This window comes from Dendrobates tinctorius, unplaced genomic scaffold, assembly GCF_039654945.1.
Source record: "Dendrobates tinctorius isolate UK_male_01 unplaced genomic scaffold, ASM3965494v1 ptg000127l, whole genome shotgun sequence".
NCBI classification, from domain to species: domain Eukaryota; kingdom Metazoa; phylum Chordata; class Amphibia; order Anura; family Dendrobatidae; genus Dendrobates; species Dendrobates tinctorius.
In genome coordinates, this window is record NW_027361795.1 from 10,886,767 (window position 1) to 10,993,319 (window position 106,553).

A 106,553-nucleotide genomic window follows, 5' to 3' on the forward strand; every position below is an offset into this window, starting at 1 on the left:
TAAGGTCCACCATGGGGGTAGCAGACACAAAGCTGGAACTCTCAGCACAGGACATGATGCTCGGGGGTCTAGATCCCAGGAAGCGCAGGGCTTTTCCATTAAATGATAAAGTCCAAAGCCTGATAGAGAATGGAAGAGGCCTGAAAAGAGGGGCACCTTGCCACCAGCCTTCAAGCGGAGGTACCCTTTTGATGACCCAGTGGTAAGCAGATGGGATAAGGCCCCTAAGCTTGACGCAGCAGTAGCCAAAGCCTCCAAAAAATCCTCCATACCCTTTGACGACATGGCCTCCTTAAAAGATCCGTTGGATAAAAAAGCGGATTCTTTTCTAAAGGGAACATGGGAGATGTCAACGGGTGCTCTAAGACCAGCGGTAGCTGCCACATGTACAGACAGATCCATGATGGTCTGGCTAGATCAACTGGATTCTCAGCTGAAAGACGGAGCCTCGAGAGTATCCATCCGGAAAACCCTGCCGATCATCCAAAATGCTGCTGCTTTTTTAGCTGATGCTTCGGCGGACTCTGCAAGGATGGCGGCCAGGTCCACAGGATTATCTAATGCAGCCCGAAGGGCGCTCTGGTGGAAGTGTTGGCCGGGAGATATCCAGGCCAGGTCCCGACTCTGTTCCATTCCATGTGAGGGGGAATATCTATTTGGTCCCGTCCTGGACGAACTGTTAGAAAAAGCCGGGGATGATAAAAAAAAAATTCCCCAGTCTGCCGAACCCTTCTTATAGACGTCCCTTTATCAGGAAGGGATATTTCTGTAGAAGGTCGTCCAGAGATCAAGGCAGATGGGAAGGAAAGGTACAGGATTTATGTTTGGAGGAGGGGGGCGCCAAGAAGGTCCAGCACGTGACCCTAAAAAGCCGCCTCAATGACTAGTTGCTCCGGTAGGAGGGAGACTAGCTGCCTTCTACCCGGCCTAGTCACTGATCTCTAGTAGCAACTGGATACTGGGGTTGATAGCTGCAGGACTACGACTAGAATTCTCCTGGGATCCCCAAGATCGATTTAAGGTCACCCCACTCAGGTCTTCCCCATCAGAACAAGCTGCCCTGGAGGCCGAGGTTCATGATCTATCCGCAAGAAGGTCCTGACAGAGGTTCCAGAGGGAAAAAGGGGAAAAGGTTTCTACTCCCCTCTGTTTCTAGTCCGTAAGCCAGACAGCTCCTTCAGGACTATAATAAATCTTAAGGCCCTAAACAAGTTTCTGGTCATACGTCCGTTCAAAATGGAAACAATCAATTCCAAAATAAAATTGCTGTTTCAAAATTGCTTTATGGTGGTTGTAGATTTAAAAAATGCCTACTACCATATACCCATTCATGCAGCTCATCAGCGTTTCCTCAGGGTGGCGGTTCAGTTAGATGGGTCAGTTAAACATTTCCAAATATGTGGCCCTCCCCTTTGGGGTGGCAGTCGCTCCCCGGGTGTTTACTAAAGTTATAGCAGAGGTTATGGCCCATCTACGTGAATCAGACATTCTAGTAGTCCCCTACCTGGATGACTTCCTTATTGTAGGCAAAACGGCGGAACATTGCCCTTTGTAGCTGTTCCAAACAATGTCTGCCCTAGAGCGGTTAGGATTGTTGCTTAACATCAAAAAATCTCGGTTACAGCCGATGAGAGTCCAGCAATTCTTAGGCCTAATCCTAGATTCTGAGAAACAGGAATGCCGTCTGCCTCCGGAGAAGCTTGTTCGCCTACACTATCAGGTCCTGAACGCTTCCAATAACCCCACCATGTCCCTCAGGAAAGCCATGTCCCTTCTGGGTTCTCTCTTGTCCTGTATCCCCGCGGTCCGGTGGGACCAGTTTCATGCAAGGAAACTACAGGGCGAGGTTTTATTACATCAAAGAGTTCTTGGGGGTTACTTGGAGGGCCAGCTAACTTTGTCCTGAAACACAAGGGAGTCCCTAGAGTGGTGGCTAGAGAAGCATAATTTATCCAGAGGGGTGCCCTGGGAGTATAACATAACACGCATAATCTCCACAGATGCAAGCCCCTCCGGTTCGGGGGCCCATATGGGTGAGATTCTGGTCCAGGGCCTATGGGAGCATCATCAGATAGAAATGTCGTCTAACCTGAAAGAATTGACAGCAGTGGAGCAGGCAGCTAAAAAGCTCTTTGTGTATCTACAGGGCCATCACGTGCGAGTGTTCTCCGACAATCATGTCACTGTGGCTTATATCAATCACCAAGGCGGGACTCGTTCCAAACCCCTGATGAATGTAGCAGAGCGTTTGTTCCAACTAGCAGAGCAGCATTTTCTATCTTTAACAGCTCTACATATAAAAGGTAAAGAAAACATCACGGCAGATTTCTTAAGCCGCAATCTGCTAAAGCAAGGAGAATGGTCCCTAAAAACCTCCATCTTCAACCTGATTGTACAAAGGTGGGGACAACCAGAGGTAGATCTCTTCACCACCAAGGAAAACAGGAAAATAAGACAATTCTGCTCCCTAAATCCCAGAGAGAATCCTCTGGCGGTAGATGCCTTTTTGATAAAATGGGACTTCAGGCTAGCCTACGCCTTCCCTCCCCTATCTCTACTACCCCTGGTGATGAGGAAAATCAGAAGAGACAGGGCAAGGGTTATAGTTATCGCTCCATTTTGGCCCAAGAGGGCATGGTTCTCATGCCTCAGGACCATGTCGGTGTCCGATCCTTGGGTTCTTCCGGACATCCCGGATCTCCTATCCCAGGGCCCAGTCTTCCATCCTCAGGTGGCTGGCCTACATCTGACGGCGTGGAGTTTGAATGGTCACTGCTAAAAGATAAAGGAAAGAGAATGCCCTGTTTGTCTCCCATCAAGGCCCTAGGAAAGGTCTTAGAGTGTCAAAAAATACGCTAGTCAGGTGGATTAGAGAGGCTATTTCAATAGCATACACCACAAAAGGCAAGTCGGCACCTGGGAAGCTGAGGGCGCATTCCACCAGAGCCATGGCGACCTCGTGGGCTGAAAGATCGGAAGTCTCCATTGACCAGATATGTAAGGCGGCTACGTGGTCCTCTCCGAGCACCTTTTATAATCATTATAGGCTAGACCTGGGTGCTTCCGCAGACCTCTCCCTTTGGTGTAAGGGTGCTGCAGGCTGTAGTCCATCTCTAAAGTAGTTATTACTCTCTGTAATTCTCTCAGGTGGTGCTGTCATGGACGACCGAATAAAGTCTTAGTTACTCACCGGTTAACGGTATTTTTCGGAGTCCATGACAGCACCCGTCTATTCCCTTCCCTTAGTTAATTTGGGTGTGCACGTCTTCCTCTTGTATATGTCCACTGGTGATAAGTAGTAATAATATTGTATATAAATCATGCCATTAACCTTGGAGGTCCTCTTGTGCTCTGTAATCCAACTGATGCGTGGGAGAGGTGCCGCCCTTTTTGTATCTGTAGGTTTCCTGTTCCTGAAGGGCGGATCCCCTCTCTCAGGTGGTGCTGTCATGGACTCCGAAAAATACCGTTAACCGGTGAGTAACTAAGACTTTCAATTGCTCACCAAAATTATGGCCAATAGATTACAATCTATACTTCCTAATATCCTCACCAAGTCCCAAACGGGCTTTGTCCATGGCCGATCCATCACCTACAATATTAGAGCGGCATTAGCCGCTGTTATTCATATGTACTCATCAAACCAAAGATAAACAAAACATCTTAGGCTGGTTTCACATTAGCGCATTTTCAGCGCGCGCACGGCCGGGGGTAGCTCCGCCCCCGAGCCGGCTCTCTGCCCGGCGTGCCCGCCCCTTGCTTGTAGCGCCGCCTACTAGCGGACAGCGGCGCCTGCGATCGGCGCACCCTATCTTTAGCATAGGGTGCGCAGATCGTGCGCAGGCCGTGCGCTAGTTGCGCTTTGACCTGCGCTGCGCACTTTTGACGGTGCGCCGTGCGCGCCAAAATCCGAAAAGTTTGATTTTGATCGCAGGCGCCGCTGTCCGCTAGTAGGCGGCGCTACAAGCAAGGGGCGGGCACGCCGGGCAGAGAGCCGGCTCGGGGGCGGAGCTACCCCCGGCCGTGCGCGCGCTGAAAATGCGCTAATGTGAAACCAGCCTTAGTTAGCCTTGACGCAGATAAGGCTTTTGACTGGGTATCTTGGTCCCACCTCATCCGAATTCTTAAATACAGAATGTTTGGATTTTCCTTTTTTAATTTTATCCGAACAATTTACACCACTCCTCTGTCCTCAATTTGGCTCTATGTCATCCCCTTTCTCAATTTTCAGAGGTTACGAGGCAGGGATATTCTTTATCCCCCTTATTGTTTAATATTGCCCTAGACGCTCTACTTAGATATCTGGAGATAATTCCTTCCTTTGAGGGAATTGGGATAGGCCACCATACACTCACGTCCTTGGCATTCACCGATGACATACTACTCATGATGGCCAATCCTAAGAAGTCCATTCCTTTCATAATGGAAGCTTTCCATGAGTTTGGAGAAATCTCGGGATTCCGCATAAATTTTAACAAATCCAAGGCTTTAGCGATCTTCAGGGATGCTCAACAAAGGTGGCCCTTTCCTTTTCCATTTCAGTGGGGGCATGGTTCTTTACGATATCTTGGTATTCTTCTACCCTCCAACCCACATACTATTTACCAACTTAATATCCGACCCGTAATATCTGCCATTACTCAGGAAATACAATCTTTGGCGTCTTTTAAATTATCTTTCGCGGGTAATGCTCACCTTATTAAAATGGTTTCCTTCCATAAAATACTCTTCCTTTTGCAAACGCTACCTATTCTATTATCTAAAGCTGATGATCAAATCCTAACTAAGATTTTTCAACAATTTATATGGGGCTTGAGGGGGAGATCTAGGATCAGTATTTTTAAATTGCAACAGGCAAAATCTTTGGGGGGGCCTCAATTTTCCAAATTTAAGATTGCATAGCGTTGCAGCTATTTTCAGACATTCTCTTGATTAGATTTGGGCCCATACTAAATTTACCAACATCCCATTAGATGAAGCAATGTCTGGACCAATCAGTCTTCCTGCCTTACTCCATTTACAACAAAATAGAGTTCCTGCTGCAAACAGGGATAATCCTCTGCTATGGTCCATGGTATTGCCATGGCATCATGCTAGAAGGATCAGCGGACTAGACCCTTATACCTGTTTTCCTTCCCTTTCAAGGTAACCCTTTCTTTTTACAAGGAAGACCACCCCTAATTTACAGAGTGCCGGGGGAGAGAGGGTGCAGACTGGTCTGCGATCTTCTGACAACTGCTCAATGTCCTCTTTCTCAGAAGGGTATTTTCTCCAAGTATTCAGTCTTAGTGGGTAATATTTTTATTACTACTCAGATTAAACGTTATGTTGACTAGGTCTTCCGAGGCATACCAGACAGTGTCAGAACCTGTCCTCTCCATCTGATCTCCCTTGGCACTCGTGCAGGAGTTTATTCGCTAAGTCTTATCTATAAATCAATCAAATCTTCTATTTCATGGTCAGATTCTTCATCAGGCCCGGGCAGATGGGTATCACAACTATGTAATTATAGACTGAATAATCTTTTGAAAGCCACTCTACGTTGAAACTCTTTACTGCCATATGACAGCTACTCAACTATGGCCCTCATGATTTTCCATAGGGCTTACATCTCCCCGGAGGTCAAATCTAGGATGTCTCTATCGGCTAATCCCTCTTGTCCCAAATGTTTACACTCTTCAGCTGACAGCTTTCATTGTCTCTGGGATTGTCCAAAGATACAGGAGGTTTGGGATATGTTTCTTCACCATCTTACCAACACCTTCAACATTCACTTTACATTATCTCCGGAATGGGCGTTATTTAATATTCTCCCACGGGATCAACTATTCGGACTCTCTGCTCAGCAACGACGTGTTTAACTATTTGGGCGGCAGCTACCCGCAAGAGTATTCTGCATTTGTGTGCACAGGACGCAACCCCTTCACTAAATCTAATTTCTTCAAAGGTAACATTTGTTTAAAATGGATTGGTTTGAGTCTATCTAATATACTGTATAAAACTCAAAGTGTGTATGTATGTGTGCATGTATGTATGTATGTGTGTATGTCCAGGATAGGCATCCGCACCGTCGCAGCTACAGACACAAAATTTGGCACAGTCACACGTCTGGACCCCGAGAGCGTCCTAAGCTACTGTATGTTGTGAGGCGAAATTTAAACCCCGTGCGTTCCAATTCACCAATTTTGCCCCTATCTACATACTGGGGGAAAAAGTATGTGCGCGTCGTGCCCCGCCCCTCATTATGATGTCATAATGCCCCTATTTGCATACTGGGGAAACAGTGTGTGCATATCAAGCCCCGCCCCTCATTATGATGTCACAATGGTTGCCATGGCGACGCCGAAGTCATCATAGGTTGCAAGCCCTGCCACAGCTCATTATGATGTCATAATGGTTGACTATGGGGCACTGGACTATGGGATGGAGGATATGTATATGGGCACGGGACTATGGGATGGAGGATGTGTGATGGGTATATGGGCACTGGACTATGGGATAGAGGATATGTTTGACGGGTATATGGGCACGGGACTATGGGATGGAGGATATGTATATGGGCACGGGACTATGGGATGGAGGATGTGTTATGGGTATATGGTCACTGGACTATAGGATGGAGGATATCTATGACTGGTATATGGGCACGGGACTATGAGATGGCAGATGTGTATGATTGGTATATGGGCACGGGACTATGGGATGGAGGATATGTATGATGGGTATATGGGCATGGGACTATGAGGTGAAGGATGTGTGATGGGTATATGGGCACTCGACTATGGGATGGCGAATATGTATGATGGGTATATGGGCATGGAACTATGGGATGGAGAATATGTATGATGGGTATATGGGCATGGGACTATGGGATGGAGAATATGTATGATGGGTATATGGGCACGGGACTATGGGATAGAGGATATGTATGATGGGTATATGGGCATGGGACTATGAGATGGCGGATATGTATGATGGGTATATGGGCACGGGACTATGGGATGGAGGATATGTATGATGGGTATATGGGCAGGGCATGGGACTATGAGGTGAAGGATGTGTGATGGGTATATGGGCACTTGACTATGGGATGGCGAATATGTATGATGGGTATATGGGCATGGAACTATGGGATGGAGAATATGTATGATGGGTATATGGGCATGGGACTATGGGATGGAGAATATGTATGATGGGTATATGGGCACGGGACTATGGGATAGAGGATATGTATGATGGGTATATGGGCATGGGACTATGAGATGGCGGATATGTATGATGGGTATATGGGCACGGGACTATGGGATGGAGGATATGTATGATGGGTATATGGGCAGGGCATGGGACTATGAGGTGAAGGATGTGTGATGGGTATATGGGCACTTGACTATGCGATGGCGAATATGTATGATGGGTATATGGGCATGGAACTATGGGATGGAGAATATGTATGATGGGTATATGGGCATGGGACTATGGGATGGAGAATATGTATGATGGGTATATGGGCATAGGACTATGGGATAGAGGATGTGTGATGGGTATATGGGCACGGGACTATGGGATGGAGGATAATTATAATTTTCTATAACTAACCACAGTTAGTTACTATGCCCGGGCAGCGCCGGGCTCTTCAGCTAGTACTTCATAAAGAAAGTCATACGGAACGTTTTTTCCTCACACGGTCCTCCTTTATTGATCTGCAACCACTATCGGTGCTTCAAGCATTACATGGTTGCTTTCAATTCACCGATTGGTATATGAGAGAGCTTATATCTGGTAACACACCTATTAGGCTTACCTGATTAAACCTGCAGGGTTTCAGACGTGCCTGGGGGGGTTGTTGGGGTCCGGACTAACTGTTATACTGAATAACCCTGTCTTCTTTTGAATCTTTCAAGCTACACTTTGTGGATATTATGTCCTTCTTTGTTTTTTTTATGCTATGTATGTTACTGACTCTTATCTTGTTTGCAGACGGTTATACATAAATATTAGAAAAAAAAAAAGAAAATACCCAATAATGGCACCATTCTAAAAACTACACACCTCAAGGTACTCAAAACCACATTCAAGACGTTTATTAACCCTTCAATTGCTTCACAGGAATTTTTGGAATGTGGAAGGAAAAAATAAACATTCACCCTTCTTTCACAAAAATTTTCCTTTAGACCTACTTTTTTTTTTTTGTTTTTACTTTTGAAAGGGTAACAGGAGAAAATGGACCATACATTTTGTTGTGCAATGTCAACTGAGCATGCCGATACCCCATATGTGTGGGAAATCTACTGTTTGGGCACATGGCAGCGCTCGGAAGGTAAGGAGCACCATTTGACTTTTTGAATGTAAAATATGCTGGAATAATTAGCAGTTGCCATGTTGCGTTTGGAGAGCCCACGATGTGCCTAAACAGTGGAAAACCCCAACAAGTGACACCATTTTGGAAACTAGACCCATTAGGAAAGTTATCTAGATGTGTATTGAGCAGCTTGAACCCACAAGTGCTTCACAGAAGCCTATAAGCCTATAACGTAAAGCTCTGGAAATTAAAAAAAAAAAATCAAATTTCTCCCAAATAAATCTTTTTTAGCTCCAAATTGTGCATTTACATAAGGGTAAAAAAAGAAATTGCACCCTGCAATTTGTTGTGCAAATTCTCCCGAGTACGCCGATACCCAATATGTGGAGGAAAACAACTGTTTGGGAGCACGGCAGGGATTGGAAGGGAAGGAGCGTCATTTGACTTTTGGAATGCAAAATTTGATGGAATAATTAGCGGACGTCATGTCGCAATTGAAGAGCCCCTGATGTGCCTAAACAGTGGAAATACCTCACAAAGTGACACCATTTTGGAAACTAGTCTCCTTTGGAACCTTATCTAGATGTATATTGAGCACCTTGAACCCCCAGGTGCTTCACAGAAGTTTATAACGTTAAGCTGTGAAAATAAAAAAGTCACATTTTTCTCACAACATTTTTTTTTTAGCTACACATTTTGTATTTTCATAAGGATAAAAGGAGAAAATGGACCCCAAAATTTGTTGTGCAATTTCTCCTGAGTTCAATTGATCCCTCATATGTGGTCAAAAACTACTTCTGAGGCACATTGCAAAGCTCAGAAGGGAAGTAGCACCATATTAGAGTGCAGATTTTGCTGCACTTGTTTGAGGATGCCATGTTACACTGACAGAGCCCCTGAGGTGCCAGAACAGCAGAACCCCTCCATAAATGACCCCATTTTACCAAATAAACCTCTTAATGAATTTATCTAGGGGTACAGTGATTATATTGACACCACAAGTGTGTCACAAACTTTTACACCATTGGGCAGTGAAGAAAAATTAATTTACATTTTTACCACGAAGATTGTGTGTTAGCCCCAAGGTTTACATTTTCACACTGGGAAATGGGTAAAATTGGCACCAGAATTTGTCACACAGTTTTGGCTTTTTTTACAGTGTTCACTGAAGGGTTAATTAGTGGGACAGTTTTATAGAGCAGGTCGTTACGGATGCGGTGATACCAAATATGTGTACTTTTATTTATTTTTTTTTAATTTACATAAATAAATGCATTTATTGGTAAAAAAAAAAATTTTTTTTCTTTATTTGGGGATTTAAAAAAAAAAAAAAATTTACACATTTTTTTTTTAATTTTATCACATTGTCCCAGTATGGGACTTTACTATTTTACAGCAGATAGCTGATCTGACACACTGCATTGCAGAATATCAGATCAGGATCTGACAGGCAGGGAAGGAGGTATGCCGGCGCCTGCTCTCAGCAGGCGCTCACAAGCCACTTTCCCTGGAGGACTCGGAAGGACTTCGCAGCCATGTTGGTGCTGGGATCGCATTGCGTTGTTCTGGTGGGAGCACGCAGGGAGCCCCCTCCCTGCACAGTGCTTCTCTGGCACTTCTGACAGCGGCATCAGAGGGGTTAAATGCCCACGATTGGTGCTAGCACCAATCGTGGGCATTGCTGCGGGGTGTCAGCTGTCACATACAGCTGACCCCTGCATGCAATCGCCGCAGTGTTCTTCGTGAGGCCGCACAATCGCGGCTCCATATTAGTACTGCTCTTTGCGTGAATGCACCTCCCACAGAGCAGTACTAGTACGGCGCATGTCATGAAGGGGTTAAAATATGTCTTTTTGATCACTTTTTATTCATTTTTTTTTATGAGTTCTCATGATGCAAATGCTACATTTTTGCCCTGTTTCGTACTACTATTTTTTTTTCTGTTTTTGCTGAATGGAATAAATAATATGACCGTTTAATATATTCGGTGGTTCCGAACGTGGCAAAACCAATGTATTTTTGTGTATCTTTTTGTTTTATCACAAAGGCTGCGTTTTTAGTGGCGAATAGGCTTTTCATTATTTTTCTGCACAATTTTTTTTCCATATTTTATGTAACTATTTTTTACTTTTTGACTTAGTCCCACTGTGGGACACATATATTTTTTACTTTGATCTATGGTATTCTGCATTGCAGTACTCGTTTACTGCAGGAATGGAGACCTGTCAGTACCTCACTGACTAAGCATGTTAGACTCTACTTATAGCAGGATCTTACGAACAACCGTACTCTAGGGTCATCAGATGACCTCAGGGTACCATGGAACCCCCCAATTACGATTGTGGGTGGTCGATCCTGTAAAATGGGGTCCTTCAACCCTCTTTTAACCACTTAATTTAAGGGGTTAATTGGCCCCGATCGGTTCCAAAACTGTCCAGGGCCGATACCGCAGGGTAACAGATGTCATGTACAGCAATCGTCTGCGGGGTGGAGCTATTTACTTATTTCTGATTGCTGTCTTAAATAATAACGGGGTTAAACATTTTGCATACAGAGAACAGCACCAACATCACTAGTAGAGCTCTCATCATTCATCTCTACACCAGCGCCTTTGCTTCCTTCCTGACTTATACTGTAAAGAAAGTGACGTAACCAATTCTTACACAACATAACATTCATTTTTGTCATTTTACATTTGATTATCGTCATAAGGAACAAAGAGCAAGAGATCTAGCCCCGGTGTAATGTCCTTTGCACTGGCTCGTTAATGGTCTCCGGATTCACAGTAACACCATCTGTATCTGCAATGTCTTCTTGCTTGTCCTTCTCATGGGGGTCCGAGCTGTATTGTGACCAGTAAGTGATACACCCCCTTCATCTGCTGATGTGTCCATTGTTCTACAACTTTACTGTTCTGGATCACAGCGATTTTATCTGCATTCTGAATGATGGACCGGCAGCAAGCGATGACGATGCATGGGCGACCTTCCCCAGCATTGTCCAAAGCTTCCTCTACAACCTGAGGGGGAGAGAAACATTACATTGTTACAGATACAAAGAATATAACACAGAGATCAGAATGAAAAAGCATAAAAAATAGCACAACTATTTAAATTATAACTATTGACCCAATTTTGGTGCTTTTACAGCTTTAATAACTCAGGGCCGCACTCTGGTTTGGCTGACAGCTATTATTGCTGCTGCTGGTCCATTGATTGACAAGTAGCAAAGAGTTTGGTTTTATGTAGGCAAACTATCCAATATTGGTGTGCAATCTGGAAATGCCAAGCTCACTTCCTAGACATTGGGACCAATGTATGCTCTGACCAAAATTGATCACTCTGCCCATATAACAGCATGGAACTTGCAAGCACCAAACTTTATGTCAATCAATACTAAAAGCAGATCTGCCAACAGATTTCAGAATAAAAAGTCTTTACGTTACAATATATAGATGAACTCGAACATGAAGCGCCATGGCAAGACAAGCCGCTGCATGGGATGTACCATCGACAGATAATAGAGGAGGCTGACATGGAGAAATCCTACTAATGGCTGGAGAAAGCTGGACTCCGAGACAGCACAGAGGCACTAATAATAGCCTCACAAGATCAAGCTCTAAGTACCAGATCCATAGAAGCAGGAATATACCACACAAGACAAGACCCAAGGTGCAGACTATGCAAACAAAAAAACCTCACAAACAGTCCAACACATAGTAACAGGACGCAAAATGCAAGCAGGAAAAGCGTATACCGAACGCCACAACCAAGTAGCGGGAATTATAGGCAGCAGTGTTTCTCAACTCCAGTCCTCAAGACCCACCAACAGGTCAAGGTTTCAGGATATCCTTAGCATTGCACAGGTGATTTCAACACCTGCTCAAGCATTAATTCCATCACCTGTGCAATAATAAGGAAATCCTGAAAACATGACCTGTTGGTGGGTCTTGAGGACTGGAGTTGAGAAACACTGATATACAGGAACATCTGCACAGCATACACACGTGGTCAAAATTGTTGGTACCCCTCGTTTAATGACAGAAAAACCCACAATGTTCACAGAAATAACTTGAATCTGACAGAAAAATAATACATAAAAAATCTATGAAAATGAACAAATGAAAGTCAGACATTGCTTTTCAACCATACTTCCACAGAATTTTAGAAAAAAAATAAAACTCATGAAATAGGCCTGGACCGAAATGATGGTACCACTGAAAATAATGTGACAAAAGGGACATGTTAAATTAAGGTGTGTCCACTAATCAGCATCACAGGTGTCTACAATCTTGGAATCAGTGAGTGGGTCTGTATAGAGGGCAACAGATACTCACTGTGCTGTTTGGTGACATGGTGTGTATCACACTCAACATTGACCAGAGGAAGGGAAGGAAAGAATTGTCTCAGGAGATTAGAAAGAAAATTTTAGACAAACATGTTAGGCTGGAGTCACATTGCGTTATGGCAGTCCGTTAGACGGACTACGTTACACCGCGGCATAACACGGTGTAACGCAGTCCGTTAACACTGCCATTGACCCCCATTGTCAGTTCGCAATGTGCCGTCATTCAGTGACGGAGCCTCGGACACGGGTAGCAGCGTCTGATTACAAGCCACAGAGCTTCTGGGAGAATGTCCTATGGACAGATGAGACAAAAATGGAACTTTTTGGCAAGGCACATCAGCTCTATGTTCACAGACGGAAAAATGAAGCATATCAAGAAAAGAACACTGTCCCTACTATGAAATATGGAGGAGGCTCTGTTATGTTCTGGGGCTGCTTTGCTGCATCTGGAACAGGGTGTCTAGAATCTGTGCAGGGCACAAATAAATCTCAAAACTATCAAGGGATTCTAGAGAGAAATGTGCTGTCCAGTGTCAGAAAGTTTAGTCTCAGTCACAGGTCATGGGTCTTGCAATAGGATAATGACCCGAAACACACAGCTAAAACACACAAGAATGGCTAAGATAAAAACATTGGACTATTCTGAAGTGACCTCCTATGAACCCTGACCTATATCCTATTGGGCATCTTTGGAAAGAGCTGAAGCATGTGTAATACCACGGTCGCCGGGGGGTAGCCTCATCAGCCGCTCCAGTACTCACTGTGCTGGAGGCTGCTCCATCCCAGGTACAATGCTCACTCCTATGGCTCAAAAGATTGGAGGCAGAGGCCGGGATAAACTTTAACAGTTCAACTTTATTTTCTTCAGGGCACAGCACATCCGAAACGCCATCAGGACTCTTAACGTGATACCAACAATACATCTTCATCTATAGCAGCACAGCAATTCTTCAGACACACTTGGGTGGACCACACAATAAACACGGAACAAGGAGCATGGTGAATGCGGCACTTCGTCTTCTCTTCTTGCAACCGACTACAGACCACGAAGGTAATCGTCTACTAAGTCGTAGTTCACCCCTTTACGGCAATGGTGATTCTGTCCGTACACTTGGCTAGTGGCCCACTCTACTACTTGATCAGCTCCACACACTGGCTGTCCTCTCGACAGGGACTCTTCTATTGGCCTCCCTAGCCCAACAGCTCCCAGACACAGGCTGACTTGTTCCACAGACTGGCTTCACTTCCACACCAGCTTCCAGCCCCTAGCTGACGGCGCCAGTGGCTCTCCCACTGGCTGCTGCTGTAGGCACAACTCTCCACTTCTCTGCTCTGGAATTCTGCCTCCACTTCAGTACCCGAGGCTACCCCTGGCTGCACTGACCCCAAGCAGGAAATCTATCTGCTCTAGTACCAGCTAACCACTCCTCTCATCTTAACCCCCTAGTGTTCTCCTAAATGGCCCCAACCTAAGTGTGCCCAGTGCCCACATCTAGTGTCCCTTTACCCTAACTACACTTATCTCTACATAGCTATCTAAATAATGTTATGTGGCCTCAAACACATATGTACATGTCAAGCATAACACGATAAAAACAATGACATCAATATTTACAGGGCTAGTCCCTGTCACCTTCTTACACATGCTGCCTGAAAATGGCAACCTTCAAACACGAGACAAATGGAGCAGTTTGCTCTTGTGGAGTGGGCCAAAATACCTGTCGAGAGATGCAGAAGTCTCATTGACAGTTACAGGAATCGTTTGCAGTGATTGCCTCAAAAGTTTGTGCAACAAAATATTAAGTTAAGGGTACCATCATTTCTGTCCAGGCCTATTTCATTAGTTTTATTTTTTCTTTTAATTCTGTGGAAGCATTGTTAAAAAGCAATGTCTGACTTTCATTTGTTTATTTTCATAGATTTTTGATTTATTATTACTTTTGTCAGATTCAAGTTATTTCTGTGACCATTGTTGGTTTTCTCAGTCATTAAACGAGGGGGACCAACAATTTATCTGATGAATAATAACTAATACTTACTTGTCATAAATATGGATAGTCGCTGGAACAGCACTTATAAAGCCAACTAATTTCCTGTTGGAAGAAACCACAGTGCCACTGGGACAACCAACCTGGAGGAGGCAGCGCCCTATAATAGATACACAGATATTACCATCAGAGATATTTTTGGATCATCTTTAGGTCTTAACAGATAATGCAGAGATTAAAAGAGGCATTCAAATGGTTAGTCAGCAGGGATCAGCACAAGCTCTGATTGCTGCTGTTAGAGGCAGGTGCTGGCTGTATAAGTAGGCCGACACCCACAGTGTATGGAGCAGGGTCAGCTCCTACTGTACACCTGAAATACTCTGCACATGTAAGGCGGATTCACAGAGGAGGCTGACGTAGTCTGTGGCATTTAAAATAGACATAAACAACCCCTTTAAGCACTATCCTCATGTGGAAACATCACACATCATGATTTCACCTAACTGATCCAGATATCAGTCATTAGGCTCCATTGGGGGCTGTCGGTATCTATTGTATGGCAAATCGGATTCTGCACTTGAATACTGGACCTGACCAAAATCAGGAGAGGATAGGCCACCATCAGGGGCACTCAGTAGTGCAACCTCAAGCTTTAGGCCTGTAACTTCCAGCAATCATTAGCATAAAAACAAAACGTCACTGGCCCCGATTTATAAAAGAATTTATGCCAGAAATCTGGAGTAAACACTTTGAAAAGTTGCTCATTTATTGTGCTTAGTTTGTGTTAAGGGTCAGTGCGCTTAACGAGATAACATATTTGTATTAAGAATTGTTTTGTGTTTCCGTTATCTGAGAGCCATAACTTTTTATTTTTCAGTTTATAGATGTCTCGTCTTTCGTGGCCCAAAGCCTGGATTTTTTTTATTAGTATCGAAAGTCAAAAGCTATAGACATAGTGATTCCAAATACAGCTGTGTTTTCTCTTTTTAAATCATAATGACAACCATCCATCTGAGTAAAGTTGTTTTGTTGGAACTGGATATGGACTCTGACTGTCATTGCGTGGTACTGAAAGGAAGAAGGCCCCAGCAGACCAGAGTGGACTCTGATGTGCAAGTTAAGTGAAAGACCAAGTGCATAACAGAAGGAACAATGTGTTTATGTGATGGTGGGCCAGGGTGCAACAGAGCAGCCACTGTTAGCCACGACTACTACAGCCCTGCCCCCCCGTTACACTAGCATGAACTATATATTATAATTTTCAGGAAAATGGTGGGTAATCTGAACCTTTAATATATGCATTTTTTCCTCATTGTTTTAGTCCCCCTAGTGAACTTGAACCTCTGACTGCTTCTATTGCAGTCTACTAGACGCTACTTCAAATCTGCACCAAAAACTAATCAAATAAGGGGGAAAATGCATTAAAAAAAACTCCCAGAAAAAGCAATAATTAGAGCAGATTGTTATTGTGTATTACGGTATTATGGTATTGACCCCTGCAGAAAACATGCTGATAAAAAGCAGGTGAAAAAAATGCCGTTTAGAATGCAGATTAAAAATGTAATTTATACTACTTGTGAATACGGATTTAGAGATTGCCTAGATTTTGACTGTATAACACATTTCTGGAGACAGATCCAAGCATGTGGTCCACACATCCACGTAGATGTATGATGGATGTCATCAAGGGGTTAATGTCCTTTCATTTACATTTAAAAGGTCATTACTCACTTTCTTTTTGTCCCTTTAATTTTGGAAATAGAGGGACATTGGATACACCTTGCTTTCCAATGCCAAAGAAGTATGACAGATAAGTCACATAATGGACACCGGTGGTGACAAAACAGACCCCAATGACTGACATTAGGGGCTCGCTGAGGTCTGCCAGGGTATCCATCATATTGATTAAATATTCAGGTCAAAAACAAATTAGTCTAAACTGGAGACTATGACACCAATGCGAACCTAACAATCTAATTACACGGAAACCTCGGCTGCTCACCATTGTAAAACCTCTGGGGAAAAGTCAAAGCGGAACATGTTGTCATGTTCTTTCACGTAATTCTCATTCAGTAAAGTTCTTTCCGCTGGATGGTGGATCCACGACAAGAGAAAGACCTACGTTCTTGAGAATCGGATGCAGAATCGGACTTGGTGCCCCCAGAATTTGGCTTTTCCTATTTTATGCTTTTTTTTCTTCTTCTTTTTAGCCTCAGGATCCCCAGTTTGACTTCAGTGTGATGACTATTCCAATAGAAATGTGATTTTCAAATGAAGTATTTTTACAATGAAATCCAAACAGCAAAAAAATTTATATATTTATATATATATATATATATATATATATATATATATATATATATACATACATACACACACACACTATGTATGTATATATATACTGCTCAAAAAAACAAAGGGAACACATCCTAGATATCAATGAATGGCAAATCTTTATTCATTACACATGTAATGCATTAAGAGCAATAAAACATAACAATGAGTATTACAAATTAAAATTAATATCCCATGAAGTGTGATTAACTTGGAGTTACATGGTGTTGTTTAAGTGTTCCCTTTATTTTTTGAGCAATATATATACAGTGGGGAAAAAAAGTATTTAGTCAGTCAGCAATAGTGCAAGTTCCACCACTTAAAAAGATGAGAGGCGTCTGTAATTTACATCATAGGTAGACCTCAACTATGGGAGACAAACTGAGAAAAAAAAAATCCAGAAAATCACATTGTCTGTGTTTTTTTCATTTTATTTGCATATTATGGTGGAAAATAAGTATTTGGTCAGAAACAAGCAATCAAGATTTCTGGCTCTCACAGACCTGTAACTTCTTCTTTAAGAGTCTCCTCTTTCCTCCACTCATTACCTGTAGTAATGGCACCTGTTTAAACTTGTTATCAGTATAAAAAGACACCTGTGCACACCCTCAAACAGTCTGACTCCAAACTCCACTATGGTGAAGACCAAAGAGCTGTCAAAGGACACCAGAAACAAAATTGTAGCCCTGCACCAGGCTGGGAAGACTGAATCTGCAATAGCCAACCAGCTTGGAGTGAAGAAATCAACTGTGGGAGCAATAATTAGAAAATGGAAGACATACAAGACCACTGATAATCTCCCTCGAGCTGGTGCTCCACGCAAAATCTCACCCCGTGGGGTCAGAATGATCACAAGAACGGTGAGCAAAAATCCCAGAACCACGCGGGGGGACCTAGTGAATGAACTGCAGAGAGCTGGGACCAATGTAACAAGGCCTACCATAAGTAACACACTACGCCACCATGGACTCAGATCCTGCAGTGCCAGACGTGTCCCACTGCTTAAGCCTGTACATGTCCGGGCCCGTCTGAAGTTTGCTAGAGAGCATTTGGATGATCCAGAGGAGTTTTGGGAGAATGTCCTATTGTCTGATGAAACCAAACTGGAACTGTTTGGTAGAAACACAACTTGTCGTGTTTGGAGGAAAAAGAATACTGAGTTGCATCCATCAAACACCATACCTACTGTAAAGCATGGTGGTGGAAACATCATGCTTTGGGGCTGTTTCTCTGCAAAGGGGCCAGGACGACTGATCCGGGTACATGAAAGAATGAATGGGGCTATGTATCGTGAGATTTTGAGTGCAAACCTCCTTCCATCAGCAAGGGCATTGAAGATGAAACGTGGCTGGGTCTTTCAACATGACAATGATCCAAAGCACACTACAAGGGCAAAGAAGGAGTGGCTTCGTAAGAAGCATTTCAAGGTCCTGGAGTGGCCTAGCCAGTCTCCAGATCTCAACCCTATAGAAAACCTTTGGAGGGAGTTGAAAGTCCGTGTTGCCAAGCGAAAAGCCAAAAACATCACTGCTCTAGAGGAGATCTGCATGGAGGAATGGGCCAACATACCAACAACAGTGTGTGGCAACCTTGTGAAGACTTACAGAAAACGTTTGACCTCTGTCATTGCCAACAAAGGATATATCACAAAGTATTGAGATGAAATTTTGTTTCTGACCAAATACTTATTTTCCACCATAATATGCAAATAAAATGAAAAAAAAAACAGACAAAGTGATTTTCTGGATTTTTTTTTCTCAGTTTGTCTCCCATAGTTGAGGTCTACCTATGATGTAAATTACAGACGCCTCTCATCTTTTTAAGTGGTGGAACTTGCACTATTGCTGACTGACTAAATACTTTTTTTCCCCACTGTATATATACACACACACACACACATATACAGTGCCTTGCGAAAGTATTCGGCCCCCTGGAACTTTTCAACCTTTTCCCACATATCATGCTTCAAACATAAAGATATCAAATGTAAAGTTTTGGTGAAGAATCAACAACAAGTGGAACACAATTGTGAAGTTGAGCTAAATTTATTGGTTATTTTAAATTTTCGTGGAAATCAAAAACTGAAAAGTGGGGCATGCAATATTATTCGGCCCCTTTACTTTCAGTGCAGCAAACTCACTCCAGAAGTTCATTGTGGATCTCTGAATGATCCAATATTGTCCTAAATGACTAGTAATGATAAATATAATCCACCTGTGTGTAATCAAGTCTCTGTATAAATGCACCTGCTCTGTGATAGTCTCAGGGTTCTGTTTGAAGCACAGAGAGCATCGTGAAGACCAAGGAACACAACAGGCAGGTCCATGATACTGTTGTGGAGAAGTTTAAAGCCGGATTTGAATACAAAATGATTTCCAAAACTTTAAACATCCCAAGGAGCACTGTGCAAGCGATCATATTGAAATGGAAGGAGAATACTACCACTGCAAATCTACCAAGACCCGTCTGTCCCTCTAAACTTTCATCTCAAACAAGGAGAAGACTGATCAGAGATGCAGCCAAGAGGTCCATGATCACTCTGGATGAACTGCAGAGATCTACAGCTGAGGTGGGACAGACATCAGTGACACAGAGCTGTCTCATTCACACAGCAGAGGCTTTGTCACAGAACAGATTACATCAGTGACTGCCATCCCCTGTGCAGATTAGAAGCTGCAGACCCCCATCACTGGCCATCACACAGTCTGTTCTCACTGCTGCCAGCAGCCGAGCCCCATCACTGCCAGCCCGAGCCCCATCACTGAGGCTGCTAGAGGGGGAGGATTTGTCACTGTGTGAGGAGGGCTTGTTCATGTGGACGGGGAGGGCCTATTGCTATTGAGGGTGGGGTTGTTGCTATAGAGGGCAGGTTTTTAGTAGAGTAGGAGGAAACGACCAGTTCTCATTTCAATGCCAGAACACACTCCTCCTTGGACCTTCTGATCAGAAGCAAGATAGTGATATCTAGAAAACCCTGCAAACTGGTGACAGAAGGTAAATTACTTATTGTCACCATTCTGCAGCCCAGATATGCACAGAGATTATGTGAAAAGCCCGAACAACCCCTTTAAGTTTTCCTTTTTAGACTTCACCCTTTGCAATGCGGTGGTGAGACCCTTGGCAAGAAAACATGCAGCTCATATGGATTTTGATAAGGATCTATAGGAAAAATAAATTGCCAAAATTAGATTTTTCTTTTACTACAAAAACAAAGCTTAAAAAAATTATTTTGTGCCGTCATATCTTATTTAAATTTTTACATTGATTGAGCTTTCTCATTATGAACTTTAATTTTTTTGGCACTAACTCTAGGGTAAAAAAGACTTTCTGATCTTTTTTAAATTTTTTTTTGGGAGGTGAAGTGTCCCAAAAAAAATTAAATGTTGACATTTTTTTCACCGCATAGTATAAATAAGTTTTATATAGTCAGACTGTTATAGATAATTGATAACAAATGGCTTTTATTTTTTACATTTTTTTAACAATATTGTAGAAACTGTAAAATTGCAATGAAACCCGGCCACAGGCTCACAAACATAGATAGACATGAAGGCCTTCATCAGGATTGGTTGCAGAGGGGCATGCCTATTGGTGATGGAATGGACACTCCGCCTCTCCAGTATTGAACCGCCTATATGCTGCTGTCACAATTGACTGCAGTATCTAAGGGTGGTTTCACATTAGCGTTTAAGGCCGCAGCGTCGGCCTGCGCACGGCCGCCGCTAAGCCCCGCCCCCTGCTGCACCTTTGCCGGTAGCTCCGCCTACAGGCGCATGACGCTGCATGCGTCCCCTATCTTTAGCACTGGGGACGCAGGCCGTGCGCAGGTATGCGTTTGGCGGCACACGCGTCCTTTTGACGGTGCGCCGAGCGCACCAAATTGCAACAGGTTGCGTTTGGTGCTGGTCGGCGCACCCGTCAAAAGGACGCATGCGCCGCCAAATGCATACCTGCGCACGGCCTGCGTCCCCAGTGCTAAAGATAAGGGACGCAGGATGCATGCAGCGTCATGCGCCCGTAGGCGGAGCTACCGGCGGAGGCGCGGCAGGGGGCGGGGCTTAGTGGCGGCCGTGCGCAGGCCAACGCTGCGGCCTTAAATGCTAATGTGAAACCACCCTAAGAGGCTAAACTGCGATGTTCACAGCTAACTCCAATCCCAGCAGTTACAATTGGGCGTCCGCTGAATAAGGATGCTTTCACATTGCGTTCTGTGCCGCATCAGGGTATACGCCCCAAATCACTGCAAAACCAGGGTCCAGGTGCATGCGCCACAGACTTTAATTGTCATGGGTCAGTAGGGGGAAAACAGGAGACGTGGAACCTGAGCCCCTGAACTGCCCCTCAGGCTAAGGAGGCCCTTACTCTCCTTAACTTGGGGTTACACTTGATGGTAGTGAGGCCCAAGTCCCCAACCTGTCCCTATCTCCTGTTTAGCCCTGAGCTAAACCCCAAACCCCCTCCCCAGGAGGTGAAACAGGGAAAACATTTACTGCACCAAATAACCAACAAGGAAAGATACAACAGACACCTAAGGGTAAAATAAACTAAAAAACAAGACTTAGCTTCTCTCTGCTGCTAATGCTCCGAGCAGCAGAGTAAGGCACCAGAACAAGGGGATAGCTGGAGCTCCACTGCAACACAGCCTGCTCCTGAGTCCAGCTTGGTTGGTCTCCAAATGAATATCACCAACAGTGAGTGCAGCACCTGATGACCCTTTATAGGAAGGAGGGAGTGGTCACACCTGCTGACTGACTAACATGTAGTAACACCAGCGGCCACCGGGGGTGGGAAACCCAGCAGCAGACTCACTAAACTTGTAGTAACACTAGCGGCCACCTGGGGCAAAAACCAATATTAACCCCCGAGGACCAGAAAAGAAAAAGGTTTATATACGAGAGTCCAGACTTTGACACAGATCCAAAAATGGATCGTGACAGTAATGTTGACTGCAGAACGAACGTACGACCTGCCGTCCATAATTTTTGGGAATGTACGCCTACAGGAGGCAGACACTCAGACATAGACTGTGACATGTGACACCAGAACAATCCCAGTAAAGCCACAGAAGACCTTGTGCCAATAATATTAACCCCTGTCATACATTTGGCGGTGTGATAAGTCACGACAGATAACTCGCCATGAGAACCAGCCTTAGATTTTCAGCTGATGTTTACCTTCTAGCAATGTTGATTCCACCTACATCTAACAGGGTCGTTCCATCACACAGACAATAATCTGAGCGATCACATTAAAGCCTCAGATCTGCTTCTGAAAATCTCCAGCAATCAACTGATTTTTTGGCAAAAGTTACCCTTAGTTACTTGCGTTCCAAACAGCGGCCACTACAGGGGAAATGTGGTGTTACATCTGGCCATTCCTATAAAAGGCACAATAAACATACTCACATTGTATAGTGATTACCTTCTTAGATAAAACCATTGTGATTAAGTACAGTTATTTAGGAATTCATTGATAATGACTTTTTTTGTGATTTTTGGTATCGGTATTGATGGTTTGACAGACAGTCTAATGTGTATGGGGGACCTCGATAGATGATTCAGCCTGCAGATCATTTTACTCTGTAAACATATTCCTCCAGAAACGTTGGAGCATTTCAGAGAGAAGAATGCCAGATTGTAATTGTGCAGTAAGGCCGGTGTCACACTAGAGAGAAATACGGACGAGTGAGAGGCGTAAAAACCACGCATTGCACGCGGACCAATGATTTTCTATGGGGCAGCTTCCATCAGCCGTATATTTCTTGCGCATATTTTACGGTCCGTGCCAATCGCAGCATGCTGCGATTGTCAGCGTATTCCGCCTGCATCTCATCTGATCATTATACAATAAGCTTGTATATTAATATTATATAATTATCAGTATTCTATGAAGCCAAGGCAGAGACTGCAGTAGACTTCAATCCCGAGAACCATAACAACTAATCGGAACCTGCAAACATTTTGTGGCTGATGGGCAACGGAAACTATCCTCTTTTCCTAACCACCTAAATGCTGCTGTCACAATTGACAGTGGCATCTAAGAGGTAAAACTGTTGCAAACAGAGCTAGTTCAGATCACAACAATTACACACTGGTGCCAGTTGTAAAACAGAGACGGCATCTGCACTGTATGGAGCAGGATCAGCTCCCAAGCCTGCTCCATACACATCCGCTGTACAGGACGGTCAATGTCGCCAAAAGACTAAATGGATTGTCCAGGACTTAGGTGGTAGTCCGACACATGTCCGCTCCATACAATGTGTAGTAGGCTGCCTTGGGTAAAGACATAATAGCTTCCTGGTCCCTTCACGCTTGTTTCTTCTCAAATCTTTGACTGCTAATGTGCATCTTTGTTTCCCAACACATCCTTTTTGCTATCCTTTTAACTAATTTCAACAAAATTTTGTTTCTGTGATGGCACCCCAATATCTTAGCAATTTCAGGAGAGCTGCATGCTCTGTAAAAATTGTCACAATTTTTGACTTATCTCATTATTAAACACAACTTAAGATGATCATCCTGCTTGTATCCTGTACCTGACGCCTTGTTACTGTGACACACCCAGCGGCATTCAGTGCCTCTGGATACCGGGCCCCCCTGGACCCCCGTGGGAAAATGCAGGACAGCTCTGGTGAGCTGGTAGCTGGAAAAGCCGGGACGGGCGGCGGGGCCTGCACGAGGCGGCGGCCATCTTAGACGCGCGCTCTGTCAGTGAGAGCTGCCGCGGCATCCAGCTTCCATTGCTGCAGCATTACCGGGTGGTGATCTACATCCTGAGAAACTGATGGGATACGCGGTGAGTGCCCTGGAAAAATTGGGCCCTGCGTTTCCCCCCTCCTATTGATAGACTCACTTCTGTTGGCGCTATTACTGTGGGGACTTCTGCTCCCCCCACCGCTGCTGTCTCTGCGGATCTCTCCCCCTCCCAGTCACAAGAAGCCTTATTGATATAATACCAGGCATCGCCCTCACTGATTTATGTGACCCCCTCTGCATGGAAGCTGCTCCCTGGCCATAAGCATTAAATTTTGCCCTGCTGTGCTTAAAATTGGAGGGGAAGAAACCCCGAAGTATGCACCTCTAGCTATCCTGGTGCGCTGCACCGCCATTGATTAGATCTAAAGGATCAGCAGCAGAAAAACTAAAAGAGTTTGCCAGACCCAACCCCTCTGAAAATGCATGGTCTTCCAGAAACAATCCTCTACAAGTTCAGCGTAAAAATCATCTCTCTGGAGGTGAGGAGGAGAATGAGCAGGAAGAACTGACCATTAAACAAGCATCTGAACAGTTGATGCAGGCCATCTCCCTAACCAGGACATCCCTGACAGGGAAAATAGAGGACGTTTATATTGAAGTGGGGAGACTTCGTCAAGATATGCAGGCCATGAGGAGACGCATTACGGAAGTGGAGACAAGAGTGTCCCAGGTAGAGGACACCATTACACCTATGGAGGCCAAGTTAACAAAGGTGGCGGGCTCTATGAACGCTTGGAGGCAGAAGGCGGACGATCTGGAGAATAGAATGAGTATTTAATGATTTATCCGGCCCGGCTCCGGGTTGTCCACGGGGGTACCTCTGTGCTTTTCATGGATCCAGCAGAGGTGACTGAATGGCTGCGGTCCCATAAGGGATCCCCTGCAAAGGAATCCTAATGTGCCTACTGTTAACCTGAATCCCTCAACTAAAGGCCTAATTGGGACTTCCTCAGCGGGTTTCCAGTCACCAACAATACCGGACACTGTGTTCAGTGATGGTATCCCCTTGTCTGTTTTTTGATAGGGGCATGGGACTCTGCTCCTATATTGTTAGGTTCTTATTCTGCCTTCCTTTTTTCAAAAGTTTTAGTTTTAATTATTATTTAGGTAAAAGTCGCAGCCAACGGCAGTCCTGTTATCTATGTGATGTCTCTAAATTTTGCTCGGGCACCAATATGCATCATATCCATATAAGAAAAAATGGGTTCTGAATTAATATGCATGACCTGGAATGTGAGAGGTATCAAAACTCCCTGGAAGAAAATTAAGGTGTTCTCGCAGATTAGGCAATATCGCCCTCACATTCTGGCTTTGGTTGAGACACACCTGACCAGAGACACAGCTCGGTGTGTGCAAAAACCGCGGGTACAATGGTTTATTCATGCATTTCATACCAGCTATTCAAGAGGGGTTTCACTACTAATATATAAGGACGTTAGGTGGGAGGCCAGGCTCGGAGGGATCCTGAGGGGCGTTTCGTGTTTGTGAATGCACTCAATATTCTATGTATTAAATCCCCCTCCGGCTAATGTGTCAATTCTCAAGAAGGCGTTGAGTTTTGCCCTGACCTATCCGGATGCAGATGTCATCTGCATGGGGGACTTTAATCTGGTCATGAATAATCGTCTTGATAAATTGAGGTTGGGTGATGGAATACAGGGAGGGCCGGGAGGGCTCCCCCCGTCGGCTATATTCCTACTGTCACAGTTCATGGAGGGTAGCGGATGGTTGGATCTATGGAGAACACGCCACCCCGAGACAAGGGAGTATACTTGTCATTCATCCACTAAACGCTCCTTATCACGCATAGATTATATCTTTGGATCCAGCGGTCTGGCAATATGGGTAGATAGTATTGAACATGGCAGTAGGGGGATTTCAGATCATAGTCCGGTCATTCTTAAGCTTAAATATGGATCACTAAATAATAGGATAATATGGAAATTGAACCCTTTTTGGCTGAAGTTGGTGGAATCGCCCGATAGAACGATTGATCAGTCGCGCTGTTTCATCTTGTCCCACCCTGAACCCCGGAATATTAACGTATTTTGGGATGCTCTTAAGGCATATCTGAGGGGTTGCTTATCCTCTACGATCTCTTACATCAAGCGGGTGACATCGAGGGAGGATGATGAGATGGAGCGGCGTTTGAAAAATGCGGAGGCCACTTACATGGGGCAGCACGGCGGCAACCATGGGGCAACGTGGGCAGCACGGTGGCTCAGTGGTTAGCACTGCAGCCTTGCAGCACTGGGGTCCTGGGTTCGAATCCCACCAAGGACAACATCTGCAAGGAGTTTGTATGTTCTCCCCGTGTTTGCGTGGGTTTCCTCCGGGTACTCCGGTTTCCTCCCACATTCCAAAGACATACTGATAGGTAATTTAGATTGTGAGCCCCATCGGGGACAGTGATGAAAATGTGTGTAAAGCGCTGCGGAATATGTTAGCGCTATATAAAAATAAAGATTATTATTATATTATTATTACATATCTGACCAAACTAGTGGCAACAGAGTGGGGTGGTTGACTGCTCAAAGGTTATATGCCCAACACATAGATACTAAATCCAAGCGTAAACTATTTTTTGCCCGTCAATCCTATTTTGAGCTGGGAAACCAGGCAAGTAAATTTTTGGCTTACTTGGTGCGTCAACATAATACAACTAATACAATATTACAGATTCACAACTCAGACAGCACTTTGGTATCCTCATTTGAAGAAATAATTAACTGTTTCCATGATTATTATAGATCATTGTACAACTCTAAAAATGACGTTGATAGCCAGGGATGTTTAGACTACCTGTCGGATATAGCATTTCCCACATTAAGTCCTTCCCAATGGGCCTTTATGGACACTGAATTTACCTTGGAGGAGATAGAGAATGCCATGAAGGACATGGCCTCTGGGAAGGTCCCGGGGCCGGATGGGTTTCCCATCGAATTGTACAGGAAATACCTGGAGATATTAGCTCCACTTTTATTGATGGTGTTTCGGGGGATTTGGGAGGGGGGACCTATGCCAGAATCCTTTTATGGGGCTAATGTAATAGTGCTTAAAAAGGAGGGGAAGAACCCTTTAGATTGTGGATCTGATCACCCCATATCACTAGTGAATGTGGACTATACGATTTTTATGAAAATTTTGGCCACCAGGCTGAACTCAATCATACTGGAACTTATACACCCTGACCAAACCGGCTTTGCCTGGTAAGAGCACTTCCATCAATATTAGACGAGTCCAGTCAGTGGTCCAATATAGCTCTGTGGTGCCAGACAATAAGTGGGCATTGGCATCGTTGGATGCGGTCAAGGCTTTTGATTCTCTCGAGTGGCCCTTCCTCCATGCATGTTTACAGAAATATGGATTTGGTGACAGGTTTCTAAAATGGATTAATATATTATATATGAAGCCTAAAGTCCGTGTCATTGTAAACAGCTCCATATCTGAGTCCTTTTCACTACACAGGGGTACCCGTCAGGGGTGTCCCCTTTCCCCAGCCCTTTTTGCTCTTGCAATCGAGGCATTGGCAATTCACATAAGATCCTCCCCTAATATTGTGGGCATAGAAATAGCGGATCAAATAGACACCATAGGCTTATATGCTGAGGACATGGTGATATTCATGGATAGAGCAGAGGAAACACTGACAAGAGTGATATCCACTATAAATAAATTCAGTAAATTTTCCGGCTTGTATATAAATTGGGGGAAATCTGCCCTGATGCCTCTCTCCCATGCCATGACTCGAGACTCTCTCCTCATTGCCCATTGTACCCAGTTTTAAATATCTGGGTGTTCATATCTCTCAGAGCAGCACGCTTGATTTGCAGCTTAACATACACCCATTACTAGAGATGGTTAAAGCTAAATCAACAATTTGGAGTAAACTTCCGTTGTCTGTAGCCGGACGCATTAATTTAATTAAAATGATATTACTCCCTAAACTCAGCTATTCTCTTCAACACAGTGCTGTGGTGGTGCCTAGGTCCTTTTTTGTGAATTTGAACTCCCAAGTTACGTCTTTTATATGGGGGAAAACCAGACCCAAACTCAAGCTATCTACTCTGCAAAGACCAAAAAAGGGGGGGGCAGTGTTACCGGACTTTTTTCTGTATTACCTGGTTGGACAGGCCAGAGCTATAAGTAAGTGGATGCCCGGTGATTGTCTCCCTATCTCTGAGAATCACCTGCTCCATGCTGCACGTGCCAATTGCCCACAGGACTTTCTGGAATTGGGAAAAAATAAATGTCCCCCATTTGTTACCCCTGCTTGTCTGGCGCGATCGGTGTGGAGACAGATTAAAAGGGTGATTGGATTTGGAGACATTATAGCAGAAATGCCCTTATCGAATAATGGTTATTTTCTGGAATTGCTTGAACATCCATCCGCCGAATTCTGGACTCGCCACAATGTTTCCACGATAGGTGATTTGCATAACCATGGAACCCTGTTGTCTTTTGAACAATTACAGGCTAAAAGCGGTGTCCCGAGATCCCAATTTTTCCGTTATTTGCAATTAAGGTCAGTCTTTCAGTCACACATGAGGTGTGTGGGTATAGACAACAGTATTTAATCTCTTCCGTTGATAGGAATCCTTAAATCGCAAGGTCCCCAGGGTCTCGTCTCCTCTCTGTATACATACATGCTGTCAGTAGGGGCAGAATCCACCATTAATAACAGAATGATACAACTATACATTATAAACCAATCATATCTGACTCTGACTCGACTCTAAGATGGGCCGATTCCAGTCATCGGAATGTTTAAGATTGCATTCATTAGATGCAGACTTTATTCACATGATCTGGCAGTATCCTATTATTGCATAATATTGGAAGGAGGTGACATCATTATTAACTTCCCTGGTACAAGTTCCTGTTCCCCTTGAGCCACTGGTTTGTTTGTTCGGGGTATGGGATGACAAGACATGGGGTCACTATGTTGGGATCTTTTTACGTGAGACACTATTTATGGCACGAAAGGTACTGGCACTGCGGTGCATGGGAGGCTCAGGTCCCTCCCTTAGGATCTGGATTGATTTGGTGAACTCGATTATTCCATATGAACGTATATTGTACCGAAACAGAGGATGCCCGGGTAAATTTGAGAAGATGTGGGAGAGGTGGAACTCCTCTTATCTTACCCTGTAGAGTGGAGGCGTTGCATGATAAATAGCTGATTGTATGGAACCAGGCTGCGAACTAGTTGTTTTGTAGTTATAGTTATGGTTTAGAAGTTAGATAGGTATGTATGTTGTATACCCTGTCTATGGTTTAATAAACGAAGTTAAAAAAAAAAATGAAATATATTGGTGACATGTTCAATACTTATTTCACCTTCTGTATATTACATTTATATTTATCCATGGACTATCCAACCTCTGATGTGACGCAAACCCAGCTGCAAAGCCAGTCGTTCTTTAATAACACTCTGGCTAATAAAGCAGGAAAATTGCCTGCGTAGATAAAAAGCCAGACTTTATTGGCGCCTGCTATGGTTAGAATTTGAACGGTGGCATCTCTCTGAACAAGTCATGCAGTGTGTGACATCAGAACATGTGAACAGAGTCTCCCATCCACATGATGTGTTTCACGGAAAGGAGTCTGATCACATGACCACAACAGATGCTGCTCTAGATACAGCTGGGAATGCAGCCTGTCCTCCTGCCCCGCACATGCGCACCACCGGTAGTGTGGAGCTGTATCGTCCAGAAGGGAAAGCTAGGGTCAAAGATGGGAGGATGAAACAGGAGAAATATTATAGCAGCTGTCTGGACTCCTAGATGAGGAGCTCAAGCAATGAAGTTAGATCATACCAGATACTGAATATCTCTGATGTCATCCTCCTACCTTCCCTCTCGTACACCCCCTACCCGCCCTTCATCAGCGTATTATAGCGTGTATTTGACTAAACCTCATTTGTCACCACCAGAATGTTTATATGATAATTATTTGAAACTTAAGATGATACTGAATGGATTTTGTAAATCTTAAAATCGTTCAATAAAAAATTATTTAAAAAAAATCCTTACTTTTTTCTTTACTTTGCCGTTTTGATGTTGAAGCAGCAAAAAAATGTTCTGAGGGGCCTAAGAGGAAGCCAAAAAATGGGTAATCAGTGTTTATACTAGAGAAGAAAGTACGGGAGGGTTAGGGAGTTTAGAAGTCAGGAACTGAAGAGGGAAATGCTTTTCTCTCACTATGGGACATATAGATAGACATCTACATATTGTTTTCTTCCATAAAAAATATACAACATAGTATAGAGCTATAAAGGGAAGACACAACGTATCTCTACTCCTGATACTATTAGCCTCAGTGTCACAACACGTCACATACAATAATGGGGGAAGCTTTTCCTTACTTTGATGGACGGCGCACTTTCTCCTCACCATCGCTTCTGCAGCTGGAGAAATAGAAGAAATAATAAATACCAATAGTAAATACCAATAGTAATCAGGAACAAATCCTGGTCCCATACGGACAATAACCATAATGTGTGACACGTCTGATATATGTCACTACATGATCTAGGTAGGTGTCACTTTCACATGCACTTGTGCGGGGACAGATCTTCTGTCTGTGTAACTAGCAGGATGGACCATTATATATATCTAGTAGACAGCAATTAAGACATGAGGGCGCGTCCATTTGTGGGAAGAGATTAAAGTACCTACATGGATGTGACTTTGCTCCTGCTCGTTTTTCGGAAGCATTTAGGGATCCACCATTTATGATTGTGTCTTAAAAAAATCCAAACAAACAAATTGAGATACAGACAGTTCACAATATAATTCTGAGGAGATATACAGCGATATTGTCCTGTGTACTGTCCGGTGCTTATGTCACTGTATAATGTCAGCGTTCAGAAGTCCGAGGTTCCATTAGAGTAAATGCCGCCATGTTTGCTCTTATTTACTACCGCATTGGCGCTGTGTTGGCCCATGCTGAGATACGTAGGAAATATCAGAAAATATCATCTATATAGATTGTCTCCTAAGTGACTTAAATTGAACTTGTCAGTAGGATCAACCCTCCTAGGCCATCTATAAGGGCATGTAGGTCATAGGAAGATGAATAAAATTATACCTCGATATCTGCAATTTGATGTCTTATTCCAGAGGAATCCACATTTTTTTAATATTTAAATTAGTTATTAAAATCTATGGGATGGACAGAGATCTCCTGGAGAATCTGCCTCCAGTACTTATTTTAAATAAAAAGGGGCGTTACCAGTGTGAGACATGTAGATCAGGACAGCAGGCGGTCAGTCGTTACATGGCTCACACTGGCAATGGTCCCCTGTTCTCAGTGCCCCATGGTCACATTGGAGCAGCAACACTGGCGAGACAAAACCAGGGGCTATAACCCTGGTGTAGGGGACCCCCAAGTCCATAAGCCCCCCATAAGTCTCTGCTAGCCAGGTATATGCATATGTCCTTTCCTCCTCAGTCTCTACCCAGTGATAGCAAGATATTCATTAGTTACTAATATATATCTACAATCATATGCAGCCTATAATATGTCACTGACTCTCTACTTACAGTCTGACGTTCTCTGCGCTGTACTCTTCCTCTCTTATTCCTTCCATTTTCTCATCACCGATCACCTCTCCTTCCTCTTCATCACTACTGGACACATAACAGACTATAAGCAGTAACTCTCATAAATGACTATTCTTCTAATCGCTCTTTTATAGGGCATTTCAGAGTTGGTTCATACAATACAATCATGGTGGGTTTTCTATAGTGGTTTTTTTTTTTCAAAACTAGCAGATGTAAGATGTTTCTGACAAATTCAGAATGTTACAGGACAGCGCACAGTACTGCACAGCTCCAGCAGATGGCGCTTTTAAGCCTAAGAACATTGTGTGTTGTGCAGTAAATAGCGACACAGGTCTGCGCAATAATGACATCACGCTGGTCTGTGTCCGCAGGCAGTAGGAGTTAGGGCAGAAAACAAAGCACTACAGCAGCCTCTCTTTCTCTGACTAAAGAGGGCTGCACACGTACAAGCCTATGTCAGTCATCGTGGGCTTCAGGTGATTAAATGGGGACATTCAGGCATGGAATAGAAATAAATGGCATAACTAAAGGGGCTATAAATGCCAAACTGGCAGACAAATCATCGCCTCCGTAGGGCCCACTTCCCATTTATTATTGCCTTTTTATTGCTCTTCTGTGCCTTTTGGATAAAGGTTTTTTTTTTATTGTGTAGCCCATATACCCAGCCAGGTTTTGGATCCCTGCTGAGGGGCATACTTGGAGATGTGCAGTATTTAAAGGGTCAATTGGTAACTCCTGGCCTATAGTGAAGAACAGGCAGATAAAGCATGCGAAAGATGAAAAAAGAAGCCCTGAGAACCGGATGGCAGGCAGTGGGGCGGCCGGATAAGTGAGCGGTGAGGCGACTATTACTATTAGGGTTATTTGTTACCATTTGCCAGCCCTTTACAGTTCACTATAACAGTGGCCAGGCATTTTATTTTTGTGATCCTTGCTAATCAAATCACAAAAGTGTTCCAAAGTAGAACTGTGTATTTTGGGAAATTTGACTAACTCCATCCTCTGTGGATCAAACCGCTCATCTCTAGGGACACAATGTAGAGTTGGAAGAAAAGATGCTCCGGAATGAATAATTTATGAGATACAAAAGTATTTACTAAAACTTGTCAGGAATGGCGACCGATGCTTTTTATTGGAAACCTGTGTAAATGTAAGGGGGTGAAGCACCGAAGGAGCCGAGGGGGAGTTGCCTTCCTAGCTCCGTGCCCGGAACCATCGAGTAGGACATTAGGTTCCCTGGGGGATGCTTTAGTGGACTGCGTGAGCAACAGGAAGAGGGCAGGACGGAGAGCAGGAGAATTGGGCGCGCTTTCAGCAGAGCAGCGCAGGGATAGGAGCACAGAGGATGCTGACAGAGGAGAGGACAGGAGACAGGCGCAGCGACTGAACACTGAGGGACCGCAGACACAGGCGGTGAGCGCTAAGTACGAGAAGCCTGTCACTGCACCGCCTGGAGGGCTGGTCGCTCCCCTCCTGTTAGAGACTTTGTCACACCGACAGACTGCGCGCCTTAAGACGGTCCCCTGCAGTGAGACCCTGCTTTATCCTGAGACGCTTCCCTGTGACCGAGGAACATACTGTAACGTGACACTGACCTGCCAAGAGAGACTGTCCCAGGCAGAGCCGCTGCCGCAGTAGAGGGAAGAACCTTGCATACAGGGGGATACTGCCATCCGCTTACCCCTTGAGCTCTCACGTTAACCCCCCATACGCCAGTTGGACTATACCTGGGACCCCAGAGACAGACAACATCAAGCACCCCTGGTGCCTGGGTGCCTACGTGGGAGAAGAGTGATCTCTACAAGCAAGATCTCCAGGAACTGATAAGTTTCATCCTCCTAAGAGAATAACTTTCTGTTGTTTTGCACTTCTGTTATTTCATCAGTCTCTGATATCTCCTGTTACAGCATTTTCTCTGTTATATTATATGTTCACCAGGTATTCTCCCTGTAAATAAACCTCTCATTTTACTGTTGGTCTGCCTGCTCCGTGGTGACATATATTCCTCCTGCATGTTATTACATTTGGCGTAGTTGGCAGGATGTCACACGAAGACACGGACAGAGCGGACCAAGCAGTCAGGGAAGGGCCCAAGACTAGCATCTCCTTGGGGGCCATGTTGAATAACCTGCTGAGGTTTACGGGGCATAATGTGATGTTATGTTACTGGACAGTGAGAATTCAGGGGTTACTGCGGATGCACCCCTTGGCACCAGCCCTAGAGGCAGAAATAGCCTTGATGGCCCTAGAAGGGGAGGCACGGGACTCTGTCATGCATAGACCCGCCCTAGAAAGAAATATACTGCAGAAAGCGTTACGTATCTTAGAGGAGACACATGGGGACCCCACTGATGTAGGGGAACTACGGATGCGACTGTTCCATCGGGTGCAGAGAGGGGGAGACCGTGACCCAGTTTATGAACGCCCTACAAGAGCTTCACACTGCTATCAAAAGAAAGGACGAGGTAGGTGTAGGGGCAGTAGATGTGGTGCTCAGAGACCAGATGGTGACAGGGTTACGTGATGGAATGGTGAAGCAGGCTATGCGAGAGCGCCTGCGGGTGAAGCCAGGCATGACCTTTTCTGAAGTAGGTAGCGAGGCGCGTATGCAGGACGTGACAGGCTCGGTGGGAAAGGTGCGGAGCGGGGAGGCAGCTAGCATTGAAGACAAAGTCCCCCGATGGGTGGAAGACCTGAGGATGGAGAGCAGTCAGTTCCGAGAGGAAATGGCGACTTTCAGGAGGGCCCAGGCAGAGGGGCCCGAATCACGGATGCGGGGAAGAAGAGCTGTTCCCCGAAGAGAAGCTACAGCTACCCCGAGAAGACGCCCTCTCACATGCTATACTTGTGGAGAGCCCGGTCATATTGCCCGGTGGTGTCCCCAGCGGAGCCAACCATCCCCGCAGCACCCGTTAGGGGGCTCCGAGTGCGAGGGACACCGCCCGAAGCGGGAAGAACAGAGGAGGAGTGAAAACAGTCCCACTAACCTTGTTTCCATGTGCCCCTTCATCTGGGCCGAAATCAATGGGAGAGCTGTGCGATGCCTGGTAGATACTGGGTCACAAGTGACAACCATGACCGAAAAATTTTTTCGTAGGCACTTCACAGAGGCGCTGCGACCTGAGTGGGGCCCAGTCATTAGACTTACGGCGGCCAATCACCTACCCATCCCGGTCGCAGGGGTGGTGTGGCTGAACATAGAAGTCTGTGGAAAATATGTGGGAAGAAAAGGAGTAGTATTGGTAGATGGAGAAGCCGCTCGGGACCATACTGTGACCCTGGGCATGAACATGCTTAAAGACCTCGGAAGCTTACTACTCAACGAGACCCCAGATCAATTCTTACGACAGTGGAGTGATCAGACCCCACAGAAGGTCTTTCAACAACTGATCCGGGCAGCACGGGTCCGGGAAATCTGCAGCAGTGGAAAGGAACTAGGCAAAGTCTTCATCCCTGCTTCTGTGAATTGAGTGCTACTCCCTGGACAGACCGTGCTTCCCCTGCCAGTGCGAGCAGGAGTCCCACTAGAAGGAGCGGAGGTGCAGGTGGAGCCTAGCCCAGCCGACCAATTGCCGTCAGGGGTACTAGTCGCACGGACCCTCGCCACTGTGCGAAACGGCACCGTCCTCGTGCGGTGTGCGAACTTGGGGGAGACTGATGTGACCCTGGCTCCCAGAGCAGAATTAATTGGCCCACATTCTAGGCGTACCAGACGAGCTGGTGACCTCCGAAACAGTGCAGTTGACCGCCAAAGCGGAGGACCCATGGTTGGTGACGGTGAAAGCGGAGGTTGCCCCAGATCCCTGGGTGTTACAAGAAGGCCGCCGGATACTAGAACAGATGCTGGCAGAACTCTCAGAAATGCCCTCTCACCAAATTCCCCAGGTGGAGGCCTTGCTGGGGAAGTACCAGGAGGTGTTCGCAAAGGGTGGCAATGATTTTGGATGCACGACGGCCATTACCCATGAGATACCCACTGGGGAGGCGGCACCGATACGGGAGAGATATCGCCAGATACCCCCACAAATGTATCAGGAGGTTAAGGGAATGCTGTCACAGATGCTGAAGAAGGGATTAATCCATGAGAGCCAGAGCCCATGGGCTGTCCCCATCGTCTTGGAGCGGAAAAAAGATGGAACGCTACGTTTCTGTGTGGATTACCGCTGGCTCAACGCTTGCTCAGTGCGAGATTCATATCCACTGCCACAGATAGAGGAGTCCCTGTCAGCACTGGGAAAGGCCCGATATTTTTCCAAACTAGACCTGGCCTGCGGGTACTGGCAAGTACCCATGTCTGAACAAGACCGAGCCAAGACGGCCTTCATTCTCCCGATGGTACTATTTGAGTTCGACCGCATGCCCTTTGAGCTGGCCAACGCCCCAGGAACATTTCAGCGTCTCATGGAACGGTGTCTGGGGGACCTGAACTTCGAAGCCACCCTGATTTACCTGGATGATATAATCATCTTTGCTCCCACCGTTGAAGAACATCTCCGGAGACTGGAGCAAGTTCTGAGTCGGCTACAAAAATTTGGTTTGAAGGTGAAACCCCAGAAATGCCACCTCTTCCGCACACAAATTGACTATCTGGGGCATGTGGTCTCCGCCAAGGGAGTGAAGCCCTCGCAGGAGAAGATCGCTGTGGTGCAAGAGTGGCCGACCCCAAAAACCGTGAAGGATGTACGAGCGTTCCTAGGACTCACATGATACTTCTGGCCCTTTGTAAAGGATTTCACCCGTATCGCAAACCCCCTCCGCGAATTGCTGAAAGGAGTACTCTCATGTGCGAAGAACAGGAATGTACATTGGGTAGAACAACAGGAGAAGGCATTCCAAGCCCTGAAGAAGGCCCTGACTGAGGCCCCAGTGTTGGCCTATGCTGATTTCACCCAGCCGTTCGCCTTGCACACTGATGGACGTCTACTAGGACTCGGGGCAGTACTCTCACAGATGCAGGACGGGAAGGAGTGTGTCATCGCGTACGCCAGTCGCTCCTTACATGATTCCGAAAGAAATCCGGAAAATTACAGCTCGTTCAAGCTGGAGCTGTTGGCGCTGGTGTGGGCGATGACTGAAAAGTTTGCAGAGTATCTGGCCGGTTCGGAAGTACACGTGCGTACGGATAACAATCCGTTGGCCCACCTCGAAACAACCAAGCTTGGGGCCTTAGAACAACGTTGGGTGGCACGAATGGCAAAATTCTGGTACAGGATCTCCTACAGAAGAGGAGTGGAAAATACTCATGCGGATGCCCTTTCGCGAGTAAACTACCGCCCGCCAGCACCCAGCCGGGATGAAGAGTTGGAGGCTATAGAGGTTCCAGAATTTGGAGGGGCTGCCAGGACGGTGGCAGCGACGCGGGAGACAGCTCAGGGGAGTACAACCGAGAATTTGTTGGAACAACCCCGTGATGAGTGGGTCCGGATGCAGCAAGAAGATCGAGAGATAGCCCAGCTGAGGCGGTGGCTCGTAGCTGAACAGATGCCCGGCCAGAGTGAGCGAGCAGCCATGCCCCCTGAGATGTTGAAAATGGTGCGCCAGTGGGAACGGCTACAGTTACGGGATGGAATCTTGTACAGGAAAGTGTACCTACAATCTGAACTGGGCTTCGTTTGGCAAAGGATCATCCCCTCGTCCCTGGTTGAACGGGTGGCTAAGGAAGCACACGAGAAGGGGGCACACTTCGGGGCGGAAAAAACATTTCAGTGGCTGCAACGGTTGTTCTATTACCCCCACATGAGGACCGTCGTGGTGAAAGTATTCAGCAGTGCCGAAATTGTGAACTAGTTAAGCCACCGGAACAGCAAGCCCCTACAGAAACGGTGAGGTTCTCTGCACCCATGGAGCTACTGGCCATAGACTACTTGACAATTGGCCCAGCACACCAGGGCTATGAACATTGCCTGGTGATGATCGATCACTATTCCAAATTTGCTGTTGTCACACCCACTCGGGACCAGACTGCCGAATCTGCGGCCCATGCTATCTGTAAACACTTCATTCAAGTATACGGGTGTCCCAAGCGAATCCATTCGGATCAAGGGGCCTGCTTTCTGGGGAAGGTTATGGAAGAGTTGCATCACTTGTACAAAATCGATAAGTCTCGGACCACCCCTTACCATCCACAGGGGAATGGAGCTTGTGAGATTCAACCGCACCCTGATCCAAATGCTGAGGACACTTGAAGAAGATCAGAAAGCACGCTGGACTGAGTCCGTCCCCAAATTGGTGTGGGCATACAATAACCGTCTACACAGTACCACAGGGTTCACACCCTATTCACTGTTCTTCGGCTAACCCGGGAAGGGACTGACTGAATTGGCGTTAGAGCCCGAGGAGGACTACCCACGGATGGTGGTGTACTCCTGGGTTCGAGAACATCGTCGCCGGCTACGGACCATTCAACGGTTGGTGCAGAACCGGCTCCGAGGGTTGGAACACCAGCAGGTCCCTTCCCAGAAGGGGACAGCCCTACGACCAGGGGATCGAGTCTTAGGGAGAAGCGCCTTAACAGCAAATTGGAGTTTAGGTGGGAGAAGAGCCCGTATAGGGTGAAGCGACGGCTCGGTAGGCGAGAACCCGTCTGCGAAGTTCAGCCTGAAGCAGGTGAAGAACTCCCCACTCGTACATTACATCGGAATATGCTGCATTCCTGTTTGTCTCAAGATCTTCCAGTGGTGCCATCTGTCCCGACGCCCCCGGTGGCTGAACCCGTGTTTGTTCCTGAGGACGAAGAAGACGGAGACTCTCTACTCCTTCAGGGAGACTCGGAAACTGGGCTGGTGCCTGAAACGACGGAAGTAACTGAGGAAGCTCCAACTTCCACTTTTTCAGTGGCTGATTCCACAACCTCCACTGATCTGAGACGTTCTGAGCGATCAACAGCAGGTGTGCCTCCAAAACACTACAATCAGGACGAATTCATCTGGCAGCAAATTGTACGAGGTCTGGACGATTGTCAGCAAAAACTCCAAAAACTCTCGCCCGTGGAATGGCGAGCTCACGGAATGTAAGAGGGTGAAGCACCGAAGGAGCCGAGGGGGAGTTGCCTTCCTAGCTTCGTGCCCGGAACCATAGAGCAGGGCATTAGGTTCCCCGGGGGATGCTTTAGTGGACTACGCGAGCACCAGGAACAGGAGCAGGGCAGGACGGAGAGCGGGAGAATTGGCCGCGCTTTCAGCACAGCAGCGCAGGGACGGGAGCAGAGAGGATGCTGACAGAGGAGAGGACAGGAGACAGACGCAGCAACTGAACACTGAGGGACCGCAGACACAGGCGGTGAGCACTGTGTACGAGAAGCCTTTCACTGCACCGCCTGGAGAGCTGGTCTCTCCCCTCCTGTTAGAGACTTTGTCACACCGACAGACTGCGCACCTTAAGACGTTCCCCTGCAGGGAGACGCTGCTTTATCCTGAGATGCTTCCCGGTGACCGAGGAACATACTGTAACGTGACATTGACCTGCCAAGAGAGACTGTCCCAGGCAGAGCCCCTGACCCTGGTGAGGGAACGCCGCCCCTGCACCAGATATTCTCCCTGTAAATAAACCTCCCAGTTTACTGTTGGTCTGCCTGCTCCGTGGTGACATATATTCCTCCCGCACGTTATTACATAGACGCTTGTCTGCCGATACAAATGTATTTATTTTGCTTATATAGCGCCATTATATTGCCCAGCACTTTACAGACATCATCATCGCTGTCCCCATTGGGGCTCATAATCTAAATTCCCTATCAGTATGTGTTTGGAATGTGGGAGGAAACCAGAGAACAGAGAGGAAACCCATCCATCCCCAAAAACAATGCATCTTGAATAGTAAATTATTATTGCTCCCTATATGACCATCTGTTCATTATCCACTTTCTCACTTATTGACATTCATTGACCCTTTTACAAGGGCTGAGCTACAGCTGTGTCAGCCATAGGGACTGCACAGGATCGGGGACACCAAGTTATCCTGAGAGGTGGGGGAGAGAGACATGTTCAGGAGAGAGCTACACTAGTCTCTCTCCCCTGCTCCACACTGATCAGTGCAGGACGCTGAAGGGGACCTGCAAAGGCCCCAATTACCTCTAGGACCCTCCATGATGTCACATGCCTGTTAGGAGTCTCATAGAGTGGAGGGATAGAAATGGGTAACAGCTCTATAGACAGTACTGAACTACACATATATAAAGGATCTGACCTCTCTTGTCTTTTGTTTTTGGCTCCTCCGTCAATTATCATTATGTATATGCAGCCATGTTTTATACCAAGTGACTCAAAGCGCCATAACTATCTATAATATAATGCTAGGAGCGTCACTCTGTCCGAAGCCTTTATAGACTGCGCAAGCGTAGATCGCGATATGCATAAGCACTGAACGCATACCGCGATCTCCGGCACAACAACTTAACGATCCAGTATTACCACGGGGTCTCGCCGTGATGTCAGGAGAGGGCGGGTTGTGGCGCCGGAATCGGCGCCTGCACGGTCCGCGGTTTCCTGCAGTGTGTCTTCAAGAAAATGGCGCCGGAAAGAGCGGACTGCGCATGCGCCAATTCCGGCGCCCCAGTCCTGCCCTCTCCTGATATCACGGCGAGAACCCGCGGCAATACGAGTGTCTTCAAGAAAATGGTGCCGGATAGCGCGGTCTGCGCAGGCGCTGATTCCGGTGCCACAGTGTCCCCGTGTCCCCATGCTTCCTCTGCTGACATCACTGATTTATTTAAATATGTATCTGACGCCCACAATTCGCCCCCATTTTAAAAACACAAGATTTCTGTACCACACAGTGGTGTCTGCTAATAAAGCAAATAACTGACTGGTCTCTATGAGGTCAGTGATTGTTTCGTGATGTTGGTCTACTAGGCATTGCTCCCACCTAGCCAGAATCCTACTCCACACTGATGAGGGGCAACACCCCGAAACAGCTGTCTGTGGATGGATACCTGGCCTTGGTATTTCCCTTGTCATATCTGTAAACTTGTAAAGAGCTGGATATTGACTTAAAGGGCCACTTAATATGGTGGTAATGGTGGTTTCCGAAAGGAGCCACTCCTTGGCTGGGTCCTTCCCTGGAGGAAAATCTGGCTAGTCTCGTGTTTGAGACTCTTAAATGAGGCTCCATGTACTTTATTTGCATATTCGCATTTCCCAGGGAGCATTGCACCTAGGATTTCACTGAGTGCCTTCGCCGGATGCCGCAGTGTTTTCTTTGACTGGTCTCCATGAGGTCAGTGATTGTTTCGAGACACAGTGGTGTCTGTCTTAAAAAAAAAAAATTTTGTACTATATACGCATATATAGTACACACTTCGCCGTCATTTGAAAAACACAAGATTTTTGCGCCACACAGAGCCTCAGGTCTTTGTCCTAAAACAAAAAATTTGGACTATATATAGACATATATAGTACACATATATCAATAAGTATATAGCTATACAGGATATATATATATATATATATATATATATAGATAAGTCAGCATCGCAGTCCAGCACAGTTTTAACCTATATACAATGCCAGCAGATCACTCAGCGGAGCAATTCAGTGACTTTCTACAGAATATATATAACATACGTCAGCAGAGCAAGACAGCCACTTTCTACTGAATATATACACTCACTGGCCACTTTATTAGGTACACCATGCTAGTAAGGGGTTGGACCCCCTTTTGCCTTCAGAACTGCCTCAATTCTTCGTGGCAGAGATTCAACAAGGTGCTGGAAGCATTCCTCAGAGATTTTGGACCATATTGACATGATGGCATCACACAGTTGGCGCAGATTTGTCGGCTGCACATCCCTGATGCGAATCTCCCGTTCCACCACATCCCAAAGATGCTCTATTGGATTGAGATCTGGTGACTGAGGAGGCCATTTGAGTACAGTAAACTCATTGTCATGTTCAAGAAACCAATCTGAGATGATTTGAGCTTTATGACATGGCGCATTATCCTGCTGAAAGTAGCCATCAGATGTTGGGTACATTGTGGTCATAAAGGGATGGACATGGTCAGCAACAATACTCAGGTAGGCTGTGGCGTTGCAACGATGCTCAATTGGTACCAAGGGGCCCAAAGAGTGCCCAGAAAAAATTCCCCACACCATGACACCACCACCACCAGCCTGAACCGTTGATACAAGGCAGGATGGATCCATGCTTTCATGTTGTTTACGCCAAATTCTGACCCTACCATCCGAATGTCGCAGCAGAAATCGAGACTCATCAGACCAGGCAACGTTTTTCCAATCTTCTACTGTCCAATTTCGATGAGCTTGTGCAAATTGTAGCCTCAGTTTCCTGTTCTTAGCTGAGAGGAGTGGTACCCAGTGTGGTCTTCTGCTGCTGTAGCCCATCTGCCTAAAAAGTTCGACGCACTGTGTGTTCAGAGATGCTCTTCTGCCTACCTTGGTTGTAACGGGTGGCAATTTGAGTCACTGTTGCCTTTCTATCAGCTCGAACCAGTCTGCCCATTCTCCTCTGACCTCTGGCATCAACATGGCATTTCCGGCCACAGAACTGCCGCTCACTGGATTTTTTTTCTTTTTCGGACCATTCTCTGTAAACCCTAGAGATGGTTGTGCGTGAAAATCCCAGTAGATCAGCAGTTTATGAAATTCTCAGACCAGCCCTTCTGGCACCAACAATCATGCCACGTTCAAAGGCACTCAAATCACCTTTCTTCCCCATACTGATGCTCGGTTTGAACTGCAGGAGATTGTCTTGACCATGCCTACATGCCTAAATGCACTGAGTTGCCGCCATGTGATTGGCTGATTAGAAATTAAGTCTTAACACACAGTTGGACAGGTGTACCTAATAAAGTGGCCAGTGAGTGTATTTAAAATACGTCAGCGCAGTGAATGTGTCTTTATGTTCAAAGCAAAAATGGGTGACGCCTGTGCAGTGTGGTGCCTGAGTCAGAACGCATGCATACTGCACCACGATGCCATTTTAGCGAAGACACTGTGTGTGCAAATTCCAAGATACAGTGTCTTCAAGAAAATGGCGCCATATATTGTGAGATACGCACAGGTTGACTCAGCTTCTATTTTATGGGAGCAGCACATTACAAGATGGCAGCAGCACATACCAGGATTGGGGCACAGGATAGGAGCAGCACATTACAGAATAGAGGCGCAGGATGGGAGCAGCACATACCAGGATGGAGACCATATACCAATATAAATGCTTGCCACCTGGGTTCAATAGCTAGTAAGTATATAATGTTGTACCATCTATATTGTATGTAAATAATCACCTATACCTGTGGTCTTGCCACTCTCCACTTACCTACTCACACTACAGTTATCACACTCCACTGCTTTTTCTTCTTCTCGATCCTCACTCCACTCTTCCACACTATTGGACACATAAAATAAGTCATATAAATCTTATATACTGTAATCTACTATGACAACTCAGGACACAGGTTTATATGAAGACTGGGGTAGGATATGCTTAATGAAGGGTACCCTTCTCTGTATGGAGCGGGTTCAAAAGCTGAGTATACTCCACACAGTACTGGTGATGGCTCTGTTACATAGCTAGCCCCCAATAGTAACTGATTCAACTGGGGATAGCCCCGATCGCATTAGTTTAACCCTTCAAATGCTGCTGTGAAGCATGACAGCAGCATAGAAAGAGGATTTAACACGCAATTGTCACTTTATATGGCCATCGGCCCCCCACGCAGCACGATTGTGGATTGCTGATTGGTTTCCATTGTAATTAGGGGTCCACTGGAGGCCTCCCTGTCTGCCATGTGTGATACAAAGCCCAGCCTAAATCTTCTTCAGACTGTACCCATAACAAGTCATTCACTCCTTACCACTACCGGAGATATCGCCTCAACCAACACCGGAACTGCTGCAACCCCCCCAACCTACTGTCTCCTTCCCCACCATCCTGTAGCATGTAAGCCCGAAAGGGCAGGGTCATCTCCCCTCTGTATCAGCCTGCCATTGTTAGTTTGTTTACTGTAAGTGATATCTGTAATTTGTATGCAACCCCTTCTCATGTACAGCACCATGGAATCAATGGCGCTATATAAATAAATAATAATAATAATTCATCATTTCCTATTAAACTTCTACAATTCTATACAGCCAATAATATCTGTATATCTCACTAATACTACTGACAGCCTGATATTCACAAACCAGAAGTATTCAGCTCACCCCTCTTCACTCCTGATCACACCTCCGACGCACGTAAACACCCTGACCCGGGTGTATAGTGCATGCACAACATAAAGAATGATTTTTCCAGCGTCTCCAGGAGATAAAATAATAATTGCTTTATTGAGAATATAAAATCTTCATACCATCAGGTAAAAACGACATAAAGAGGCGTATGCAGGGGAGCAATTTCCTACGCATTTCACCCTGAAAGGGCTTAATCATGGAATGCCATGATTAAGCCCTTTCAGGGTGAAACGCGTAGGAAATTGCTCCCCTGCATAAGCCTCTTTATGTCGTTTTTACCTGATGGTATGAAGATTTTATATTCTCAATAAAGCAATTATTATTTTATCTCCTGGAGACGCTGGAAAAATCCTTCTTTATGTTGTGACAGCCTGATATTCTCCTCATTGCCATCTTCCTCTCATCACTATCGCTTTATTATCAGTGTTCACTTCTACTTTCTCTTCCTCAATACTCAGTAGTGTATCTACCGGTGAGGCAGAGGTCTCACAATCAGAGGGTCCAACGCGTAGCTACCGCTACTCTTAACAGTATCGGCATGCACAGCACTCCCATACAGATAAGCTCTATGGTAGAATAGGGAAACATCATCTTTCATGTCTCTTTAGGCCTGCGGTCTACAGAACAGCAGGATGATGCAATGGCCCAGGGGACTCTAACATCCTGTGTGTGCACCGGCGAGTTGAGATTCAAAGCATTCATCTGCTGAGTTGACTCATTAGGATTTGATGAATATATGATTTTTTTTATTTTGTCTAAAACTTTTAGTGTGACTGTGGGGGCATCATACAGTGTGGAGGGGACCTGAATACAGTGGTAAGGTGGCCTCTCATACTCGTAGGGATTACCATGGGGGGCCCACAAAGCGTGGGGATCATTATACAGCATAGGAGCTAATGTGGAGACCATCATACAATATCGGAGCTAATTTGGGAGCCATGATAAAGTATGGGATCTAATGTGGGGGCATCATTCATTAAGGGGGCTAATGTAGAGGCCATCATACAGTATGGTGGCTAATGTGGGGAGTATCATATAGTATAGGGTCTATGTGCGAGCCATCATACGTTATGGGGGCTAATGTGGGGGGCATTATAATAATAATCTTTATTTATATAGCGCCAACATATTCCGCAGCGCTTTACAGTTGGACAGTTTCAAACACAACAGTCATAAGTAACAACGTTAACAATACAATAATTAAAGCGAAATAAGACGACCCTGCTCGTGGAGCTTACAATCTACAATGAGGTGGGGAAGATACAAAGCACAGGTTTGTATTTACAATGATGTATTTACAATGACGGTCCAGCCATCTTCAGGGGGTGGGGGTTAGATGGAGATAGTGAATGGGCTACACACACACAAACATGACTTTGATTACTGAATGTGATAGGCCGCTCTGAACAAATGTGTTTTGAGCGAGCGCCTAAAACTATGCAAATTGTGGATGGTCCTAATATCTTGGGGTAGAGCATTCCAGAGGATTGGCGCAGCACGGGAGAAGTCTTGGAGTCGGGAGTGGGAGGTACGGATTAGGGCAGAGGTTAGTCGAAAGTCATTTGCAGAGCGCAGCGGTCGGTTAGGCCGATAGACAGAAATGAGGGAGGAGATGTAAGGGGGTGCCGCACTGTGGAGAGCTTTGTGGGTGAGAACAAGTACTTTGAATTGTACCCTGTAATGAATTGGCAGCCAGTGTAACGACTGGCGAAGAGCGGACGCGTCTGAGTAACGATTAGCCAGATGGACAACCCTGGCTGCTGCATTAAGGATAGACTGGAGAGGGGAGAGTCGAGTGAGAGGGAGGCCAATTAATAGAGCATTACAGTAGTCCAGGCGGGAGTGGGTCAGGGCGACAGTGAGAGTTTTTGTTGTTTCCATGGTGAGAAAAGGGCGGATTCTAGAGATGTTCTTTAGGTGTAAGCGGCATGAGCGGGCAAGAGATTGTATATGAGAGGTGAAGGAGAGATCGGAGTCGAACATAACACCCAGACAGCGCGCCTGCTGTCGGGGTGTTATTATGGTGCCACCCACAGAGAGGGAAATGTCAGATTTAGGGAGGTTAGTAGATGGTGGGAGCAGAAGTTCAGTTTTGGAGAGGTTGAGTTTCAGATAGAGAGCAGACATGATGTTGGAGACTGCAGACAGACAGTCAGTGGCGTTCTGTAGTACAGCGGAGGTAAGGTCAGGGGATGATGTGTACAGTTGTGTGTCATCAGCATAAAGATGGTACTGAAAGCCAAATCTGCTGATGGTCTGTCCAATTGGGGCCGTATAGAGAGAGAAGAGAAGGGGGCCAAGGACTGAGCCCTGAGGTACCCCAACAGTGAGAGGAAGAGGAGATGAAGTGGAGCCAGAAAACAGAACACTGAAGGAGCGGTCGGAAAGATAGGAGGAGAACCAGGAAAGAGCAGTGTCCTTAATGCCTAGTGACTGGAGCCTAGAGAGTAGGAGAGGATGGTCAACAGTGTCGAAAGCTGCAGAAAGGTCAAGAAGAATGAGCAGAGAGTGGTCACCATTACGTTTTGCTGTCAGAAGGTCATTGGTCACTTTGATGAGTGCAGTTTCTGTCGAATGTAGGGGGCGGAAACCGGACTGTGAAGGGTCTAGGAGGGAGTGAGTGGAGAGGTAACGGGTAAGGCGTGAGTATATCAGGCGCTCCAAGAGTTTAGAGATGAAGGGGAGATTGGAGACTGGCCTGTAGTTGTTTGTGCAGGATGGGTCGAGGGTGGGTTTCTTTAGTAATGGAGTAATGATAGAGTGTTTGAAGGAGGAGGGGAAAATGCCAGAGGAGAGGGAGAGATTAAAGATTGTAGTTAGGTGAGTTGTGACGACTGGGGAGAGAGACTGGAGGAGATGTGAGGGAATGGGGTCGGTTGTGCATGTAGTCGGACGAGAAGAGGAGAGGAGCCTGGAGACTTCTTCTTCTGTGATGGGAGCAAATGTGGAGAGTGAGCCAGGGGAAATGCAGGGAGGGATGGGAGTCACTGAACTTGGTGATTGGGAGCGGATTTCCTGACGGATATTGTCTATTTTCTCTATAAAGTGGGAGGCCAGGTCATAAGCGCAAATGTCTGTGATAGGGGCTTGTGCTTTTGGCCTGAGGAGGGAGTGAAAGGTGTCAAAAAGTTTCTTGGGGTTGTTGGATAGTGAGGAGATCAGGGTGGTGAAGTAGGTCTGTTTGGCGAGGTGAAGGGCAGAGTTATATGTCCTTAACATAATACATTATACATTATACAGTTATACATTATATATTATATACAGTTATACATTATACAGTTTAGGGACTACTGTGGGGGCCTTTATAATGGCTGGGAGCTAATGTGGGAACCCTCATACAGTGTGCAGGCCATCAAAGTGTGGAAACTACTGAGGGGGCCAATATAAATTGTGGGAGCCATTATACACTGTGGGAGCTAATGAGAAGACCATTATAAGTTTGAAGACTACTGAGTGGTGACCTCATACAGTGTAGGATCTAATGTGAGGGCCATTACAAAGTTTGGGGACTACTGTAGGAGCCCTCATAAAGCGTAGGGACTACTGAGTGGTCCATCAAAGAGTGTAGAGCTACTGTAGGTGACATTATGCAGTGTGGAATCTAATGTGAGAGCCTTTATAAAGTTGGGGACTAGTGTGGGGACCCTCAAAGTGCAGGGACTACGGAGGGGGCTGCCATACAGTGTGGGGGCAATATAATTGTGGGAGCTAATGTGAGAGCCACTATAAAGTATGGAGGCTACAGTAGGGGTCATTATACTGTGTTTTTGGGTAGTAGTGAGTACATCATACATACGTATAGGGGAGCTGTGGGCTCATCATACTGTGTTTTGGGTAGCTTTGCATCATATTGTGCATACACCGTGTGCAGAATTATTAGGCAAGTTGTATTTGAGAGGATTCTTTTTATTATTGAACAACAACTATGTTCTCAATCAACCCAAAAGACTCAGCTATCAAAGCTTAATATTTTTGGAAGTTGGAGTGGGTTTTTTTTTTAGATTTGGCTATCTTAGGAGGATATCTGTTTGTGCAGGTAACTATTACAGTGCAGAATTATTAGGCAACTTAATAAAAACCAAATATATACCCATCTCACTTGTTTATTTTCACCAGGTAAACCAATAGAGCAACACAAAATTTAGAAATAAACATTTCTGACATTCAAGAACAAAACTAAAAAAAATTAGTGACCAATATAGCCACCTTTCTTTACGATGACACTCAAAAGCCTTCTATCCATAGATTCTGTCAGTTGCTTGATCTGTTTACGATCAACATTGCATGTGGCAGTCACCACAGCCTCCCAGACACTGTTCGGAGAGGTATAATGTTTTCACTCCCTGTAGATCTCACATTTTATGAGGGACCACAGGTTCTCTATGGGGTTCAGATCAGGTGACAAAGGGGGCCATGTCATTATTTTTTCTTCTTTTAGACCTTTACTTGCCAGCCACGCTGTGGAGTATTTGGATCCATGTGATGGAGCATTGTCCTGCATGAAAACCATGTTTTTCTTGAACGATACAGACTTCTTCCTGTACCACTGCTTGAAGAAGGTGTCTTCCAGAAACTGCCAGTAGGTCTGGGAGTTGAGCTTTACTCCATCCTCAACCCGAAAAGGTCCCACAAGTTCATCTTTGATGATACCAGCCCATACCAGTACCCCACCTCCACCTTGCTGGCGTCTGATTCAGAGTGGAGCTCTCTGCCCTTTACTGATCCAGCCTTGGGCCCATCCATCTGGCCCATCAAGAGTCACTCTCATTTCATCAGTCCATAAAACCTTAGAAAAATCAGTCTTAAGATATTTCTTGGCCCAGTTTTGACGTTTTATCTTATGTTTCTTGTTGAAAGGTGGTCATTTTTCAGCCTTCCTTAGCTTGGCCATGTCCCTGAGTATGGCACACCTTGAGCTTTTTGATACTGTAACGTTGCAGCTCTGAAATATGGCAAAACTGGTGGCAAATGGCATCTTGGCAGCTTCACGCTTGATTTTCCTCAATTCATGGGCAGTTATTTTGCGCCTTTTTTTTTTTTATCAACCCGCTTCTTGCGACCCTGTTGGATATTTGCCATTAAACGCTTGACAGCTTGGAGTAGGACAACATGTATAAAAAGGATCATGTGATCAAAATACTCATTTGCCTAATAATTCTGCACCCAGTGTAGTGAAGTTATGGGACCATTATACTGTGTAAAGGAGAGCTGTGGGGGCTTTATACTGTGTGTAGGACAGCTGCTGGCCCATTATATTGTGTATAGGGTAGCTGTGAGCTTATATACTGTGTATAGGGGAGCTGTACATGAGGGGATTCAGGGGATATTATTAACTGTTAAGTAGGGACAAAAGCATTATTGATGTAGGAGCACTCGGCATTCTGACAGTTAAAGGTGCACATGAAGGCATTATCACATTCTAGGGGCAAAATCTGGACACTTTTCCAGGGCATCTGCACAACACACTAATAATTTATCGGGATTTGCCTGGCTTTAATATTGTCAATGAAGACAACATACTGGTCTGTAGCCACAATCAGGAGTCAGGCCATAAGACAGAGCACTGTAATAGCCTTCTCTTTTCCTGGCAGAGAGGTTGCACAAATACAAAACCTAAGACAGTCATTGTGAGCCTGATGATTAAAGGGTTTATCCAGAATTTTCTATTTTTTTCTTTACTATATGCTTAAAAACTAACAGGACAATGAAGCGAGGTACAGTATCATTATGCGCTGCTGAGATGAAGACTTCTTAAAATCAAATCATTTATTGGAACAGGGTACAGTCGATGTGTTTCGTGGTCACACAGGGCCCCTTCATCAGGACAAAATTTGTGTGTTGAAAACTAACAGGGAGGTAGTTGCTAATTACCTGCCTGTTCTATCCAGTGCCAGCACATAGTGGTCACTGACCACTCCCACCAGGGATTCAGCAGCTTCATGTCATCATAGCAACTCTTTCTCCTCTGGGCTGCAGTGTTCACGGGCTGTGGCTGCTGGTGTCATGCTGATTAACAGACAACTTTCCGCACTTAGGGATTCAGCTGTCAATCAGCATGACAATTATCAGTTAAGCCCCATTGACAGAGTAGAATAGAAAAGAAGTTGCTACTCCGTCGACACTGACAGCTCTTTGCCGGTGGAGATTGGGGCTGGACACAACATGCAAGTAGGTAGAACGTACCTGCCAAGTTTTTTAGGCATACAATTTAAAAAAAGAAGGCCCAGTTATACCCTTTAAATAGGGACACTTGCTAGAAATAAATGGCATATTTAAAGATGCAATAAATGGAACAATAGTACCAAGTTCAGTGCCTCCGTAGTGCCCACTTGCCACTTATCGTTCATTCTTTAGTGTTCTTACATGCCATTTGGATATTGTAAAAGCAATACATTGGAAATTGGCATCCAGTGGGCACTGAACATGGTGATACTATAGGGCAGGGGTGGGGAACGTCCGGCCCGCGGGCCGTATACGGCCCGCCATATCATTTCATCAGGCACGCAGCCGCGCCAGAGCCGTTATCGGGTACCTTGTTGCAGGAGCCAAGGGAGCAGAGGAGCACTCTTGCTCTGCTTCCTAGCCCCACCCGCTGGATACCACGCACTGATACGTGCACGCACTGACGGGGACTGAGCACACCCTGCTGGACCCAGCGGCCCCCGCGCACTGATATTAATGAAGAGGACGAGTAACTGCACGCCAGAATGTGAGCTGCGCTGGACTGTTCTGTGGCCTGCCTCCCCGGCCTGCCTTCTTCATCACCCCAGCCTGCCATCTTCATCACCCCGGTCACCGGTGCGGTGGTGACCGTGTGCTGCTGTGTGTGCGGTGCGGGGTCTGGGGTCCATCTAGGAGTCACTGTGTTCAACACCAGGTCAGTATGTGCTTCCTAATGGGGACCTGTGCTGCCTATTGGGGACCTGTGCTGCCTATTGGGGAGATGTGCTGCCTAATGGGGACCTGTGCTGCCTAATGGGGACATTTGCCTGCCTAATGGGGACCTGTGCTGCCTATTGGGGACCTGTGCTGCCTAATGGGGACATTTGCCTGCCTATTGGGGACCTATGCTGCCAAATGGGGACATGTGCTGCCTATTAGGGACCTGTGCTGCCTAATGGGGACATTTGCCTGCCTATTGGGGACCTGTGCTGCCTAATGGGGACATTTTCCTGCCTATTGGTGACCTGTGCTGCCTAATGGTGACATTTGCCTGCCTATTGGGGACCTATGCTGCCTAATGGGGGCCTGTGCTGCCTAATGGGGCCATTTACCTGCCTATTGGGGACATTTTCCTGCCTATTGGGGCAGTTACCTGCCTATTGGGGGACCTGTGCTGCCTATTGGGGACCTATACTGCCTATTGGGCACCTGTGCTGTCTAATGGGGACCTGTGCTGCCTAATGTGGACATTTTCCTGCCTATTGGGGACCTGTGCTGCCTAATAGTGACATTTGCCTGCCTATCGGGAACATTTACCTGCCGATTGGGGACCTCAGAGATTTAGTTTTCGTCGCCTCAGCTGCATGATTTATGGCTGCTGGACAGCCTAAATACATGTGAGGAATGCCTGTTTGTTAAGGAATCCCCACGTTTTCAGGTTGACCAGCAGCTGCAAATCATGCAAATGCGTTGACAGAAACTAAATCTCCGAGCGCGCCAAAATACTCAGAGGACACCAGAGCATGCTCGGAAAAACCCAAGCAATGAGTATACTCGCTCATCATTATTAATAATTTTATGCGGCCCCCGAAAGCTATTATAAAATTCCAAATGGCCCTCGGCAGAAAAAAGGTTCCCCACCCCTGCTATAGGGAAACGGGCACAGAGACATTGAATTCAGTAGCCATTTTCCATTTATTGTCTCTTTTATGTCGTTACCTCCTTTCTGACCAAATGACATATAGGGACCCCCTTAGTACCTTTCCATGACAGACAAGTGCGGGGTGTGGTGCAATAATCGTGTATAGGACTCCAATGTGTTATGGCACAGAAGGGCATTAAATAAGGAATTCATTAACCCATGCCTCTTTTCTGAGCAAAATAAAGTGTTAGAAAGTTAACTTCTCACACAGATTAAAGAAATATTTACTCATTTTTCCAGGATTTCTCCAGTCCTGGTCTATCGGTTACATTATTGCAAATACAGCAATGAAGGTTCTAATAACTTACTTGACCGATTCTACGCTCGCCCAGGCTGTTTTTCTGAGTCTCATTGGCCTATAAAAAATTGTAGCTTTGGTTACAGTGATACTTAAGAGACCTACAAAAACCATCATCTATATGGTGTCTCGTTAATGAATGCAATGACAAATGGTAGTATTCAGGGCCTAACTGCACACATGATCAAAATTGTTGGTACCCCTTCTTTAATGACAGAAAACCCCACAATGGTGACAGAAATAACTTGAATCTGACAAAAGTAATAATAAATAAAAAATCTATGAAAACGAGCAAATGAAAGTCAGACATTGCTTTTCAACCATGCTTCCACAGAATTTTTTTAAAATAAAACTCACAAAATAGGCCTGGACAGAAATGATGGTACCCTTAACTTAATATTTTGTTGCACAAACTTTTGAGGCAATCATTGCAATAAAACAATTCCTGTAACTGTCGATGAGACTTCTGCACCTCTCGACACGTATTTTGGCCCACTCCTCAAGAGCAAACTGCTCCAGTTGTCTCGTGTTTGAAGATTGCCTTTTCCAGATGGCATGTTTCAGCTCTTTCCAAAGATGCTCAATAGGATTTAGGTCAGGGCTCATAGAAAGCCACTTCAGAATAGTCCAATGTTTTTCTCTTAGCCATGCTTGCGTGTTTTTAGATGTGTGTTTTGGGTCATTATCTTGTTGCAAGACCCATGACCTGCGACTGAGACCAAGCTTTCTGACACTGGACATTTCTCTCTAGAATCCCTTGAGAGTCTTGAGATTTCATTGTATTCTGCACAGATTCTAGACAGAAAAAATAGATGTATGGCTCCAGCTGCATTAAAACACAATTCTTGCTTTACTTCTTCCAGATTAAAAGCAAATACATGATAAGCAATATTTCTCTCCAATAGGTCTGCCAATACATGTAGGACGGTCTTCACATGAGAAAAGCTTTACGCGTTTCGATCTGTGCGATCTTTATCAAAAGCCATGTCCATTCCTCTAACACAAAGTTCTATATAGGAAAAACTGACCACTAGTGTTACAGTACTTAATCACATGACAAACACATCTGTGTAATCAGAGAGAATGAACATAAAAAATCCCAAAGGAATATTAAAATAAAGTATTTCTTACACCATTCATACCAACATACATATCCATTATAATTCAATTATAGTGAAGCGCTAAATCATTGCGTTTGTTTAGACCGTGTGGAAATCTCGTATTCAAACGGTATATCCAGTAAGCTTCTCTAGTGAGAAGTAATCTCCTAGCATCTCCTCCTTTGATTTAACATGTCCCTTTTGTCACATAATTTTCAGCGTTACCATCATTTCTGTCCAGGCCTATTTCATGAGTTTTAATTTTTTTTTTTTAATTCCGTGGACGCACGGTTGAAAAGCAATGTTTTCAGGGGAAGAGTCTTGAGGAGATCATTTGCATATTCCCAGTGCCTTCTGGGATAAGTGAAGAGTCTCCGCGAGCTCAACGATCACTGGGTTTTGGCTGTTGCAGCTGAAAAGAGGAAATCGGAAAACCAGGGAAAGAGTCTTGAGGAGATCATTTGCATATTCCCAGTGCCTTCTGGGATAAGTGAAGAGTCTCCGCGAGCTCAACGATCACTGGGTTTTGGCCGTTGCAGCTGAAAAGAGGAAATCGGAAAACCAGGGGAATTTTGGCTCGTCTTTCATCGTTTTTAAGAAATCTCAAGATGGAAGAGGCCAGGAGCCATTTGGTGAGCTGCATTTCTTGCTACATGTTCACAGATTTACCAGTGGAAAAGCCAAACTTCACATGCCACAAATGCAAGCTTGTGTCCCGGTTGGAGGAAAAGTTGCAAAATCTCGAAGAGAGGTTAGCTACGTTGAAGATCATTAAGGAAGGTGAAGAGTTCTTGGACAGAGCAGAATTATCTCTTCATGTTACAGAAAGAGAAGAAATTCAAAGTGCACTTGAAGAAACAGAGGAATGGAGACATGTGACCCAGAGAAGCAGGAGGATCAGGAGGCAGTGAGCACCCATACTGCTCAGAAACCAGTACCAGGCTCTCACGCAGGAAAACGATGAAGAAATACATCAGGATAAGACTTTGCCAACAAACAGCAACCTTGTACGCCTTCAGAGTCCTCCTGGATGGAGAAAGAAAAATGTGAAGAAGAAACGGAGAGTGGTGGTCATGGGGGATTCCCTGTTGAGAGGAACAGAGGCCGCTATCTGCAGACCGGATATAACTTCAAGAGAAATGTGCTGTCTTCCAGGTGCAAAAATTAAAGATGGGTCTGACAGGATATCAGTACTCTTCAGACCTACAGATGACTACCCATTCCTGCTACTACATGTGGGGACAAATGACACCGCAAGAAACGACCTGGAAACCATCTGCAGAGATTTTGAAGACTTAGGCAAGAAAGTGAAAGAACTGGGAGCGCAGGTGGTCTTCTCTTCCATCCTCCCAGTGGATGGCCATGGAACAAGGAGGTGGAATAAGATTCTGCAGGTGAACAACTGGCTACGTCGATGGTGCCGTCAGCAAAGATTTGGATTTCTGGATCACGGAGTGAACTACTTATACGATGGACTACTTGCTAGAGATGGGGTGCACCTTACGAAGACTGGAAAACATGTATTTGGAAGTCGCCTTGCTACACTTGTAAGGAGAGCTTTAAACTAGAACAACATGGGAAGGGAAGCAAAAGACCAGAAAAAGCCATACACCTGACAAATGCTATTGAGAACTCTGCTATTAGAAGTGGAAAGGAAGAACAAAGACGAAAGAATCTAATTAATAAAAATATTGGAGAAAGAGAAACCAATCACAAACTAAAGTGTTTCTATACTAATGCACAAAGCATGGGTAACAAACAAGGAGAACTGGAACTACTAACACAGGAAAAGAAATATGATGTCATTGGAATCACTGAAACTTGGTGGGACAATACACATGATTGGAATACAAGACTAGAAGGATACAACTTATTTGCAAGAAACAGACTTGATAAACGAGGATGGGGTGTCGCATTGTATGTTAGAAACGCGCATATCTGCACAGAGATTGAAGCTTCAGAGACTGGGAGTTCTGTGGAAACTGTTTGGGTAAGAATACAAGGACAGAACAATGGAAAGGACACCATTGTAGGCATTTACTACAGGCCGCCTGTGCAAGCTGAAGATATGGATGAACTGTTTATGCATCAAATGGCCAAGTTCTCCAAAAAATATGACATAGTTGTCATGGGAGATTTCAACTATCCAGACATTTGTTGGGAATCTCTCTCAGGCAAAACAAACAGGTCAAGGAAATTCTTATCCTCTCTTGCTGACAACTTTATCTTCCAAAAGGTAGGGGAGAAAACAAGGGGAACTGCTACCTTGGATCTAATCCTTATAAACAGGGAGGAAATGGTTGAGGAGGTAAAAGTGGCTGGGACCCTAGGAGGTAGCGACCATGCTATTTTAGAATTTTGGATAACTAGAGGCGGAAGACCTGTGAAGACTCAGACGTCAAAGATTTCAGAAAGGCAGATTTTAAGGGATTCAGAAAGAGAATTGGAGGGATCCAATGGCTGGATATCCTTAAAGACAAAAATGTCCAGGAAGGATGGGAAATCTTGAAAAATGAAATTCTCAAAGCACAGTTGTTAACAATTCCGAAAAGAGGGAAGAATAGGAAGCATTTAAGGATACCAGGATGGATGAACACAGAACTTAAGCACATGCTAAAAAGGAAGAAAAAAATGTTTATAAAATGGAAAGAGGGAGGCATATCTAAAGAAGAATATAATGCTGTCTGCAGAACCTGCAGGGCACAAATCAGATTATCTAAAGCTGAAAATGAATTGAGGCTTGCAAGAGATGTCAAAAGCAATAATAAAGGATTTTGGGGATATGTCAAAAGTAAAAGGAAAGTCAAAGATGCTATAGGATTTTTACAGGATGAAAATGATGAAATGGTAAGACAGGATGTTGAGAAGGCTGAACTTTTAAATTCCTATTTTGCATCTGTTTTCTCTCAGAAAGGAAATGTAACATCAACTGTTATTCACTGTCCTATTAAGGGAATAGAAGAATCCAGGATATCTATAAACAGAAAGATAGTGAGGAAACACTTAGCTAACCTAAATGAATTCAAGTCTCCAGGTCCAGATGAATTACACCCCAGAGTACTGAAGGAGATAGCAGAAGAAATTTTTGAACCCCTCTCCATAATCTTTGAAAATTCTTGGAGAACAGGAGAAGTGCCAGAAGACTGGAGAAGAGCAAATGTTGTTCCTATCTTCAAAAAGGGGAAGAAGGTGGACCCAGGCAACTATAGGCCGGTGAGTCTGACTTCTATACCAGGAAAGATCTTTGAACAAATTATTAAAAAACATGTATGTCAATACCTGGATAAGAATGAAGTGATTAAACAGAGTCAGCATGGGTTTGTAACTAATAAGTCATGTCAGACTAACTTAATTTCCTTCTATGATGGTATCACTGATTGGGTGGATCAAGGAAATGCTGTAGATATAGTATATCTTGACTTCAGCAAAGCATTTGACAAAGTCTCTCATACAATCCTTATTGAAAAAATGACTAAGTATGGAATGGACAAGGCAACTGTTAGGTGGATTCATAACTGGCTTAGTGATCGGACCCAAAGAGTGGTGGTAAATGGCTGCACATCCAGTTGGAAGAATGTCTCAAGTGGGGTACCACAGGGCTCTGTCCTGGGCCCTGTATTGTTTAACATCTTTATCAACGATTTAGATGAAGGAATTGAGGGTAAACTGATTAAATTTGCTGATGACACAAAGCTAGGAGGGATAGCTAATACTAGAGAAGAGAGAGAGAGGATTCAAAAAGATTTAAATAAACTGGAGAAGTGGGCAGCAACTAACAGAATGGTTTTTAACAGGGAGAAATGCAAAGTACTACATCTGGGCAATAAAAATGAAAAAAGCATATATAGAATGGGAGGAATAGGGCTAAGTGACAGCACATGTGAAAAAGACTTGGGTATACTAATAGACCACAGACTGAATATGAGTCAACAGTGTGATGCAGCAGCAAAAAAGGCAAATGCAATTCTAGGATGTATTAACAGAAGCATACAGTCTAGATCACGTGAAGTCATTATTTCCCTCTACTCCTCTTTGGTCAGACCTCATCTGGAATATTGTGTCCAGTTTTGGGCACCACATTTTAAAAAAGACATCAACAAACTGGAGCAAGTTCAGAAAAGAGCGACCAGAATGGTGACCGGTCTGCAAACCCTGTCTTATGAGGAAAGGTTGCAGGATTTGGGAATGTTTAGTTTGCAAAAGAGAAGACTGAGAGGAGACTTAATAGCTGTCTACAAATATCTAAAGGGCTGTCACATTGTAGAAGGATCAACTTTATTCTCATTTGCACAAGGAAAGACTAGAAGCAATGGGATGAAACTGAATGGGAGGAGACACAGATTAGATATTAGAAAAAACTTTTTGACAGTTAGAGTGATCAATGAGTGGAACAGGCTGCCATGAGAAGTGGTGAGTTCTCCTTCAATGGAAGTCTTCAAACAGAGGCTGGACAAACATCTGACTGGGATGATTTAGCGAATCCTGCTTTGAGCAGGGGGTTGGACCAGATGGCCCAGGAGGTCCCTTCCAACTCTACGATTCTATGATTCTATGATTCTATGACTCTCATTTGTTAATTTTCATAGATTTTTGAATAATTACTTTTGTCAGATTCAAGTTATTTCTGTGGGTTTTTCTGTCATTAAATGAGGGGTACCAACAATTTTGACCACTTGTTTATATAGAGTAATTAGGAAAAAAATACTTTTATGGTATATGATGGCGTCATTTTATTTTTACTTGTTTAAGTAGGATTTGGACAAGTGCATGAAGGCTGGGGTGAGATGATCATTTACATATAGGTACAGGGAGTGCAGAGGTAGTAGTAGCATTGGGGCACTCTCATCTGCCACATATATATTCATCATTGTTACAAATGGTTTATGGTCGTTGAGGGCAGGGCTGTGCAGTCAGTAACCCAAACCTCCGACTCTGACTCCTCAATTTCCCTGAATCCCGACTACGACTCTACAGAACTGGTCACTACTGATCATGTGTATAAAGTGCAACACAGATTTGTTTCAACTAAAAGCTGAGATCCTTAGATTAGGAACAGAACAGACATTTATAGGATATTTCATAACTTTCACAAATTCTAATTAAAAAATGTACCCAATTTATTATATATTTGAGAAGTCGGTCCATTTTATACCTACTCCACCAAAATGGACACAGACTCTACGACTGCACCTCCGACTCCACAGCCCTGGTTGAGTAGGTCTGTTACATATTTTGTGTTAGGACTCAAGATGTTCTAGTTACACCTCTGATTGAATTTATGTCTCATAGGGAAAAATAACTGAGCACTTCAAACACTGAAAGTTGTGTACCATGATGACCCCATTTACTTACGGCGGGGACCCTTCACTGGCCCATGCTATTATCACATCATATCCAGAGCGCCTGAAATAAAAAAACATAGCTCTGGTAAGAAGAATTGATGCTTAGGAAGCCTATGGATAAAGTTATCTGACTATATACAACTGCTATAGATGTATGTGTGAGTAACTTTTTCCCGGAGACTCGGATGTTCTGGGAGTGATGGTGAGTACATTATAATCTCACTACTTACAATCTGATGTACTTATTGCTGTCGTCTGTTCTGATGTCAATCAAATACATATCATCATCTTCTTCCTCATCTTCCTCACTATTGGACATATAATATAGACTCTATTTAGCAACTCTCATAAACTAGCATTATTATAATCAAATTTTTATCCACCATCATTATTGTCCACCAGTTGCCAATGGAGGACTTAAATGGTTTCATAAAACTCAAAGGCATGATCCATGAAAACTGTAAGGCCACATTCAGACATTCAGCTTTTGGCCAGTATCCCAAAACTAGGAGTGGGTGAAAAATACAGAAGTGGTGACGTGTTTCTATTACACTTTTCCTGATTTTGGCTTTCAAAAACTGATGCAAAATACTGACCAAATACTTAGTGGCCTAAGAAAAAGTCTCGGTGTTACATCAACCAATCAGATCATCTCTCTCATTTTAAATAAAACTGAGATTGTGAAATTTAGATTCTGATTGGCTTTGATGGGTCACACTTATACTTTGTCTTAGAAGAGTTTTTATACGAGTGCCCATGTCTGCTGATGGTGGCACAGTGACATTTTGAGTGTGTGAAATCCTCATAAATTTCCTACTCTTATATTACCCTGATTATTACACCTACTTACTCAATTCTCTCCAGAAACGGGAAGCGGGACACTTCTCTAAATTTATGAGGCCTGTAATAGAACATACAGCTCTGATTAACACCTTGGCTAATATGAAGCCTATAGAAATCTATATAACCTGTCTGTCAGATAACAGCATGGACATCATCTCTAGGATCTATATAGATCTACGTTCTCATAGATTGTACTGCACAGTATGATTATGCTTTAATCTAGGGCTCCAAGGCAATATTGGGTTGACTAGGAGTCCGGGTAAATTTGTAGCATTACCATAATTCGCTCATGATCTCATTGTTATCCTATGAAGGAAATGGATGAGCCACAGTATGAAGAATTCAGCGAGGTCTACATTCTCTATTAATGGAAGCAATCTTATCCTCCATATGGAAACAAAGTGTTCAGACCCCTTTTGGAGAGACCTGAAAATGGCTGTCCACCAACGATCACCATCCAACCTGACAGAACTGGAGAGGATCTGCAAGGAAGAATGGCAGAGGATCCCCAATCCAGGTGTGAATAACTTGTTGCATCATTCCCAAGAAGACTCATGGCTGTACTAGCTCAAAAGGGAGCTTCTACTCAATACTGAGCAAAGGGTCTGAATACTTATGACCATGTAATATTTCAGTTTTTCTTTTTAATAAATTTGCAAAAATTTCTATATTTCTGTTTTTTTTCCAGTCAACATGGGGTGCAGAGTGTACAGTAATGAGAAAAAAAATGAACTTTTTTGAATTTACCAAATGTCTGCAATGAAACAGAGTGAAAAATTAAAAAGGGGTCTGATTACTTTCTGTACCCACTGTACTACTTCTATATGAATGTGGTAGGAAGATGTCATAAGATAAATACCGGAATACGTTTTTCGCCTTCTTCACTCTCTGTAGCCATCTATTAAAGAAAAAGCCAAGGAAAACAATGAATACTATTATATTATACCTACACATTTACCAAAATGATAGGAAGATAAATGATACTATGGCGCCTTAATATAACCAGTGCAGACATCTCTGTGTATTAGGGGGAATATGGCAGGATCAATAATCCCAGTTATATCAGATACATACTTCTCATCTGAATATTCCTCCTCCTCGCCTGCTAACTTCATCCTATTAATGAGTAAGGAAGACAATGAGAATTGATTTACCTGCTCCATAGCTGATAACAGGAGATCATCAATGGTCACTAGACAGTTTATATGATCAGATATAGACAGTAGTTATAGAATAGACCCCAATTTATTCATACTTAGTAAATATTACAGTAGACAAAATTGGGACACTTAATCCAGTATTGTCTCCCCACACATCAGCATGGCAAGCCCTCAAGCATGACCCCAAGCTCTCACTTTTGAGTGCAGTTTGCCCCTTTTTGTCGCTTTCTGTTGAAAATTATAACTATTTTGGTGGATCTCACGTGGCCCCGCATCTCAGCTAGGCCGTACCCATGTTTTTAAAGAGAGTCATTACTCACGTAAAAAAGCCAAGTGTGGAAACACTGTATTAGGATCTTTGCATTACGTAAAAATGCACAAGTTTTATATGTCAGAAAACTGGGAGAGTGTAAGATGAATTTTCCACTACAGCTGAATATCTAATCTAATTTGGATGAGGCTATAGTCACACATCTGTGGGAATATAGTCGTATGTATATGAAGCTGTTGTGCTCGGGTCAGGAGACCTGCAGACGTTCCGTGCATCGAGGTCCGTACTTGTACAGTGATACACGGTTGTGTCAATGTAGCCTAACAGAGAAAACAGAAGACACCACACAATGGTTTTATCTAAGCTGGGCTTGGAGCTCTATGTTGTGTTCAGATATAGCAGTTATTCTGGGCTGTAGATGTCGCTGCAATTCAGTAGATGAATTTGCTGTTACTATAAATCTGTCACATCTCAGCTTGACCTTAGGCTAATGCTCGATGGTAACACGGAGTCACCGGCCATTCTCCTTACTCACATGGAGCTTTAATGTTTCCCTATGGGAAGAGAAGTTGCAGGAGTTTATGAGGGGCATGGAAGGTGACTCTCCACCATCAAGTGACCCCAGTCTATCAGAGAAATTGTAGATTTAGGTTAAGGTGAATTTACCTTATTTTTCTCACTATGAACTCGCTCACCAACAACAAAACCCTAAAATAAAAAAAGAATTAAGGCAAACATTGTATTTCTAGTTCAGGAAAAAAATTTGCTGTTTTGATATTTGCGAAGAATTGAAGGGGGTAAGGGTCAGTTATAGATAAAGGAGAAGCTATCAGAACATAATTATGGATTTAATATGACGCCAATACATAGGTAAAGATTTATGGCACTTATTTCCATATTCCGAATTATACCTAATTCAAACATTACATTGTATTGTACTCAACTATGAATGGATACAATGGAAAAGGGTTGGATAGATAGATAGACAGACAGACAGACAGACAGGTCCCTCCAGAGTAAAGATTACATTTGGTGCCCTAACCCAGTATCTAGAGGGTCGTTAGTGCCCCCATAGTACATTTCCCACCAGCTTTTTCGAGCTTATGACGCTAATGTTGCCACACCACATGGTCTCTATGGGGCTCATCAATTGGGGGGCCTGATACAGTTGAAAAGCAATGATGGGAGAGGGAGCCGTCAGTTGATGCTCCTTCGCCCATCATTCTCCATCTGCTTCTGAGGTGACGACTAAGCACAGAGGCTGTGATGACGTACTTATAGCGTGCCCTCGTTGCTGAGCAGTGCAGAGGGTCAGAAAACACTAAAGAAACCAGAGCGGGGAACTGGAAGAGGTGAGTATTTTTTTGTGTGGAGCATTATATGGGGCCCATCATACTATATGGAGCACTATGCGGCACACTTAATACTGTATTGGGCAATATATGGGGCCTATTATACTATATGAGGCTCATTCAGGGGCGGACCTACCGCCCTTGCATTGAATGGGTGTCCCGGGGGAGAGGGGGCCCCTCCAGCCTCCAGCACCACATGCAGGGGTGCAGCTATAATGATTTGAGTTGAGCCAGCTGCTCAAGCGGCAGGCAGCAGGGGGCCGCAGCATTATGCGCTCCTCTACCCGCAGCACCTACAATTTAGCCTCTTCTGCATGCTGGTGCTGCGGTCATGCAAGAGGCTTGTTGTAATTGATGAAGTCACAGGAGGGAAGGAGTCAGGGCCCCCTGATCATGTGACCCCCCTGACTGCTCCCCTCCTGTGACCTCATCACAGGTCCTGTGCAAAGCCCTAGCCTTTGTTTTACGCAGGACTCTGCTGTGCTGGTTGTCATCGTGCTGGATGAGGGGAGGTAAGTTTATATGTTGGGTCAGGGGAGTTTACAGAGTGGATGTAGCAGTGATGTGTGTGTACGGAGTGGAGCCGTGTGTGTGCGAGGTGTAAGTAGCGGAGCTGTGTGTGTACAAGGTGTACGGAACGGAGCCGTGTGTGTATGGAGTGGAGCCGTGTGTGTACGAGGTGTACGGAGCGGAGCTGTGTGTGTGAGCTGTACGGAGCGGAGACGTGTGTGAGTTGTACGGAGCGGAGATGTGTGAGGTGTACGGAGCGGAGCCGCGTGTGTGAGAGGTGTACGGAGCGGAGCCGCGTGTGTGTGAGGTGTACGGAGCGGAGCCGCGTGTGTGAGAGGTGTACGGAGCGGAGCCGCGTGTGTGTGAGGTGTACGGAGCGGAGCCGCGTGTGTGTGAGGTGTACGGAGCGGAGCCGTGTGTGTGTGAGGTGTACGGAGCGGAGCCATGTGTGTACGAGGTGCATGGAGCGGAGCAGCACGTGTACGGAGCTGAGCCGTGTGTGCGCGGAGTGGAGCCGTGTGTATATGGAGCAGAGCCGCACGTGTGCGAGGTGTACGAAGCGGAGCCGCAGGTGTACGAGGTGTACGGAGCGGAGCCGCACGTGTACGAGGTGTACGGAGCGGAGTCGCACGTGTACGAGGTGTACAAAGCGGAGCCGCACATGTACGAGGTGTACGGAGCGGAGCCGCACGTGTACACGAGGTGTATGAAGCGGAGCCGCAAGTGTGTACAAGGTGTACGGAGCGGAACCTCGTGTGTACAAGGTGTACGGAGCAAAGCCGCAAGTGTACAAGGTTTACAGAGCATGGCACATGTGTACAAGGGGTACCGAGCAGAGCCGCATGTGTACGAGTTTTATGGAGTGGAGCCATGTGTGTACTGAGTGGAGCCGTGTGTGTGCAAGGTGTACAGAGCGGAACCATGTGTGTACGAGGCATAAAAAGCGGAACCGTGTGTGTATGTGGTGTGTGGAGCCATACGTGTACAAGGTGTATAGTGGGGAGCATTCATAGCTCCCAGTGGGACAGTCCTGATTTTGAGAGAGAGTCTGCCTCACTGCCCCGGCTGGGAGCTTACTTTTCCCACGGACACAGGAGTACACAGCGGAGCCCCGAGGAGCACTTTAAAATTCGCACGTGACGTTCCACCGGAAGTGACGTGCTGGAAGCTGACCGGAAATGAGGTAATTTCGGGAGGAGATTGTGACGGAACCATGGAGGCACTTCAGGGAATGCTTCAGATCCATCATCGTGTCCTCCTCCAACACTGCGGACAGTGTCCTTTGACAGATTGTGTTCTTGATGCTATATGCTATGGTGAAGACTCTTTATATATATATATATATATATATATATATATATATATATATATATATACATACATACATAAGCTGATAAGTGAAAGCCAGGGATCATTATACTACAGGCCTAAAACCCCATTCTGCCTCCATACAGCAGGATTACAGCCAACATTTGCAGACTGGTGAGTGATAATACTGCTTCTTTGCATTGTAATTCAATTCATTCTATGCTGTTTATAAATATATTACCTGAAGAGCCCGGGCATAGTAACTAGCGGTGGTTAGTTATGACAAATTATAATGATTATCCTCCATCCCATAGTCCCGTGCTCACACAACCTATATGTTTACTTATAGGTTCCAAATCTTTATTTTCAAAACATGGCGCATGCGCTGTAGTATGTCTTCTTGGTTACTGTCGCCCGTCCTCTGTCATGACGTCGGCGGCCAGAGATCCGGCCCCGCAGTCGCTCATGGTTTATTCACACTGCGGGGCAGGAATCTTGGGCATGTGCAGTAGTTATCTGCGCCCGAGATTCCCAGCCCCCAGTGTGAATAAAGCATAAGCGACTGCGGGGCCGGATCTCTGGCCGCCGACGTCATGACAGAGGACGGGCGACGGTAACCAAGAAGACATAGTACAGCGCAGGCACCGTGATTTGAAAATAAATATTTGGGGGCGGAGACACAATGCAGGAATACATGTGTGATGGATGTGAGGCGTCTGTCAGATGTGGAAAGACCTGCCCCCCTGACAAATATCAGGTATGTCTGACCAATTTTAAAAACGATTATTTCTGTGGTGCAAGGTACCCTAAATAAAAGAGCCACCTTGACAATATGCAGCATTAGTGCTGCACAAGGTGGCTCTTTTACTTAAAAACACCTGCGGGGGGGTGACAGGTTCCCTTTAAATTTGTTGCAGTATGGGGGGGGGCCCTAGAAGATTTCTTGCACAGGGGCCCTCTGCAGTCTGTGTCCGTCCCTGGGCTCATTATACTGTATAGAGCAATATATTGGACCCATTCCCATTATACTGTATGGGGCAATATATGGGGCCCATTATACTGAATGGGGCAATATATGGGGCCCATTATACTGTTGGAGCAATATATGGGGCCCATCATACTTTATGAAGCAATATATTAGGCCCATTATATTGTATAGAACAATATAGGTTGGTCCATTATATATGGAGCACTATGTGGGGCCCATTATACTGTATGGAGTACTATGTGGGGCCCATTATACTGCACCTGAACACTATATGGGGCCCATTATATTATATAGAGCAATATATGGAGCCCATGATACTGTATGAAGCAATATAGGGGGCCCATTATACTGTATGGAGCAATATATGGGGCCTATTTTACTGTATGGAGAAATATTTGGGACCCATTATACTGTATTGAGCAATTTACTGGCTCATTATACTGTGTGGGGGAATATAAGGAGCACATTAAACTGAATGGGGTAATATATGGGGCCCATTATATTGTATGGAAAAATATAGGGGGCCATTATACTGTATGGACCATATAAGGGGCCTGTTATTTTGTATGGAGCAATATATGCGGTCCATTATACTATATGGAGCAATATACGGGGCCCATTATACTGAATGGAGCAATATAGTGATCCCATAATATTGTATGGAGGACTATGGGGTGCCCATAAGACTGTATGGAGGACTATGTGGTAACTCCAATACTGAATGAAAGACTTTGTGGTGCCCATAATGATATGGAGAGCTATATAGGAGGAAAACTGCTTTGTAAAGGCTACAATGTTGTGAGATATGTTCTTCCTCTGTGACTCCGACGAATATTAAGATTTTTTTTTGTGGGGTCCCAAATAGAACCTCTGCTATGGGGCCCCATGATGTCTATGTTCGCCCCTGCATGCAGACAACCGTATCTTCTCTTGACGTAACTATCTCCCCTGCTCTCCTAATATCTTAAAACACAGATCATATCCTTCCAACCTTTCGTCTTATATTTGGAGCACAGATTTTGAATGAAACCAAATCAGATATAATAGTTAGCTGCAAGCTGTAATACCAGACCTACAAGCTCTAAAGTCATTGGTGTGGTTTGTTTCCATAAGAATGTATCTGGTTTGTGTCACGATGTGTTCTGTATTACATCCTGTATCAATGTTATCGATATATGTTGAAAATCTTCAATAAAACAGATAAAACATAAATCAGGAGCTAATATAAGGTTACTCACACTCCACTGCTAACTGCAACCCTCAGAGGAGTTCCGTTTGACAGTTGCTTATGTCACTGTGATGAACATTCCGTGACCTCACAACCGGCAGTCACCTGCATCCAATGCAGTATACATGGAATGGGCTTTTAATCCATCATGGACAGAACTAGTCTTGATCTTAAAGGGAACTTGTTGCCACAAAAAAACATTATTAACCTGCAGACATGGGCTTAATCTGCAGGTAAATAGCGGTGCTTACCTGCCCGATGCCCTGCAGGTAGCCGAACATTGCTGGGAGAAAATAAACATCTTATCTTATATGCTTTTGTGTCACTAATCCATCTAGGACTTGTACCCCCAATAATTACAAATTATATATAGCAGGAAAGGTAAAATGTAACTTTTAATCAAGACAGATTAAAAAGAGGTTCAAAAACCAACCTCATGCAAAATCACAAAATGGACGTAACTTTCTCTTCATCAGTGTGCGGAATCTCTGTTTTTAAATGGTCCCAAACGGGTATAGTTTTATGGGAAAAATCCCAGTAACGCACACTATCTAAATAACTTTAGGTCTTACAACATTGGTAATCAAACCTATAACCTGATGTGTCAACAGTTAGTGCCTATTAGTATCAATGCACATTCATCTTAATTTGAGACATCAAGAAAATCAACCTCTATGTGTTATACTCTCCTTATTCCAAGACCACAGTAAGTTTGCACCTTTTCACAAGGGCCTGGATGTGGCTCCCATGATGAGTCACGTGTGATAAAACGCATCAGGAGGGAGGTCACGAATAGGACACCCATCAGATGATGAAAGAGGAAGGAATATGGGAATGATTGAATCCCCCTCAAGTACCCAGTGAGAGTGTTCCAAATAAGTGCAAATTTGACTGAATGTTTAAGGGTGAAGTATTGAGTATGCACTTTATATACGGCTGCAAATATTGCACAGTGCTTAATTTGACTCAATAAACAAATGGGTCAACATTGCTATTATATTTTCTAATTTTCTGCAAATAGTTTTCTTAAAGTTAAACATGGCTGGGAATTGCCAGGATTCCCATTTTTGAGCGGTCACAGACCGCTCCCGGCACTTTAACCCCCAGCACACTGTGATCAAACATGATCGCGGCGTTCCGAAGCCAATAGAGGGGCTGTCAGCTGTGACAGCCCTTCTGCCTTTGGTTCGGAGACCACACGGCATGACGCAGGGTCCCAATCGCTCCCACAGTAACCCGATGTCAGATGACATCCGGGTTACCAGAGCTCAGAGACTTCCTGTCATGCGCAATGCTTATATGGCATGCAGATTTGCATGCCATATAAGTGATTAGCCCGCACAAAATGAGTGTCCCATAGTGGGAGAAAGTGTAAAACATAGAACGAAATAAAAAAAAATGTTAAAATAATTGTAAAAATATTTTAAAAAATAATAAAAAATAATAAAAAAAAATCAATATTTATTCTACCATTAAATCAATATTTGAATAAAAAAAATCTAAACAATAAAAGTGCACATATTTAGTATTGCCGCGTTCGTAACAACCCAATCTATAAAATTGTCCCAATAGTTAACCCCTTTAATGAACACCATTAAAAAAGGCAAAAAAATAATGCTTCATCATCATACCGCCAAACAAAAAGTGGAATAACACGCAATCAAAAAGACGACTATAAATAAACATGGTACCGCTGAAAACGTCATATTGTCCCGCAAAAAACGAGCCACCATACAGCTCCATCACGGGAAAAATAAAAAAGTTATAGGTCTCAGAATAAAGCGATGCAAAAATAATTATTTTTTCTATAAAATACTTATTGTATAAAAGCGCCAAAACATATAAATGAGTTATCCCTGTCATCGTACTGACCCGAAGAATAAGACTGCTTTATCAATTTTACCACACGTGGAACGGTATAACCCCCCCCCAATGAAATTCATGAACTACTGGTTTTTGTTCATTTTGCCTCCCAAATATCGGAATCAAAAGCGATCAAAAAATGTCATGTGCCCGAAAATGGTACCAATGAATACGTCAACTCGTCCCGCAAGAAAACAAGACCTCACATGACTCCGTGGGCCAAAATATGGAAAAATTATAGCTATCAAAATGTAGTGATAAAAAACTATTTTTTGCAATAAAAAGCGTCTTTTAGTGTGTGATAACTGCCAAACATAAAAACCCGCTATAAAAAACCACTATAAATAGTAAATCAAAGCCCCCCTTTATCATCCCCTTAGTTAGGGAAAAATAATAAAATAAAAAAACTGTTAGGGTTGGGGCTAGGGTTAGGGTTGGGATTAGGTTTAAGATTAGGGTTAGGGGTGTGTTAGGGTTATGGTTACTGTTGGGATTAGGGTTAGGAGTGGGTTGCAGCTAGGGTTGGAATTAGAATTGGTGGGTTTCCACTGTTTGGGCACATCAGGGGCTCTCCAAACGCGACATGCGTCTGATCTCAATTCCAGCCAATTCTGTGTTGAAAAATTCAAATGATGCTCCCTCCCTTCCGAGCTCTGCCATACGCCCAAACAGTGGTTTACCACCACATATGGGGTATCAGTGTACTCAGGACAAATTGCACAACAACTTTTGGGGTCCAATTTCTCCTGTTATCCTTGGGAAAATAAAAAAATGGGGGCGAAAAGATCATTTTTGTGAAAAAAATTAGATTTTTGATTTTTATGGCTCTACATTATAAACTTCTGTGAAGCACTTGGGGCTTCAAAGTGCTCACCATACTTCTAGTTAAGTTCCTTGGGGAGTCTACTTTCCAAAATGGTGTCACTTGTGGAGGGTTTCCACTGTTTAGGCACATCAGGGGCTCTGCAAACACGACATGGCGTCCAATCTCAATTCCAGCCAATTTTACATTGAAAAATTCAAAATGACGCTCCTTCCCTACCGAGCTCTGCCGTGCACCCAAAAAGTGGTTTACCTGCATATATCAGCTTACTCAGGACAAATTGTAGAAAAACTTTTGGGGTCCAATTTCTCCGGTTACTTTTGGTAAAATAAAACAAATTGTATCTGAAGTAAATTTTTTGTGAAATAAAGTTAAAATGTTCATTTTTTTTTTTAAAACATTCCAAAAATTCCTGTGAAGCACCTGAAGGGTTAATAAACTTCTTGAATGTTGTTTTGAGCACCTTCAGCGGTGCTGTTTTTAGAATGGTGTAACTTTTGGGTATTTTCTATCATATAGACCCCTCAAAGTGACTTCAAATGTGATGTGGTCCATAAAAAAATGGTGTTGCAAAAATGAGAAATCACTGGTCAACTTTTAACCCTCATAACTTCCTAACCCAAAAAATTTTTGGTTCCAAAATTGTGCTGATGTAAAGTAAGCATGTGAGAAATGTTATTAACTATTTTGTGTGACATATTTCTATTTTAAGGGCATGAAAATTCAAAGTTGGAAAATAGCAAAGTTTTCAAAATTTGCCAAATTTCCCTTTTTTTCCCCACAAATAAACACAAGTCATATCAAATAAATTTTACCACTATCATGAAGTACAATATGTCACAAGAAAACAATGTCAGAATCACTGGGATCCATGGAAGCGTTCCAAAGTTATTACCACATAAAGGGACAGTGGTCAGAATTGTAAAAATTGGCCTGGTCATTAACATCCACATGGCCAATAATAAATAGATTAAAAAGAATTGGTCCAAACACAGATCTTTGTGATCCCCATTGCTCTCAGTACATACAGTGGGTATGGAAAGTATTCAGACCCCTTTACATTTTTCACTCTTTGTTTCATTGCAGCTATTTGTTAAATTCAAAAAAGGTCATTTTTTTCATTAATGTACACTCTGCACCCCATCTCGACTGAAAAAAACAAACAGATTTTTTTGCAAATTTATTAGAAAAGAAAAACTGAAATATCACATGGTCATAAGTATTCAGACACTTTGCTCAGACACTCATATTTAAGTCACATGCTGTCCATTTCCTTGTGACCTTCCTTGAGATGGTTCTACTCTTTTATTGGAGTCCAGCTATGTTTAATTAAACTGATAGTACTTGATTTTGTAAAGGCACACACCTGTCTATATAAGACCTCACAGTGCATGTCAGACCAAATGAGAATCATGAGGTCAAAGGAACTGGCCAAGGAGCTCAGAGACAGAATTGTGGCAGTACTCAAGGTTCTTACTAGAACAGTGGCCTCTATAATCCTTAAATGGAAGAAGTTTGGGACCACCAGAAGTCTTCCTACACCTGGCAGTTGAGACAAACTGAGCAATTGTGGGAGAAGAGCCTTGGTGAGCGAGGTAAAGAAGAACCCCAAGATCACTGTGGCTGAGCTCCACAGATGCCTTAGGGAGATGGGAGAACGTTCCACAAATTCAACTATCACCGCAGCTCTACACCAGTCAGGCCTTTATGGCAGAATGGCCCGACAAAAGCCTATCCTCAGTGTCAGACATGAAAGCCTGCATAGAGTTTGCTAAAAACACATGAAGGACTCCCAGACTATGAGAAATAAGATTCTCTGGTCTGATTAGAGGAAGATAGAACATTTTGGTGATAATTCTAAGCAGTACGTGTGGAGAATAACAGGCACTGCTCATCACCTGCCCAATACAATCCCAACAGTGAAACATGGTGGTGGCAGCATCATGCTATGGGGATGTTTTTCAGCTTCAGTGACAGGACGACTGGTTGCAATTGAAGGAAACATGAATGCGGCCAAGTACAGAGATATCCTGGATGAAAACCTCTTCCAGAGTGCTCTGGATCTCAGACTTGGCAGAAGGTTCACCTTCTAACAATACAATCATAGAATCGTAGAGTTGGAAGGGACCTCCTGGGCCATCTGGTCCAACCCCCTGCTCAAAGCAGGATTCGCTAAATCATCCCAGTCAGATGTCTGTCCAGCCTCTGTTTGAAGACTTCCATTGAAGGAGAACTCACCACTTCTCGTGGCAGCCTGTTCCACTCATTGATCACTCTGTCAAAAAGTTTTTTCTAATATCTAATCTGTGTCTCCTCCCATTCAGTTTCATCCCATTGCTTCTAGTCTTTCCTTGTGCAAATGAGAATAAAGTTGATCCTTCTACAATGTGACAGCCCTTTAGATATTTGTAGACAGCTATAGAATGACCCTAAGCACACAGCTAAAATAACAAAGGAGTGGCTTCAGAACAACTCTGTGACCATTCCTGACTGGCTCAGCCAGAGCCCTGACCTAAACCCATTTGAGCATCTCTGGAGAGAACTGAAAATGGCTGTCCACCAACGTTCACCATCCAACCTGACGAAATTGGAGTGGATCTGCAAGGAAGAATGGCAGATGATCTCCAAATCCAGGTGTAAAAAAACTTGTTGCATCATTCCCAAAACTCATGGCTGTACTAGCTCAAATAGGTGCTTCTGCTCAATACTGAGTAGAACACGTTTCCTGCAGTGGTGCTCCAGGTGCGCCAAACGTCTGTAGAGAAAATCCAATCTACCCGAAGCTTTCATCCATTATAAAGTTTATGCTTAAAATATACAACACTGCCCTTCACCTCTCCAAACAAAACTATTTCAACACCCTCATCACCTTACTATCCAATAACCTGAAACGTCTCTGACATTTTTCATTCCCTACTCAACCCAAGAATGCAGGCCCCAACCACGGATCTCCGCGCTGACGATCAGGCCAATTATTTCAAAGAGAAATTTGACCATATCTGACAGGAAATTATCTCCCAATACCCTCATACCATCCACTGTCCTCCCTCCCCCCACTGTATGTAGCTCACTCTCTGATTTTGAACCAGTCACAGAAGAAGTAATCATTCCCCTTGCATCTTCTCGCCCGACTACTTGCACCAGTGACCCCATTCCGTCACATCTCCTCCAGTCCCTTTCCCCTAATGTTACAGCTCACCTAACAAAAATATTCAACCTCTCTCTCTCTTCTGGTATCTTTCCCTCCTCATTTAAGCATGCTATCATACATCCATTACTTAAAAAACCATCCCTTGACCAAAACTGTGCCGCTAACTATAGACCTGTCTCTAATCTTGCCTTCATCTGTAAACTCCTGGAACGCCTAGCCCACTTCAGTCTTATCCGCTATCTCTCAGATAACTCTCTTCTCAACCCTCTACAATCCAACTTCCGCTCTTTACACTCTACTGAAACTGCCCTCACTAAAGTCTCTAATGATCTACTAACAGCTAAATCTAATTGTCACTACTCCATGCTAATTCTCTTGGATCTCTCGGCGGCATTCGACACTGTGGATCATCAGCTCCTCACTATGCTCCGCTCCATTGGACTCAAGGACACTGTTCTCTCCTGGTTCTCCTCCTATCTCTCTGACCGCTCCTTCACTGTATCTTTTGCTGGCTCCTCCTCCTCTCATATTCCCCTTACTGTTGAGGTTCCTCAAGGATTGGTTCTAGGCCCCCTTCGCTTTCTCTTTGTATACTGCCCCTATTGGTCAAACAATCAGTAGATTTGTTTTCCAGTACCATCTCTATGCTGATGACACTCAATTATACACTTCTCCTGATATCATGCCTGCCTTTTTAGAAAACACCGTTGATTGTCTTACTACTGACTCTAACATCATGTCCTCCCTCTATCTGAAACCGAACCTGTCAAAAACTGAACTCCTTGTGTTTCCTCCCTCTACTAATGTACCTATGTGCAACATTGCTATTTCCGTGTGTGGTTCCACCATTACTCCCCAACAACATGCCCGCTGTCTTGGGGTCATACTTGATTCTGAGCTTTCATTCACTCCCCCACATCAGATCACTGGCTCGATCTTGTTATCTGCACCTCAAAAACATTTCTAGAATTCGACCCTTTCTTACTTTCAAATCTGCAAAAATTCTTAGTGTTTCTCCTATTCATTCTCGTCTGGACTATTGTAACTCTCTACTAATCTGTCTCCCTCTTACCAAACTCTCCCCTCTCCAATCTGTCTTGAATGCTGCAGCCAGGATCATATTCCTCATTAATCATTACACCGATGCCTCTACCTTGTGCCAGTCATTACACTGGTTACCCATCCACACCAGAATCCAGTACAAACTTATTACCCTCACCCACAAAACACTCCATGGTTCAGCACCACCCTACATCTCCTCCCTTGTCTCAGTCTACAACCCTACCCGTGCCCTCCGTTCTGGCAATGACCTGAGGATAACATCCTCAATAATCAGAACCTCCCACTGCCATCTCCAAGACTTTTCACGTGCTGCGCCAATTCTTTGGAATGCACTACTCAGGTTAATACAATTAATCCCCAATCCCCACAGTTTTAAGTGTGCCCTAAAATTCATTTGTTCAGACTGGCCTACCATCTCAACCCATTAACCTAACTATCCCTGTGTTGCCCATGCAAAATCTTTAACCAGGTTCCTCGCATCATGTTCTCACATGCTTTATTCATTTAATAGCCCTCTGTCTGTATTGTTACATACTTAGGCTGATAACCGGTTCATGCAGCATTACATAAACACCCGATTCTTACACTTTGGCTGGTCCGAACAACGAAACAATTGTTACCATCTACCTTCCATGTCTCCCCTTTTCCTCATAGATTGTAAGCTTGCGAGCAGGTCCTTCATTTCTCTTGGTATCGGTTTTGATCTGTGTGTCTATCGTTATGCTGTAATGTCTATTGTCTGTACAAGTCCCCTCTAAAATGGAAAGTGCTGCGGAATATGTCGGCGCTATAGAAATAAAATTACTATTATTATTATACTGAGCAAAGGGTCTGAATACTTGTGACCATGTGATATTTCAGTTTTTTGTTTTTTTTTAATAAATTTGCAAAAATTTCTACATTTCTGTTTTTGTCAGTCAAGATGGGGTGCAGAGTGTACATTAACCCCTTTCTGACATGACACTATCCCATCCATGTGCCCTGGGCCTTGATAGTACGTCATACCCGATCAGCCGTGCTCACAGCTGACACCCGGCACTAAGTGCCAGGAGCGGTCACGGACCACTACCGGCACTTTAACCCCCAACACACTGTGATCAAACATGATCGCAGCGTTCCAGGAGCAGGCAGAGGGGCTGTCAGCTGTGACAACACCTCTGCTTTTTTATCGGCGACCCCGTGGCCTGACGCAGGGTCCAGATCGCTGCCATGGAGACCCAATGTCGTCATGACAACATCCGGGACTCCAGGCCTGAGAGACTTCCTGTCATGCGCAGTGCATGTCAGGAAGTCTCACAGGTCAGTGCACAGAAGCTGCAGAGCTGACAGCTTCTATAGCATGCAGCTCTGCTATAGAAGTGTTCAGGCTGCACAAAATGAGTGTCCCATAGTGGGACAAGGTGTAAAAGTAAGAATTAAATTTAAAAAAGTTTTTAAAGAATTGTAAAAAAAATAATTTAAAAAAAATCAATATTTATTCCAGCAATAAATATTTAAATAAAAAAACTAAACAATCAAATTACACATATTTAGTATTTCCACATCCGTAATGACCCGACCTATAAAACTGTCCCACTAGTTAACCCCTTTAGTGAACACCATTAACCAAAAAAAAAAAAACAACCACAAGGCAAAAAAAACAATACTTTATCGTCATACCGCAGAACAAAAAGTGGAATAACACGCAATCAAAAAGACGGATATAAATAAATGTGGTACCGCTAAAAACGTCATCTTGTCCTGCAAAAAAACAAGCTGCCATATTGCTCCATCACGGGAAAAATAAAGTTATAGCTCTCAGAATAAAGCGATGCAAAAATAATTATTTTCTATATAAAATAAAATAGTTTTTATTGTATAAAAGCTCCAAAACATAAAAAAATATAAATGAGGTATTGCTGTAATCGTACTAACCCAAAGAATAAAACTGCTTTATCAATTTTACCACACGCGTAAAGGTATAAAGGCCCCCTCCCCAAAAGAAATTCATGAATTGCTGTTTTTTGTTCATTCTGCCTTCCAAAAATCGGAATAAAAAGCAATAAAAAAAAGTCATATGCCCGAAAATGGTACCAATAAAAATATCAACTCATCCTGCAGAAAATAAGACCTCACATGACTCTGTGAGCCAAAATATGGAAAAATTATAGCTTTCAAAATGTGGTGATGCAAAAACTATTTTTTGCAATAAAAAGCGTCTTTTAGTGTGTGACAGCTGCCAAACATAAAAACCCGCTATAAATAGTAAATCAAACCCACATTTACCAACCCCTTAGCTAGGGAAAAATGATAAAATTAAATTTTTTTTTATTTATTTCCATTTTCTCATTAGGATTAGGGTTGGGGTTAGAGTTAGGATTGGAGCTAAAGTTATGGTTAGGGTTGGGGCTAAAATTAGGGTTAGGGCTAAAGTTAGTTTTAGGTTTAGGGTTAGGATTAGGGTTAGGGGTGTGTTAGGGTTAGGTTTGTGGTTAGGGTTATGGTTAGCTTTGGGATTACAGTTAGGGGTGCGTTGGGGTTATGGTTGGAGTTAGAACTGGGAGGTTTCCACTGTTTAGGCACATAAGTGGATCTCCAAACGCGACATGGCATCTGTTCTCAATTCCTGCCAATTTTGCATTGAAAAGTCAAACGGCGCTCTTTCACTTCCGAGCTCTGCCATGCACCCAAACAGTGCTTTACCCCCACATATAGGGTATCAGCATACTAAGGCAAATTGTACAACAACTTTTGGGATCCAATTTGTCCTGTTATCATTGGGAAAATAAAAAATTGGGGGTGAAAAGATAATTTTTGTGGAAAAAAAAGTTTTTTTATTTTGACGGCTCTACATTATAAACTTCTGTGAAGCACTTGGTGGATCAAAGTGCTCACCACACATCAACATAAGTTACTTAGGGGGTCTACTTTCCAAAATGGTGTCACTTGTGGTGGGTTTCCACTGTTTAGGCAAATCAGGGGCTCTCCAAACACAACATGGCGTCCAATCTCAATTCAAGCCAATTTTGCATTAAAAAGTCAAACGGCGCTCCTTACCTTCCGAGCTCTGCCATGCACCCAAACAGTGGTGTACCTGCATATATGGGGTATCGGAGTACTCAGGACAAATTGTACAATGAGGTTTGGGGTCCAATTTCTCCTGTTACCCTTGGTAAAATAAAACAAATGTTAATTTTGTTTTTTAAAACATTCCAAAAATTCCTGATACAGGAAAGATGTATATCTTTGTACCGTGTTAGCCAGTAGATAGAAAAATATTCAGAATTGAGAGTCCTCAGTGGTTGATACCTTTTAATGGCTAACTGAAAAGATGGTAACACATTGCAAGCTTTCGAGACTACTCAGGTCTCTTCATCAGGCATAGACTAATGCAAAATCTGAAGAGTCACATATTTATGCACAATAAAGCACAGAAAAAAATGCAATAGATGAGACAAGTGACGTGAACCAGAACTATCATTATCGGAGAGGGAGAAACATAAATATTGGACCAGTTCATAGATAAGGAGTCTGGATGTTTTATTGTCCTCTGATTGGGGTCTCCTAATGTGTTGTGATGCCCCCACACGGTCTTAGGAGCAAATTCCTTAATTGGTGTAAAAAGACATAAATCCATGCTACACATTCTTTTCAGCATTGAGAGTGTCAAAGGTCGTCATAAATTTATACTCACAGACTCTTCTCTCTCTCTGAGATGTGAAGTTACCTTTCAATACCAGTAATTTCATATCCATGTTGCAGTGATCATGCGTGCAAAAATGTTTTGCCACAGGTAGATCCATTCTTTTTTCTCTTATTGTGTGACGATGAGCATTCATCCTTGTTCTAAGCTTTTGCCCTGTCTCCCCCACATACAGACCCCCTGTTGGACATTTAGTACAAATAATTAAGTACACCACATTAGATGTAATGCAGCTGAAAGTACCTGGTATCTTGTAGTCCTGATGTGAATTGGGGATCTTTATCTTGTCCGTGGTCATTATAGATGGACAGGTTTTACATTTTTTCTGGTTGCAAGGAAAGGTTCCTCCCTGTTGGGGAGGACAGGGAGCTTCTGACAATGATGCTTCTTAGATTTGGGGGCTGCCTAAAGCACAGTAGTGGGGGGGGTCTGGAAAAATAGATTGTAATCGGGCATCTTTTTGCAGTAAAGGTTGTAATTTCTGTGCAGCTCCCGTTAGCACTTCCAGATTTGGGTTGTAGGTGACTACTAGAGGCACCGGGTTATTTTCTTCTTTAGCTTTGTAATGTAGCAGGTGATTCCTTGACATTCTGGTGGCTCTTGTAATTTGGTTTTCAATTGTTCTTGGATGGTAGCCCTGATTCAAAAAGGTCTTTTTGAGGCGACCAAGGTGTTTGTCTCTATCCATGGGGTTGGAACATATACGATTGTATCTGATGGCTTGGCTATAGATAATAGAGTTCTTTATGTGTTTTGGATGGAAACTGTCCCATTTAAGGTATGTTGGACGGTCGATTGGCTTCTGATACAGGGATGTCTCTATTTCATTGTTCTTTAGCGTAATGATGGTGTCCAAAAAGTTAATCTCAGTGCTGGAGTAGTTGAGTGTTAAATTGATGGTGGGATGAAATTGATTAAACTCTTCGTGGAACGTCTTTAGCTGTTGCTCAGACTCCGTCCAGATCAATCAATCAAATTTATTATCGCCAAGTACACATTACATATATACAAGGAATTCTTTGTGTCAAAGAGGCAACATAATATATAACAACAGATACAACAAGTAACATCTAACAAGACAGATACAGTATAAAGTCTACACATGATGATTTAATTGTTGAACAGAGTGGATAGAAGCTGTTCATATGGCGGTTGGTGCTGCATTTGGGGACTCTGAAGCGACGTCCTGAAGGGAGTAGTTGGAATGAGGAGTGTCCCGGGTGAGAGGGATCGGATGAAATTTTCAATGCGTGGGATCGAATACTCTTATGATAAAGATCCTGGATTTTAGGCAGGGGGGAACCTATAATTCTCTCTGCTGTTCTGAAAGTCCTTTGTAAGCGGAGTTTGTCATGCGCAGTGGCTCCCCCATACCAGACTATCAGAGAGGAACAAATCACAGATCTGATGACAGCATTAAAGAATAAGATCAGCAGATTCTTAGACAAACCATATCTTTTCAGCTGACACAGGAAGAACATCCTCTGTTGTGCTTTTCTTATAACAGCATCCACGTTTTTCCCCCATTTAAGATCATGAGAGATGATAACACCAAGGAATTTGGTCTCTGTAACCCTAAGAACCACTTCGTCATGGATGTAGATTGTAAGTATCTCATGTTGATCTTTCCTAAAATCCACAACCATCTCAGCAGTATTTTTAGTGTTGAGTACAAGATTATTGGCTTTACACCAGTCACATATTCTTTTCACCTCACTCCGATACAAGTCTTCAGCATTTCCCCTGATGAGACCAATCAGTGTCATATCATCGGCAAATTTCAAGATTTTTACTGAGTCTGCTGAAGAGATGCAATCATTCGTATAGAGAGAAAACAGTAACGGGGACAAAACACACCCCTGAGGTGCCCCGATGTTTGTTACCAAGGTGTCCGAAGTGAATGGTCCAACTTTTACACTCTGTATCCTGGCTGTCAGGAAGTTATAAATCCACAAGCATAAGTTGAGAGGGACTCCAAGAGCTACCATTTTCTTATGAAGTAAATTCGGATCAATGGTATTGAATGCTGAGCTAAAGTCCATGAAAAGAATCCGGACATATGAGTGCAGTTCATCTGTATGATCCAAAATGTACTTCAGTGCCAGATTGACAGTGTTGTTTGCCGAACGATTCTCCTTATAGGCAAACTGAAGAGGGTCCCATAGCTTCTGCGTGAATTTTATCAGGTGGGACATCATAATTCTTTCGAAGACTTTCATAGCTACAGATGTGAGTGCTACTGGTCTATAGTCGTTCAACTCAGAGGATCCCACTTTCTTGGGGACAGGGATAATTGTGGAACTTTTCCAACACTGAGGTACAACGCACTCTTTCAGTGACACATTGTATATATTTGTCAGTATAGGGGCAAGCTGGGTAGCACATACTTTCAGACACATTGGAGATACACCATCAGGGCCAGGTGCCTTTTTGACCTTAAGTCCCTTCAGGATGCGTATCACCTCTGCCTCGGAGATCACTACTTGGGTGTTGCACAATGAATGATCTTTATATGAACAGACTGAGGAGCTTAGAGATGAATAGCCACTGTGTGTACAGCTTGCCTCAAATCTGCAGTTGAATTCATTTAACTCTGCTGCCAGACTTCTGCTGGGGTTCACTATAGTGGGGTGGCTTTTATAATTGGTGACCTCTCTTAATCCTCTCCATGCAGATCTAGTATCTTTTGATGAGAACCTTTCCTCCAGAATCTTTGCATACTCGTGTTTGGCTAACTTGATCTCTTTAGATAGCGAGTTCATGATGATTAAAATATCATCAATGAAGCGGTAGTAGGCCAGGGGTCTGATGGGGCATGACGACAAAAAGTCGCTTTCAAGCTTGGCCATGAAAAGATTTGCATACTGTGGAGCCATTTTACTTCCCATAGCTGTGCCAGTCTCCTGTAGATAGATTTTGTTGTCAAATTCAAAGTAATTGTGGGTGAGGATGAATTTTATAAGTTTCACCACAGCATCAGCATCAGGATGGTTCCTTTTTAATGAATAAACTAGCAGCAATAGGTCCTCTACCAGAAGGAACCATCCTGGCCACCATGGATGTGGAATCTTTGTACTCTAATATCCCACACCAAGATGGATTAAATGCCTGCAAATTCTTCGTGGAAAACACAGGGGCTGATGCAAATCTTTTCATGGCCAAGCTTGAAAGTGACTAATATTTTAATCATCTGGACGGAGTCTGAGCAACAGCTCAGATTTAACCTCAACGCTGTCGCTAGGGAGTGGGACGGGCTGTCCAATAAGGAAACCAGTGGAAGGCTGTAGGGATATAGTTAGTACACACTGGTTAAGATACATTTAAATGGTTTCGGAATATCCCACATACTGGAAGTGGTTATGGCAAACAAAACATGGAAGCACTTCCATATAGGCAGTCTTCGACAGTGGTGGTGAAAGGTTCAAGTTGAGTTCACGTACAAGCTGCGATGGTCGCTAACAGTACCAAGCTTCCAAACAGCATGAGGTTGCATCAGAAGTGAAGTGCAGATCACTGGAGGATCCAGGACCTACGGCCCAGAGTAGACATTGGACTTCATGTCTAATTCACTCCTAAGAGGAAGAGGCCGGTCGCGAAATAGCGAGAGGGAACAGTGACAGGTCTCAGGAAAGCAGGGTTGTGGGACAGGGAGTCACTAGAGTCAACAGAAGCTGATGAGGTGGGGACAGTTTGGGCAGACCAGAGGTAAGATCTTGTAACATACTGTGCACTGGGAACAACAACTGAAGGGGGCTCTGCCTCATTTTGCATGCCGCAGCCGAATGTAACCGAACTGTACAGTAAGGTACAACTTGTTACACCGGACCAAATGTCTCCAGGTGTGTTTTACTGATCCCGATCCAAAAGACAGAGATGTAGCAGAGGCTTACGGCCCACAAGCAAGAGCAGAGCAAATACTGCAGCACAGCACACACGGGGCAGGTTCCCATTTAAAATAGGGGTTTCAGGGTGAAGAGAAGTCAGAACTGGCTCACAGCAATGGCCCTGAGCCCCCCTTCACACCAATCACTGTTCAGAGAGATGACTGTTTTCCGTCACTGTAAATCTCCCATTTAAGAAGAACCCACAAGTTGTCAATTTGGTTTATGTCAGGTCAGGAAGGCACCATGTCATTCTTTCATCTCTAAGGCCTTTACTGGTAGTCAAGCAGTGGAGACTGCGATGCTGCAATGGTACATTATCCTGCATAAAAATTAGCTTTTTTTTTTTAAAGATGCAGACCTTTTCCAGTACCACTGCATGAAGAAAATGTCTTCTAACAACTGGGAATTAATTTTGAGCTCATCTTTAACCCGAAAAAATCCAACTAGTTCATCTTTAAGAATACCAGCCCATAGAAGTACATACCTCAACTTTGTTGGGTATACATCACATGATCTACTTCATAGAGGGGCGGACAATGGCACCTTTGGGCCCCCATGCAAGAAATGTGTAAATATATATAGGGTATATTACAAAATCTTCTTTCATTGTGTATATTGCTGTCCTTATTACATAGTGCCCTCTCTTGTACGTACAGAACCGTTCCTTACGTATCAGATTCTCCTATTATTTGGGCTACACATAATGTGAATATTATGGGCTGTTAAAAGTCCGCAAGGACCCTCAAAATTATAGTTAGAGAACATGTCCGTGATATCACTGCTGCCAAGGAAGAAACTAACACAAACCATCTACGAACGTTGCTCATGACCCCTCACCCTCTATTTTTGCGGAATACACCGCACTGATTAACCCCTTCACCCCCCAAGGGTGGTTTGCACGTTCATGACCGGGCCAATTTTTACAATTCTGACCACTGTACCTTTATGAGGTCATAACTCTGGAACGCTTCCATGGATCCCGGTGATTCTGACAATGTTTTCTCGTGACATATTGTACTTCATGTTAGTGGTAAAATTTCATTCAAATAACTTGCGTTTATTTGTGGGAAAAACGGAAATTTGGCGAAAATTTTGAAAATTTCGCAATTTTCCAACTTTGAATTTTTATGCCCTTAAATCACAGAGATACAGCACACAAAAAACTTGATAACTAACATTTCCCACATGTTTACTTTACATCAGCACAATTTTGGAACCAAAATTTTTTTTGTTAGGAAGTTATAAGGGTTAAAAGTTGACCAGCGATTTCTCATTTTTACAACACCATTTTATTTTTAGGACCACATCACATTTGAGGTCACTTTGAGGGGTCTATATGATAGAAAATACCCAAAAGTGACACCATTCTAAAAACTGCACCCCTTAAGGTGCTCAAAACCACATTCAATAAGTTTATTAACCCTTTAGGTGCATCACAGGAATTTTTTTCAATATTTAAAAAAAAATGAACATCTAACTTTTTTTCACAAAAAAAATACTTCAGGTTCAATTTTTTTTATTTTACCAAGGGTAACAGGAGAAATTGGACTGCAAAAGTTATTGTGCAATTTGTCCTGAGTACGCTGATACCTGATATGTGGGGGGGAACGACTGTTTCGGCGCATGGCAGAGCTCAGAATGGAAGGCGCGCCATTTGACTTTTTCAATGCAAAATTGGCTGGAATTCAGATCGGACGTCATGTCACGTTTGGAGAGTCCCTGATGTACCTAAACAGTGGAAACCCCCTACAAGTGACCCCATTTTGGAAACTAGACCCCCCAAGGAACTTATCTAGATATGTGGTGAGAACTTTGAACCCACAAGGGCTTTACAGAAGTTTATAACATACAGCGGTACAATTAAAAAATCATATTTTTTCCACAAAAATGATCTTTTCACCCCAATTTTTATTTTCCCAAGGGTAACAGGACCCTAAAAGTTATTGTGCAATTTGTCCTAAGTACGCTGATACCCCACATGTGGGGGTAAACCACTATTTGGGCGCATGGCAGAGCTCGGAAGGGAAGCAGCGCCATTTGACGTTTTTGGCTGGAATTGAGATCGGACACCATGTCGCGATTGGAAAACCCCTGATGTACTTAAACAGTGGAAACCCCCCACAAATGACACCATTTTGTAAACTAGACCCCCCCAAGGAACTTATCTAGATGTGTGGTGAGCACTTTGAACCCCCCAGTGCTTCACAGAAGTTTATAACGCCCGGGCGTGAAAATAAAAAATTCGTATTTTTTCCACAAACATGATCTTTTAGTCACCATTTTTTTTTTTTCCCCAAGGGTACCAGGAGAAATTGGGCCCCAAAAGTTGTTGTCCAATTTGTCCTGAGTACGCTGACGCCCCATATGTGGGAGAAAACTACTGTATGGACACACGTCAGGGCTCGGAAGGGAAGTAGTGACGTTTTGGAATGCAGACTTTGATGGAATGGTCTGCGGGTGTCATGTTGCCTTTGGAGAGCCCCTAATGTACCTAAACAGTGGAAACCCCCACAAATGACTCCATTTTGGAAACTAGACCCCCTAAGGAACTTATCTAGATGTGTTGTGAGCACTTTGAACCCCCAAGGGCTTCACAGAAGTTTATAACGCTCGGACGTGAAAATAAAAAAATCATTTTTTTCCACAAAAATGATATTTTTGCCCCCAATTTTTTATTTTCCTAAGGGTAACAGGAGAAATTGGACCCCAAAAATTGTTTTGCAATTTGACCTGAGTAGGCTGATACCCTACATGTGGGGGTAAAACACTGTTTGGGCGCATGGCAGAGCTTGGAAGGGAAGGAGCACCATTTGACTTTTTCAACTCAGAATTGGCTGGAATTGAGATCAGACGCCATGTTGCATTTGGAGAGCCCCTGATGTGCCCAAACAGTGGAAACCCCCAATTCTAACTCCAACCCGAACCCCAACACACCCCTAACCCTAATCTCAGCCCTAACCCTAGCCCTAACCCTAACGGAAAAATGGAAATAAATACATTTTTTTAATTTTATTATTTTTCCCTAACTAAGGGGGGTGATAACGGGGGGTTTGATTTACTATTTATGGCGGTTTTTATGTTTGGCAGCTGTCACACGCTAAAAGACGCTTTTTATTGTAAAAATATTTTTTGCATCACCACATATTGAGAGCTCTAATTTTTCCGTATTTTGACCCACCGAGTCATGTGAGGTCTTATTTTTTGCGGGACGAGTTGACGTTTTTATTGGTACCATTTTCGGGCACGTGACATTTTTTGATCACTTTTTATTCCGATTTTTGGGACGCAGAATGAACAAAAACCAGCGTTTCATGAATTTCTTTTGGGGGGGTGCGTTTACACCGTTCCGCGTGCGATAAAATTGATAAAGCGGTTTTATTCTTCGGGTCAGTACGCTTACAGAGATACCTTATTTAGGTCTTTTTTTATGTTTTGTCGGTTTTATGCAATGAAAACTATTTTATATAAAAAATAATTATTTTTGCATCGCTTTATTCTGCGAGCTATAACTTTTTTATTTTTTCGCTGATGATGCTGTGTGGCAGCTCGTTTTTTGCGGGACAAGATGACGTTTTCAGCGGTACCATGGATATTTATATGCGTCTTTTTGATCGCGCGTTATTACACTTTTTGTTTGGCGATAATAAATCATTATTTTTTGCTTTGTTTTTTATTTTTTAAGAGGTTCGCTAAAGGGGTTAACTAATGGGACAGTTTTATAGGGCGGGTCGTTACGGACGCGGCGATACCTAATATGTGTACTCTTATTGTTTTTTTTTATTTCTAAAAAATGGATTTATTTGGGGGAATATTTTTTTTTTTTTCTAATTTATTTGGCGATTTTTTTTAATTTATTTTAACACTTTTTTTTATTTTTTTTTACTTTATTAAATAGTCCCAGGTAGGACATCACTGTCCTGTGACAGATCGCTGATCTGTCACATCACAGATCACTGTGACAGATCAGCAATCTGTCACAGGCACTGCAGAAGGCTTCCTCATGCCTGCGCTTTGCAGGCACTGAGGAAGCCAGCTTCCTGCAGGCCCCCATCGCCATCTTGGATTCGGGGGCCTGCAGGAAAGGAGCCCCCCGCAGCAGCGCTGCACATTGCGCTGCCGTGGGGGGCTCAGGGAAGCAAGGAGGGAGCCCCCTCCCTGCCGATGCTTCCCTTTAACCCCCGGTACACCGCGATCATGTTTGATCGGGGTGTGCAAAGGGTTAACGTGTCAGGGGCGGTCCGTGACCACCCCTGACACATTGTGCCGGGTGTCAGCTGTGATAATCAGCTGACACCCGGCCGCAATCAGCGGCGCTCACCACGTGGGTGCCGCTGATCGCGGTAGATGTACTATCCCGTCCATGGGCATAGGGGCCCGGGTCCCATGGACGGGATAGTACGTCTCATGTCAGGAAGGGGTTAAAGATGCCAGATCGCTCGGGATTCTTAACCTGAAAGAATACAGATTTCTTAATATTTCTAAATTCAGATTGCCCATCTTTTATTATTCACCTAAGATCCATAAAGACCCCACAAATTCCCCTGGTCACCCTATTATCTCAGGGATTAAGTCAATTACATGCAATCTTCCCCATTACGTTGACTTATTTTTATAGAAGTATGTTTTAAACTTAATCTCTTATCTTAAAGATTCCTCTCATTTAATTGATCTTTTACTTTCCCTACCTACCGTTACCAATTGCCTCTTGATAACCCTTGATGTGCAGGCCCTTTATACAAATATCTGTCATGATTTGGGGTTAGAAGCAATCCAAAAATTTTTGTCGAAGGATGTTCTTTTACCCTCTTTACAGAAAAAATTTCTAGAGAAATCCATCTTATTTGTCCTGAACCATAATGTTTTCTCTTTCGAGGGCACATGCTACCACCAGGTGAGGGGCTGCGCGATGGGGACGAGATTTGCCCCCAGTTATGCTAACCTGTGTATGGTGGCTTTTGAGGCCTTATTCATCGCGCAGTTCCCACTGGCGGTAGGTAAAATAGAACTTTATAGAAGCTTCATTGATGACTTGTTCATCATTTCGACCGGTTCAGAGTCAGGAGCAATTGAGTTTACCCAGTCCCTGAATCATAATAATTGGGGTCTCACTTTCTCCTCCAATATTTCCACCGCAGGCATTCAATTTTTGGATCTAATGATTAATGTTGACCAACAAGGTCGAATCTCTACATCAACTTATTTAAAAAAACTTGATGTTAATAGCTATCTTAATTTTTCCAGCGGCCACCTCCCGAAATGGATTTTGAATATTCCATATGGGCAATTGTTGTGCGTTCATTTTCCCCTTCACCATTGAGGTCTGATGAACTCCCTCTTCTGGTGAAGGAAGGTAGTGAGGCTGATTACAAAGCACCTGAGCAGAATGATGATGACTGGGTGACTGGATTTGCTGACTGGATATAAGGCAGCCGACGCCCTTCTGCCTTGCGGGTGATTTCTCTGAGGGATTCTTGGAGACCAGTCTGAGTCCTGCTCCTCAAAAGCTAAGTTTTTCTGCTCTGCTTTTTGCATTTGTGTTTTGGTTTTGTTTTGCCTTGTTTTTCTGATTTCTGCCTTTCCCTGCTGGGTGAGCTGAATTCCTTTTTGCTCTGTCTTCAGAAAATACCGGAGTACTGATATAGTCTTTTTGAAGCCTAGCGTCTTCAGGGTTTTTTTCCCTATCAGTCTGTTGGCTCTTATTTTTGAGAGGGTTTTGGCGGATTGCAGACAGCAGCTTTTCTATCCTGTCCTATATAGTTAGCTTGGGCCCCATCATTTGCTCAGCCTATCTTTCTATCTGTGTGAGTGTTTTTTCATCTTGCTTCACCGTCATTATATGTTGGGGGCTGCCTATTTCTTTGGGGTCTGCTCTGGGGCAGTTTAGATTTCCCTTTCTGTCTTCAGGCTTTGTAGTTCTCCGGCTGTGATCGAGGGGTCTAGGGCACCGTAGGAACCCCCCACGGCTACTGCTAGTTGTTGTTAGGTTCAGGGGTCTGCAATCCGATAGCTGCCAACTTCTCTGGTTTTCTGGACTTAGCTAGTATTTCTGTTTTTGCCTCCTACGGTGACTCATTCATAACAGGCAATACTGGAGAGTTCGTAAGAACTGTACCAATGACAGTGATTTTTTAAAAGACGCTAAAACTCTAGATAACCGGTTCATTAACAAGGGCTATCCTAAAAAATTATTAAAAGATGTTTTTACTGGGCCAATAATTTCTCACAGAAAGATTGCATTGAGAAAATCAGAAATAAAAGTGTAGATAAAATCTCTTCACAAAGGAAGGCCGGACCTGCGGATTTTGTGAGATGGGGTCTTGTCACCACTTTCAATTGTTCTCACACATGCATACGCAATTTAATAAAAAAATATTGGTTCATCTTAAAGGGTGATCCTATTTTGTCTACCCATTTACCAGCACAACCTATGACAATTTTTAGAAAGAATCGCACCCTACGTAACTTGGTGGCCCCAAGCAATACTTCTATCAGACATTCACCCCTACCAATAACCCAAGGTCCACAGAACCCAGGGTGTTTTGCCTGTAAAACTCCCAAATGCCTCTGTTGCACATGCATTTTAAACTGGGTGCAATATTTCAAATCTCGCACTACTGGTTCATCTTTTAAAATAAACTGTCACGTTACTTGTCAGTCAAACTACTGTATGTCATCTACTTAATTGAATGTGACTGTGGGCTGCAATACGTGGGCAGGACTATTCAGTCTATGCATAACAGACTGAATAAACACCGTCAAAATATTAAAAATGGGTATCTGCTCCACAGTTTATCTAAACGCTTTCTGCTGGCACACAATAAGAATCCAGGTTCCCCTAAGCTCACAGTTATAGAGCATATCAGAGATGACGTACCCGATCGCTATGAGAGCTTAATAAAGAGGGAAAGTTTTTGGATCATCAAACTAGGTACGCTAGCACCAGAAGGGTTAAACCTAATGATTGAGAAAACCATTTGATAGTCATTGTGTATTTTATCTGTTATTGTATTTTATCTTTACTTTTAATGATTGCAGTAATATTGATTGTTTATTGTATCTGATATATAATTTTTTTTAACTTTTTACCTTGTTTTTCTTGATACAAAATATTTTATTTGTCTTGACCAACTAATCACCTGTCTCTCCCCCCATTGGTCACCTCACCACCCCTTTAAATACCTGCCCCCTCATGTGATCTGTGTACTGCCACCTGAGGAAGACAGATATTTCTGTTGAAACGCTTTGTGGATCATGCACTAATAAAAAGAAGACCTTCCTTGCACTCCGTTGTGAACAGGATACAACCCAGAACATTCTCCAAAAAAGGATACTCAGGATCCGACCGTCTCTTTGGGAAAGCCTTGAAATTCTTCCCCAATTTGGAAACCCTATTGGACAATATATATGTGAGGAATTCCTTACTTCTTCTAGTTGGCTACAGTTATGATGTTAACTGTCATGGGGTCCTTATCCGGTATTACACAATCAACAGAGCGAGGGAAGAGTGAACAATCTCAAGACCTTTATTTTAGGCAAAAAAACAAAACAACAAAGATCCACATACAAGCCACAACACAAGGGATAAAATAGTCCAGAAAGCCGAATGAAGTTCAGTAAAAGGATAAAAGCCCTGGGAAATGTGAGTCCCGCAATCCAGCAGAGGTTACAACAGTCCATATACTCTTCTTTCTCTCTGAGGTGCTGTGCTCTATCTTTGTCCCACACAGGATCTGATCTCTTGTCTCTCCTCATTCACAGGTCAGGGAAGTAGGTTGCAGGGGCTCCATGTTTCAACAAGGTAGTTCAATATGTCATTAACATATTAGCAAACAGTATTATTCACTGACTCTGTGGAAAGATAACAGTACAGTACTGTGGGGCTGATATCAGATGACAACAACAGCCATTCATCAATTAAAACAATAGAGAAGAAAAAGACGGGGTTTATCAGCGCTAGACCACAAGGAACCAACCGAAGATGCAAGCAAACCTTTATTCACATTCAAGCCAACGCGTTTCATGGCCTGCTGGCCACTTCATCAGGGCAGCAATGTTACAGTCAGTTAACAAGAAACCATTATATACATGTTAACATTGCTGCCCTGATGAAGTGGCCAGGAGGCCATGAAACGCGTTGGCTTGAATGTGAATAAACGTTTGCTTGCATCTTTGGTTGGTTCCTTGTGGTCTAGCGCGGACAAACCCCGGCTTTTCTCTTCTCTATTGTTTTATCTGCATCCCGGAATCTGCAGCGGCCAAAACTTCCTTAGGTGGTTGGCCCTTCACAACCACATCAGGTGAGTGGATTACCTTTGTTAAACACGCTGGTGTACCTCATTTACCGCCTTAGTGCGCTCCCCCTCTTTTTATTTTATTTCTTGCAATTCATCAATTAACAAATATCAACTCATCCTACAAGAGAACACCATGAAAACAAGTAAATTGTGAACACAAGCAAAATGATACCCACATATCATATCCCACCATCACATTAACATCTTTAGGAAATGGTGGTGATCCTTATACTGTATATACTTGATAGGAACTTGGGAGAATCGTACGTATTGTATAAGCCATTTGTGTTACACATTCAAGTTTTTGTTATTTGGGCTCCGTACACATCTCACTTCCTTTACATGCACACACATGCATCATCCCTCCTTTTCCTTTCTTCCCGTCCGTTTCCTCCCCTTATCCCTTTTGCATGCATGTCTTCGTTTAGCACACATATTTTTCTGTCTATACACTGCTCAAAAAAATAAAGGGAACACTTAAGCAACAGAATATAACTCCAAGTAAATCAAACTTCTGTGGAAAATCTTGTAAGGTTGAATAAATTCATTGGATTGCTTTGGATGTAGATTTATATCCATGTTCTGTCTTGTAGTAGGGATTTATGATAGGAATGAAGCTTATCATTTAGTGCCTTTTTCTTTCCTCTAATGTGGATCATTATACAGAATTTATAATATATCCTGCACATTAATAGGTATATATATTTTTTATTAATAATTCATTATGTAAAGTAATGTCACCTACTGTATGTTTAAATATTTACACGTATTTTGGCACTCTTGATTATTATATTATTATTAATAGCATTATTTGGTTATTATATTTCTGTCATTGTTGACAACACGTAGATATGATGTATACACAATCATTATTGTATTTGCACTTTAGATTCCCACTAGCTGAAGAGCCCGGCGTTGCCTGGGCATAGTAACCAACTGTGGTTAGTTATAACAAATTATAATGATTATATTGCACATAAAAACCGTGCATCTAATCCTATCCTGTGTGATACTGACTGCTGAGCCGTGTATCTAATACTATTCTGTGTGATACTGTGTGCTGAGCTGCACATCTAATCCTATCCTGTGTGATACTGACTGCTGAGCTGTGTATCTAATCCTATCCTGTGTGATACTGGGCTCCCCCTGCAGTCTGTGTCAGAGGGTGGTCTGTGTTGGCACGGCAATAAATTGTGTTATTTCCAGCTTTACAGAAGGACGATAACACCATAGAAATGATAAGAATAATAGGCCTCAGTTACCACAACTGTCTACAAAGAAAACTGTTGCTGATAGCTAATTTTTCATCTTTTAAACAGCTCTGGGACAGCGTGGCGAGTTTTGAGTGGCGACTATTGTGTTTTGACTTTTATGTGGCGAGGTTGGTGTATGTGTGGTGAAATATGTGCTGAGGGTGGTATATGTGTTGAAGCACGTGGTAGTGTGTGGCTTATTTTGTGTGTGTGTTCATCAGGGCCGGTTTTAGGCAAAGTGGGGCCCTAGGCAAAGTTTAAATTGGGGCCCCAAATGATAACATATAGCACATCACAGAAGCATTTCGATTGTATTTACATGCGCTGAGTTCAGCCCGCTAAATGAGTGTGATCGACAAAATTGAAGAAGTCGTTCAACACTTGTTTCCCAGCCTCTTTCCACCGTCTGAGAAAGAATGATGGGAACAGAACGATCACTAATGGATTACTAAGGGTGTGTGCAGACGTTGCGGTTTTTGCTGCGGATCCGCAGCGGATTTGGTCCTGCGGATCCGCAGCAGTTTCCATGCGGTTTACAGTACCATGTAAACCTATAGAAAACCAAATTCGCCATGCACATGCTCCGGAAAATTCCACACAGATTTGCTGCGGTTTATTTTCCACAGCATGTTACTTCTTTTTTGCGGAACCGCAGCTGCAGTGTACGTTCCGGGACATACAAATCAATCTTTCTCTCTCATCCGCACTGCCAAACCGCACTAGAACCTGCATCAAATCCACTGTACACATGCTAGGAATCCGCAGGAAAAATGCATGTGTTTTACCCTGCGGTTTCGGCCAAGATATATGGATTCTCTGCAGAAAAAGCCACAGACTAATCCGCAACGTGTGCACACACCCTAACAGATCACCATACAGTATCATGTCATCAGCAGCACATCTACAGTTTACACCCCATAGTCCTCCATATAATATAATCTGCTATAATCTGCTATGAGAAGTTTATTATACTATATGGAGGACTAGGGGGTCCTCCATATAGTATAATAAACTTCTCATAGCCCTCCATATATTAAAATACACTGCTCAGTCCTCCATATAGTATAATACACTCGTCATAGTTCTCCATATAGTATAATGCACCGCCATAGTCACCCATAGTTCTTCATATAATGTATTCCCCATAGTCCTCAATACAGTATAACGCAGCCCACATATAGTATAATGCAGCCTCCCCATAGAGCATAATGCAGCCACCCCACAGAGTATAATGCAGCCCCGCCATAAAATATAATGTAACCCCCATAGAATATAATGCAGCCACCCCTTAGAGAATAATGCAGCTACCCCAGAGTATAATGCAGCCACTCCACAGAATATAATGTAACCCCCATAGAAAATAATGCAGCCCCACCCCCATATAGTATAATGCAGCCCCTCCACAGAATATATGGCAACCCCCTCATAGGATATAATGCAGCCCCTTATATAGTATAATGTAGCCCCTCCATAGAATACAATGTAGCTCTCCTCATATAGTATAATGCAGCCTCCATCGAATATAATGTAGCCCCAAATAGAATATAATACAGCCCACCTCCCCATAGAATATAATGTAGCCCCTCATATTATATAACACAGCCTCCCCCTATAGAATATAATGTAAAATGTACGCCATGGTATATAACACAGCCACATAGTATATAGCCCAGCACCACATGGTATATAGCCCAGCACCACATGGTATACAGCCCAGCCCACCATGGTATACAGCACAGCCCACCATGGTATACAGCACAGCCCACCATGGTATACAGCACAGCATGGTACAATACAGCCCAGCATGGTATAATACAGCCCAGCATGGTATACAGCCCACCATGGTATAATACAGCCCAGCATGGTATATAGCCCCCCCAGAATGGAATAATACAGCCCAGTAGTATAATACAGCCCAGCATGGTGTATAGCCCTCCAGCATGGTATAATACAGTCCAGCATGGTATAATACAGCCTAGCATGGTATATAGCCCCCTCAGAATGATATAATACAGCCCAGTATGGTATATAGCCCCCAGAATAGTATAATACATCCCAGCATGGTAGAATACAGCCAAGCATGGTATATAGCCCCCCCAGAATGGTATAATACAGCCCAGCACGGTATAATACAGCCCAGCATGGTATATAGCCCCCCAGAATGGTATAATACAGCCCAGCATGGTATATAGCCCCCCCAGAATGGTATAATACAGCTCAGTACAGTATAATACAGCCCAGCATGGTATATAGCCCCCCTAGAATGGTATAATACAGCCCAGCAAGGTATAATACAGCCCAGCATGGTATATAGCCCCCCAGAATGGTATAATACAGCCCAGCACGGTATAATACAGCCCAGCATGGTATATAGACCCCCCAGAATGGTGTAATACAGCCCAGCATGGTATATAGCCCCCCTAGCATGGTATGATACAGCTCAGCACGGTATAATACAGCCCAGCATGGTTTATGCCCCCCCCAGAATGGTGTAATACAGCCCAGCATGGTATAATACAGCCCAGCATGATATAATACAGCCCAGCATGGTATATAGCGCCCCAAAATAGTGTAATACATCCCAGCTTGGTATAATACGACCCAGCATGGTATATAGCCCCCCCAGCATGATATGATACAGCCCAGCATGGTATAAAGCCCCCCAAAATGGCGTAATACAGCCCAGCATGGTATATAGCCCCCCCAACATGGTATGATACAGCCGAGCATGGTATATAGTCCCCCCAGAATGGTGTAATACAGCCCAGCATGATATATAGCCCCCCCAGCATGGTATGATACAGCCCAGCATGGTATATAGCCCCCCCAGAATGGTATAATACAGCCCAGTACAGTATAATACAGCCCAGCATGGTATATAGCCCCCCTAGAATGGTATACTACAGCCCAGCAAGGTATAATACAGCCCAGCATGGTATATAGCCCCCCAGAATGGTATAATACAGCCCAGCACGGTATAATACAGCCCAGCATGGTATATAGCCCTCCCAGAATGGTGTAATACAGCCCAGCATGGTATAATACGGCCCAGCACGGTATATAGCCCCCCCAGCATGGTATGATACAGCCCAGCCTGGTATAATACAGCCCAGCATGGTTTATAGCCCCCCCCAGAATGGTGTAATACAGCCCAGCATGGTATAATACAGCCCAGCATGATATAATACAGACCAGCATGGTATATAGCGCCCCAGAATGGTGTAATACATCCCAACTTGGTATAATACGGCCCAGCATGGTATATAGCCCCCCCAGCATGATATGATACAGCCCAGCATGGTATATAGCCCCCCAGAATGGTGTAATACAGCCCAGCATGGTATATAGCCCCCCCAGCATGGTATGATACAGCCGAGCATGGTATATAGTCCCCCCAGAATGGTGTAATACAGCCCAGCATGGTATATAGATCCCCCCAGCATGGTATGATACAGCCCAGCATGGTATATAGCCCCCCCAGAATGGTGTAATACAGCCCAGCATGGTATAATATGGCCCAGCATGGTTTATAGTCCCCCCATCATGGTATGATACAGCCCAGCATGTTATAATACGGCCCAGCATGGTATATAGCCCCCCCCAGAATTATGTAATACAGCCCAGCATGGTATAATACGGCCCAGCATGGTATATAGCCCCCCCAGCATGATATGATACAGCCCAGCATGGTATATAGCCCCCCCAGAATGGTGTAATACAGCCCAGCATGGAATATAGCCCCCCCAGCATGGTATGATACAGCCCAGTATGGTATATGGCCCCCCCAGCATGGTATGATACAGCTGAGCATGGTAAATAGCCCCCCCAGAGTGGCCCCACAGTCCAGCACTCACACTGATTTTAAAAAAAACAACACACTCCTCACCTTCTCCTCGTGCCTGCGCTGCTGGCTGCTCCTGTCTCTTCCTGCTCTGTCTGGCACACAGTGAGAGCGCAATGACGTCATCGCGCCCCCGCTGTGTCAGAGGCAGAGCGGGGAATGATGGGAGAGGGAGCGTCAGCTGACTCTCTCTCCTCCATCACTGCCTCCTTCAATGCGACGGCAGCGGGAGTCGGCGCTGGGGGAAGGCAGGCCCCCTGCCTCACAGGGGCCCCATAGCGGCTGTGTGATGTGCCGCTGGCTGGGGGCCCCTGGAGGAGCAGGGGCCCTAGGCAGCTGCCTGGTCTGCCTGCCCCTAACGCCGGCCCTGGTGTTCATATCCCCGTGTGTGGTGAGTATCCCAGGTCAGGGCCCCACCTTAGCAACTGTACGGTATATACTGTTTGGCGCCATCGCTCTCATTCTTTAAGTCCCTCTTGTTCACATCTGGCAGCTGTGAATTTGCCCCCAACACTTTTCCTTTCACTTTTTCCTCATTCTGTAGATAGGGGCAAAATTGTTTGGTGAATTGGAACGTGCAGGGTTAAAATTTTGCCTCACAACTTAGCCTATGATGCTCTCGGGCTCCAGATGTGTGACTGTGCAAAATTTTGTGGCTGTAGTTACGACGGTGCAGATGCCAATACATACACTTTTTCCCCCATTATGTAGATAAGGGCAAAATTGTTTGGTTTATTGGAACGCGCGGGGTTAAAATTGTGCCTCACAACATAGCCAATGACGCTCTCGGGGTCAAGACATATGACTGTGCAAAATTTTGTGGCTGTAGCTGCGACGGTGCGGATGCCAATCCCGGACATACATACATACATACATACACACCCACATTGAGCTTTATATATTAGATTAGCGATGTAGCTATTTTCATTGCTTGTGAGAATCCACAGGGCTTGGTCTCGGTATTTTGTACACCTCTCATTTTTGCTATGTGGGTGACTATTAGCCTCATGATATAATAATATTCCTGGATTTTGTAAAATCTCCGATTTTTCACCTATGAGGATTCCTTGTTTAGGAGTCATTATTTTAACATGCTTGAATAAAATGATTTTAAATTAATACTGTGTCTATGCCTCTATACCCCCTTCCATGTGTGGGGATGTTGTTAAAATTAATTGTCCACTTAGGAAGCAAGCTCATCCAGGATGGCACATCAATGCGAGCTGTGGCAAGAAGGTTTGCTGTGTCTGTCAGCGTAGTGTCCAGAGGCTGGTGGTGCCTTTGTGCAAGGAGGAACAGGAGGAGCACTGCCAGAGCCCTGCAAAATGACCTCCAGCAGGCAACAAATGTGCATGTGTCTGCATAAACGGCTAGAAACCGACTCCATGAGGATTGTCTGAGTTCCCAACATCCACAGATGGGGGTTGTGCTCACAGCCCAACACCGTGCAGCATTCTAAAGAAATGCCACCCCATACCATTACTGACCCAATGCCAAACCAGTCATGCTGAAGGATGTTGCAGGCAGATCACTCTCCACAGCGTCTCCAGACTCTGTCATGTCTGTCACATGTGCTCAGTGTGAACCTGCTTTCATCTGTGAAGAGCACAGGGTGTAATAATTATAGGGGATAACTCAAGAGACTCTGTGCGTGGAACAAGATGACTACAGGACACAGCTTTAGAAGTGGTAAAGTCTATATTAACACACGGTGATACAAATGGATGCAGAAAGAAACTCAAGTACACAACACTTGGTGTAAATATAAGACGCAGCTTAGCAGTCTATAGGAACTTCAGAGGAAAATGCAATCAAGCGAAAAGTCCATGAAGCGCAGTTATTCTTGAGGATACTTGACACAAATAAATCCTTGTCTCAGTCCAAACACAGATAGATAAACCTAAAAGGCAGTTCAAATCATATCTTAGCTTGACCAGGGAGGCCTGGAAAATAGTCTCAGGCTCTTGCAGAGCGGCAACAGCTTACATGTCCAGCAAATGCAGATGGAAGTGAACACGAGCAGCAGAGGAAGAGGGAGTTACTGGAGACTGGAGAATGCAGCAGGAACTCAGAGCAGAGTAGCAGGATCACCACACAGGTTCACAGGAGGCGGTATATGGCCAGGGAGCAATCAGAGGTCAGGAGCTGGATGCAAGGCAGAATACTCGAGCACAGACTGAAAGCTGGGGTGGAGTTTTATAGCAGGAGGACACAATGCACATGAGACCAAAGACACCATCTTGGAAAAGGGCAGTAATGCAAAAGGGTAAAAAATGTTCAGAGTCCTGACATTACTTCCTCCTTAGAAGCGGCCTCAGGACGATCCTGGACCTGGTTTCTCAGGGAATCTCCGATGAAAACGAGAAATCTTCTGTTGGGCATTGATGTTTTCCACAGGTTCCCAAGAGTCTTCCTCAGGGGAATATCCCTGCCATCTTATCAGATATTGGAGCCGATTCCTGCGAATCCTGGAATCAATAATTTCCTCCACCACAAATTGTTCTTGCTCATCAATCACCACAGGCTGCGGAGGTGGCACAACACATCCCTGAAAGGTATTAGGAGATACAGGCTTTAGTAAAGATACATGAAAAACTGGGTGTACCTTCATAGTCCTAGGCAGCTTCAGCCGGCAGGCCACAGAGCTCACAATACCGTTGATCTTGAAAGGGCCAATGAATTTCTGTCCAAGTTTCTGTGAAGGAACGTTTAACTTCAGATTCTTAGTTGCTAACCACACGGAATCTCCTACCTTGAACATGGGTGCAGGTTTACGGAATCTATAAGCCGATCTCTTATAACGTTCTTGAGCTGTGGTCAGGGATTCCTTCAGAACTTCCAGATTTTGCCTCATCGCAGTCAGCCTTTCCTCTACTGCCGGGACCGGAGAATTAATTGGAGACCTAGGTAAGATACACGGATGATAACCCAGATTGGCAAAGAAAGGTGTACATTTAGTGGAGGCGCTCTGAGAATTGTTATATGAAAATTCGGCTAACGGCAGCAACTCCAACCAATCATTGTGGAGATGGCTGACATAGCATCTTAGATATTGTTCCAGCGTCTGATTGGTCCATTCAGTCTGACCATTTGTCTGGGGATGGTAAGCGGAAGAGAGACAGACCTTAATATTGAGTGCAGAGCAAAACCCCTTCCAGAATCTTGAAGTGAACTGTACTCCCCGGTCAGAGATGATCTCATCCGGGACCCTATGCAACCGAAAGACATTCTGTATGACCAAGTTCACTGTATCTTTAGCTGAGGGGAGGCCGATGCATGGAACAAAATGAGCAGCTTTGGTCAGGCGATCAACTACCACCATGATTGTATTCATGCCCCCGATGTGGGCAGCTCCACGATAAAGTCCATTGATATAGACCCCCAAGGGCGAGACGGAACAGGTAATGGTTGTAGAAGACCCGTAGGTGCCACATGAGGAGTCTTGTAACAAGCACATGCCTCGCAAGAGAGAACATAGTCCTTGGTATCTTTCAGGCAAGTTGGCCACCAGAAGAATCGTCTCAGGAACTCCTGTGTTTTCTGTACCCCCCTGTGACCAGCCAACTTGGAGTCATGTACCAACTTGAGGATCTGCAGACGGACGACCTCAGGGACGTAGATACGTCGATCTCTGAACCACATGCCACCCTTAAAGACAAGATTAATATCCACAGGTGGGTTGGCCAGAAATACATCACCGTCATAAGCCTCCCTGCACTCCTTCCACAAGTCCTGATCGTGGATAACTCCGATGAAATTGGCATCAGATAGAATGGTCTTGGGTGGGGCTCCAGGTACGGAATCCGCAGCATAGATTCGGGATAAAGCATCAGCCTTCCCTTTACGAGAACCTGGACGGTAAGAGATAAAGTTAAATTGGTTTAAAAATAAGTTCCAACGAGCCTGACGAGGAGAAAGACATCTAGCGGATCTAAGGAACTCTAAATTGCGATGGTCAGTTAGCACTATGATCTGTTGTGCAGCTCCTTGCAGATGATGTCTCCATTCTTTGAAAGCCTCAATAGCCAGCAATTCCTTGTCTCCCACATCGTAATTCTTCTCTGCTGAGGTTAGTCTACGGGAAAAGAAAGCACAAGGATGTAGCAGACCCTTCTCTCCAGTTCTTTGAGAGGGAATAGCCCCCAAAGCATTATCGGAAGCGTCCACCTCCACAAAGAAAGAAAGTGTTGGATCTGGGTGTATCAACAGTGGTGCTGAGGTGAAACAGATGTTAAGCCGATCGAAGCTTCTTGAGCCTGTGATGACCACTTAAAGGGCTTTTCCTTCTTTGTCAAAGAAGTAATGGGACGGACAATATCAGAAAAATTTCGAATAAAGCGTCTGTAGAAATTTGCAAAACCAATAAAACGTTGGACCTCCTTAACGTTCTTGGGTACTGGCCAGTCAAGGATAGCCTGAATCTTACCGGATTCCATGTTCAGCCCCTGGGGAGAGATGATATAACCTAAGAACTGTATCTCAGAACGATGGAACTCGCATTTCTCCGGCTTAATATACAGATGGTTCTCTTTCAGACGTCTTAAAACAGTCTTGACATGTATTTCATGTTCCTGTAGAGAGTCAGAAAAGATGAGTATATCGTCCAAATAGATCACCACAAACTGGTCCAACAAATCTCTGAAAATGTTGTTAGCAAGGTGTTGAAACGTTGCAGGGGCGTTACAAAGCCCGAAGGGCATCACAAGATATTCAAAGTGTCCATACCGGCATCTGAATGCTGTCTTCCACTCATCCCCTGGACGAATACGCACCAAATTATAAGCCCCACGAAGATCCAGTTTAGAGAACACTTAAGCATGGCGGACTCTTTCCAGTAATTCAGGAATCAGAGGCAAAGGGTAACGGTTTCGTATGGTTACCTTATTAAGTTCCCGATAGTCAACGCAGGGTCTCAGGGTCCCATCCTTCTTTTTTACAAAAAATATAGGTGCCCCTGCTGGTGAGGAAGAAGGACGTATGAAGCCTTTGGCCACATTTTCATCAATATACTCCTTTAATGCTTGAAGCTCAGGTGCCGCCAAAGGGTATACGTTACCAAAAGGAATAGCTGCCCCAGGAAGCAGCTCAATGGGACAGTCATAATGCCTGTGTGGAGGAAGCTGATCTGCATTTTTCTTGTCAGAGATGTCAGAGAACTCCTTATATGCTGAAGGTAAAGTAAATACCTGTACATTCGGTTCTGTAGCCGTGGACTCAGGGACAGCTTCTGTTAACGCTGCGTTGCTCCTTGTTGGAAAGATGATCTCCTTGGTCTCCCAGTTGATAATTGGGTTCTGAGAACGCAACCAAGGAATGCCTAAAATCACAGGAAAATGAGGAGAAGAAATTAGCAAGAAAGAAAGTTGCTCCTGATGACTAGGCTCCAATAAAATTTCAAGGGGTACGGTCTCCTGATCCACCGGCCCAGAGATTAAAGGTGACCCATCCACTGTTTCCATGGTAAGTGGAGAGGCTCTTTGCTGAATTTCAATACCATGTTCCTTGGCAAATGCGATATCCATGAAATTGCCACCTGCACCAGAGTCAATCATAGCGGCACTGGAAATCCACTGTCCTGAACATAGGATCTTAATAGGGAGAGAACAGTGAGAGTTCTTCTCCTTCAGCTCCTTGGGGGGTGAAGTCATAGAAAGTGAATGGAATACAGCGTTTAAAGGCAGGCTACATTCAGAGATGTCAGATTCATCATCACAGTTGTCATATTCTCCTACCGCTGCTAGCACCTTATTAGGCCGCTTGGAACACTTGGGACAGTTGATTAAAAAGTGGTCAGACTGACCGCAGTAGAAACATAGACTTTCACGAAGGTGATGCTCCCGGCGCTCATTACTCTCGCGCCTCTGAACGGAATCAATTTGCATGGGCACCTCCTCCACCCCCCGAGAGGTTTTACCTGCAAGCTCTTTGGAAGGAAGGGAAAAGTTAGAAATACGGTTATATGCAGCAAATTTCTCCTGCCTACGCTCAGTAAGGCGAATGTCTATGCGCACACAATGCTGTATAAATGTCTCTAGCTCTTGTGGTGACTCAGAGCGAGCTAGTTCATCCTTTACAACACTGGACAGACCCCTCTTAAAAATAGGCAATTGTGCATAACTGTCCCAATTGGTATCTACCGCTAATCTCCTGAATTCAGTGGCATATTCAATAACAGAACGTTTAGCCTGGCGTAAAGACAACAAAGCAGATTCAGCGGTTGCACGGCAATTAGGGTCATCAAACATTAACGCCATAGCGGCCAAGAAATCATCCAAGTTATTTAACCGTGGGTCCCGAGACTCAATCATTGGATTCGCCCAGGCGAGCGCTCGTGAGGTCAGTAGCATTATTACACACAATACTTTGGATCGATCAGTAGGAAAACGGTCAGCATGCACATCAAAATATAGCATACATTGGTTCACAAAGCCACGAAATTTGTCGCGATCACCATTAAATCTGAATGGGGGCAACTTGGGTGGGCTAGCTGGTGGCGGTTGCCCAGCGGGTAAAGTCACTTATATAGCCATTTGTGTGCTTTTGTCCTGAAGAGCCCGTCCATACTGGGACTCTATGCCAGCAAGTTTGTTTTCCTGGGCTGCCATGCTGTTGCTTAAGTGCTGCAAAGTTTGTCCCAGCACTTGTTGTTCAAAGCTTCGAAACTTCTTTTGTAGACCTTCCATATCTTTCTGCAGGGATCTAATTATGGAAAACACCTGCTCTAATCTGCTTTCTGAAGTCATTGTTCCAGCAGTCTCCTTTTTATCTGGCTTGAGTATCCTGTAATAATTATAGGGGATAACTCAAGAGACTCTCTGCATGGAACAAGATGACTACAGGACACAGCTTTAGAAGTGGTAAAGTCTATATTAACACACGGTGATACAAATGGATGCAGAAAGAAACTCAAGTACACAACACTTGGTGTAAATATAAGACGCAGCTTAGCAGTCTATAGGAACTTCAGAGGAAAATGCAATCAAGCGAAAATTCCATGAAGCACAGTTATTCTTTAGGATACATGACACAAATAAATCCTTGTCTCAGTCCAAACACAGATAGATAAACCTAAAAGGCAGTTCAAATCATATCTTAGCTTGACCAGGGATGCCTGGAAAATAGTCTCAGGCTCTTGCAGAGCAGCAACAGCTTACATGTCCAGCAAATGCAGATGGAAGTGAACACGAGCAGCAGAGGAAGAGGGAGTTACTGGAGACTGGAGAATGCAGCAGGAACTCAGAGCAGAGTAGCAGGATCACCACACAGGTTCACAGGAGGCGGTATATGGCCAGGGAGCAATCAGAGGTCAGGAGCTGGAATGCAAGGCAGAATACTCAAGCACAGACTGAAGGCTGGGGTGGAGTTTTATAGCAGGAGAACACAATGCACATGAGACCAAAGACACCATCTTGGAAAAGGGCAGTAATGCAAAAGGGTAAAAAATGTTCAGAGTCCTGACACAGGGCGCCAGTGGCGAATTTGCCAATCTTGGTGTTCTGTGGCAAATGCCAAGCGTCCTGCACGGTGTTAAGCTGTGAGCACAACCCCCATCTGTGGACGTCAGGCAATCAGACCATTCTCATGTAGTCGGTTTCTAATAGTTTGTGCAGACACATGCACATTTGTGGCCTGCTGGAGATCATTTTGCAGGGCTCTGGCAGTGCTCCTCCTGTTCCTCCTTGCACAAAGGCTGAGGTAGCGGTCCTGCTGCTGGGTTGTTGCCCTCCTATGGCCCCCTCCACGTCTCCTGGTGTACTGGCCTGTCTCCTAGTAGCGCCTCCAGCCTCTGGACACTACGCTGACAGACACAGCAAACCTTCTTGCCACGGCTTGCATTGATGTGCCATCCTGGATGAGCTGCACTACCTGAGCCACTTGGATGGGTTGTAGAGTCCGTCTCATGCTACCATGAGTGTGAAAGCACAACCAACATTCAAAAGTGACCAAAACATCAGCCAGAAAGCATTGGTACTGAGATGTGGTCTGTGGTCCCCACCTGCAGAATCACTCCTTTATTGAGGGTGCCTTGATAATTGCCAATAATTTCCATCTGTTGTGTATTCCATTTGCACAACAGCATGTGAAATTGATTGTCAATCAGTGTTGCTTCCTAAGTGGACAGCTTGATTTCACAGAAGTTTGATTTACTTGGAGCTATACTCTGTTGTTTAAGTGTTCCCTTTATTTTTTTGAGCAGTGCATACCTTAGGGTTCATATATACCCTAGATTTTAGGACTTACTGGGGTTTCTTTACCCTGAATTTTTCACATGATCATTTTTCATTTTCACTTATACATATTTTTCTTTAGTCACTTACACAATCACTAGGTATTTATCTAACATTATATCTGACTTTATTTGGTCAGTTAGGATCAACATTGAATTTCCCACTTATATATTATTATATCTCACATATATTATATTGTATATATTTCATGTGTCCATGTATGTATTTTTTTTTTTTTTTTTTTACTTTTTGATTTATTTGTTAATTGGACTTGCATTAAGATTTAATTTTGCATGAGATCACGTTTACAAATATCTACACTCCATTCCTGTATTTAGATCCCTTGTCTGTGACTAAATACTTTGCCAAATTAGCCATCACGCTTCCTATTATGGTGAGGTAATAAGAGAAGTATAGAAGAAGTATCCTGATCCATTTATCTGTATCCTGGAGCAAAATTGTGTGTACATGCCCGTCGGTGCGGCTTGGAGGCATACCAAGGCATATCCCCACTATCACGTGATGCACGTGTGTGTGGTTTGACTCGAGGTCGGACCACCTGTCCTAACGTGCTCCATGATGCCCGCACTCTCACACGCCGGAGTGACGTGTACCAGTATAGAAAAGCTCTCCACGACAGATTTTGGGATGACCAAGACAGGTCAGGGACCGACTCGATCAGTGAGTGATTTGGATAGGGCACTCCCCCTTGTATGGAGGAAATGCGAATGTTGGGATAACACTTCCAAGGATATAATTGGTTGTGAATACATACCACTCCATAAATACTAAGATAACACAATCCCAATATCCAGTTCCTGACCTGCTTGGCTATCCCTGACCATACGGAAATGTTGCTAGTTAATCCCTTTTTGTAACTCATATACTGATTGGTCCGCGATAAACTATAAAACCTTGCTCTTGCTGGTGTGATGCAACTTACAGAAGAAGGCAGTGGCCGAAACATGCATTGGGGCAGGTATAAGAAGAAGGACCGTGCCGCGGGTACCTGTTCTGTGCCGGTTCCGGAACTGTTGGGGCCGTCTCCTCTGTTGTCCGGGGGAAAGCTTAAGAGACTGGACCAATCCTTGCATGTGGAAGCAGGGGGCATGGTTAAGGGGGTACAGCTTCAGCGCGCGGAAACAGGCAGACTTGGCGGGAACAGACAGCGCGTAGCAGGGACCAGTGAATGCTCCCGCCCTGGAGCATCCGTACAGTGCAGGCCCACGCCAGAGCATCACCGCCGCACGCAGAGACGTGCAGTGCGCCCATTGGTCGCCACTAAGCGAGGTGTCAAGCGCTCCGGGCCCATGAGTACTGTGCACGTGACGTCTAAGAGAGACCGGGTACAGGACCATCAATTGCGCCCTGATCCCCCAGTGTATATCCGCCGGACCATGGTGGGTGCAGACAATGTGGTGGCCCGCACTCCCCTGGCTACATCGGTATATGGACTAGGATCAGCAAAAGGTACCTGAGACAAACCGTTGCCGCCAGAAGACGGATCCGTGTTATCTTCAGGACCCCCATCAGACAAGTGCCACGCCAGCCGTTGTTGGCATCATCACCTGCTCTGTAATTCATCCCATCCTGAGAAATGTCTGACAGGATAAGTTGACCAGACAAGAACTGTTGATACCCTTTCTGCTGTTCTGTAACTCTGCATACTATATTTACTCTTTGAACTGTTTACATCACCTTCTAACCATTTACCTCCCTGCGTGGAGTATTCCCGTTAAAGTTATTAACTCTTGCTCTGCCTTGTGTGTGACTGCATCCCACAACCTGCTCACAAAGGCACCACCACCCACAAGAGGTAATGTCTCTTATGTACTGAATACAATGTTTTTTGAAGTTCTCTTTCCCATATAGATTCTTCTTTTTGACTCAAAGACACTGTCTTTAGTATTTTTAGTACTCTGTACAGCCTCTATGCAGATTTTATGTGGGTGTGTGGCGCCACCTGTGGTTTCCCACTTTTTAGTAAACTTTTTTAGAGTCTCTTCACGTTAATAAAATTTGTATTTTTTATCATTGGTTCTTGTGTATATATTTATTTATATAATGCATTCCTCTATCCATGTGAAGTGTCGGTGTGCTGCCTGATTTTTTTTCTAGGACAGCACACATACCAATGGAGTATGTTCTCAAAATTGGATCAGAAAGACATGTTCTGAGCTTCACAGATCTCATTCTCAGATCTCTTATTTTAACAGATATTTGAAGGGATCTCAGACTCATCTGATAAAATAAATCTGGGCACTCACTTGACTCAGAGAATGTAGTCGAATGGAGGTTGTTTTACAAATTTTACAAACAGTATTACTCCAAGAGACACAGTATAAAGAATACATACTTAGATCAAGGTACTTACCACTGACGGCTCGTCTGATTAGTCGCTTTTTGATGTTTCTTCTCCATTCCACGACTCATCTTGTCACAATGATCATTGCAGCCCTAAAAATAATAACGTCACATATATTATATATATACACATTTGTCTCCAGAATAAAAAATCCCCCACACTGTGCCTATGACAACAAATAATAATAATTACACTGCTCAGAAAAATAAAGGGAGCACTAAAATACCATATCCTAGATATCACTGAATTAAATATTCAAGTTGCAAAGCTTTATTCATTACATAGTAGAATGCATTCAGAACAATAAAACATAAAAATTATCAATGTAAATTAAGATTAATATTCCATGGAGGTCTGGATTTGGAATGATACTCAAAGTAAACGTCGAAAATCAAATTACAGGCTGATCCAACTGGAAATGCCTCGAGACAAGGAAATAATGCTCAGTAGTGTGTGTGTCCTCCATGTGCCTTTATGACCCTCCCCACAAGGCCTGGGTATGCTGCTGATGAGGTGGCGGATGTTCTCCTGAGGGATCTCCTCTTAGACCTGGATTAAAGAATCAGTCAACTCCTGGACAGTCTGTGGTGCAACATGGCACTGGTGGATGGAACGAGACATGATGTCACAAATGTGCTCAATTGGATTCAGGTCTGGGGAACTGGCAGGCCAGTCCATAGCATCAAGGACTTCATCATGCAGGAACTGCTTACTCACTTCAGCCACATAAGGATTAGCATTGTCATGCATCAAAAGGAACCCAGGGCCCACTGAACCTGCATATGCTCTCACAATGGGTCTGAGGATCTCATCCCAGTAACTAAATGCAGTCAGAGTACCTCTGGCTAGCACATGGAGGGCTGTGCGGCCTTTTAAAGGGACCATGTCACCCCCCCCCCTGGCGTTTTTAAGTAAAAGAGCCACCTTGTGCAGCACTAATGCTGCATTCTGTCAAGGTGGCTCTTTTATTTAGGGTACTTTCCACCGATGAAATAATCGTTTATAAAATTGGTCAGACATACCTGATATTTGACAGGGGGGCAGGTCTTTCCCCATCTGACAGAGACACCTCACATCCGTTATTCCGTCCTCAGCTAAATGCAAGGGGTTCATATAGCTTATACGGGTAGCTAAACCGCTATACCAGGGGTCCAATAAGAAGACTGTAGGTTGAATCTGTGTTTTATTGAACGCGATGGTATTTAGATGCACGGTGAAACTATAAATAAGACATACAATACAATGAATCAGTATGGGTACATAAAAATACATATATACATTATACAGATTACCTGAGCTAATAGCTAACCAGGGGAGAGCTAACTAAGAGGGGTGATCTAGGACAGGAATTAGATGAAGGAAGAGTGATTACGTACCGACGATGCTGACACAAGGGGAGGTAGAGAAATGAGATGTCCACATGAAGCAGGCTTCACAGAAAATGGCAGACTGGACAGAGAAAGGGGGCTGTATTAGACCATGATGCCTTGTAACTTACCCAGGATACATTGGGAATTGGAGGGAATAAATCAGGAAGTAGAATATAACATCATGCAGTTATAACTTTTGGCCATGGGATGGAGCTGGAAACAATAAACATTAACTAAGGAAAAACTGAACATCCTGTACATACAGCAATCATGGTATGCTAACAAATAAGCAGTTCAAAAGTCATTACTTATGTCGGAAACAGAACATCCGTCACTCATGTCTTCCTACATTTTTGGATCCGCCTCCACATCGCTCTTTTCAAATTCTGGCACCTGTGCTGTACTATTTATTCTTGGGCATGCACAGTTACCGCTGCCCGTCCTCTCTCATGACTTCCTGGCCTTCCTATTGTACCTGCGTGGATGTGCGGCCAGAGATCCCGCCCCGCAGTCGCTTATGGTTTATTCACAGAGCGGGGCTGGGAATCTCGGGCACGCGCAGTAGTTATCTGTGGCTCTCCGACTCCATGAAATCCCTCCGCCTCTTTCCTACATTGCAGCGTCATCGTTGGGAGAAGCTGACGATTCCACAGATGACGCTGCAATGTAGGAAAGAGGCCGTGGGATTTCCGGGAGTCAGAGAGCCGCAGATAACTACTGCACATGCCCGAGATTCCCAGCCCCGCAGTGTGAATAAACCATAAGCGTCTGGGAGGCGGGATCTCTGGCCGCGTGTCCACGTAGGCGCAATAGGAAGGCCAGGAAGTCATGAGAGAGGACGGGCAGCGGCAACTGCGCATGCCCAAGAATAAATAGGACAGCCCAAGCACCAGAATTTGAAAAGAGCGATGTGGAGAATCCAAAAATGCAGGAAGACATGAGTGACGGACGTGATGTGTCAGATGGGGAAAGACCTGCCCCCCCTGTCAAAT

General features: G+C 44.2%; 1 protein-coding gene and 1 long non-coding RNA gene across 4 annotated transcripts; both read right to left on the reverse strand.

Moving 5' to 3' along the window:
• Window positions 1-8,071: 8,071 nt before the first annotated feature.
• On the reverse strand, window positions 8,072-105,929 carry LOC141047414 (uncharacterized). Of its 3 annotated transcripts, none has more exons than XM_073542496.1 (17): window positions 105,214-105,929; window positions 104,201-104,283; window positions 61,026-61,067; window positions 60,003-60,044; window positions 59,788-59,826; window positions 58,936-58,986; window positions 58,316-58,393; window positions 58,096-58,146; window positions 51,654-51,701; window positions 42,568-42,636; window positions 31,271-31,354; window positions 30,404-30,469; window positions 30,091-30,132; window positions 29,759-29,815; window positions 16,637-16,878; window positions 14,686-14,794; window positions 8,072-11,318 (listed from the first exon to the last, which is right to left on the reverse strand). In XM_073542496.1, exons 2-14 carry the CDS (start codon window positions 104,257-104,259, stop codon window positions 29,767-29,769), a joined length of 720 nt encoding a protein of 239 aa, XP_073398597.1. In that variant the 5' UTR covers window positions 104,260-104,283; window positions 105,214-105,929; the 3' UTR covers window positions 8,072-11,318; window positions 14,686-14,794; window positions 16,637-16,878; window positions 29,759-29,766. The 3 variants fall into 3 exon arrangements, with proteins under 3 accessions (XP_073398597.1, XP_073398594.1, XP_073398595.1); XM_073542493.1 differs by having other exon boundaries at window positions 31,271-31,357; XM_073542494.1 differs by lacking the exon at window positions 16,637-16,878 and having other exon boundaries at window positions 31,271-31,357.
• LOC141047415 (uncharacterized) lies at window positions 87,716-91,490 on the reverse strand. The gene is made up of 2 exons (XR_012219799.1): window positions 88,521-91,490; window positions 87,716-88,058 (listed from the first exon to the last, which is right to left on the reverse strand). It is a non-coding gene; the product is annotated as an uncharacterized lncRNA (long non-coding RNA).
• Window positions 105,930-106,553: the final 624 nt, after the last annotated feature.

Coding starts and splice junctions, on each gene's coding strand:
- LOC141047414 (XM_073542494.1), bottom strand. CDS start 104,259: ATGAGTCGTGGAATGGAGAAGAAACATCAAAAAGCGACTAATCAGACG. Junction 58,147..58,315: donor AGCAATAAGTACATCAGATT/GTAAGTAGTGAG, acceptor TTTTTATTTCAG/GCGCTCTGGATATGATGTGA. Junction 29,816..30,090: donor AAAGTGCGCCGTCCATCAAA/GTAAGGAAAAGC, acceptor GCTTCCTCTTAG/GCCCCTCAGAACATTTTTTT.